The 140634-nt window shown below is 43.1% G+C and overlaps 2 protein-coding genes and 1 non-coding gene across 4 annotated transcripts; 2 read left to right on the top strand and 1 right to left on the bottom strand.

Annotated features, from left to right (window-relative positions):
- The first annotated feature begins 38911 nt into the window (after positions 1 to 38911).
- Positions 38912 to 46900, top strand: Slc46a2 (solute carrier family 46 member 2). Its single transcript, XM_090329181.1, has 4 exons — positions 38912 to 40137; positions 41612 to 41695; positions 42065 to 42221; positions 46343 to 46900. The coding sequence occupies exons 1-4, from the start codon at positions 39009 to 39011 to the stop codon at positions 46398 to 46400; spliced, it is 1428 nt and encodes a 475-aa protein (XP_090185307.1). The 5' UTR covers positions 38912 to 39008; the 3' UTR covers positions 46401 to 46900.
- A 6000-nt stretch (positions 46901 to 52900) lies between these two features.
- Snx30 (sorting nexin family member 30) lies at positions 52901 to 140064 on the bottom strand. 2 transcript variants are annotated; one of them, XM_090330443.1, is made up of 9 exons: positions 139909 to 140064; positions 101200 to 101391; positions 95918 to 96028; positions 86255 to 86413; positions 84609 to 84804; positions 83132 to 83331; positions 70682 to 70768; positions 57171 to 57323; positions 52901 to 55139 (listed from the first exon to the last, which is right to left on the bottom strand). In XM_090330443.1, exons 1-9 carry the CDS (start codon positions 140062 to 140064, stop codon positions 55080 to 55082), a joined length of 1314 nt encoding a protein of 437 aa, XP_090186569.1. In that variant the 3' UTR covers positions 52901 to 55079. The 2 variants fall into 2 exon arrangements, with proteins under 2 accessions (XP_090186569.1, XP_090186570.1); XM_090330444.1 differs by lacking the exon at positions 52901 to 55139 and adding an exon at positions 56722 to 56859.
- On the top strand, positions 132848 to 132981 carry LOC150065799 (small nucleolar RNA SNORA40). The gene has a single exon (XR_016535054.1). It is a non-coding gene; the product is annotated as a small nucleolar RNA SNORA40 (small nucleolar RNA).
- Positions 140065 to 140634: the final 570 nt, after the last annotated feature.

Here is a 140634-nt window from a genome sequence, read left to right as displayed (position 1 = left end):
ATCAAATATATGGAAAAAAAGCACCCAGAACATACCTAAGGTAAATCCAAGAACTGGCAGACTTAACCCAAAAAGCACAGTACCCATAGTCAGGACTGATGAGGGGCAAGAACATAACACTTAAGGCATTGAAAATTCAGTTCAAAAAAATAACAGCAAACTTTTGCAAGCATGAGAGAAAATTTCACCCATCTGACAAAGGCGTACAGACTCCTAACAGGTTTCAAGAAGAAATATTTCTAGACACATTATAGTGAAAACATTGGCATTAAAATACAAGGATAGAAAGGGGAGGGATGGGGGAGGAAGAGTGACCCAAGTGTAAGTCAGTATGACCTAAAGAAGATGGCTTAGTTTCTCTTCTTGTAGTCTTGGGGAATCCAGTTCTTTCTATGCACTATCCACTGGGGCAATGGTGCAATCCATAGAGTCACAACTGACATGTAAGAGGCAAGTTAAAAAGGACCATGGAGAACTGGGAGAGAGCAAGGGAAGGGATGACATTGCCAAAAGGAAATGAGCTCTTTACCTGGCTTATGTAACTGTAACTCCTCATACATCACCTTTATGATAAAAATATAAAATCTTTTAAAAGGCCATGGGGAAGCAAGTTTGTTTGTCTGTCCACTGCAGTCTGGCCCTTGGCTCTACAAGAGTCTTTTTTCTTCAATATTAACCCGACTACTCCCCACTTCCGGGGAGGATTAAAGAGTCAGATTTTGCTAGAGGTTAGGGCTGAATTTGTTTTGGTAATATCACTACTTCACTTAGTAGATTTCTGGTGTACCTTCCTCTTGACTCTTCCATGTCCAGATAAACACTTCCCCCCACTTTTTTTCTTTTTTTTGCCAGTCCCTGGCTTGAGCTAAGGGCCTGAGCACTGTCCTTGGACTTTCTCAAAGCTAGAGCTCCACCACTTGAGCCTCAGCACCTCTTCCACCACCTCTTATCTACACAGATTTCAGCCTGGAAATTCAGGTGATTTCTAGATTGGTCTATATGGTCTTTATAACAATAAGGATAATTTTTTTAAAAAAAAAAGAAAAAAGGAATTTATTCAGGGTTTGGGGATATGCCTTAAGTAGGAGAGCACTTTTTTTGATGTAAAAGGCCCTAGGCCAATATCCTATAACACACACACACACACACACACACACGCTCGCGCGCGCGCACGTGCAGAATACACTAGATCTCAGGCAGGGAGTTTGGCCTAGTGGTAGAGTGCTCACCTAGCATGCATGAAGACCTGGTTCGATTCCTCAGTACCACATACATAGAAAAAAGCCGAAAGTGGTGCTGATAGAGCTCTAGCCTTGAGAAAGTCCAAGGACAGTGCTCAGGCCCTGAGCTCAAGCCCAGGACTGGCAAAAAAAAAAAAAAAAAAAAGAAAAGAAAAGAATGCACTAGATCTTGCTTAGCATCATTAGCTCTCAGAACAACTTGGTGTCATATGCATAGTATGATAGCACATATGAAAACTGTATGTGACATAAGAATAGTGCAATATATTGTTCTGGATAGCTATATGTGCAGCCATGAACTGCTGCTGACAATATGAATGCAAATCTCCAGGGATCTTCTCAATCCTCAGCCTCTAATTCAGTAGGTCTGCTTTCTAACATGTTCCCTGGTGATGCCACCATTGCTAGTCTGGGGTCCTCACTTCCAATAGCAAGGCATTAAATTGTTAAAGTAGATTACAAGGGTATCTATTCACTCACCAAGACTAATCCCTGAGAACAGCCAAATGAGATGGAGAAATACATCTATCAGTGTTTTATTACTGTTTATTTTGTATGTTGGTGCTGGTCCTGGGATGTGAACTCAGAGCCAGGATACTGTCTCTGAGCTTTTTTGCTCAGGGCTAATAATATTCTATCACTTGATCCACAGCTCTGCTTCCAGCCTTTGGACAGTTAATTGGAAATACGAGTTTCATGAACTTCCTTGCCCAGACTGGCTTCAAACTGCAGTCCTCAGATCTCAGCCTCCTGAGCAGCTAGAGATATAGGAGTCATCTAGCAACGCTGGGATATTGCTATTAATTATTAAGAGAGGAAACATACAGATAAAAGGCCTAGGAAAAGGAAAACAGAATGTGCGAGCAGCTTCTGTTGATGGACATGAGGTGACTGTTAGCTTCCCATCTATAATATTTTTATGAGTTAAGGTAAATGGAGTCATAAAGAGAAGAGGTTTATGTTGGCACATAGATGAGAGATTTCAGTCCAGGATGGGGTGGTTCCATTATTATGTTTGTCACAGGTCTCTTTAGGAGTCTCCATACACAGCTCTGCACAGACATTTCCCAATCTCCAACACATCCTCTGTGCACTTATCCTTTTCACTCTCCCTCTTTGTCTTTCCTTACTTCCACCCTTCCTCCTCCCCTTCTCAGGCTCCTTCCTTTCCTCTCCCCCTATGTCGTTTTTTTGAAACAGAATCTTGATCTTAGCTGACACAGGCATGGAATTCAGCTTGTAACCCACATTGGCCACAAAGTCTTGACTTGCATGCCTGAGCCTGCCAAGTGCTCAGATTGCAGGCATGTACCATCATGACAGCATTATTACTCTTTCAATTCAGGCATTTCCCTACCATTTTCTAGAAAGTAGCATTTCTCTCTCTTTTCCTTTTCATCAGAAAAAGGAGTAGTTAAAACCTAATTTCAGCAACATCTATGAAGCCTACATAATAAGAATATTTGATGCTTAATATCTCTGGCCATAAAAGAAATGCAAATCAAAACAACTTTGAGGTTCCACCTCATTCCAGTTTGAATGACTGTTATCAAGAAATCTAATAACAACAAATACTTGCAGGCATGTGGCCAGAAAGGATTGCTACTACACTGTTGGTGGGAGTGTAAACTCATTCAACCACTCTGGAAAGCATTATGGAGGTTCCTCAGAAGACTAAACATAGAGCTCCCCTATGACCCAGCAATCTCACTCCTGGGCATTTATCAAATGTCCAGAAACAAGGACATACTAAAGCTACTAGCACAACTATGTTCACTGCAGCAATATTTTTTTTTACCATAGCTGACATATGGAACCAACCTAGATGCCCCTCAGTAGATTTATAGATCAAAAAGATGTGGTATTTACACACAATGGAATTCCATGCTTTCATCAGAAAGAATGGCATTGCCCCATTTCTAAGGAAATGGAAGGATTTGGAAAAAAATCATAAAGTGAAGTAAGCCAAACCTAAAGGAATATAGGCTCCATGGTTTCTCTCATTTTTTAGTGATGAGTATATGTCTAGGATTTTTCCTAGCAGAGGATCACAATAGTGCAAAAGATATGTACATTTAGCCATATAGGATAAGGCTAAGCGAAATGAACTATAGGATATGGAAACAAGAGGTTTATCTTTGTGATTGTTGTTCTTAAGGTACTATGTGTAGTTATTTCTTTTCTCTCCCTCTCCCGTATGGTTTATCTCATGTTGTTACTGTATCTGACTTTGGTACCTGATATATTGTATATATGTTCATTTGAAATAGGGAAAGGGAGGGAAAAAACAAGATGTTTGGGAGAGGGTAGGAGGAGGAAAAATGGGAGAAAAACACAGGATGGGGTATCAATGTTCAAGAAGTAATGTACCCACTACCTGACACATGTAAATGTAACCCCTCTATATATCATCTCAACAATAAAATACAATTTAAAAAAGAATATTTGAAAAGATCCATTTGACATAGAAACAGTGGAACAAAGATGAACTAATTCACTTCACACGATGTTAGGAATGAACTATACAACTTGGAGGAAGGAGGGATGGGACAGAGAAAATGGGGAGAAAATGAGGGAGTGACAATGTTCAAAGAGAAATGTATTCATAACCTGACTTATGTAACTGTAACCTCTCTGTAAATTGCCTTCATGATAACATTGACATTAAAAATCATACAAAATAAAATATACCCATTTGAGAAAATTATTTGAAATATTTCAGGATTCTCAAGTCTTTGTAAGAATATTTTTACCTTCAAAATAAAGGAAAATTGTCCTCAGGGCACTGGTAGCTCTTGCCTGCAATCCTACCTACACAGGATGACAGAAATAGCACTGTGGCTCAAGCCTTCTGCAAATAAAGAAGCTCAGGGATAGCACCTTGGACCAGAATTCAAGTCCCAGGACCAGCCAAAAAAAGAAAATGAAAAAAAAAAAAAGAAATTGTTGGGTATCGATGTCTCATGCACATAACTTTGCTACTCAGGAGGCTGACATGTAAGGACTGCCCTTTGAAGCTAGCCTTGGTGGAAAAGTCCATGTGATGCTTATCTCCAATAAAGCACCCCCAAAACCAGAATCAGAGCTGTGGCTAAAAACTCAGGGACAAGGCCCCAGCCCTGAATTCAAGTCCCAGGACCAGTACTAAGTTAATTAATTAACTAAAAGATTAGTTCCAAATTAAATATTATTATTACTGTATTATCCATCTAATGAATATTTAAATTAAGGTCCAAAACAATCATTGTTACCAGTTACCAATCACTGTTACCAATTAACATCTCAGAAGAAGGTTTAAGACCATATATAGAAATATAAAAGATCTAATCAAGATGTCTGGCATTTAATTTTTTAAATAATCTAGTGCACAGCCATCCAAGCTAACTTGAACTCATAGTCCTATGTATTTGAAAGCCAGAGATCCAGGGAGTCACAACTCAAGGCCAGGCTGGGTTGAGAGTTTGTGACACTCCATCTCAACCAATAGCTAGGTATGATGGCACACATGTGCTATCTCAGCTATGGGAGAAGCACAATTGCTGGGCTCAGTGGCATGTGCCTGTCATTGCCAGTACCTGGAGAAGCACAATTCACACACATACATATAGGATGGGTTCGTTGAGCTCCTTATATGCCTCATGGGTCTAAGTTATCAATTAAACTTAATCATAGACATGTGCATCCGGGGGAAACATGTAGGGGCAGTTGCCATCCATTGGGAATGTTGGAATGGAACCCTGCTGATAAGAGGGGACGGCTGTGTCCTGTTAGGATGTGGGAGATGGGTCTGGGTGTGGCTGTCTAGGTCTGATGAGCAGGTTCAGGTTCTCTAGTTCACCCTGGAATACCAGTTCTTTCTTTACTGTACTTAGCCAGCAACGATCTATTCTTATAATCCAAATTAGATTCAGCATAAACTTTTGGAAATCCATGTGATGATGTATCTGAAATGCTCATTATCAAGGACAACCAGGTCTTTTTGATGGGCCTGTTTCCAGAGATAGTTTTAACCAAAGCTTTGTCTTGGGATAAGACAGACAAAGGTCAGAGTCTTCTAAGCCCACATAGAGACTTGGAGTCCTCATCTTCTCCTTGAAACCCTACAATAACCCCAGGGTGTCCTGGTTTGATATTTACTTTGGGAGTTTAAGTTGACCCTTATCTGATTTTCTCCTACTGTTTTAAGGTTGTTCATGATATTTAAAGGGAAATAGCAACAAGACAGCTGAAAAACAACTGGTTATCCATGCAGTCTAGTGAGTGTCGCTGTTGCATTGGTCCCTGTGGTTCTGGAACTTTTTCTTTAACATTTTCAGGATGCAGTTAAGTGAGGGTGTGTCCCTCCAGACCTTTCAGTACAATATTGCAGCCCCCTCCCCATCACAGGGCTAGCTTATATTTACTCATCCACTCTATCTAGAATGGAAGTGTAGTGAAGTGCCGTGAGGGCATTGACTGTTGGTTCAGGTGAAACTGTGGTCCCTACAAAGTACACACTCAGGTTTGTTGTGTTAGCACGTATGCTTCCATGACCTGCCTAGGAAGAATTAGAAAATCCATTTCCTAGTCAGACATGGTGGTACATGTCTATAATCACAGCACCCAGTAGGCATAGACAAGAAGGTCACCAGTTCAAGGCCAGCCTGGATTACATAGTAAGTTCCTTGATTACACAGAAAGTAAGGTAAAGAAAAAGAGATGAAAAGAAAGAAAGAGAAAAGGGGGAGGATAAGAGGGAGGAAGGAAGGGAAGAAAAAGAGAAAGCGAAAGAAAGAAGAAATAAAAGAAGAAAAAGAGGGAAAGAAGAAGGAAGAAAGGAAGGAAAGAAAAAAGGAGATAGGGAAAAAGAGATGGAGAAAGAAAAAGAAAAATCTCTGTCTAAATAATTTTCCATTGTTTTAAGTACATTTTGTTTCAGTTTTCTAATAACTTAATTTAAAAGTCTTAAATCTATCTGCATTATAGAGCATTTTTATTCTTTTTTCTTTTCATTTATTGTTTATTTTTTATTTGTTTATTGTCAGGGTAATGTACAGAGGGGTTACATTTACATTCACCAGGTAGTAGGCGCAATACTTCTCATGTTTTTGTTCCCAGTTCCTTCCCTCCACCCCCCAATCATCTTGTTTCCCCTCTTCCTTTTCCTATTTCAAATAGACAAATAAACAATATATATATATATATATTTATATATAATATACCAGGTAACAAAGTCAGATACAGTAACAATATGAGATTAAGCATAAGGGCAAAAAAGAGAAGAGAAATAACATAGTACATTAAGAACAACAATCACACAAGATAAAGCTCTTGTTTCCATAGAATATTTTTATTCTTATCAAACTTTTACTCACGGTAATTCTAATGCTTTGAATGAGCTATGTCAGAAAGATGGTTGGGTCTTTTCATAATTCAAAAATGGATTAGTCAAGCAGAGAAAGTTGAAAGTATAATGTCCACCATGGAATCCTCTCATTCCATTGGAATTTGGGACGTGGAATCCCTCATTCCTTTGGAAATTCCTCATTCCCTTGGAAATTCTGGCAGGATGAGAGGGGTCGCTCCTGCAGTTAGCCTTAAGTCTATTCATATAAACCTGGTCAGATGGACTGATTGAACCATCTTCCTCCTGTCTTTTTCCTTGTAGACTGACACTGGAAATCTGATGGTAAAATGTGGGTGATGTGATTAGTATTTCTTAAACTGCCCCCTAAAATGTATTAAATTGGGGAAAAGGTTTTAAAAGGAATGTTTAAAGGTTTGTAACAGCAGAAAAAAACAAAAAACAAAAAGCAATGCCTCTTCTAAAAGGAGGCCTGGAGACAAAGGGAGTGCCTTGAGCCCTTAAGGGTTCTTCAAATGCAATTAAAGGCTAAAGTGTTAAGTGTTTAAGCAAATACCAGTAAAAGTTTTAAAGAAAATTAGAAATGGGTTTCTAAACAAAATTTTGAGTTGAAGTGAAGTTGTCCTAAATGTTTGTTTCAGAAAAGAGAAAAAAGGAAAATTAGGACTATCAAAATGATTGACAGTTTCCAGCAGACCCATGGAAAAGGACAGCAGATCCTCATTCAGATGTAATTTTGGCCCTTACCGAGTTACAGGTAAGATCATGCTTAGGGACTGTTTCTGTGTTGACCACCTTGTTGCTTTAATTGGAGTAACATGGCCTTATGAAGGACTCATTGATCTGAAAACTGCAGTTCTGAGCCAGCCTGGGCAGAGCAAACTCCCTGTGAGATTGTGGTGTCTACTCTAGCAGCAGAATGCTAGTGAGGCAGAGTTGCTTTGGAGCTCAAAGTGGCAGAGTGCTAGCCTTGAGCTGGTAAGCTGAGGGACAGTGCCCAGGCCCTGAGTTCAAGTCCAGCAACTAACCAAGTGGAATGCCAATCCCTGTGTGAAAAGGCACTCCTGACAAAAGCAATGAAGCATCCAGATGCAGTAAGCCACTATTTGGATGGCAGAGATGGTATCAGATCCTAGAGTCACTTGTGCTTGGCCATTCAAAATTAATCAGAGCCGGGAGTTGATAGAATAGTTTGTAAGCATGCCATACTACTGTCCATGTCCATTTACTCCATAAGTGGGCAGGAACTTGTCAGTCATCTGTAACAGTGGGTAGTTTACAATCCTGAACCCCATGTTTGCTCAAATCCCAAACTGAGCAAATTTTGAGTTGACACCAGCCACAAATTCTGGAAGGAAGTTTGTGGACCTGAGGCTGTGTCCCTACTGATCTGTATCTAGGCCTATATAGGTAACTTAGACATTGTTAGGGTCATAGAGTTCCCCAGACATCAAGAAAATGCCTTTGCAAATCGGTGCTAAGTAAGCTACACTGTTGTAGCCAAAGAAAATGTTTGTGCAGTTGTTAAACATTTTATATGGTCCCCCATTTGGAGTAAAATATTGCTCCTAAAATGTAATCCTGGCAACCCCTTGGTAAAATAGGCTAAGCTTTTAGGGTCCTTGGCTAGGTATAGAGACAACGTCCCTGGGTTTGCTTGAAGAAGTTACAGAAGATGGATCTTCGCCTATCACCCCCCCCCACCACCACTTTTAAGATAAAGGGAGCAGAATTATTTTTGGAAAATGAGACAGGATAAATTAGAGGCATGGGTAAGAATAGTAATAGATGTGCAAGAGTGGAAACTGCACTTGTGGAAAATGTTTACAGGTTCAAGTCTTCTATACCTGTCTAGAAAATCCTAGCCTCATTTAAAGGAAATCTGGTTACTAAAAGTTATCACCCTGATATTACTTTGGAATCTCAGCCCTATACTGTCCTAAAAACCAATAGGGTGCCAGCTTGCAAAAAGGAGTGTGCTTAGGTAAAGCAACCAGAAAATCATTGGAAGATTTCACCGAAGTCAGGCCTTAGATTAAGCTTCTTTACCCAGCCGGTTGAGAAATTTGCAGGTGACCCAGCAGGAGGTATGACTTTCCTTACCTACACATCCTGTCCTGCCTGATTCCACCACCCTGCAGGTGCTTCATAGATTGCTTTGAAAACCTTGGTGGTAGGACATTCTATTTGTGCTAAGTTCAAAGTCCCCTAGACTTTTTGCAGTCATTATGGTGACTCTGGATGGGTGAAGGGAATTTTCCATCCAGTGCTGAACAGCCTGGAGGTGAGAGGTGTTAAATGTGAATGAGGGCTATAGTCAAGTAAAGAAGAGAGAGAGAGGTTAGTAAAGAAAATCTTGGGAAGGGAATTGAGAAAACAGAATAGTTTATGGATAAGAAAGGATCTGGAAAGAATTGTCTTAAATGTTCTAAACAGGGAGAAAGACAAATCCTAGCGAGATCCTGTATGTAGATGGTATGAGCATGTCTTGAGAATGGAGCTTACAAGTAAAATTAGTATGTAATTGAGTTAGCCATAATACAAACAGGGTCAGGATTGGTACACTGATGTGAAACTATTCTTTGTGCCCATCTGAAGGGTTGCTATGCTTGGATGTATATTTCCCAGTTGTGAGGGTTTTCTTGGGTGCAGAACTGGGAGGGCACGCTGTATGCCCCTCCAAACCAGAAAATGCTGTCTGCCCAGGTCTGATAGCAGTTGTTAACACACACACTCCCCGCAGGCCATGTGTTAGCTCTGATATCCAGAGGCAGCCCTAGGAATCATTTGAAGGAAAACTTGGGAAGCTGAACTAGTTAATAGTGCTAACCATGATTCAATCCAGTCCTTACAGGCCTTACAAATTGAGTTTGGGGACGTGTTCATCATCTGGTTTCTAACATCCTGGCACTCAAGCGTACCTGCACTGTGATCCTCAGCACTCCAACCACTGTGAAGGTAGCGGGAAAGAGCTACTGGATTCATGATCCCAGATGGAGACAGCGTGTGAAGACTTTGCAGTTTCAGATTCCCAGAGAAATGGACTTGGACATTATTGGATCCCCAAAAGGAGGTTTGTGTGTCACCCTAGAAGAATGTCGCTTTTGGGCAGACCACACTGGAGTAATGAAAGATAGCCTGGCAGCTGTAACAAGGAGACTTGAGCAAGAGAGAAAAACAGGGGTCCCAGGGATGGTTTAAACCTTGGTCTAATGCCTCCCCGTGGCTGACAACATTAATTTCAACTCCACTGGAACCTCTGATTACCGTGCTAATCATGCTGACCATTAGGCCCTGTGTGTTAAACAGACTGGTGACTTTTGTAAAGGAGAGGATCAATACAGTCCAGGTAATAGTTCTTAGATGACAATACCAACCAGTAGAAGTGGCAATCAGTAACGAGTCATGATTGAGTCATTTATGTACCAGTGAGAGGGAGGAATGTGAAGCCTACATTAACTTTGAAGTTCGATGAACTTCAGTAAGAAGTTATTTTTCAGCAGGCCTGTTCAGAAGGTCACTCTGAACTAACTCTAAACCAGCAGAGATGGCAGTTTCAAAGAAAGCAATAAATTACAGACTTACTCCCAGTGATTTGAGGCCCGGGATAAAATAACCATTGAGATAGCTTGACCAGCTGCCCTTCAGCGGCCCTGCAGCTCTGCACGTATCGCCTAAGCACGAACTGCACGTATCACCTAGCATTAGCCAATCAATTCACAATACATCAACCCTTTGAGCTAACCCTATAAAAACCTTGTACAACAGGAAGTTGGGACACTCTTCTTTCTCTCAACTCAGACGTGCTGTGTCGGTGTTGGTTGTGAGACCAGGCTCAAGCTTGCAATAAAAACTCTCGTGCTCTTACATCAGATTTTGCTCCTTGGTGGTCTTTGGGGATCCTGAAATCTGGGCACAACAGTAAGCAAATAAGCAAAGCCAAATACAAGAAGATCCTCAGGACAAGTGCCCACATGTAGACAGAGGGAGGCATGGGACAGCTTATTCACCAGGGTCAAAATATATGTTATAACCACCTCTGCAGGGAGCACAGACAGGAGACAGTCCAGAATACCCTAAGTGGGAGCAGTAGAGAAAGTGCAGAGTGACAAGGTTATGCGTGTGTTTTGAAAGAGAACCAACAAGATTTTACAATAAGTGGGATCTGTAATATGAGAACAAGAGGGGAAAAGATCAACGTCTTAGCTACCGGGCACGGAGGCTCATGCCTGTAATCCTAGCTACTCAGTAGGCTGAGATCTGAGAATCGCAGTTCAAAGCCAGCGCAGGCACTAAAGACCAGGAGATTCTTATCTTCTATTAGCCACTAGAAAACTGGAAGTGGAGCCATGGGCCAAAGGGTAGAGCAGTAGCCTTGAGCTGAAGAGCTCAGGGACAGGGCCCAAGCCCAAAGTTCAAGCCCCATGACCACCACCAACAAAAAAAATCAACTCTTTATATTTCTAGCCCAAGCAACAGAGAGGGGGAAAAAGAGGGAGGGAGGGAAAGAGAGGAGAGAGAGGGAGGGAGAGAAAGAGAGAGGAGATGGCATCCACTGAGAAGAAAATTTCAAGATTTATAGGTTTGAGGAATGATAAAGAGTTTTCATTTAGCCATTAGATTTCAAATGACTATTAGACAAGTAAATGATAATACTAAGCTATTACTTATATTAGAGTGCCATAAAAGTATCTTTGAGAATATGGTCCAGGACAAAAGCAATCACAAGATGAACAGAAATGCATTTAGGATTTCCCACAGTCAACATATCTATTTCCCTTATCTCTATTGCCTTGATGTCTGATTGCTTTTTGCATGGAGACACCATGCAGTCAACCACTGGAGTTAACATTGCCAGTATGAATTAAGACCACATCCACTTTATCTCTGCCCTGAGCAGGTTAGACAGCCTGCAGTGCTGAGGTCAGCTATGCTCCAGAGTTTCACCTGACCAAACATCAGGAGCCATCAGAGTCTACCTTAGAAAGCCAAGCGACTTTGTCTTTAAGCTTCTGAATTAAGGCAAAGCATTACCTTAGATGGAGCAGGAGATAATGCACAGCCTGTACCTTGGTTCATAAGGAAGAGGAATAGTGTGATTCTTCCTTATGAGCCTAGTGGTACATCAAAGCTGACCTGGGTGACTTCTGAGGCGAAGACAGTGTTTGCCTAAACATTTCCAAGTCTCTTCAGATTTTTCTCTAAGAGTGCATGTCACTGTGATGTACAGAAGAGATGAGCTAATGCACCTTCCACACACATACTGTAATTACAGAGAACTTAGCACCCCTGGAAACAAGAGGAGCCATTTTCCATGCAAGTTCCACTGGGCCAGTGGCAGTATTTAAGTAGGACTTGGAGGAGGTGAAGTTTCTCTAGAGAAATTACAGCTTCTTTCCCAGGCAAAGCTGAGGTGCCATTGAGGTGGGGCAGTCTCAATCTTTAATATATCATGTATATCTAAGGCAGGTAAAGTGTTGATTTCCCTAAGAGATCTTGATTGATTTCCTAAGGCAGGTAAAGTGTTGATTTCCCTCCAAGGTCTTTGTCCTTTCTCTTCCAATAAGGCAGGTGCCAGTGCCCAACTCTGTAATCCTGGATACCCAGGAGATTAATATCTGAAGATCGCAGTTCAAAGACAGCATGGGAAAAAATATCTGTCTAATCTCCAATTAATCACAGAGAGAGTTGGAAATGGAATTGTGGTGAAAGTGGTTGAGAGTTCGCTTTAAGAAAAAGGAGTTCAGCTGGGCAAGGTGGCTCATGCCTGTAATCCTAGCTACTCTGGAGGCTGAGATCTGAAGATCAAAGTTCAAAGCCAGCCCAGGCACAAAAGGACCTGAGACTCTTATCTCCAATTAACCTCTAGAAAATGGGAAGTGTGACTTGGTTCAAGGGTAGGGTGGTAGCCTGGAGCTGAAGAGCTCAGGGACAGCCCAGGCTGTGACCTACCAAAAAAAAAAAAAAAAAAAGGAGTTCAAGGAAAGCCCAGAAGTCCAGAGTTCAAATCCCAGGACTGGAAGTGTGGGGGAGGGTAGAAGGGGAAGAAAAAGAAACCATTGTTAAAGAACTATAGAGAAGCTGAGATTTGAACCTACTTGAAAGCTAACCAGTAAGCCTGCTGTAGTTTCATGGATGCTGGTCAGAAGGCACAAAGCACCCTGTTCAAAGTCAAAAGCTGGTTACCTACTGCCTAGCCAGCATACTGGGATTCCTATTTTCATGGGGGGGGAGGGGCGGTCCCTTCCTCAACTCAAAGGGGCAGGGAAGCAATGTCACAGACTTAGGTGCTGTTGGGTCATCCTGCCTCATCTGAAGGGCCCCAATCTTAAGAAATCCCAATTCTTTAAAGCAGCTACTAGCAAATGCTTGATGTGTGCTATCGAAACAGGTTTCCTCAAGAATATTTGGAGAAAACCTAGCTTTCAGTGACACAAAAAATGAGTTGAGTTCTGGTCCTATGAGTGTTTCATTGTGAGATAAAGGCCCATTGCCCTCTAGCTCCCACATTTCAGTAATGCCAGGCTGGTCAGCCAAAGCTGCAAGGGCAGCTCTGATGGGGTAATGCATTCTTGTGGAGAGAATGCCATTTTCTCTCCAATGTCTTGGCTCTGACTTGCTCAATGCCCAGTGTGGAACCTGAGGAAGTAAGTTTGTATACATAGAAACAGGCGATTCTTTCTCCTGTCCTGAGGGATGTTCTCCAATGGCAAGAGCTCAGTGCCCTGCCCTGTCCTCATGTGACTCCTTCCAGTCTCTTCCACCAGAGCCCTAGACAGCTAGTCTCCTCAAAATCTAGTCTTGGAGGGTCTGTGGGAAAATTTGGCATAGGCCTTGAACTTTGTCTAGCATAATAGAGTTGGTGATAACAGGAATCACTGGTATTTTCAGCAGAGTCTTGACTTGAGCCACTGTTTCACTCACTTTGCTTGAGGAGCTCCTCGGAGAACTGAAGTTGGGAAGCATTGCTGTAGATGACTTCTCCAAATCAGGCAAAGTTCTATGTTGTCTAAGATTCTCTCCAGGGAGATCACATGGCGACGTGTGTGTGTGTGTGTGTGTGTGTGTGTGTGTGTGTGTGTGTGTGTGTATGTGTGGTGGTGGTGGTGGTACTGGAGATTGAACTCAGGGCCTCAAGCTCTTGCTTAGCTTTTTTACTTAAGGCTGGTGCTCTACCATTTGAACCACACTGTGACTTCCACCACTTTCCTATCAATTGGAGAGAAGAGTCTCAAGGACTGTTTTGCCTTGACCTCTGGATCCTCAGCTTCTGAGTAGGTAGCATTAGTCATGAGCCACCAGGTACTTAGCATGCAGCAACTTTAGAGCGCCCAGCAAGAACTAGTCTCCAAAAAATGAGATAGAGTGGATTTACGGTAAATTTCACAAAGGAAAAGAAAATCCACTGACCTTCGCCCCTTAGTATATTTGCTCTTATTTCTGTGCTCCTCTTCAGGTCTAAGGGTCTCTAAAGTCTCCAGTTCCTTTCTCTACTTTATGGTGGTGCTGGCAGCACTGAGGCAACCCTCCCTGATCGTAGGATATGAGCACAATGGAGCATAGGGGTCTGCCTAGGCCTGTCTTCTGCTTTTCACACGTGGAAGACGCCAAAAGATCAATTACCCAGCGCTACACTGTAAGAGTGCAGGCAGTCCCAGCGTTCTAGAAGTGCGGGAGGGAATACTTAAAACTCTAAACCAGAATGCTTCTGGGCAAGAATATTTTTGACAGCAATGCCATAGGTCATTCAGAAGGAAAGACGTGCAGCACAATGGTGACATCTGGTGGTTCCCATGTTAACCAAGTGACTGAAATGAGGTTTAGAGTAGGATATGTGGAAAGAACAAGTGTCTCTAAAAAAAAAAGAAATGGGGGGAGGGGGGGAGGGAGTCAAGCTCGGCGCCAATGATTCATGCTTGTAATCCTAGTTGCTCAGGAGACTTGTGGATCAGGGTTCCATTAACTAGTCAGAAAAGCAGAAGTGGTGCTGGGATTCTAAGTGGTAGATAGCTAGCCTTGAGCCAAAGAGCTCAGGAACAGAGCCCAGGCCCTGAATTCAAGCCCCATGACTGACAAAAATTAAAAATTAAAAAAAAAAAATCAAGTGGCTCGTGCCTCTAATCCTAGATAATCACGTGGTTGAGGCCTCTATGATTGTGGGTTTTTTTTTTTTGTTTTTGTTTTTGTTTTTCTAAAGCATGTCTTGGCAGAACAGTCTACAAGATTCCATCTCTAAAATATCTAACAAAAAACCAGATTGGAGAAATGGCTTCAGTAGACAAACAAGCCATGTGAGTGTGGGACCCTGAGCCCAAGCTCCAGTACACACACACACACACACACACACACACACACACACACACACACACACACACCCAATATCAGGAAGGACATGAGAAACATTGGAGAAGGCTGTGCTCAGGACACCGCTCATCTCTGGCCTGCTACTTCAAGTTTGCAATAAAGGTTTGCTGTGACCAGCAAGACTTGGTTTTTGTTGTTGTTGTTTTGTTTGTTTTGCAGAAGGGATAGAGAACTAATTGTGTCTTCTCTTTCATTGCTTCTTGCAGTAACTTAGGCTAGCTAAAGATTTATTGTATAGAAATTTATTTGTTTATTTGAAACAGAGAAGGGAAGGGAAAAACAAGATGAGTGGGAGGGAGTGGGGGGAGGGAAAGAGAAAAACATGGGAAGGGGTAACACTGTTCAAGAAGTAATATATCCACTACCTGATGAATGTCTCTGTAACTCCTCTATACATCACACCAACAATCAAAAATAATTCTGCTTCCTTTTAATATTGTTATCTGTAAGATAATTATATTACCCCCTATGATTTGGCAAAGATTGGGAAAATTTAACTATAATAGTAGTTTAGTGGGGCCTAGTGTAAGAGTGCTTGGCTAGCATACATGAAGCCCTGGGTTCAATTCCTTGGTACCATATACTAAGAAAAGCTGGAAGTGGCACTGTGATTCAAGTGGCAGAACACTAGCCTTGAACAAAAAGTGTCCAAGGACAGTGCCCAAGCCCTGAGTTCAAACCCCAGGACTGGCAAAAAAAAATAGTAGTTTCATGCTCCCAGTGACATAGATATGTGTGTATATATGTATATATGTACAAATATGTATGTATATATATATATATAGAGAGAGAGAGAGAGAGAGAGAGAGAGAATATTAAGTAGCCACCCTCCTTATCCTCCACCCTAGCATGTGCTAGTATGCCCCAGAAGCACAGAATCCAACCTGGCTCAAGTGTCCCTTACCTCCAAAAGTCAAAGCAACTATCTCCCTTCCCTCCCTGAGATCTACTCCATTTTTCCTCTCAAAATACAGAGTCCATTATCTTCCCTTTCCCTGGGCAATGGAACTGCTCACTTACTACACACCAATTATCCTGCTAATGGACAAATGAAGAAATGGTTCTTTTTGGATATTTGTTATCCTACAGATAACAGAATTCATGACATAGAATAACAGACTGGGATAAGTGGAATTATACATTTGAATCTCATAGACAACGTCTACACCAATAAAATGCTGAGAAAATTTTGCATGCCCTTGCATGATGAGAGTATGCATATTAATAAACAGGGGCCTCCCACTTGAAGTACACATTCCCCCAAAGTAAAGCGAACTCTCAGGAGACATTTACAAGCTGGAAAAGCAACACGGTGTGTGGGATGTTCCCTGCCTGATTATACTGAGCCTGTTGGTCCAAGACCTCAAAAGCACATCATGACAGGTGTGGCTGCAACCCACGGAAGATAAGATCAAAGTCAAGGAGGAAGGGATGGAGAAAGAAATCTCTCCTCCTCGTGTCTGTACATCATGTCCTCATGAATAGTGCTCATTGAATAAAACACATCTTTATATGCTAGGGGTTACTTTAAGTCATATACATAGCCCTGATTTTAAAATTATCATGCCTAGTGTAATATACTAATTAGTATTTTCGTTTGTTGCAAAAATCTCCCTTCTCCTTGGTCTAAGACCACTGCAGATTTGGGGAAAGTATCTTTTTCTCTTGTTCCTAATGCTTCTCATTCTGATTTCTGGGAGGAGTCTCCTGGGGTTGGGTGCTAGGCAAGAGAATAAACAAGGATAGTTGACTGAATCTATCCAAGAATAGCTTTGTGCTCACTGGACTCAGTGAGAATTTAAAGCTGAGCCTTTCTCATATGGAAAGGCTCTCCTGACCACCACTTTCCCCGTACTTCCTATCCATAACTCTCATCCCCACTGAGCATCTTCCTGTGGGATAGCCCAGAATCTCCCGTGGCAAGCTGTCCTCTTGGACAGGATCCTAGAGATCTCAGCTGAGATTCCTGATATCATTTTGGAGAACTCATGGGCTATGTTCTGCATTTGAGGGAGTGTACCCAAATGTGTGCCCCAAAACACTGCCACTTCTCAGGTCACACCTGTATATATTTCAACCAGCAAACTACTTCAACACCAACATATCTGCCTGAAGGGAGAGAATAATGGTAATTGCTCCAAGCTCCTAACAGAGTATAGCAGGAGTTGAGGCTGGCCTAGAAGGAAGGTGTCCGTGTTCAGAGATTCCCCTCCAGCTACTCCAATGTGGACATCAAAAGTGAAATAAGAGCTAGGTGCGGTGGCTCACATCTGTAATCCTAGCTACTCAGGGGGCTGAGATCTGAGGATCACGGTTCAAAGCCAGCCCGGGCACCAAAGTCTGAGACTCTTATCTCCAATTAACTACCAGAAAACAGGAAGTGGTGCTGTGGCTCAAGGGGTAGGGCAGTAGCCTTGAGCTGAAGAACTCAGGGACAATGCCCAGGCCCAGAGTTCAAGTCCCACAACCAATCAAAAAAAAAGTGAAATAAGAGGTCAGGTCTGGGTGGTGCCATGTGGCCACATGGTTAAGGTAGGGTCTGGCATTTTGTCTTCATGGTCAGGCAAGGTGACACCCACCACCTCCCAGGTAAAGGGTGTGCCTGAATCCCTGGAGGCAGGGTGGGCATTAGGCTGATAGGTTACTCAACCTGCCAGTCCAGTGCCTGGGACAAGGAGCTTCCTGTGACCTTGCCCCCTGTCCCGACCCTATTTAGGCCCAGACCAGCTCAGGTGCCATTACGCTACGCCATATGTCTCTGTGTTCATGTCCTGTGTCACCATGCTGTCCTAATTGGAGCAGAATTGGCTTGTTGGTATTTTTTGTTTGTTTCTTTCTTTCCTCTCTGGTCTGTTTCCTAATTATGTTAAGTGTATTTTCTGTCTGCAGGTCTTTGTAATTGGCTGCTCTGCAGACAGCTAGCACTCAAATAAAGACTCCTAGCTACTTTAACTGATTTTTGGGGTGTCTTCTTGATTTTTGGAGTATTTCAAAGAGACCAAGTAGTCACAAAAAACACAAAAACAAACAAGCTACAACAAAAACTTTCCATTCATAGTGAGCAAAAGCTTCACATAGTCAAAAAAGAAAAAGAAGAAAAGGTTTCATCACTTTAAAAAACTTCAGGAGTTCATCATACTCTACACTGCCACCTAGGGGTAAAATAAGACTTCCCCTACATATGTGATCCTGCTATTTATGACCCCAAAGCTGAGTAAGATCTATGGATTTGACATCCAAGCTGTCTATGGCAGTTTTGAAGACACCAAGAAAGGTTTGTTTGTTTGTTTGTTTGTTTTCTGACTCCTTTTGTACCTTTGACGTCAGGGACCTCATGTCCTCATTAACAACTTCTTTGCTCCCCCAGTGTTTTCAGAGGAGTAGTAGGAGGTGGCTGCAGTGCTGCAGAATCAGCTGGAGACAGGGTGTTAACATGACAAAGAAACTCAAAAGCACTCCAAAAGAACTTTAAGTTCCTGTTTAGCTCTCAGTGATCTGTTACAGAGCTTTCTCCTGTGAGCCCAGAATAGTGGTTCATGCCTGTCAGCCAAAACCACTCCCAAGGAAATTCTGGGTGAGTGTGAGAAGTCTTATGGACATTTCTGTGCAGATTGGCTTAGAACTTAGAATCTCTGGATGTCAGCCTCCTAAGTAGCTGAAATGAACTATCCACAATGGGATATAATAAGCAATTATTATCCCCTTTGAAGCCTAAATGCCTTCCAAATATTCTAGGCCTGGGTGTCACTAGTCTCCTGCACAACAGGAGAACAGAATTGAGTGATTTCAGGTATGAAGGAAAGCTCAGTAGTGAAGCATTTGCCTTACTATGTGTGAGACCCTAGGTTCAATCTTCAGCACCTGTAAGCTAAAAAAAAATAATGAAATAAAATAAATCTAATTAGGTAAAATAATCTCTGATTTCAGATAGTGATTTTGTGATAGAAAATAGCAAAGTTGAAAAAAGTTGCCATGTCTAATATTTATCTAAGGCATGTTCAGTGGGAAAGTATTTGTGTTGGAGTGAAAACTATTGAAAAAACAAGACAGCACCCTCTCTGCTTCCCATATGCTTCTCCCCAAATTGGCACCTCATCCCTTGCTCCCTGGAGTCTTTTCCAGTCCAAAGGGAGACCATTCCCAGTGATGCCCCTACGCAGGCAGAATCATGACCTGTTCTCTCTCCTAGTTCTCCAGTCCATTCCTTTCCACTGGCTCTTTTCTCTGAAACCAAAAATCCTTTCCAATAGCCACACTACGCCATGCTCTTCTTGAAAAGACACCTCAGTATGCCTTGCCATCCTGTGAGCTTTTGTTCACCTAGCTCCCTGGGGGCCAGAACTGGCATGTTACACAACTGTGCAGGACGCACTGACACCAGCGAGTGCTGAAGAGTGGGTCAGGTCAGAGAATGAGTGCACAAGGATGAATGTGAAAAGAAGCACTTCCTCCCCACACTAGATGGCGCTCAGATATTTTTCAACCACATCAAGTGGTGCTAGTTCAAAGGCAGAGTCAGTGACCATCTTCTCAGCCAAGAGAAGGTCTAGAGGTTTGGGAATTCTAGATTGAGACCTGGAGATTGCTTAGCCTCAGCCTAAACTGTGATGGTGATTCCCACAGGACAGAAGCTGGTCATTTGTTCATACATTCCTTCCAGAAGCATGACTCAGATAGAACTGAGAAAAAAGGAAAAGGTCTATACTCATAGACCTTTCAGGCACTACTCAAAAAAATTCATACAATTGCCATTAAATTACTGCAGTGGAAATTACAGCATGTGCTGCTAGGAGAACATCTAATCAACAGAGACACAAAGGTCAAGGAAGGCTTACTTGAAAACCCAGTGGTTGAGTTAACATCAAAGAGAGAGAGAGAGAGAGAGAGAGAGAGCGAGAGAGAGAGATATCTAACTAGGTACAGTGGAAGTAGATAGCATAAGCAGCAATAAACATATGTTCTAAGGCCCTGTAAAGAGTTTAAGGACATGAATTCTGGAGAATGATTGCTTGACCTTTGCCAGTATAAGTGTCACAAGAAATAAGGCTGGAGAGGTAGGGAGGTCAAATGTGCTTAAAAAAAAAGTCTCACCAAAGACCTGGCACCACCTGTAATCCTAATAATAAGGGACAATGCCATGACCCTCAGTTCAAGCCCCAGTACACACACACACACACACACACACACACACACACACACACACACACACACGCAAGTGTCATTAAAAATTTAGCAGTTGGACTGGACTTGTTGGAAATATTAACAGCCACATATAGCTAATCAGGTAAGGAGAATATAAAACATTTCTATTATTGTAGAAATTTCTATAGAGCAGAAGGTCATGGCAGAGGAGCTAGAGTGGAGGATTGTGGTTGACTTTCTTGATGAAGTAACATGATGCTAAGACCAGAGCCAGTAACAAAGCAGAAGTTTTGTGATTGGGTATGAGGGGCCTTTCCTGATAGAGAAAAGTAGTTTACCATTTAAGATATTTGTAATTGTCAGGATGCAGCTTCAATGAAGTTTTTAAAAAGTCTTAGAGGCCACAATACAGATTTGTGTCTTTATTCTAACAGCACGTGGAAGTCATCGAAGGCACATAAGCAGCGAAGTAACTGTGCATTCAAAAAGTTAATTGAGCTGCAATGTGGCTAATGTATTCGAGTGGGGCTTACAGATGTGGGTATCAGAAAGCATAATATTGTAATAGAGCAGAAGAAGGAATCTGATGGCTTGTCCCAAGGTAGGTTAGGAAAGCTCTGGCTATTAGATATTCCTTCCTCATAAAAACCAAGGTGAACATCGGAGGCCTAGATCTTCCTTCTGGGAAGAGCTTTGTGGGACCACAAAGAACAAGTCAGCTCCATGTCAACAAGATAGTCCTCTAAGCTGCTGAAGGAGCTCTTCTACTCCACCCCACTCCACCCTTCACTTCATTCTTTCTTCTAGTTAAAGAAAAGTATAGTCTTTAATTAGTAGGTCTTCAAGTGGCCTGAATATTAATTCTCTTCACTGCCCCTCCCAAAATGATCACAACTGGCTAATAAAGATTAAGCCCTTCAGTGAATCAAAGCATTTAGGTTAGGATGAATACAAAAGATGGGGCTGATATTTTAAGGCCACAATTATAATATAATACGCAACTAGGAAGCATTCAATGCACATCCTGACAGGTAAAACATGATAAATTAAAATCGGACATCAACAGGCTTATGATAATAGAAACCAGCATACACAGAGGCTCCTACAGAGGCTATTTTTAAGTATGTGACATACCATACTCATTTAGTCCCAACAGCTCTTGACATGAATCTTAAAATTATTTCCACCTTACAGACAAGAAAAATATGGCATAAGAGAGCTTGTGATCACACAGTCATCAGAACTTAGATTCGAGTACTTGTCTCACAATGAAACCTGGACTCCGACTATAGTCCCTACAAACTTTCAAAGGAAAATTAACAAAAATAAATGAAATGCTTATAGTGTGTGCCTATGGCACTAGTAATTGAAAGACAGAGGGACTGAGAGTTTGACACTAGCCTACATAGGGAATTCAAGACCTGATTAAGCTACACAGGGAGACCTTGTCTTAAAAAAAAAAATCTGTCAGGCTCCAGGGCTCACACCTATATTCCTATCTACTATTCAGGAGGCTGAGATCTGAAGATCATGGTTCAAAGTCAGCTAGGGCAGGAAAGTCATGAGACTCCTACCAAAAATGCCAGAAGTAGAATGAATGTTGGCTCAAGTGGTAGAGGATTAGCCTTGAAGGAAAGGGAAGCAACTGCTCAGGGACAGGCATTGAGTTCAAGCCTCAGGACATGCACATACACTAATGAATCTAGTGATGGGGCTGGGAGTTTGGCCTACTGGTAGAGTGCTTGCCTAGCATGCACAAAGACCAGGGTTCGATTCCTCGATACCACATACATAGAAAAAAAAGCTGGAAATGGTGCTGAGGTTCAAGTGGTGAGCTCTAGCCTTGAGAAAGTCCAAGGACAGTGCTCAGGCCCTGAGCTCAAGCCCAGGACTGGCAAAAAAAAAAGAGTCTAGTGATATGGTTCAGTGATGGACTACTTATTTAGCATATGCAAGACCATGGGGTTCAATTCCCAGCCATACCAAAAAAGAAAAGGAGGAGAAGAAGGAGCATGAGACCAGAAAACTAATTCTAGTAGAACCTCAAGATGAAATATCTTTTAAGACACTGAAAGAAGTCAGCTAGAAACACCACACAGTAGCTGGTCACCTTTAAGAAATACTGGAAGATGGGCTGGGAGTTTGGCCTAGTGGTAGAGTGCTTGCCTTGCATGCACGAAGACCCAGGTTCGATTCCTCAGTACCACATACATAGAAAAAGCCTGAAAGTGGTGCTGAGGCTCAAGTGGTAGATCTCTAGCCTTGAGAAATTCCAAGGACAGTGCTCAGGCCCTGAGCTGAAGCCCAAGACTGGCAAAAAAAAAATACTGGAAGATGAAAGGCCCAATAAATTAAAAAGGCAAAATTTCAAAACAGACAAAGGATCAATTTCAGAATACTGATGTACTTTTTCTTTCTCTTCATTTTAAGTTTCTCCTTCTTTAGCACCTCTTCCCTCTTCCTTTTGTTCCTCTTTAGATAACAAGGTCTAACATGAGCTATAACCCACATAAAATTATTGTCAACTTCAGATACCAGGTTGCCAGGCAGATCTCTAGAGGTCTTGAGCTTAATTGAAACTTCTGCACATCAGCTAATACCTTACTTTCCTTCTCTAGTGCCTGATAACCACTGTTTTTGTTTTCTGTGTCCATCCTAAGAATTGAGATGGATTGATGGATGGATGGATGGATGGATGGATGGATGGATGGATGGATTTTTGTCAGTCTTGGGGACTGAACTCAGGGCCTGAGCACTGTCCCTGGGATCTTTTGCTCAAAGATAGTGCTCTCCCACTTTGAGCTTCCAGTTGTTGTTTTCTGGTGATTAACTGGAGATAAGAATCTCACAGACTTTCCTGCTCTGGCTGACTTCAAACCATGATCCTCAGATCTCGGCCTCCTTAGTAGCTAGTACAGCCATGAGCCACTGGAGCCAGCTTGAGATTTATTTTTTATTAGTGTCCATTAATTTACATTATCTGGCACACTTTGAATTAGTATCACAAATGACTAGAAAGTGCTATATTGCTTTAGAGAGGCTTTGAAATTCTGTCATTCATTTACCTACTCACAAATATTTATTGGATTATTGCTTCAAGGCAGGTCAGATTCCTAAGTGCTAGGGAGTCAATGGAGAGGCCAGCAGAAAGTCTGAGTGAGCTTTGTTACCTGATATATTGGATATATTTGTATTTGGTTATTTGAAATTGGATAGGGAAGGGGGAAAAACAAGATGAGGGGTGGGGGTTGGGGGGAGGGAAATGGGGACCAAGACATGTGAAAAGGTATCACTGTATGGGAATTAATGCACCATCTATCTGGCAAATATCATGTAACCCTTCTATTAATTACAATAAAAATATATGAAAAAAAAGAAAGTCTGAGTGAGAAAGGTTGTTATTGGTTTCACAATCACAAAAAATGGCTAAAGCCAATAGAATATTTACAAACTACTTTTGGAGCAGTGTTCAATTTTTTAATGGCAGGTAAAGATTTAAATGATTCTTCTATCACAGGTTTTTGTGGAGGTTGAGTCTAAGGCTTGAACTCAGGGCCCGGGCACTGTCTCTGAGCTGTTGTGTTCAAGGCACTGGTGCTCTACCACTTTGAGCAACAGTTCCATTTCCATCTTTTTAATAATTACTTGGAGATGAGAGTTACATGGACTTGACTGCCTAGGCTGGCTTTGAACAATGATCCTCAAATCTCAACCTCCTGAATAGCTAGGATTACAGATATGAGTCACTGACACCTGGCTCTATCACAGATTTTTAATGTAATGTCCATATCATTATTATATATAAGAATTTATAAGATCATTCAGTGGTTTCAATGTTTGATTATAATCCCATCATTTAAATAATAAAAATATAGTATAATAATAAATAATAAAATTACATATATCTCACTCAAAACCACTGAAAAATCTTACTAAAAGATCTGTAGTATATCATGATGAATAGTAAATAACAATATTTTGCATAATAGAATATGGCTAAGAGTAGATTTTAATTTTTCTCATCTCAAATAAAAAAAAAGAGGCATGTGCCTATAATCATAGCTATGGCTCAAGAGGCTGAGATTTCAAAGACTTCATTTCAAGGCCAGTCTTAGCAGAAAAGTCTGCTAGACTCCAGCTCCAAAACAATCAACAAAATGCAGAGCTGGAAGCCTGCCTCAAGTGGTAGGGTGTAAACCAAGCAAACGAGTCAAGCAAATATGGAACTTTGAGTTCAAACCCCAGTATCATTAAAAAAAAATGGTAAATGTGTATGTGAGGTAATACACAAGTTTGCTAGCTTGTTTATATCCCACAATATTTGTGTATATCAAGCATTATGTTGCACATATACCATTATACCAATTCAAAAATTTAAATAAAACCTCAAGAATTTGTGAGTCATTTTGTTTTGGGTGGTATTGGGTTTGAACTCAGGGCCTCAAGGCAATACACAATTTCAATGGATTTTAATATAAGTCATCGAGTTGTATAACCATAACTTCATCACCAAAAGTAACTTGCAGGGGCTGGGAGTTTGGCCTAGTGGTAGAATGTTTGCCTAGCATGCATGAAGCCCTGGGTTCAATTTCTTAGTACCACATACACAGAAAAAGCCAGAAGTGGTGCTGTGGCTCGAGTGGTAGATTGCTAGCCTTGAGAAAGCTCAAAGACAGTGCCCAGGCACTGAGTTCAAGCTCCAGGACTGGCACAAAAAAAAGAGAGAGAAACAAACAAACTTTAGGGCTGAAAGCTTGACCTAACACATTCAAGGCCCTGAGTTCAAACTCCATGAACACACACAGACACACATACAGACACACACACACACACACACACACACACACACACACACACACACACGAAAGGAAAGGAAAGAGAGAAGGAAAATAAATCCTGGCTCACAATAGAAGAGAAATGGCCTTGAGCAAAGAGAGTTCAGAGGCAGTGCCCAGGCCCCAACCCAAATTCAAGCCCCATGACCAAAAACAAAAACAAAACAAATCAAAACACCCTGGTCCCATTCACACTCACTTTCCATTATTCCTTCCCATGCTCACTAGAAACCACAATTCTACTTTCCATCTACATGAATTTGCCTATTTGGGACATTTTATTTCCATATGGAAATCAAGTCATAGAATATAGAGCCATTTTACTTTCCTCAGTGATGACACTGTTAAGGCTCATTCATGTGTTGATATGTGTTAATATTTCACCTCTTTCCATGGTGGAATAATATTATGTGGATATAGTCATTTCTTTTGTTGCAGATCAACTAGTTCTCACTTTGGGCTATTAATAAATGTGCTATGAACATTTACATGAAAGTAACACATTTTCTTCCCCCCCCCCTCCTTCCCTCTCTTTCTCTGTCTGTCTTGGGGTTTGACCCCTGGGCTTGGTCTCTATCTCTGAGCTTCTCTGTGCTCAAGGCTAGTGCTCTACCACTTGAGCCACAGTGCCACTTCTGACTTTTTCTGAGTAGTTTATTGGTGATAAGAGTCTCACACACTTCCCTTCCCCAGACTGGCTTTGAACCATAATCCTCGCATCTCAGCCTCCTGAATAGCTAGGATTAGAGGCGTAAGTCACCAGTGCTCAGCTCAAACATATTTTCAATTAGGAGTTGTTATATGCCTTAGACTGGAATTGCTGGGAACTATGTTTATATACTTTGTGGGAATTATCAGAATTCTTTCTAAAGTGATTGTGCCATTTTGCATTGTATCAGTGAGAGAGTAAGCAGGGACCCAAAAGGGAAAAAAGATTCCACCTTAGGCAGCCAATTCCTTGTTAAGGACACTTTTAACATAGAAATGGAGGCACAATGGGTGAACAAATCCAACTGTGGTTCTCACTAGACACTGTTGAAAACGAACTATTTAAATTATGGGTAGGGATAGGAGGAAAAAACAACTAGGAGAGAGCAAGGGAAGGGGTGACATTGTCCGAAAAGAAATGTACCTGACTCACATAACAGTAGATCCTCCGTGTATATCACCTTTGTAACAACAATGAATTAAATAAATAGAAAAAATGAAAAGGGACATTTTGATTAATATTAAACAATACAGGGCTTGGGAATGGCTAGAAAGATTCAGATACATGACAATCTTAAGAAACAGACCGGGGGTAGATAAGTGAGATGTGGACTCGGTGGGCAAAATATAAGCAACCTCCTCTTATCTTGTTTTGTACAATCTTTTCCTGTTTTGTGCACTCTTGCAAAATCAATGTCATCAGGATATGGGTCAGTAGCTCAGAACAATAGGGACACAATGTTAGCCCGCTTACTTGTTCAATATCTGTCCTGCCATAAGAAACCCAATTGATGAAAAAGTTCCAAGTAACCATGATCCCATAATTGACCAAACAATTAAAAAACATCAGGAGACCCACCAAGCAGAAAGGTATCTCTAGACTCCAACTCTACCCATGTAAATCAAAGCCAAGCCTTGTAGCTGGGAAGACAGAGCAAGATAGCTGAAGTATTGTCTTGACACACGTCTCTATCATGTGTTCTCTTTGGTTGTCATATTTCTTTTCTAATAAACTTTCCTATCACCTTCACTATGTTCATATCTTGCCTAAATTATTCTCTTGTCAGACACGAGATTTAACTGCCCTAAATTTCTGGTAACGCCAGCAGGATACAAAGGAATCTTTTCTTAGTATCTTTCTGGAAGCATGGTCCCAAGATTACTGCTCACTATTTGAAAAGGCTAATCTTGAGGACAAGTTATTGGAGCAAAGAACAAGCTCTATTTAGAAAGCTAGCAAGCGGAAGATGGGGGTGACTAGCAAAGATCATCTTGCGTGGGGCTGCAGGCACAAAGCTTTAAAAGGAGTCAGGGAGGAGCTAGCGGACAGGTGGGCATCAGGGCAATTACAAATTGGAGAGTAGTTACAATTGTTGAGTAGTCCACTTTTTTGTCCCCCATGGCTGCTGTTAGCTATAGGTCACTGGATGTGGTGGCTATGTAAGTGGTTTAGGAAGTCCGATGACCCCAGTCTGTTTTGTTTGTTTGTTTTTGTTACCCCTGCAGTTAATCATTAAACTACAAAAAGCACACAAAGGGCATCTTTCTGGGGAGAGCAAGGGAAGAGAATGAATTGTAATTGTCAGGGACAGGTGGTAAGATGCAATTTTTCACAGAAGAACAGATTTAATCTGTTAGGTGGCTTCAGTCAGGAGCATCATCTAGAGCGAGGCTAGCAGGAAGCCAATAATAGATTGCTTAAGTGTGTCACTGCAAAAAAAAAAAACAAACAAAAAAACAAAAAACAACTGAAAGCTAGAACTAGCATGCTTATTTAGGTTTCTGTAGGTTCTATTTTTGGGGGTTTTTTGGAATGGCCATCCTAAAGCAAGATAGATAAGACATGGAAATCATATTATAGTCAACAAGTATCCAAAGGGCCAGACTCAGAAGTTAAAACTAAGAAGTAAATTGAAAAAGCCACATAAGGTCCCCTCTTTTCTAACCTCCTTTCGAAAGTTAATGAGATTAAGAGTTATAGAAGGGCCTAGCTAAATCTACCTTCTTCGAAATGGTAAAAAAAAAAAAAAAAAAAAAAAACAACAACAATAAGCTGGGTGCGGTGGCTCACACCTGTAATCCTAGCTACTTGAGAGGCTGAGATCTGAGGATCGCGATTCAAAGCCAGATCGGGCACCAAAGACTCTGATCTCCAATTAACCACTAGAAAACTAGAAGTGGCTCTGTGGCTCAGGGGGTAGGGTAGTGGCCTTGAGCTGAAGAGCTCAGGAACAGCGCTCAGGCTCAGAGTTCAAGCCCCATGACCCCCTAACCCTCCTCCAAAAAAATGTAAAAATCTGGAAACCCTTCCTGAACAGATAGAGACTGGAAGACTGCTAGAGGATTTGACCAAACATACTTGTATAGCTCAAAGAAGTACTTAAGGGTCAGGGTCTGGTGGCTTACGCCTGTAATTCCAGCTACTTAGGATGCTGAGATCCGAGGATTGTGGTTCAAAGTCAGCCCAGAGAAGAAAAGTCCTTGAGACTCATTTCTCCAACTAGCTAGCAAAAAGGCAGAAGTAGAGTTCAGGTTCAAGTGGTAGAGCATTTGCCTTGAGCAAAAACAGCCTAAGGGACAATACCCAGTCCCTAAGTTCAAGCTTTAGTACTTACAAAATAAGTAAAATGAATTAATGAAAACAATAATATGTAAATATTTTCTGTGAGTTGTTGTTTTGGCAATCCTAGGGTTAAATTCATAAATTAGAGCACTCTACCCCTTGAGCCATGCCCCAGTTTTTGTTACATTTTTGTTCTTTTTTACTTTTTTGCCCAAGACTAGTGTTGGACTATGATCCTATCTATTCCTCCTCCATAGCTCACAGCACCACGTATGCTCGCGTTTGATTGAGTTTTTGTTTTATTGCTTTGAGACGGGTTCTCAATATGTAACTCACCTCAGAATTCAACTGCTTTAGCAAATTCCTCCTACTTTAGCCTCCCAAATGTTGGGGTTACACATGTGGATCACATCCCAGGCTGTCTTTTTGCTTTCTTGATTTCAGGGTAATTGCTACAATATAAACAAGACAATCATGGCTGATTAAAATAAAGGGTTTTTTTTTTAATAAAAACTTCACTGGTATCACAATATTATCAAACAAAACCAGTAACTCTATAAGCTAGAAAATACTTTATATTTTTCTATATTCAATGAGAATTTCAAATACTATACTCATTTTATGATAATGAAAACACCACAGAAGAGAGAGTAGAGGTTGCATTTAAAGACAAAGTACCAGAATATTTACAGCAGTACTATCATCTTTTTGGATTCTTTTCTTTTTTTCTTTAGAGTTTGTTTTCATTTTCACAGATAAACATAGTTAGGGGTCCAAACTCAGTTCCTTATACTTTATACTTGGCTTTCTTGCTGATGGCTGGTGCTCTACTATTTGAGCCACACCTCCAGTTTGGTATTTTGCTGGTTAATTGGAGATCACAGACTTTTCTATCTGAGCTGGTTTGGAACCTCAGTCTTCCAGGTCTCAGCCTCTTGAGTAGCCAAGATTATATTGGTTAGCCACTAGCACCCAGCTAATATTCATTTATTTCTGTCTTGGAAATGGCACTTACATATGCTTATTATCAGAAAAAAATAGGTATTTCCCCTTCTTATATACATTTATCTTATCATCTAATAACTTAAAACTGTGACAAGTATTTTCACCCCACTACCAACAGAATATATTTTGTGTCACAAATATTTAAGTGGGGAACCAAAAGATACAATTTTGTATGCACTATCAGTGCAATCAACTGCATTATTTTCATGTTTTTCATTTAACTTCTGAGCTCAGGAATTGAACTTATACCTATAATTATATCATATTGTTATGCTCATATTTGACATAGGTTAAATAAACCAAAATTTGTCATTATACATCATTCAACATGCCCTCAAGAGAAAATATGGTTTGTATCTCAAGATATCAGATAGATATATGCAGTACTCTTACCAGAGGATGGAATAGTCCAGATGGTCCTTGCTTCTTGGGTAAAACACTTAAGATTAGGATGCTGTGCTAGGTATAGCAAAAGAACCAGGAAGAGCAGGAAGACAGCAACAAGTGGTTTATTAGGAAAGAAAAAGTATACATTCAGGCAGGAGGTAGGCTACTGAAAGAGTCAACTGCTTACATAGAGACCATGAGCTTCAAGGCTGAGCCAGGTGGATAGATAAGGCCACAGTGTATGGATGCTAGCAGGTTTGAGGTTTTGCCTAATAGTGTGGAGTTACTGAATGGCGCACAATCTAGGGCCCCCCCCCCAATGGTATGGCTACTGTATGGTGGCTTCCCAGACTAGGGAAGCCAGTGTATTTGATCCATTTTGCCCCTCTTGGCTTAATCTTGACACAGTGGTGGGCTGTAATAACAGGCCCAGGCTGTGAGCCATGTGGGATCCGAATGAAGTCTGGAAGTTGGCCCCTTCCCCATCTTCTCATGCCTTCCTAATTGCCTAACATAACACTACTTCTTTCTCTCAAATTGTGGCTGCAAGCAGAGGGAGCATCAGGCAATATAAATAGGAACAACTTCCTTACAGTAAAGGCAACGAAGAGAGATGTCACCAAGTGCTTCTGGAAGATGCTAAGGGAACAGAATTAGATCAAAGGTAAAATCCACTGAACAAAGAAGTCCCCAAACAGCCTAGCAGAAGAGAAGATGAGGCTCATTCTCCCTGGCCAAAGGGAAGTAGAATAACTATCAGGCCACAAGATGACTCAACATAAACCAGAACATTAACTTGATTGCCAAAAGGGGAAACATATGTTATTTTCTACTGTCTTCTGGGCTGTAGTTCTACAAGTTGGATAGTAACTACATATGGATGATAATACCTTTGGTTTCTTTGACCCTCTGGACTAATGCCAGTCTTCTTTCAGGACGTGAGCTTCCCTAACACTTTCATTCTGTAAAATCAGTGCTAGGTGCCTGAGTTTATTTTGCTTCTTCCACTTCTGTGTCAGTCATTACTCCCAGACATTTTTTTTCTTTTAGCTTCACAAGATAAAATGTAAATGAATGATTAAAGTACAGGTGGAGTTGAGGTGACCCCCAACTGTAAGAATCTTACAGATTTGTCAGACCAAGTTGGCATTGAAACTCAGTCCTCTGATCTTAGACTCTTGAGTTGCTAGGATTGCAGGTGTGAGTCACGAGCACCAAGCTTTTCTTCTTTCTTTTCCTTTCCTTTTCTTTCTCACCCACTCTCCCTCCCCCCTTCTCTTCTTCCTTTCCTTCCTTCCCCTTTCTCTCTCTCACTCTTTCCTCCCCCCAACTTCCAACAAGGTGGCCAATAACACTTTGAGACAGATAGACCTGTGTTAGGCAGGGTGTAGCTCAGAGTCTTCCTCCCGAAATTAGGAAACTTCACGTCGTTCTTATCAGTCTCTGAAATCTGGAGTCTTTGGCAGGTAGAGAATGCCAGGAAGTACCAAGGCTTTTGACTCTTGTTCACTTTACCAACACTTTGGTCCTCAGGCCTTCTCTACCATGGTGGGCAAGTCCCCCTCTCTGTGGGCACATCTCAAGATTCTAAAAAGGTTTTTTTTATGCAAATTAAATATTTAGAAGAGATTGTGATACTAATTTTTGAGAGTATCACTATTTGAAAGAAGAAATGAAAGGTGTGAAGAAAATGTAAAGCTACAGGACCTACTCAAATTATCATGGAAATTTTACATGAGCAAGATTATCCAAGATGCAATATGACAAACTGGGAAGTTTCCACTACCCAAAACAGTATGAGAGATTCATGTGTTAAAGACATATCACAAAATGTTGAAAAGGTTTTGTGTAACTAATTGAAAAAACAATAGCCCTTCTTCTTTATGAATTGATAAGTAACAAGATTTCAATACACTTCATGCTCTAGGATTTCTAAGATTAATCAATGGCAAGGAGTTGGGTTACCTTTCAGGTATAAGGCTCTATGCTCAGCACCACAAATAATAACAATAATAATAAATGATTTCCAACACTGTTTCCTAAGACAGATCTCTTTGTTGCCTAATATGCTAAGATACTAACTAGCGCTTTCTTATGTAGAACAGCCTTTTGAAATAGAAAAAAAAATCATAAGACTAGCTGTCTCAAAGTAAAAATGGTCACACTGGTTTGGAGAAAAACGAAGAAATAATAAAGTTTCTGGGTACTTGAAGCTTTGACTCAAAAAACTGTGCTGTTTTGGAAGTAGAACACAGGAATTTTAGAACAGTGAAAGTATAATACTATAATAGGGACATGTATTGTTATAGATCTCCCCATATCCGTATGATGCTCCAGTGGAGTGACCCCAAGTGAAGTACGGACTCGAGTATAACACTGGCAGCCAGTACCAAGGGCTGGATGTTGACAGAGGAGGCCCTGCATGGGGCAAGCCTGTCTGGGAAATCTCTGTACTTCCTCTCAATGTTTCTGTGAATTCACATTACTCTAAAAACAATCTTTGAGCATCCTTTCCTCCCCCCCCCCCCCCCCCGCCACTTGGTACCAGTACTGGAGCTTGAACTCAGGACCTGGGCTCTATTCCTTAGCTTTTCTTTATTTGCTCTCCCACTTGAGTCACACACCTCTGCTTCACACATTCTTTGGTAGTTATTTGGAGAGTAAAAAAAAAAGACTCATGGGCTTCCCTACCCAGCCTAGCTTTGAGTAACGAACCTCAGATCTCAACCTCCTGAGTAGCTAGGATTATAGTCAGAAAGCACTAGTGAAAATTCTTATGTACAGAATTTATTGGTTAACTCAGGGAACAAAGGAATCAAGAAAATGTGCAGCTCCCTAAAACAGATCTTTTGTTTCCAAATGTGCTGGTGAGATACAAAGTACAACTTCTGTTTTTAGGACAGTAGGACAGTCCTTTGAAGTAGGAAAAAAAAAACCAAAATGCTTTTCTTGAATCAGTGTTAGTAATGGTACTACTGGGGCAGAATCAATGGCTGATTCCATGAGAGATTTGTGTTTTGTTTTGTTTTGTTTGTTTATTGTCAGTTGTGGGGTTTGAACTCATGGCCTAGGCACTGTCACTGAGCTTTTTTGCTCAAGACTAGCACTCTATGCTCTTGAGCCACAGCACCACTTCTGACTTTTTGTTGGTTAATTGGACATAAGAGTCTCACAAACTTTCCTACCTAGGCTTGCTTCAAATCACGATCCTCAGATATCAGCCTCCTGAGTAGCTAGATATAGGCATAGCCACTGGCACCTGGCTCAGTGATAGTTTTTACCCTTTTTCTCTTGTTTTAACAGTGCCCAGGCCCTAAGTTCAATCTCCAGGACCTATACACATACATCATACATATTCAAATATATTTATAAACAAACAAGAATATGTTTCTTGTTTCCTTAATTAATTGGCTAATTACTTTTAAGAAACAAAAGGAACTCTGACATGACAAAATAGGGCTTTCTTTAAAACTTCTGAAGGGACAAAAATGTAAAAGTGTTAGATGATGCCATAAAAATAGTTAATTTTAAGTTCATTTGAAAATTATTAATAAACCATCAAATGTAGACAAATATCCACAAGGAAAAAAGAAAAGAAAAAAATTACCATATACCATACACCAAACTTCATTAAGATCTTGTAGAGTAGAAGTGTGTGTGTGTGTGTGTGTGTGTGTGTGTGTGTGTGTGTGTGTGTGCTGGTCCTAGGGCTTGAACTCAGGGCTGGGGCACTGTCCCTTAGCCTTTTCATTTCAGGCTGATGCTTTACTACGTGAGCCACAGCTCCCCTGCTGTCTTTTTGGTGGTTGATTGAAGAGAAGAGTCTTACAGACTTTTCTGTCCAGGCTGGCTTTGAATGATGATCTTCAGATCTCAACCTCCTGAATAGCTAGAATTATAGGCAGAATCCACTAAGGACCCAGCTCTATAGTAAAATTTTTGATAAGAGAGTTAAGCCTAATTAGCTTTTGAAGAAATAAAACAGGAGATTGGAAGGTAAACTAAAATTTCTCCTACTCCATTTATATAATTCAAAATTATTCCTACTGTAGGTAGGAAAACTACCAAAGAAGGATAGGCTTGTGTGTCAGACAAAACTAACAGATTCAAAGATAAATATTTCTACTTAATTGAGAGAGCATTAATAATTCCATTTGGATCATGATATCGGTGAAGCACAGCTATGAGGTATAGAGTAAGTACATTTTTATGTAGGTGCTACCTGAGACCTGAAAACTATTGTTTCCTCTAGAATAAAAATATTGAGATATTCTTGAGTCAAGAAAGATGCTAAAGGGAAAAAAGAAGAATAATAAAGTTTGAAAGATTGAAAAGAATTGCCAAGTTCCTGCCAGTCCTGGGGCTTGAACTCAGGGTTTAGATGCTGTCTTTGGAGCTTTCATGCTCAAGGCTGGTGCTCTCCCAATGGGGCCACACAATTCTACTTGTTGCTTTCTTGCTGCTTAATTGGAAATAAGAGTTTCACAGACTTTTCTTACTTGGGCTGGCTTCAAAGTCTGAACCTCAGCTCTTAGTCTCCTGAGTAGCTAGATTTAGAGGCAATGGCATCCTAGCTGAACTAGAATTTTCAAGAAAGAAAGCATAAACATTGCCTGAAAAAAAATATGATCAAATTGCTGGGAAGTTTTAATGGCTCACTTGTACATTCACAGGGGTATCTATTTATCCTAGTGAGAGACTTCTGCCCATAGTTTTCAGCTTGACTGTCAGCAGAAAACTTAGCTCGTATAAGACAGAATCAAGTATCTCTCTGTTGTATGCTTTCTTCTTTCTGCTTACCTGTTTTCCTTTTGTCTGCTTGTCTCTTTGCCTGCTAGATTATTTAATAAAGCTCTGCCAAGTTTTCTTATTAAAAAGAAAAACAGAATATAATTTATGTAAAGGGTAATATGAGGTACTATGAAATACAGTAAAAGAAGAGAAAGACATCATTGGCTTGGAAAATCATATATTAATCTAGGGGTTCCTGATAAGATCAAAGAATCCTTGAAGTGGAAGAAGTTGAACAAGCTACAAAGGAGAAGAGACTAGAGAGTAGGAGGTCCGAATTAATGACTTCAGAGGTGGTGTGGCTGCAGTTCCGCTCAGAGATCTAAGGCAGTTGGTGCCTGAAGCAAAGCCATGGTCCCTAGAGAGGACCATGCTTTGACTCTATCAAACCTCTACCAAATCAAACTGCCGTTATGAAACAGGAATGCTGTAGCTTCAGTTATTAAATAGTCAGTCAAGTCCAACCCGTGAGCTCCTAGGATGTCATCAGGTTGAGACTCCAGTTCCAGCACTGCTTTCTCTCCTCTCCTCTTGCTCCAGTCTCCCACAAGTTCTTCCCCAATGGAGCAAATCCCTAGGCTTTCATTCTCCTCAGTCCAAGATAAACAGAAAAAGAAATGTGTGGGCCAGGAGTGTGGCCTACTGGTAGAGTGCACGAAGCCCTGGGTTCAATTCCTTGGGAACACACATGCAGAAAAGGACAGAAGTGGTGCTGTGGCTCAAATGGTAGAGTACTAGCCTGGAGAAAGCTCAAGGATAGTGCCCAGGCCCTGAGTTCAAGCCCCAGGACTGGGGTGGGGTGGGGGGGAGAAAGAAAGAGAAAAATAAATGTGTCTCTTCCTTCAACTATTAAAGCTTTTGGCCTCATTGTTATTGGTCCAAATTTCAGTCACATTTCTGTCTCTCCATCAACACAGGAATCACTGACACACAATACTGTGAGTGGACAGTCTTAGATCCACTTGGGAGACTTTGGGAAAGAAAGAAACATCTGGAAAGTAGGAGCAGAGAGGTTCATCAGAGGAAACGCGGGGTACAGTTGCCAGCAGCAACAGCCCATGCCTTTTTTTCCTCACCTCATTGAGCAGGTTGTTTGTGAGGTCTTTCTGGGTATTGTAGACAAAGCCAGTTTTTGCAAAAGGAGGCATGGCATGTTATCAGGGACTTCATGTTCTTTTTATTTCATTTTTTAAAGAACTGAGGTGGGGGAGGGAGGTCACAGAAGTAGTCCCAGGCCTGGGAGACATCAGGCTGTTTGAAATCTTCACTAGACATTCCTATTCTTTTGAAGTCCCTTCTGACCAGCTTGATTCCAGGGCATTCTTTTCCTGGCCCTTCTGACCAATCGTTTAGAGTCTCCATTTCCCCTCACACTTGTGTTCCTCCTCAAGTCTGTGTCTCTCTTCCTTCTTGAAAGTGTGAGACAAGGTGCTATCATGTCTCATGGACAGACTTTCCACCTTTTTTATTGTGATGTATAGAGGGGTTATAGTTATATTCACCAGATAGTAGGTGCATTACTTCTCACACATTGATAGCCCTTCTCATGTTTTTGTCCCCGTTTCCCTCCCCCCAACCTCTCCCAATCATCTCACTCCCCTCCCTTCCCTTTCCTATTTCAAATAAACAAATAAATGCATATATAATATTCCAGGTAACAAAGTCAGATACTGTAACAATATGAGATTAACCAAAGGGCAACAAAAGAAAAGAGAAATAACATAGTACATTAAGAACAATAATCACACAAGAGGCTAAATGAAAGGTTCTACCTTCTTGCTGGCACTTCCTCCACAGCTGAAACTTGGTTCTGAGGATTATACCTTATAATATTGGTTAAACCTGATTACCAGAGCTAGAAATATAGCTCAGTGGTAAAGTACCGGTCTAACATGTTCATGACCTTGAGTTCAATTCCCAGCACCAAATGAAGTATTTTCCAAATGGGGCTATTAAGACAACAAAAACATTCTAACTTGATTCTACATGTAAGTTCAATAAATAATCTTGCAACTACCCCTCTTTTTCTGTATACAACATACTGTTGATCTGTAATTACACTGCTGTGTTGACTATATTGTTTCTTCACATTCTTCTGTTGGTTCAGAAGATATCTTTAAATAAAATTCTTCACTACCTGTATTTTCCTCCGAGTTGTAGACTATCTGGAGCTAAACATGGGATCCCCAATTTACTATCCATGTGATTTTGCAAAAATTACTTAAGGTGTCAGTCATAGCAGATGGATGAGAGATGAATAATAGGTGGATGGATGGATGGATGGGTGGATGGATAGATAGATGGATGAATGGATGATGCACGATGGGTAAAACCAGTGAAAATTTAGCTCATAGATGTCAAGGGAAAATTAACACATTCACATAAAGAGCTTAGTACATAGTAATTGTTTGGACTAGGTTCAGTAACTGTTGCTGGTACTTTTCTTTTGAAAAATAATAGAATAGTGTGCCTTTACTAATGTAAAGACATGAAGAGTTGAGCCTTTGCTCTTTATTGAAGCTAGCCTTGATCCTGAGACTAGAATTCACATTATATTTTGATACAATAGGGTCCAGGGTCAACTTGCTGATAGTCTGGGACACAGAAAATGGCTAGTCACTAAGTCAATGGGCCTAAGAAAATGGGGGTGGGAGAAGGTACATGATGAGAATGTACCGACCAAGAGTGGACAGAACCGGGAGGGATAGCAGCTACTCTAAAACAACGTTTATTTCCAGGGGGGAAGATTCAGATCTCAAGCTTGGAGGGTCCCAGAACTGGCAGCATTGTGATCACCCAGCTTCTACCAGACTGCCCTAAATCTCATATGAATCTCTCATTTGGAAGCCTTCAAATTCCACCAGAAGATGGGAAGAACTAAGGCCTCATAAACCCTCCCACAAAGAGGAACAAGGTTGCCCTCTACTGTATGCAGTCCTGAGAATAGATGAGACTCCTTGAACAAGTGGTCAAAAACAGTGGCTGTTTTTTCTGGTGGCTCATCCAGTCATGTCTAACTGAAGAATACCACCTTCCCCCCATCACCCACCCATCCCCTGGAGCCTCTGCCACCCACAGGGAACAGGTTGCTTGGGCTACTTGCTGCAATCTCCAGAAAAACAAGTTAGGAATGGAGTGGGAGACAGGCATGGGTTGGTGAAACCAGGGGGAAACTGAGCCAAACTCACAAGATGCATCTTCCAGGGAGAGTGTGGATATGCCTTTCTTGTTGCAGAAGACAGAGGTGTCAGGAATGAAGATGAGAAAGAAAGGTAGAGAGGGAGATGAAAACTGCCCGAGGAACATAAATCCTACATGGAACCTGCCTGGCTGACTACACTGTCCATCTGGCTTTTAAAGCCTTCCTAAAGCCTTCAGTCTTGTTTTTGTGACTTTAGGTTCCTCCTGGTCTGTGCTGCCATGGCTGTGTCATGGTTGAAGGCGAGGGTCTTTCTGTTTGGTGTATTCTGAGCTCAGTACCGCTGTGGTCTTCACTGTAGAAGTGAGCCCTTAGGGGCTGGGAGTTTGGCCTTATGGTAGAGTGCTTGCCTAGCATGCATGAAGACCGGGGTTCGATTCCTTGGTACCACATACTTAGAAAAAAGCCAGAGGTGGTGCTGAGGCTCAAGTGGTAGAGCTCTAACCTTGAGAAAGTCCAAGGACAGTGCTCAGGCCCTGAGCTAAAGCCCAAGACTGGCAAAAAAAAAAAAAAAAAAAAAAAAAAAAAAAAAGTAAGCCCTTAAAGGAGGAAGCAAGTGGAAGCTTGGAACCGAGGCATGAGCCAAGCTCCAGGAGTGTGAGTATTGATTCTGCCCTCTCCAGGAGAGTCAGTCCCCAGCTGCAAAGCCCAGGGCTAAGAAAGGTTGGGGGTTTGAGTAGGAGCAGTATATAGACCTTGGTTCAGGTCACATCCATATAGATGCAAGGAGTAGTGCTCTTCTCTGAAGAGATCTTTGGCTAAGAGAAGGAACTGGACGGATGCAGCAATGGTTGAGTTCCTTCCTTCCTTCCTTCCTTCCTTCCTTCCTTCCTTCCTTCCTTCCTTCCTTCCTTCCTTCCTTCCTTCCTTCCTTCCTTCCCTCCCTCCTTCATTCCAGGTACTAGCTCCACGTAACACGTGGATCTCTTTTGTGGCTTTTAACCTCAGCAAAGCTTCACACCCCAGAACTCATCCAAGCATTCCATCCCTTGCTCAAACCTGTCTCCCAGGGACAGAATTTGGCATAGCTCCAAGGGCAGGTTTCAGGGCTCCCGCTCTGCCTGTGCCCTTCGGGGAATGTCGGCAGGGACCCATGGGAGGCCCGGGCAGGCCAGGCAGGGGTGCGGGGGGGGGGGGAACCGATGGGCGCCCGGGGAGGGAGCCGAGACTGCGTGCGCCGGCCCTCGCCAGGCTTCCCGGGAGGTCGCCAGCCCCGCCCCGCCCCGTCGGGGTGGAGGTGGGGGGCGGAGCGGCCGGGATGGCCGGGGGCGTGGCCGGCTCTGGAGCGGGGGGCGCGTCCTTGGCAGCTGGACCTGCTGGGGCCACACGCGCTCCGCAGAAGCCCTCGCTCTTCGTAGCGCTGAAGTTTGGGCGCGTCGCCGCGTCCCGGTTGCCATCAAGCCTTTCTGTCCCTCGTCAGACAGGTCCCATGGGCCTCGAGATCGCCTGCCCGTGGCGGGGCCAGCTGCCCGGCTTCCAAGTGAGGACGTGGATCGAGCCCGTGGTGGCCTCCGCCCAAGTGGCCGGCTCGCTGTACGACGCGGGGCTTCTCCTGGTGGTGAAGTCGTCCTTCAGGGCCCCGGGCTCCTCCAACCACAGCTCCAGTCCGTCCCCCCGGGGGACACTGGAGGACCAGCAGCAGAGGGCCATCTCCAATTTCTACATCATCTACAACCTGGTGGTGGGCCTGACGCCGCTGCTGTCCGCCTACGGGCTGGGCTGGCTCAGCGACCGCTACCACCGCAAGATCTCCATCTGCACGTCGCTGCTGGGCTTCCTGCTGTCCCGCATCGGGCTGCTGCTCAAGGTGCTGCTGGACTGGCCGGTAGAGGTGCTGTACGGGGCGGCCGCGCTCAACGGGCTGTGCGGAGGCCTCTCCGCTTATTGGTCCGGGGTCATGGCGCTGGGTTCCCTGGGCTCCTCCGAAGGCCGCCGCTCCGTGCGCCTCATCCTCATCGACCTGATCCTAGGTTTGGCGGGCTTCTGCGGGAGCATGGCCTCCGGGCATCTCTTCAATCAGACGGCTGGGCACTCTGGGAAGGGCCTGGTGCTGACCGCCTGCAGCGTGGGCTGTGCCAGCTTTGCGCTTCTCTACAGCCTCTTGGTGCTGAAGGTCCCTGAATCTATGGCCAAACCCAGCAAGAAGCTCCCGTCTTTGGACACGGTGTCGGGCACAGTAGGGACCTACCGCACCCTGGATCCCGACCAGATGGACAAGAAGACCACAGGGGGCCACCCTCCATCTCCTGGAGAATCAAATCCCCCCAAAAACATCCTTTCCCTGCTCTTTGTGGGCGCCATCATCTATGACCTGGCTGTGGTGGGCACAGTGGATGTGATGCCCCTGTTTGTGCTGAGGGAACCTCTCAGCTGGAGCCAAGAGCAGGTGGGCTATGGGATGGCTTCTGGGTACACCATCTTCATCACCAGCTTCCTAGGCGTCCTGGTCCTCTCCCGCTACTTCCGGGACACCACGATGATCATAATTGGGATGGTCTCCTTTGGGACAGGAGCCCTCCTCTTGGCCTTTGTGAAAGAGACATACATGTACTACATTGGTGAGTCTGGCATCCCTCGGGAGGCAGGGCACTGCTATGTCGAGGGCTAACAACCAGGATGCTTTGCTTTAGGAGTTCCAGCTTGGCATCAAGAGTTCAACTTAGTCTACAGGAGGCACAAGAGATGGGCTTGTGTGCCCTTGAGTTAATCTGTATGGTACTGTGGGTGGCCCATATTGCTGGCTGGCACCTGGAGACAGCAGGGTGTCAAGATGCCCCTGTGAGAAGACAGAGCTGGGTTCCCCCCCCCCTCTCTCTTCTTTCTCTTATTTGCCAGTCCCAGGGTTTGAACTAAGGGTCTGAGCACTATCCTTGGACTTTCTCAAGGCTAGAGCTCTAATACTTGAGCCACAGCACCATCTCTGGCTTTTTCTATGTATGTGGCACCAAGGAATCCAACCCAAGTCTTTGTGGATGCTAGACAAGCACTCTACCGCTAGGTCAAACTCCCTGCACCTCTCCTAATGTTAACTTTACAAAACAAAGTAATGCAGTTTAGAAGGTCCCTTAATTAAAATCGTTTAGAGCCAAGCCATGGCTTTTAAACAAAATATAAACATTCTCAAGAAGTGACTTCTCTGCCACCCAATGGAATAAATCACCACTAGGATTAAAAACACTAGAATTAAAACAAAGTTTCCATCCGAGGACAGAGACCAAATAAACCACAAGCAAGAGAGTTCTAGCCTACTGCTACAACACAACTTTCTACAAATATGGGAATGACCACTATCTTGGTTTGTCCTGTACAGTAACCACTAAGTACATGTGGCTGTTGGACACTTGAAATATGGCGGATGCCATACTCCATGCCTATATCTATCCCCTCAACTGCTTAGAAGGCAGAGATTGAGAGGACTGGGGTTTAATGCCACCCTAGCCAAAAAGCTTGCAAGAACACATCTCTACTAAAAAGCAGAGGGTCATCTCAACTACACAGGAGGCCATAAGTTGGAAAATCTCTATAGAAGGCTGTCCAAGGATAGAAGGCAGGCAGGCAGGCAGGCAGGCAGGCAGGCAAGGCAATCTCTGGTCAGTTCCCAGTTAAGACCATGTGTGAATAAAATAAAATTTCAGGAATATGTGGCAGCCATTCTCGGGGAACATTTCTGGAAGCAGCTTGCCCAAGCTCCTGAGACTGTCTCCCAGAGCAGTTCCTGGACAGTGAGGGCAGGCATTGTCTCCTTGTCACCAGTGTCATGTTGGTGGCGCTAGCTTCACTTCCCTAGACACCACATGAAGATCCCCTTCACATTCTCTGTGTAAGCAATGCTTTACCACCTGGACATCAGCACTCATCTCATTCAGCTTTATCAGAGCTTACAGTCAGAGCTGGGCTGGGGAGAGTCTGCCAGCAGAGAAAGCCCCATCAGGACTGGAGAGGGGCTGGGAACAAGGCTTTTGCTTTGTTGTGATTTCTTCCTTGGTTCAGGCTGGGCCACAGTGAGGAGAATTCTTGTGTGCTCTTTTCCAGCTCGAGCTACCATGCTGTTTGCCCTCATTCCCATCACGACCATCCGCTCAGCTATGTCCAAACTCATCAAAGGCTCCTCCTATGGTGAGTGACAGGAATTTCGCCAGAATCTTTCGCGTGGGCTCAGCTTGACACTCCCACTTACAGAATATATCTGAGAACGTGCCAGAAAGCCGCCTCAAGTACACGAGCTACATTTCCATCCAGGACAGAAAGAACATAGACTGAGGGTGGGTGGGAAAGACTAAGGAAGTCAATCATTGGAAGAGCCACAGTCAAAAGAAAGATCCTTCAGGAACGTGCAGATAGACAGAGACAGGACTCCTGTTGAATGCAGCCATGGAGACTGAAAGGGAGACCCTAGAAGAGAGGGGGTGGGGTCCTCTGAGAGCTTCCCAGAGACCAAAGAAAAGAACACTAACACATTTCTTAAAACCTCAATCCCTTACACAGGGAAGGTGTTTGTCATACTGCAGCTGTCCCTGGCTCTGACTGGAGTGGTGACATCCACGGTCTATAACAAGATCTATCAGCTTACCATGGACAAGTTCGTTGGCACCTGCTTTGCTCTGTCCTCCTTCCTCTCCTTTGTGGCCATTATCCCAATTGGGTAAGATGGGGCAGTGTCTGCTGTGGGGGTGGGGACAGGGAGGGGGAAGTGGGTGAGAGACTATCAATCACTGAGGTTCTTGGTCTTATTTCTTAGCTGAGGAAAATAAGATGTAACGATCAAATAGCTGAATTTGGACAAGCTAAGGGTCATGATGCTTTTATATCCTAAGGTGAGGGACTCAGCCAGGTCTGTCCTCAAACTGTGCAGCCCTTAGGCCTCTTCATGGGAATCCTGGCTGAATGAGTTGGGCAACCTGGTAGCTGGCATGCAATGCAAATTTTTCTGACGTCTTTTCTGGCTAAACTAGTAATAGATTAGTTTTCCCCCATTTGAAAAATAGCAGTTCTAATTCATTGACAACTCATTGAAGTTGTCTCTTCAACTTAAAAACAAATATTAGAACTGGGCACTGGTGGCTCACACAGGTGATCCTAGTGACACAGGAGTCTAAGATCTGAGGATCATGGTTTCAAAGCCAGTCCCCAGAAAAGTCTATGAGACTCTCATCTCCAAATAAGCTGCAAGTGGAGCTGAGGCTCAAGTGGTAGAACACTAGCTTTGAGAAAAAAGGCTCAGGGGAAGTGCCCAGGCTCTGAGTTCAAACCCTAGTACAAGTTTGTAGGAAACACACACACACACACACCAGAAAATGTCTTACTAATGTATGTCATAAAAACACAAATAGACCTATGAAGTCAATAAGAAAATTCAATAATTGGTTCTTTTCTACAGTTTCACCTGCCTTGGATGTGCTAAGACTTAGAGGCCCAAGAAGTTGTGTGTTGAGTGACCCTTTACTCAAAGTTCTGGGGCTTATTCACTCATTCATACACTGGGTTTTAACTAGCTGTGCTGGATCTTCCTGATCTTATGTTACAGAAGCAGTGAGGAATCTGGAAACACTCAAATAAGCAACTGATTGGATACTCTCGTGGATAAGATACTTAAAGACATTGTATTTAATCTACCATAGACATTTAGCAGTAGAGAAACTCATGTACCAACAAGGCAAAGTTTTCAGGAAATGAAGAAAAATTTTAAAAAATTATTATTGGGAGGAAAATGGGGACAAAAACATGAGAAGGGGTCTCAATGTATGAGAAGTAATGCACCTTCTATCTGGTGAATACAGATACATTAACATAAAAAACCTCAAAAAAAACAAAACAACAAAATTATTATTGTAGGATCCCATCTCTCAGAGATTCAAGATTGAAAACTTATGCCATAAAAGGAATGTTTCTGAGGCTAGGAGCGTAGCCTAGTTGTAGAGTGCTTACCTAGCATGCACACAGCCCTGGGTTTGATTCCTCAGTACCATATACACAGAAAAAGCCAGAAATGGTGCTGTGGCTCAAGTGGTAGAGCGTTAGCCTTGAGAACACCCAACAGTAGTTTTTGGGCTCTGAGTTCAAGCCCCAGGCCGAAAGAAGAAAAAGGAATGTTTCTATTCTATTACCTTTGCTCTCCCACAAGTCACTAAAATAAATGATATCCTAAATTATTCTTCTAGCAAGAGGCCAAATTATACCATCAATCATTAACAGTAACAGGAAAGACCAGTAGAACTTTCTAGCTACAGAAGGCAAAGCTACATTCCATGACAGAAAAACCAAGAAAGCACCTCAAAGCAGAGGAGGACTCAGAAGGCAAGAGACTGGACCGGTCTCAGTCTGCATCTCACTCCCTGATTTCAGGAGAGGTCCCGAGCTAGAGCTGCCAACCAGTCTGTTTTGAACCAAGGGGACCATGGCTTTGGCCCTTCCTGCTAGAAAAGCAAGCTGCTTTCCCATTCTATAAGAACCTGACTTCTTCCTCTTTAGATGAGATAGGGAAGTGCTGAGGAACTCACAGCATGGTTCAACCCTCTTTCACTGCCCCTTGGGTACACATGTAAGTGCTGTGTGCTGCACAAAGAAAACAAGCCACTCATCTCTCTGGTCTACAAATTTAGTTCATTTGCACTCATCTCATTTAAAATGTAATGGGCTGGATATTGCTGTTTCATGCCTATAGCTACTCAGGAAGCTGAGATTCAGAGAATCAAGATTCAAAGCCAGTCCAGGCAGAAAAGCTTATGTGACTCCATCTCCAAAATAACCATCAGAAAGCAGGGTTGATCCAGGTACCAGGGGCTCATGCCTATAGTCCTAGCTACTTAGGAGGCTGAGCTCTGAGGATCACGGTTTGAAACCAGTCCAAGCAGCAAAGTCCCTGTGCAACAATGATGTACAATTAACCACTCTAAAACTGGAAGTGGCACTGTGGCTCAAGTGGTAGAATACTATCCTTGAGGACAAAGAGGCTCAGGGACAGAGGCCAGGCCCTGAGTTCAAGCACTAGGACCAGAAAAGAAAAAAGCATGGCTGGAGGCATAGCAACCAACCAAATTGCATAGCACCAACCAAGCAAGTTGAGTAAGAGCAAGGACCTGGATGCAAACCAGGTCCTCAAAAGAAATTAACACAGGGGCCAGGAGTTTGGCCTAGTGGTAGAGTGCTTGCCTAGTTCGATTCCTTGGTAACACATAGATAAAAGCCAGAAATGGTGCTTGGCTCAAGTGGTACAGCTCTAGCCTTGAGAAAGCCCAAGAGCCCAAGAACTGAGCCCAAGAGCCCAAGCCCTCAGTTCAAGGCCCAGGATTGACAAAAAAATTTTAAAAATGAACAGAAAACACCATATTTTAACATTGTAAATTTCACATTCACTATCACACACACACACACACACACACACACACACACACACACTGTGCAGATGGAAAGAGAGACTCAAATGTTGCCAGTTTCTCAAAAAGGGTTTTCCTAAATCCCCTCCTCCATTAGTCTATGATAGGTCTTTCTAGTTTCTTTCCCAAAGCTTCCTGTGCATTTCCTATGTGGAATGATGGTTAATGATTAGAAGTGATCATCTACTTAATATGCTTGCCATCTCCACTCTAGGCTTCTTAAGAACAGAGAGCATGGCGTACGGCTTACCATGTGTCCTGTGTCCAGCAAGGACCCCGTGTCTAAGATCTCTTAGACAAATGTACTTAGTGAATGAATCCTGTCAGAAGCGTGTTATATCTACCTAATAGCCAGCATTATTGCACACTCACACGCTACAGTTGCCTGTTTCCAGCCGATAATGAAATTAGGAGCTGGCCAGCAACACACAGCCATGAGTGTCCCAAAGGAACTTAGCAGCAAGGTCAGTGCGGCAAGCCAAATTCACAGGCCCGTGCTGGTTGCCTCTTGTCTCTCCACCTGCCAGCCTTGTAATACAAAGAGTTTTGTTGTCTGAAGTACAATAATTGCCCCTATCAGGAGGGCTCTCATACTCAGGTAAAACTTGGTGTTGGAACTTTCTACGTATCTTCCCTAGAAGATTAGGATTTAAGCTCACATCTATCAGTAGCTCAAGGAACGGTCCATCCATAGGTCCAAGACCTGTGTTCCTAGTTGCTATGCTTCCATTTATCCACTAGTATTTGTGTGTTTGTATGTGTGAGTGTATGTATGTGCACGTGCATATCAGTACTGGGGCTTGAACTGCAGGCCCTAAGCTCTCACTTGACTTTTTGCCCAGGGCTGGCACTCTTATTATTTGAGCCATCCTTCCATTTCCATCTTGTTGGTTAATTGGAGATGAGTCTTTTCTGTCTTTTCTATCTGAACTTTTCTGTCTGGGCTGGCTTCAAACCTGATCCTCAGATCTCAGCCTCCTGAATATGTAGGATTACAGACATGAGGCACCAATGCCCAGCATATCCAGTTTGAGATTAGTAAAGATTAATCTTCATCACAAGATATTCATGGGAATTCATCACTTGACTTTCAAGTGATTGAGATGCAAAGAGTATGCAAGAAAATGTTGAGGCATAGCACTCACGGTGCTATGGGAAATGGAGAGAAGTTCGTCCTCACAGGTCTGGAAAGAACTTGAAGTAAGAGACTGGTTCCTTGGAGCCAGCCTCACTCAGCACAGCCTTCCAACACTACAATGCCGGTAATATTATGTCTAACGCCACCTGTGACAGTGGCCAGTGACCAGTCATCATAGGTGGGGAGGAAAGGCTACATTCTCTGCTCTATTCCAGTGGTCCTCTTATAATTCTCTATTGCAATTTTTTACAGCATCGTGGCCTATAAACAAGTCTCAGGGTCACAATGTGGAGACAGGACAGAGAAATGAAGGTGCTGATCTGCAAGAGCTAAGAACACCAGCAATGGCGAGGACCCTTTGAAGACCACAAAAGGAGCCAGGGAATTGGGCCAAAATAACTACACTGCCCTAGAAACCTGAGTTCCAGTCAGAATTGTCGTCTGCATGACTGGCTGGAACACTAGGGAACTCTGGTGGGTGGGGGAAAGCACTTCCTGGCTAATGGAAGAACCTTCTCAGCTTGCAGACAGCCCAGCCAGGCAGAGCTTAGGTTCTGTGGGTAGGGCCTGCACACACAGGCATCCCAGACCCTAGTGGGGCTGAGGCTCAAGCCGTAAGTGGTCAGGCCCCTTTCTTCCAGCTCTTGTCTCCAGGGTTCCAATACAGGTCTAATTAGTCTTATGGTGTTTGTTGAAAGTTCCAGAAGTCAGAGGCCTGCCATTTCCAGCTGCCCAAGGCCATGGGATAGGGACGTTTTGTATGAAATGTAAGTTACATCTTTCAAGTTAAAATAAAACCTCAAAAACTAAGTTCATCCCCGAGTCTTTGTTAACTGTGAACACTCAAGAGCAATGAAGCAGTTCCTTGGCATCTGGGCTTTTCCACTCATGCTGGCAGTTTACCACTTGAGCCATGCGTCTACTTCCAGCCTTTTGCTGGTTAATTGAAGAATCCTGTGGGATTTTCTGTCTGGACTGGCTTTGATTCTCAAATCTTAGCCTCCTAGGTACCTAGTGTTCTAGTTGTGAGCCATGGGCACCAAGTACCATTGTTTTTTCTTCTGCTGCTGGAGATAGAACCAAGGACCATAAGCAAGGTAGGCAAGGGCTTTACCATTTGAGCTACACCTATATCCTCATTGGGTGTTTGTCTTTTTTGTGGTTGTTTTGTGCTGGTATTAGGGATTAAACTCAGGGCCTGGGTATTGTTCCTGAGCTCCTTTTACTTAAAGCCAGCACTCTACCACTTGAACCACAGCTTCATTTCCAGCTTTTTGGTAGTTTACTGCAGATAAAAGTCTTGCAAACTTTGTCTGGCTGGTTTTGAACTGTGATCCTCAGATCTGCCTCCTGAGTAGCTAAGATTATAGGTGTCCTGGCTTGCGAGAACTGTCTTCCTTATAAATGCTAATGTAAGGGGGCATGTCACCCAGTTTTGGGTGGACCGAGAAGGCTTTCCCAGTGACAACTGTTAGTAGAAGCCCAACACATCCCAGTCAGAAGGAACCACATGCTGGAAGGCCTGAAGGAAATTACCCCGACACATGAAAAGAGCAAGGAGATGGAAGGAGAGGTGGGTATCAAGGAGAAAGGGATGGAGACTAAGACTGGAGTGGTGAAGATGGACAGCCTAAGAGAAGACTTTTCAAACCCATAAGTTTTGCCATATAGTGAGTATCTATTAGACACTTTGGAGCTGCCTGCAAACAATTACTTGCTACTCATAGCCCTATAGGAAACGCTTGTCTTCATTTCAAACATCACAATACTGGAAGTTCAGACTTAGTAAGTGGAAATGCTGAGATTTGAACCTCAACCCTTCCTGGCCCTGCTTTCCTTCCTTGTTTTGTATGATTGCAGTTTTAGATTAATTAAGTTTACTATCATCAGTAGGCCAAGTCCAGCACTAATGTGGAGTTCATTTCCAAATGCACTCTAATAAACCAAGGACATTCCTTCTTACAATTTTTTTTAAATAACAAAAAAAGAGGGAAAACAAACAGCAGAGCAAGTAAAAAAACAAAACAAAGTAACAATAGAAAATAGCTGGCCCTGATTCAGTTTATAATATACTTTGCTAATGGTACCGGAAGAAATCTCTCGCGAAACACCTGAGCTGGCCTTCAGACTGCCTGCCTATCCAGTGGTTATTATACAAGATAGTTTCTCCATCTCTTCAAACTGGTGCCAACTTGTAATATGTAGTAGGGTAAACTGAGAAGGTAAACTGTAAGGAAGTGAAGAAACAGCTGGGTGCCAGTGGCTCTGGGTCCAAAATCTGTGGCTCATTTTGACAAGTTTGGAAAAGCGAAGCTTAGATCACCACTACACTAGGTTAATATACAATGTGGAGTTTGCTATACACAAAGATAATAAAACTATACTTCCTCCAATAAAATAAAAACAATCAAGCAAAAAAGGGCTAGAGGCATGGCTCAAGTGATAGAGCACCTACTTTACAAACACACAAGTACACACATACACTTTCCATTGCTCTGTAAATCCTGATTTTTGTAGGCAAATTACCTGTTTAGAGAAAATAATGAAAGGAAAAAGAGGCACCCATGTTTTCCTGTCTACAAAGGCACAAACACGATCATGACACCCAGTAAACAAAGCATCTTTCATACTTTTATTGGTCCATTAAAGTTAAATGAGGTAAAGATTTTTTTAATTAACAAGCTAATAGTTTATCAAGCAATACAAATTCTTTGTTTACCTCAAAATGTAATACTAATCCCATAGTAAACAATGCACAGAATTTATACAGATAGATGAAAAACAAAAGTGGACAAAAACCTCGTGCTGGCATCAAAACTTCAACAATTCTTTCCTCACATAATCTCTGGGGTTCCAAAACAATGAAAAACAGGAGACATTCTTTTTATCATTTGGTAGCTTCATGACACAAAAGACTTCAATCTGTATAGAAATCACTTCATCAACACACAGTCTCTCAACTTTTATTTTCACAGCTTTTATTTTGGTTAATGGCAGCATAGAAGGATAGAGAAGAGGGGTGCAGGGAGAAGGAGAGAGGGGGGAGGGGGAGAGAGGGAGGAGAGGGAGAGGGAGAGGGGGAAGGATAGGGAAGAGGGGTGGGGGGAGAAGGAGCGAGAGCGAGAGAGCGAGAGAGCGAGAGAGCGAGAGAGCGAGAGAGCGAGAGAGCGAGAGAGCGAGAGAGAGAGAGAGAGAGAGAGAGAGAGAGAGAGAGAGAAGGAGGGAGGGAGTGAGGGAGGAGAGAGACAGAGAGAGAGACAGAGGAAGGAGAGAGAGAGGAAGGAGAGAGGAGAGAGAGAGTTTCACAGAGGACTTGAACAATACCTCAGAAGGCCTTTCCTTTCTCTTTTAAATCTTACACATGAAGATTGATTTGTAAAAATAAGAAACATGGTCCATAATGTGGACATGCCCTAAGCAACATTTATTGTATCTCTTCTGGTAGAGTTAAAATACAAGTTAGAAAGTTTGCTGGCAGTTTGTTTCCTGGGAGTACAAGGGTGGTAGGTTGTCTCTCCACACATTCCTGACTCGCAGAGATGAAGGGAGGAGGCGCACAGAAACACAGACGATGGGAGACTGGGGACCGGGCCGAATTGAACCTCGGGGCATTCAGTGGACAGCTCTGACTGAAGAGATGCTGGTTTGTTATCCAATGATGGTCCAGCTGACACAGCCATTTGCTTTAGTGAACCATACATTTTGATTTGCAATCTGCCTTTCCCTCGTCTCAATGCCCAAGGAAAAAGCAATTCACTCGTACCTCTTTTCAGAATCATTTCAGATAGAAGGTTTGGCTGGCTGAAAGTCTGAGAACAAACCTGTCCTGCAGGGGTTGGACAGATATTAGCTGCTCTGACCTGACCTACAGAGCTCAGTCACCGGGTGCCAGGGCAGGACTTTTGGGAGGGGCACACAGGCATCACTGCAGCACTAGCTTTGGTAGACAAGGCTCCACAAAAATGGATTCAATTACATGAGTCAATGTAATAGGTTTTCTGGTTTTGGCATTTCCACATGCTGCTCTGAGGAGCCATGGGATCTGTCTTCATCCGTAAGTTCTTTGTATGGAAATGACTTGTCAGTGCCGATACCATATTCTCTACAACCAGGAGGAAGTCAGAGGGAACTAAATGAATTTTCTACATGGAAAACAACAAAAGGTGCTGTGGTCCCTGTATTTTCTCACATTATTAAAAAATATTATTTGGCAACAGCAACAGTTTTCACCTTCTGAAAAGGTCACCCTAATTATGACCCCCAGACCCTTTTCTGACTTGTTTTCCTTAAGGACTGAAGATGATGCTAAATCTATAATACTGAAGCTGAATGACTACTTACATTTCTAAAACTCTTTCTACCCAGAGCATTTTAAACACGAGTAGAAGAATAAGGCATATTAGTAGGTATTGACAAATTCTCAAAAAGCAGAGTTAAGCTTTTAACAGTCGGTGGTTGTTTCCTTAAAATTCTGGATTTGTTGATCTTCAAGTGCTGAATACATAGAATGTGTATATGCGATAAATATTGTATTGGTTTGTTAAAAGTTAAGTTTTCATAACATTTATTTACAGACTACTTAGAGAAGTAAGCTAACACCACATAAAAAAGGGTTGGACAGTCATACCCAGGACACACTTCCAACACATGTGTCAAGAGAAAATAGTCCACCCACATGAAACAGTCTCTACCCTAATCTGTTTGGATGTCCCTGACATGTGCCATGGTGGAAAGATAGATGTCTTTAAAACCAAAAGCTGGCCACCTTGCAGAGTGGGTTGGTAAAACGAACAAACACCCAACAACTGAATTCCTGGATTTTTCACTGAGTTGAAATCAAGAAAGAGGGGGGCCGGGAGTTTGGCCTAGTGGTAGAGTGCTTGCCTAGCATGCACGAAGACCCAGGTTCGATTCCTCGGTACCACATACATAGAAAGAAAAAAAAAAAGCCGGAAGTGGTGCTGAGGCTCAAGTGGTAGAAACTCCAAGGACAGTGCTCAGGCCATGAGCTCAAGCCCAGGCCTGGCAAAAAAAAAATAAAATAAAATAAAAAAAAATCAAGAAAGAGGGGAACAGTTGTGAAAACGCCAGCTCCCGGTGAAAGTTTGGCCCAGAAGAGGGCATTTTCTCAAAAATGTACAGATAAGTGACACCTGTCATCTTAATAGGAAACACAAGCTGTTGCTATCTTGAGGACTTTTGAGACTGAGAAGACAAACTCAAATTCCCAACATCTCGTACCTGAGGATGGCCAACGCAAGGTTACCCAGTCATAGAATTAGCTTAGTTACCACAGGCCCTTGAAGTAGGCATTTGAGAAGGTGGAGTCTCAAGGTGTGCGCCTTGCCCTGGTGAGCTTCTGGGAGGAGCTGCTCTTTAAGGGATTGGGGTGGGGGACCAGCGGCCCCATCTAGCAAGAGCAGAACCCCCTTCCAATTTATTCCAGAACCCACACAGATGCGGCCAACACAGCCATCAATCTCCCTGACCTCGCTCTTCTTCCTCTCTCCAGCTCAGGATGGAGTTTAGAGAATGACTCTGAGGTCGTCCAATGACCTCACCAAAACAGTCAGCTGCCTGCCCTTTCAATGCCATCAAGCAAATCAAATCACACCAAACCATTCCTTGGGGTAATGTCCGAACAGAGGAACCTTATTTGCCGCTGTCACATGGTCACCAGGCCTACCTTCAAAGCAGGATGACTTCCTGCCAAGCCCTCACCAAACGCAAGCACACAAATGTGAGTAGCAGGTCTGGTTCATCCCTCCCAGGTTCAGGAATCATCTAGAACTCACCGTGGGGTTGAGATCTGACATGGAAACAGACTTATCTCCACTCACTACCAGAGTCAGTCATGCAGGGTTTTTGTTACTTCAGGTACAGAAAGGTGTCTGGTGAGTACTGAGCCTCTCACCTCCCTAACCACACTTCGAGTTCACCAGCAAACATCATTATGTCCCACCAAAGGATAAAAGCCAACCCCAGACTGTGCTGGGCTAGGCTGGGCAGCAGTTTTATGTTACCAGCAGAGCAACCAGCCTCTCTTTGCATAGCACCCCCACACACTAACGCCAGGCACTGTCTCCACTCCACCCCCCCAATTCACAACCACTCACTCTCATACCACTGGCTTCCCTCAACTCTCCGTCTCTAGAATTCTCTCTCTGTCTCAGTGCTCTCTACTTTCCAGGACCTGGGCAGGGCTAAGGATGACTTTCCATTCTTCCATGCCTACCTGAAGTATCAAAATCTATTTTTGACCACTTGCCCTCAAGCAGAAATCTCATGAAAGGTAAATATCGGAGAAGATGGTGACCCAGGACAGAGACTGTGGTTCTAGAAGGAAGGAGTGGGGAGTCTTACCAAGACGTTTTCCGCACCGGACCAGAATAAACAAGCAAATCCCCACTTGGGGCTGAGAGCCATGGGTTGGGGGACTGGGAGATCCTCCTATTGTCCCTCCTCCTTCTGGGCCTGCCTCATCTCCTCAGCTGCCCACCTGGAAGGGTCTTTTCGTGGGAAGGATCCTTTCTTCATGGACATGTATAATGTATATAGTTTTCTGGCTCTGCCAGTGACAACATGTCTGAAGAACAGCAAGTTTTCATTCTCCAACTATTCCTGTATCTTGAGGCACAGGAATGTCATAGGAAGCAAAACAAACAGCAAGACAAAATCTCAATGTGCCTTCAAAGCTAGGCAGTCCCTCCAGAGCCAGTGCTGTCTCCCGTGATGAGAGGAAAGAACTGTGAACCCTAGAACCCTTCCCTTCTAGTGCACAGTCCACTGCTGCTTTGAAGGGGCTAAGGGGCTGCCATGATCCTTTTTTTTTTTTTTTTTTTTTTTCAGTCCGGGGCTTGAGCTCAGGGCCTGAGCACTGTCCTTGGGCTTTCTCAAGGCTAGTGCTCTGCCACTTGAGCCACTGTACCACTTCTAGCTTTTTCCTATGTATGTGGTATTGAGGAATCAAACCCGGGTCTTTGTGGATGCTAGGCAAGTACTCTACCACTAGGCCAAACTCCCAGCCCTGCCATGTCCCTTAACTAGCTAGCCTTCAGCTACATTCTACTCTCCTTGTAACGTTTCCCACAGCTCTTTCCAAGCATCATTTTGCAAGTGCACATTCCACCAGGCAAAACATCCAAGGGTATTCCAAAGATGCTGCTGCTGGATCAAGCCTGGTGCCAGATCGCACCTGGTATGATCAGCGTGCTGAGGCTGGACCCACACATCCATACTCACACCAACACCACGGCTTAGAGGTAGAATGAAATGCTGAGACACTGGAGATGGGGCAAGCACATGAGCTGTTCTTACCCTTCTGCTCCAGTGCTTCGTTTCTATTTGTACCAAACTGAAAATTCACATCAAAGGATTTTAGAATGGCACAGATGAAAGTTAGCAGTACAGGTAAGTACCAACTGACAGGACATGACCATTTCAACATGAAAAAGAACAGAACTGTTTTTGTCTACCTGATGTCTCAGCTGTGGCCGACACATGGTCAACTGGGCCGTGCAATAGAGTGAGTGACCTCAACATACTGCATGTTGATTGGCATTTGCAGGTTAACTTGTACACAAGGCAGTAACTGCTTCATCTAAACAAAATAAAACCCCTACCAGTTATCTGATTTAGAGTTCTAAAGGGATGAATGAACACATGACACATGGAGTTTCTTTTCAGGAGAAGGACAATGAGCAGAGCGATTTGGTTTTGTGACGATTTGGAAAGAAAATCTGGTAACAGTTGGAAATGAAGACTTTAAAACACAGCTGGCAGTCTCCAGGAATTTGGCTGTAAATTGAGACTAACTACAAGCAAAGCAAGATCACACATCATCTTTGAGGCCCCTATAAGTAGTGTTCTTTCTGACCAGGAAATGTTAAGAGTTAAATAAAGCACTTTATGTAGAACATTCACACTGAGTTTGCACATTTTGACTGTGTCATAACAGCACAACATACTAGCCCTCTCACCAAAAGGCTGCCCAAATATTTGGTAGGCATGGCAGGAAATATCAAAGTAGGTGTTCTTGGTGAGGTAAAGGCAAATTGCAAAAGCAGACACTGGATGTGGGCCTGGCTTAGGCCCACTACTCTCAACAACAGAGGACCTCCTTTGCAAAACAATAGCTATTCCTAATAGGTTTTGGCCTGATGACAATTAACAAATAGAAGAAAAACACTCAAGACCTTCACAGAGAAAAATGCACCTTTTCTTTTTTTTTTTTTTTCCATTTTATACGAAAACTTTCTGATCTGGGGAGAATGCCCCTCTGCTTCTGGAGGCGTCACGAGAGGACGAGGACGCTGGCTTGCTCACTCAAGCATGGATGCGCGCACACACACACGCACGCGCACACACACACACACACACACACACACACACACACACACTGGCTTAAGTGGCCCATGTGAACCAGAAACAAGAAAATACATGTCACTCATCACAGACACAGGCCACACTCAGGCTACAGGCCACTGTAAATTAAGGACTTTCCTGGAGGTGCTCATGCCTCTGTCTAGGCTGAGACAAGTTAGTGCCCACAGGGCTCAGGTCAGAGCCACTAGGTCTCTCCAACAATCCCCAGATCCCTTCTCTTCATGCCTCCTGGTGTCCTCAAAAAGCGGGACCTGAGTTCTTTCCCACAACAGGCAACTCTGCTATCACCGAGCAGAAGCTCCTAAGACGTCACAATGCCAGCTGTGGGCCATGGTGCCCCTCGGTTTCAAGTCTTCATAGTGTTCATCGAGGAGGTTCCTTCACAACACGGAAGTATGCTTCTGCGGAGAGATGATTATGGTCTGGCAGGCTCCACCAAGGAATAAATACTAATGGAAAACAACTGCAGGTGCAGGGGAGGAAGAAAATACACAAACTGGAGGTGCTTCTGTGTCGTTTTCCCAACACCACCTCTCCGACACTGCAGGGACATTTGGGTGCCATGCCCTGTGTGGGTAGCAGAGTCTCTGTCCCAAGGAGGTGCCTATTTGGCCTCTTGTTTCTCTTGTAGCAATGGAATAATTGACTCCCACGCCATGAGGCACTGAAACGACAACAGTCAGAGGATCAGCTCCAGACCTCACAGCCAGCCACCTCTGTTTTAGTGGCTCCCACATGTGTTCGCCGTACTACTGTCAACAAGGGAGGCCACAGGTGTCTTTATGAACGACAATAGAGTCCCTAAATAGGCTAATACGCTGCCAGAAACGTGCATGAAGCTTATAGCCAGTGAATCCAGGATTCACTGGAAGAAAATCTTTCCCTTGAAAAAGCATAAACAATCGTGGCAGGAGCTCTTGATGAGACCTAAAGGTTCTCAGTATGACTGGGTTGAGGTGTGGGTAGGGCTTGCAAAAAGATGTAGACAGGCCAGCCACATGAGTCAGAGGTGGTGCCTCTGCTCTGCCCCACCAACCTCAAATTTGCTTACGCGAACCACTTCTGGATGTCTCAAAATAGAGGAGGGATGGAGCCCTAACAACTGAGTTTTATTTTGTCCAAACACTGTTAACTATCATATTTATCTTGTAATTCATGGTTCTACAACGAATGCAAACTGAGGTTCTTTCCAGCACATTCAGCTCTTTCATTCCAGATCCTGTGACAGGCCAGGAGCTTGAAAGATGCTAGCCAGGTCTTTAAGCAGCCCCTTTATAAAGGGAGGGGGAGGGCTGGCTCAGCACATTAGATCCATCTTACAGATGAGGAAACAGAGGTGCCGAGGGGAACCTTGCTTAACTGCACAGCCATGGTGGAACAGCATGTTCCCAGAGGTGCTGGTTACTGCTGAGTGATGTGTGGGAACCATCCAGGTTTGTGGACCCATTACTTCCATAATCCTCATTCATTCACTTACAGCCTGTCACCATGGGCAGTTTTTAAACCTGGATGAGTTTCTTCAGCTTTCAAATGAAGATCATAAAACCCTCTTGCCTATAACAGTTAACGTTATGCACATGTAAAGCATCCAGTCCAGAGCCCCCATCTGAGACCGTGGCAGGGTTCATGGTAATGGTGGTGAGGAGAGGAGCAGGCTTTGAACAGCTGTTCCCCATCACCTGATGGGTCAGGGAACTGGCAAAGGTGCAGACATACCACCTCTGAGCAGCAGCTAGACCAACTAAGTCCTTAGAACAGATAGGTTCTTCTGGCCTACCACAAGAGCACGTTTCCTACACGTGGTGTAGGGGTGAAGTTGATATCCATAAATATACTGACAGATGATCCTATCTCCAAAAGTTTGACTTTAAGGCTGTTTGTTACGAGTTAACTATGATCAGGCCTTTCTTTTGTGGGGAGGGGTGATAATGGAGCTTGAACTCAGGGAATTATGCTTGCTAACCACCACTTTACCACTTGATCAAGCTCTCTAGCACTTTATTTCTGCCCTACAAAGTAGCTGAGATTACAGATATGTCTCACTGTGCCTGATTCAATACGACAATTCTAACTTTAGGCCTTTAAGGAATATCAGGATTCATGGGTAGAAATGATTTAGAAGCAAAGATTGCCTCAGGAGGGGGCACTATAGTTTGGTGGGAGTCATGTGTATGAGTATGTATGGGTGCTTAACCTGAGGTCCACAGGTCTTGGAAACCCATGAATAAAAGTACTAATAGAATTGCTCTTCTTTGTACTCTCATGTACCTTTATTGTAGGTTGTTAGAAGCAGGACTTTACAGTCTGTCATAAATAAATAGTGCTGTGGGAAAAGGCCTTGGCTAGATGATCGAAGAGTCTTCAGCACAACAAAAGTGATGAGTCTGTGTATGGAACCACAGGCAGGGTTAATTAAGCCCAAATTACACTAACTGGCCACTCCCCTGCAATGGAGGCATGACTTTAGGAAGCAACCAGCTGCTGGGACCAAAGAGCAGGAGATGAAATGCTCCTCTTCTAGCAGATGTGCAAGGAAGAGTCTGAGAGTACCTCTCTCTGCTCCCCAACTCGGCACAATGGGTGAGGGTGCAGGGAAGCAGATGGACAAGTGGACCCCTGCACCTGGGTTGGGGGCAGGCCCTCCCCCAAAGCCTCTGTCTATACAAAGTTTAGTCTTGTTGGGCTCACTATTTACCTTCTCATAATACTGGATGTTCTTGTCAGCCAAGCCCATGAGCAACTGCCGGAAGTCCTGCCGCTTGTTGTTCTGCCATCTCTCCATGTCAGCTTTCAGGTCAGCATTGAAGCACTCCATCCGATCCTGACATTTCTCCACATCTGCAGGCACCTAGAAGGTAGAGGAAGATGTAAGGTCTTTGTATGTGGGACTAGCTTCTCTTGCCTCAAGTGCCAAAATGGCACTTTGTGGGAGGCCAAAATTCTACATTAAAATACCATCCACATGCTCTTTCCTCTGGGGGCACCTATTTGAACAGAGTCTTGGGTTTAGGGGCCTAAGGAGTGTGAAAGCAAAGCATTATTCTTACCCAAATTTCATACCCATCTAGCATAGGAGAAATAGATGGGCACCACCCCCTTTTGCCATTAACAAACGGGATGGGAAAAAACTAGGCAGCTCAGAGTCAGATATCTCTGTGTCCTTTTAGATTTACTCTCCATACTTAAAAGTGGGCACAGCCTTTGCACACAGCCAAGCTGTGCACGATCTGCTGCTCTCTTGTATCTCATCAGAACTAGAAGATAGGTTTTCCCAACTCATGTGATTCCCCATACTTGTGATACTGAAATCCTTTCCTTATTAATCATAAAACTGACTACAGAAAGAAGACCACCAGCCAGCTTCTTCCTCCAAACTCCACATTCCAAATCAATTGTAGACTTGGTAACAGATAATCAGAAACAGAGGTACAATTTTTAAAAATCTAACAAAATGACAGAAAAAATTACTTATATGAATCCAAAGGGTTAGAAATATCAAGAAGAAAAACAAAACAGGTAAAAGAAAAAAAAGAAATTTTTCTTAAAGAGATTCTGAAGAGTTTCTCAAAAAGGAATAATTACCATTTGAACTTCACAATTTTCACTTTTCTGGGGTGAGTTCCAGCCATCCCACAGGGCTGGAGACCCTACAGGTCTTAAAGCCAGCTTCTGTCCTAACCCAAGCGCTCTGTGGGGGCCCTCAGGAGGGCCATGCATGAACATGCCCCGCTGCCTGGCTGAGCACTTCCCAACAGCAAATAGGCTGAGATCACCACCAGTCAATCTCAACCACTCAAGGGAGTTAACTCATAAACTTCCTGAGCAAGAAGGGAATGAACCAGAACAATGCCCACACGGCAAGCCCAGGGCTCTAACACCTCTGGGTTAGTGGAGACCAGGTTGGGGCAGCTGCAGGACACAGGAGCAAGGGAAGTAGTGTGGTCTGGAAAGTGGGCTCAACTGCCTGGAATGAGAACTAAACCTTGAGAGAGAAGGGCGAGTTGTAGAGAACGTCATCACTAGGCATCCTGGCACCTCAAGAAGAAGAACTTCTACAAGGGAAAAAGCATCCCTGTTTATCTTCAAAGCACTTAAGCTTCTGGAAGAAGAAAAAAGACTGAAGTCACTCAGGCCTTTCCCTGTTCACTCACCTACTGCTGTTAGTCACCATGGAGGAACATGGAATGAAAACAGAGTGTCCTAGTTTTCCTGAGCAACTTTCCCACAAACACCTAGCAAATCAGCTTCAACAGATGAGGTGGAGAGAACCCTGGTGCCTGGCAGCCAGCCTCCCATGTGGCTCAGCCAGTCCCCTTGCTCTGCTTCTTTCCCAAGAGCAACTCAGTAGAAGTGCCTACCAACAACTTCCTGTTTGCTTGTGCAGGAGCAGCAAAACACCGAGTTTGGAAAGAGAAACTGTTGAAGCCTAGGAGAATAGACAGACTTTTGGGAGGGTCTCTGATTCAGAGGATTTATCTAGGAAAGGTTTCCAGAATTTGTTCTAGAGATAGAATTGTGTTGACCCACAACTAAGAATCAAAAGTATAGTTGTGGTTTCTCCACTTAGAAAATAATCATTTCTATAACCTACTCCATCTTGGCCCCAAGGAATAGAAAACCGTTGATGTCAACAGACAGGTTCTGTCTTCAGTGAACTCTAGAAAGAGAAAAGCCTGGACACTGGGGTGAGAGGTTACGGGCACTTCCATCTCAGCCTGATGAGGTGAAGGACCTGGCCTCCTTGAGCAAGCAAACAGTTCTGATGATGGACAGGTCCTTCTAGGGTGCTGTTGTGAGTGCTGGTCACTGAAGAACCTATCATCATTCGCACATCCCTTCAGGTCAAGAACATTTCATTTCACTTTGTGTGACATAAAGTTTCTCTTTTTTTCCATTTGCATACCCAATGATATGGACATGGAATGGGAAATATAAACACAACGACATAGACATAAAAACTTATGACTCTATAGACATGTTCTATTACATTGATTAATATACATCTATGATATATAAACCCTTAGCCTAAATTTAATTATATTCTAAAAACTAAGTGCCTGTGATTGTATATAGAGATTCCCTTCTTGAATACTTGTTTGTTAAACATGTCATTTGAAATATGATATAAAAATCAATGTTAATAAATTCTTTAATAAAAATAAATAATCTAAGTTAAGGCCTGGGAGTATGGCCTAGCGGCACGAAGACCTGGGTTTGATTCCTCAGTACCGCATACATAGAAAAGAAAAGCCAGAAATGGTGCTGTGGCTCAAGTGGTAGAGCTCTAGCCTTGAGAAAGCTTAAGAACAGCACTTAAGCCCTGAGTTCAAGCCCCAGGACTGGCAAAAAAAAAATCTAGGTTATTTCCTACTTTATGCCAATCTTTCACTCATGGTACCCCACCTTGCGATTTCATCAGACATCAGAGATGAGTCAGTACCAAACTACAAGTTGGCATGAAGTTTAACCAGGCACCTGGACCCAGGGCGGTGGCCATAAAAGCCAGAAGATGGCTTAAACTGAGCTGGTGAAAATAATTGACAGAGTTGGTAATCAACTGCCTGTGTGAAATAAGATACAGAGTCCTAAATTTCTGAGTGACACAATGACAACAGTACCACCAATAGGGACAAAAAGCACATGTAAGATGCTCAGCAACATTAATCATTAGAGAAACTCTGCAAAGCAACTGACAGTGAGCTGTCAGCCCATATCTATCAAGAAGGCTGTTTACTATGAAAAAAATAACAAGTACTGGCAGTCATGAGGGAAAATTGGAACTCTTGTGTACTGCAGTAAGAATGCAAACTGGTGCAACCCTTACAGAAAATGCTATGGATGTTCCTCCAGATATTTAAAGCAGAATCACCTCAAAATCCTGCTGGATTTTCCTTCCAAGTATATATCCAAAATAACTAAAAGCAGGGTCTCAGAGAAATATCTGTGTACTCATGTTCATAGCAGCATTATTTATATAATATCCAAGGGCAGAAGCAAACAGAATGTTGATGGATAGATGGATAAAGAAAATGTGGCATATGCACTATGGGGTTCATTCTGTCTTAAAAAGAACATTCTACCTTAAAAAGGACATTCTACACATGCCACAGCATTGATGAACCCCGAGTGCTTTGTGCTAGGTGAAAGCAGCCATTCACAGGACAATACCCCATTTACATTAAGTACTTAGACTAGTCAAAGTCAGAAATAGAAAGGAGAACTGTGGTCCTCAGGGCTGGGGGTTGGGGTAATGGGAAATTGCTTAATAGATGGTTTCAGTTCTGCCAGATAAAGAATTCTAAAGGTTGGCTGTGCAAGAGCGTGGATGTACTTAACACTTAGGAGATGTACACTTAAAAATGGGTAAGATGGTCAATTTGTGTTCTAATACCTTGCTACAACTCTAATTTTTTAATATAAGAAAAAAAATATGGCTGGGTGCTGGTAATCCTAGCTACCCAGGAGGCTGAGATTTGAGGACAGTAGTTTAAAGCCAGCTCGGGTATAAAAGTCCATGAGACTCTTATCCACTTAACCCGCCAGAAAATCGGAAGTGGCGCTGTGGCTCAAGTGATAGAGCAGTAGCCTTGAGCTGAAGAGCACAGAAACAGCACCCAGGCCCAGAGTCAAGCCCATGACTGAGCAAAAATAAATAAATAAATAAATAAATAAGGAAGGAAGGAAGGAAGGAAGGAAGGAAGGAAGGAAGGAAAAGAAAGAAAAGAAAAACAGGGCACCATGGACACCACAAGTAGACATATGTGGAGGCTTACTGCATTTATGGAATTAATAAAAAATTTAACAAAGAACCATCAACATAGGTGGGCCAGAAGGGGTAGGAAGTGAATGGAAGAAAGAGAAGAGAGCCAGAAAACTCCAGAGATGGAGAGAACTGGAGGCAAGAGAAGCACTTAAAAAAAAAGACAGGGAAAGAAATTGGGTCAGCTGTCCAAGGTGACCAGCTGTGCAGTTGCCCAACTGTAGGAGCAAGAGGCCACTGGCACTGACTTTCAGGGATGCATTCTCACTTTGATTTCTTGCCTTGTGTCTCTGAGACAATGTTTTGACTAGTAACATCCAATAGTCCTTCTAGCCCAACGTTCTAGGTTTTGTGACTGAGGTATTGTTAGTCAAGCTACTTTGTGTCTGAAGGATACTGAGATGAGACTAGCCAACCAATGGGTGCGTATTGCTTATCCCAAGTCACCAAGTATAACAAAACATTTCTAGATAAGAACCCAAAAGGCAAAAACTTCCAAAGCAAAACTGCACTTTTCACATGGGTTCCCCTCTCTCAAAAGAATTTTCACCACAGAATTTGGGTTGTTGAAGTGCTGGGAAAGGCTTGGATGGGATAAGAATGTGAGTTGTGTGTGTGTTAAGGTGCAGAGTGGTAGCTCGAATTCACTCAACAGTTATTTTAAAAATGTATTCTTGAATTATTCATTATCATTTGTTTTCCTTGTGCTGATTTTTGGTGATCAAACCTCAGCCCCCTTCACATTGCCCTCTCATTTTAAAAAATGACGTATGTGCACAGAGAGGCCACTTTTCAGGACTGCAATCTTAGGTAAGATCAACCAATGTGAGTGTTCACAGACTTTCCAATTGGCACTGAAGTTCTAGCATGTGACTGCTTCACTTCTGGACTATGACTTTCAGTGGTAGACGGAAGTTTTTCATAGAACTGAACTGTGGGTGGGGCCAGGAGTTTGGCCTAGTGGTAGAGTGCTTGCCTAGAACTGAACTGTGGGAAAATGACCTTTCCTTAACTTGAAGCTACTTGTTAAAGTCTGGGGGTTTGGACCAAAAGAAGAGGAATATATCAGGATTGGAATCAAGCTAGCAGACAGGGTAAGAGGGATGCTTTACTCCAAAGATGGCTTCACTGAAGAGAAAGTGTTTTAAGATTTAAAAAAATAATCTTGTCAGAAGAACCCAGCAAAGTTCTAATTTTCATTAGAAGTTAATAAAGTTGTTCATGAAGAAGTGTACACAACAGAACACTGCTCCTTTTGATTTTATTTGTACCTTTGGCCTGGGACATGGGTTTTAAATGGACACTGTCTGTACCAGCCTCCTTAAAATAAACAATATTTGTAAAAGAAAAAAAATGTATTCTTGAGCATGTCCAGGCCCTAGCCAATAAATCTGCGCCTAAGTTTCCTTTCCAGAGCTGTCTCCTTATCTCTTCCCATGACAACAGTAGGTTAACGACTGCTTTTGGAGAGGGAAGCTTATAGTTTCTATAAGGTAAGTCTGCAGACCAGGGACAGACTGTTTCAAGATGGAGGCCTTCTCAGCCACACTGCAAGTGAGCAGGGAGTAGAGCCGTCTCATCTTCCCTTGCTGTCCCCAAGCTATTTTGCTCAAGGCTAGTGCTCTACCACTTTGAATCACAGTTCCACTTCTGGTTTTCTAGAGGTAAAGTGGAGATAAAAGCTTCATCGATTTTCCTGCCTAGGCTGGCTATGAACTGCAATCTTCAGATCTCAGCCACCAGCACCCTGCAAGCCTCCTGACTTTCTGGTGAATGGCTGCAATACTGACTCCAATAACTCTTTTTTTTTTTTTTTGCCAGTCCTGGGCTTGAGCTCAGGGCCTGAGCACTGTCCTTGGACTTTCTCAAGGCTAGAGCTCTACCCCTTGAGCCTCAGCACTACTTCTGGCTTTTTTTCTATGTATGTGGTACCAAGGAATTGAACCCGGGTCTTCGTGTATGCTAGGCAGGCACTCTACCACTAGGCCAAACTCCCGGCCCTGACTCCAATAACTCTTTGGGGGAGCCTGAGCCCCCAGGTTAGTCACCTCCAGCTTCAAGCAATCTCCTGTGCTTATCCCTGTGTGCTGTACATTATTTCAGTTTCTGTGTGAGCTGTGAGATAAAAGTTGGGAAAACACTGAGCAAACTTCTAAGACTGGCGGGTGGGAGAAACGGAGAAGAGAGCAACTCAGATGGGAGAAGTGAGCGATTCAAATGAGAGAAGAGAAGATGTACAAGGAGAGCCAAGAGCCACAGTCCCCCTGAATGGTACTGAGGAGAATCTAAGGAGTCAGAGACCGAAGGTCACTTCACTGCCCCGCTCTCCATCCCTCCCCATCCATCTCTTCATGCTTCCAGAAGCCAGGGCTTGCTCTCAGTGAGGAAAGACTGCTAGGAGCACCTATAGCAAGGAGTGAAGATGCCAACCCCAGTTCCTTATTTGGTCAGTGTCAATCCCTGACTGTGCCATGGGAATAACCACAAAAGATGACAAGTTTATTCCCTCTTCAGCTGAGTATGTCTGGCTTCTCCAACCCAGCCTGAGACCACAGATATCCTGGAAGGAATGGGGAAAGCGCTCTCTCTGCTTGCCACATGTGTCTGGATACAAGGAATCCTCATGCTTCATTCTTCAGTCTGGACAAGCTCCAGACTGGTAAGTCTCTTCATGGTGCCTTACCCAGAGTTCTTGCTGCTCCACATCTTACCCAGTCTGGAAGATTAGCCCTCCTAGTAATTCTAAAAGCCTTTAAAGGTGCACAGCTTTGGGGGCGGGGAAAGCAGTTCTGGGTCTTGAACTTGGGGCCTGGGTGCTGTCCCTGAGCTTTTTTTGCTAAAGGCTAGTATTCCACAACTTGAGCCACAGTTGCAGCTTTTTTTTTTTTAAGTAGTTTATTAGAGCTAAGAGTCTCATGAACTTTCCTGCCTGGGCTGACTTTGAACTGAGATCCTCAGATCTCAGCCTCCTGAGTAGGTTGGATTAGAGGTGTGAGCCACTGACACCCAGAAAAGGTGCATAGCTTTGAAGAGGTTTATCTGCATGAACTGGATTCCTACTTGCCATCTTTCCACCTCTGTTCCCATCCATCCTTCTTCACATGCCACCCCCACTCTCCCTCACACTGGCATGCCTGCTTACCTTCCCACATGCTTTCATGCCTCCATGCCTCCACTCTCACACACTCCATTTCAAACAGTTTCTTCACCTGATACTACACCCACAGTGAGAACTTACAAGGTCAGGGCCTAAAATAGTCCCTTCCCACCCCCTCTTTATTACTTTTTAATTTGTGTGTGTGTGTGTGTGTGTGTGTGTATGTGATGGGACTTGAACTCTGGGCCCTGGCACTGTCCCTGAGTTCTTCAGCTCAAGGCTACAGCCCTACCTCTTGAGCCATATCACCACTTCCGGTTTTCTGGTGATTAATTTGAGATAAGAGTCTCAAGGACTTCAGTGCCCGGGCTGACTTTGAAGCATGATTCTCAGATCTCAGCCTCCTGAGTAACTAGAATTATAGGCTGGCTCAGCATCCATTCTTTTTTACTAATTTGTTAGCACTCAAATGGCCAAATGCAAGCATGATTACAATGGAAAAGCTCTCTCCACCAGAGTAGTTGATATCCTGTCAGTTTTCAGTACAATTCCTCATCCTTGTTTCCAATAATAGCTTTGGTATTCGCCAGAGCTTCTACAGCGGGTCAAGCTGGAGGAGGAACAGGATTTGGTCCTGATGGAGCTGGTAGCAGGCAATCAGCCCCTGCAAAGTGCCTTTAATTTCTCAAAGTTACAAGAAGCAAAGTGAAGACCATAGAATCCATAGCTTCATTTGCCTGAGAATAAACTAGATCAGTGCCTGCTTTCTCAAGTCCCAAACAAAGCAAAATGTGAAGTTTTGCACTCTAATACTGCACTCTGCTATAGAGGCATCATCACTCCCAGTCCTTAGCACAGGTTAAGCAGGCTCAGGGCTCCCAGCTCCCTGCTGGAGCCACATGGCATCTTCCTTCACCCCAAAATTCTTGCAAACTAAGTCCACCACCCAGTTTGAAATTTGAAGTGAGAGCCATGGAGGCTGTGAGGCCACTTCCTTCTTCTGGATCCATTCCACGGCTTGGCAAAGATCAGATTTCCTTACTTTGGAGGGCAACTTTTTCAAGATTTCATCTCAAAATGAATTAATGAGCTCCAGACTCCTTGAATCTTATATGAACTGGAACCCAGGCCCCTCTCCTGCCTTGCCTCAGACCTGTGAGTAATTTGCTCCCACAATCAGTTACCACCATTAGAACTGTGGTATCCTTGGGGAGCACCCACCCCACCCCACTTCCGGACCTCTTGGCTTTACTTCATCAACAGCAGCTTGAGTTCTGTGAGCACAAAACCACATTAAGCAATGCAGAGCAAAACCTTAAGTTGGTCATTTCTTAAATGTCTGTCGAGTTTAAAATATCAATGTATGAAAACAGCAAAATAAAAAAAAAATTTTCCAAATAGAGGTGGCAACAAAGTCCTTCATTTGCATTCCCATTGGAGATACTTTACGTGCTCAAAAGCACACCTGTCGCTAGGTCATATACCATGCTGAATTTACCCTGTCAGCAAGTCTAACAAGCAAACTGGTCCAAGCTGGGGGACAGAGCTGGGCTTTGAGCCTGGGGCCTATTAATTCTAAATCCTGTGCTTTTCCCACCACACTATGGCAGACCTGAGCCTTCCTCAGCCTGTAGTGGCTGCACAAATTTTGCTGCCCTACAATCATCACTAGCACATCACTGTGGTAGTCTACTTTGCCCTTAAACACTGTGACAGTTAAATATGTAGTAAAATCAACTGTGGCCTGACACACCACCTTATTAGAAGCTGAAAGACTAAGATAAAAAGGATGCAGCTGCACATAGGACCTTTACTGACTAGTCAGTAAAAACAAATGAATTTTTTTTTTGCCAGTCTTGGGCTTGAACTCAGTGCCTGAGCACTGTCCTTGGGCTTTCTCAAGGCTAGAGCTCTACCACTTGAACCACAGCACCACTTCTGGCTTTTTTCTGTGTATGTGATACTGAGGAATTGAACCCAGGTCTTCATGCATGCTAGGCAAGAACTCTACCACTAGGCCAAACTCCCGGCCCACAAGTGGAATTTTTAAAAAGCCAGAGCTGGCAGGAAAATCTATAAGATTCTTATATTCATTTAACTACCCAAAGGCCAAGTGGTAGAGCACCACCCTTGAGCAAAAAAACAAAACAAGAAATAGCACCTAGGCCTTGAGTTCAAGCTCCAGTACTAACATAAAAAACAAATAAGAAATGCCTGTGTCCAAGAAGATAAGCTCTGTGGACAGGAAAACATTGAGGGAAGAGAAATCTCCCTCTCCAGCACAACAAGGTTGGGAAGCCCTAGGAATCAAAATCAACTGTTCTCTGCTCCAATAGGGCTGGTGTGAGCTTCTGGCAGCAAGGATACAATGAAGACTTGTTTATGCTTATGCTACTTTTAAGCTTTCCGCTTGTCTTTGGGAATAGATTATAACCAGAACAGGCAAAACATACTAAATGACAAAACTAGATTTTTAAGAAGCTGTATTCAGTGTCAAGTGTATAAAAACACTGCCAGAACTATTGAATTGACAACTGTAAAGGAAGGATCTTTCATTCCCATACCAGGCCAGGGACAGAACTTACTTGTTTGCTTGCTCTCCTTCCTTCCCTAGCCAAGAATAGTGGGTTTTGGTGTTCTCTCTTAAGTATTTAATTAGCTGGGTGCCAATGGCTCATGCTTTTAATCCTAGATTCTCAAAAGGCTGAGATCTGAGGATTGTGATTCAAACCTACCCTAGACAGGAAAGTCCATGAAACTTTTATCTCCAGTAAACTGCAAGTGGTGCTGTGGCTCAAAGCAGTATTGCACTAACCTTGAGCAAAATTGCTCAGAGATGGTACCTAGGCCCTGCATTCAAGCCCCAAGGCCAATTTTTTTAAATGAAGTATTTAATGGATAAAAATGGTATATATTGCAGGGTGTGGTGGCTCACGCCTATAATCTTAGCTACTCAGGAGGCTAAGATGTGAGGACTGCAGTTCAAAGCCAGCCTGGGCATAAAAGTCCGTGAGACTTTTATCTCCAATTAACTACCAGAAAACCAGAAGTGGTGCTGTGGCTCAAGGGGTAGGGCTGTAGCCTTGAGCTAAAGAGCTCAAGGACAGCACCTAGTCCCAGAGGTAGGCTGGTAGCTCTAAGCTGAAGAGCTCAGGGATAATGCCCAGGCCCAGAGTTCAAGTTCCACAACTGACAAAAAAATTGTATATATTCAGGCTGAGAGGAGCATAGTCTAGTGGTAGAGCGCTCGCCTAGCATGCATGAAGCCCTGGGTTCAATCCCTCAGTACCACATACACAGAAAAAGGTGAAAGTGGCACTGCGGCTCAAGTGGTAGAGCACTAGCCTTGAGCAAAAACTGTCTAAGGATAGTGCCCAGACCTTAAGTTCAAGCCCCAGGACTGGTAAAAAAAAAAAAAAAAAAAGATCATATATATTCAAGCTGTATGACTTGATACATACATTAAGTAATGAAGATCATAATGAAATTAATATGTCATACCATGCTGTATATGAGATTCCCCAGACCAGGTTTGTTCTGAACTGACAGAATGTACCTTTGACAACATCTTCCCATTGTCCATCCCCTGGCAGACACTTCCACTCTGTTTCTACAAGGTCAACTTCTTTAGATTTCACATGCAAGTGAGATCCCACAGTATCTGTCTTTTTATGAAGTGATTCATCTTTATATCTGGGGCTAAAGTGTTACAGATAAAAATACAATATTCCATGTCAATGCTTTTAACAAGCCTGAGATGTGGGCTAAGCAGATGGTAGTATGTTCTAGAATATCACAGCTAGAAACTTGGAAGTGGGTAGGTGGCAGGAGACGGGGGCAGCTGCACACCTGGCTGCATTTCCATCACTGGCTCCCTTGTAGCCCACAGCATGGAAGAAAGCTGACAGCCCCAGGGCAAGAGAAGCAGAAGAGGGGGGTGCAGGGAAGAGATCCAAGTCACAGGCACTGGCCAACAAGAGTTCCAGTTCTACCCCGTTTTCCAAAAGACGCAGGCAGCCTTCCCGCGCTTGTGCAGACAGGCAGCACAGTAAATGTATTATACACCTGCTGAGGACCACAAGAGACATTTGGCACCAGAGAGGCAAGGCAACCTGCAGAACTGCTCCCACCTATGAAATGTGGAAAGAACAATGCCTCCTCTCTAGAACTTGAATGACTGCTATGGTAATTATGTGACACAATATAAAAGCAAGGAGTGCCATCTCTGAGGTTCGCAAAGCTGGTTCCTTTCCAGGGGGGGAGGGAAGAAAAGTTCTAATGTCAAATTATTTCCTTGAAACTTGCATCTTTTACAACATTCCTTAGCCCTATCCTTTCTTTGAGAACAAATAAAACATCCAACAACAAACACAAAAGAGGTACAACAACATAATGGCGGCTGCATGAGTATATAGTGAGACTACAGGTATAATCCTAGCCCTGCCAGTTGTAGCTATGTGATTGTGGAGCTTAGTTTGTGAGTGATGATACCTAAACTGAAACTATTAAGGAATAATGAGATTCCATCTATCTATGGAGGTTTTAGTACCCTGCTTGATTCTAGTCCTGCCTGCAAAGAAGAACACAATACAATAGATGTGCTTTTTCAACCTTCACCCTCTAATCTCAACCTAGAACACAAGAGTCAGAAAAAATAGCAGAGAAGAGTTAGGTCAGTGCTTCTGAAACTTGGGGAGGGAATGGGAGAAGTCTCATTTTTATTTTCTACCTTGGTAAATAGTACAGAGGTAACCCACATTTACAAAAAAGTTTCTGTAGTCTTGAGTAACCCTTAGGTATGTTGAGGAGTTTAGAACCCAAAAGCTGCTTGAGTTTTCTCAAGTTTTTATGGGCAGCAAAATTTTGGGTTTGGTGTTTGTTTGGGAAAACTAGCTTTTCTAAATGATCTGGCAGTAAAGGAGCACTGTTCATTGTTCTTCCCCTCAAAATCCAGCCAACCTTTATCCCTGCTATATATATATGTAGCACAAGCTTGCCCCACATGCAACCTTTGGATGCAAACAGACTGAATCTAACAAGCAGGCAAACTAGTACTTCAGCAATGCGGGCTGCTATAAAAGTTTCAGAGGGCTTTATTCTGGCTTCTGAGTCAGTAAGAGTCTGTCGGTCACCCAGGAACCTTATCATGAGAGCCCCGATCTGAACTTTTCTCCCCTTTTCCCACAATGCTATTCAATGAAAGTCCTGCCAATGAATGGCAGAGCTGCAAGTCTTTAAAAAATAAAGAAAATCTTAGCAGGAAGAACAATGTCGGGGAAATATCAATACCCAATAAAAACATCTTGATACTGGCACAAGAACAGGCCTCAGGACCAATGGAACAGAACTGAAAACCCAGAAATGAACCCACAGACCTACAGCCACCTAATATTTGAAAAGGGAGACAAAAACACAGGTTGGAAAAAAGATAGCCTCTTCAACAAATGGTGCTGGTAAAATCAGCTATCCACATACAGAAAACTGAAGATAGATCCTTATATATCACTCTGCACCTAAATCAATTCCAAATGTTATCAAACCCAAATGGACCTCAATGGACCTCAGTAGACCATGAAAACATTAAAGGAAGAGAGAGGAAAAACACTACACTCCTAGTGGGTGGTAGCGGTGGCTCACGCCTGTAATCCCAGCTACTCAGGAGGCTGAGATCTGAGGATCGAGGCTCAAAGCCAGCCTGGGCACTAAAAATCCGTGAGGCTCTTATCCCCAGTTAACCACCAGAAAACCAGAAGTGGAAGTGGCACTGTGGCTCAAGGGGTAGGGTGGTAGCCTTGAGCTGAAGAGCTCAGGGACAATGCCCAAGCCCAGAGTTCAAGTCCTACAACCAACAACAACAGTAAAAGAGGGCCTCATTTCCAAAATACATTTAAAGCTCAAAAAATTAAAGCCCCCTAAGATAAACCCTTAAAGAAATAACCCAATTAATAAATGAGCTAATGGCTGGGCGCCAGTGGCTCACATCTGTAATCTTAGCTACTCAGGAGGCTGAGATCTGAGGATCATGGCTTGAGAAAGTCCAGGAGACTTTTTCTCCAATTAACTACCAGGAATCCAGAAATGTCCCTGTGGCTCAAAGTGGTAGAGCACAAGCCTTGAGTGAAAAAGCTCAGAGACAGCATCCAGGCCCTAAGTTCAAGCCCCACTAACATCAACAACAACAACAAAATGGGCTAATGAGAAGAGCAAAAAGAAGGAAATATCAAAGCATCCCCGCTGGCACTGACCACCTTTGCCATCCAGATCTGGCTACGAGAATTAGCTAGCACCAGCGGGGTGATTATTGTTTTCAGTCTGCAGCAGCCCATCCCTCACTGGTGTCTTCCCTGACCTTGGGCCGGTCTTCCTTTCTCAGAGCCACAGCTTCCAGTTTTGCTTCGTACTCAGCTTGAACTTGGTCCCTCTTCTTTAACACGCTCTGTAGGAGGCAGAAAGGACAAGTATGTAACCCATGGTCTACAAAGGGTCTCAGGCACCCTGCCATCCCCTGATCATGGCACTCCAGATTCAGTCATATGCTTTCAGAACAATTTGGTTATGGGCTAGGAGCTGCAGTGTGATATGTGACTTGGACTGAGGAAAGGAAGCAGACTGAAGGAGAAGAAAAGGAAATGGTTTACAGAGCCTGATGCTCAGAATAAAAGATTCAACAAGGAAGGGCAACCAGAGGAAACACATCCTCCCCTGCCATACTGCCCTGGTGGGCCTTGGCTGTACAGAAAGGGAGATTTGCAATCCCAATGCAGGGCTTTCTCAGAACTCCACACAAAAGTCCAAGTCAGCTAGAGGCATGGCTCAATGGTAGTGACCCTGCATAAAAAGCACAGGCCCTGAGTTCAAACCCCAGTAAACACTTTATGTGCGTATTTGGTTATTTGAAATCAGATAGGGAAGGGAGGAAAACAAAATGAGGAGTGAGGGTGGGGGGAGGGAAATGGGGACCAAGACATGAGAAAGGGTATCAATGTTTGTGAAATAATGCACCTTCTATCTGGTGAATATAATGTAACCCTTCTATTAATTACAATAAAAATATATGGGAAAAATGTCAATACAGTTCTTAATTATTAACATTTATCTTAACCGATAAGAAGCATATATAGAGTATATACATGATACATATACACATATTTATTGTGAACAACAGGTTATTTCAATATGTATTATGGTATGGCTAAATTGAGATAATACATGCAAATAATATATGCAGATAATATACGTAATACCTATATTTTACGATGAAAACAATTAAAATCTATTCTCTCATGAATTAGGAACATATATATGCGGTATATATACAAAAGGAATTTGACTCAACTATTAGAAAGCATAATATTATGTCATTTGCAGGGAAATGAGTGGACCTAGGAAAAAATTTATGTTAAGTGAAGTTAGGCTCAAAGAAACAAATGATGCAAGCTTTCTCTCGTATGTGGATGCTAGATCTAAAATACAAACATAGATGTCACATACATAAAGATCTATGCATATACATACAAACTGTTTAAAGGAGGGTGTATACTTGCAGAGGAGAAAGCCAATGGTGAAGCTTCTCTAAACAACTAATCAACTGTTTTAACAAAATGAATTCCAGGAAGCAGAATAACATTTGAGGGGATGGGCAATAAGAGGGTTGAGGGACACACAAATGTAGGGAGGGTAAGCAAATAAAGTTATATTCTATGTAAACCATGTAAAAATTTAACTAGATGACTTGTGGGTAGGGATAAGAGAGGGAAATGAAGGGAGAATGGTGGAAAGCATGGCACTAATCAAGAGGCATTGCACTCACAATGTTACAGAACTGTAAGTAACCTTTTTGTACAACTACTTAACAATAAAAATCTTCTCTCACGACTATCTCAAGAATATAATATACTACTAATGCCTATAGTCACCTGTAGAACGGGCCTAAGAAGTATTCTTGACTCTTTAGTCCATTGAATTGATTTCTGATGGATTTATGATTGATCTATTAGCTACTTACACTAAGCCTGTTTTATTTATATACTTTTATATGTGATAAAAATAGCAAACAAAATCAAAATAAACATTTTGATAGCTCAGTTGATGCAGAACCTCTCAGTCAGTCCCACATTACTGCCAGCTATGTTTCAATTGTTGTATGATCTGCTTCTTTGACCTTAATTTTATGAAAATGTTACCCTAAAAACAAATTGTTACACAAAAAGCTAAGTGAATGTATCAATGTAAGTGATAAGTGAAAAATTTGAGATATGTTGAAAGGCAGTGTCTTTAGCAGAAGTTGGAAGGCATTGCGGGAAATAAATCACACAGTGAAGTGCAAAGCATGAGTAGTTCTTTCTCAGGGGCAATATCCTTGACCTACTGACCCACAGACACCAAAGGTCATCCATACAAATGCAGTCCAAGTATTTGTCCAGGACTCTGGATCAGGTACAGAAAAGAACAAGTGCCTACCTGATGGTTCAGTCTGAAGAGGTGCTAACCAGAGGAGAGAGGCTGTGTGTGCTGTAACAGTAATATATGCCCAAGATAGAATTCTAAAACCATGCAGCAAGCCTGCTAGTGTGAGTACTAAATGGGGTGAAGCAGTCTCAGCCTCAGATGGAACTAAGATGAAGAAGTTGGGAGCTGAGGTTGCAGGGAGAAATTTGAGCTCTTAGGCCTGTGCCACAGGAGGTTGAGTAAAAATTTAAATCCTCACTTTACCTAAAGTCAACTCTGCTACTAAGACCCCACTATAAGAATCAAAAACTGTTGATTGACATTGTAGAAAAATCGGTTTCATCAAAGGGTTCTTCTCCTCCTCTTCCTCCTCCCTCTCCCCTCCCCCTTTCCTTCACTATCCCCCTCCTCCCCCTCCCCTTCCCTCTCCTCCCCCTCCCCCTCCTCCCCGCCCCTCCTCCTCCTTCTCCTCCTCCTCAGAGAATAAAGAATGGCAAACCAAGAATGACAAGACCTTTCCTTCCTACTGCTGTGAATGTGGCCTACTAGGGCCTTTCAGCACAGTATGAGGCAGGGTGAGAAGGCGGACACCTGTGGGCATGCAACAGACAAGAATCTCATAACCAGAGCTCTTCAGACAGTGCCTGGAACCCAGCTCAGCAGGGCTTTCTGTTCCTTGCTCTACTCCATCATGCTCTACTGAGGTTGCCAAGGCCCTAGGCAGGGGAGGGCTAGGAAGAGGAGATGTACCAACTCCCCTTCCTCATCCCCAAAGGTAGCAGGGGCCACAGGATGCAGGCATACCTCTCCCTCCTGGAAACCTGGCCCACTGTCCTGAGAGTACTGCCCTAGCCTTGTCTAAGCGGCCAGAATGCCGCCCCCTGGAGCAGGGTGACCGAAGGACCTGTGCTACTAGCTGGCATCCCTGGACAGCACTCATAGCTCCACACAACCCTGCAGAGGCGAGAGGGGGCCGTTATGCCTGTCTTCTAGACAAAGAAATTTGGCACAGTAAGTAGCAGGACACCTGTTTGAGGCCACATTGCTGATAGCACAGAAGCGACTTACTCATTCAGTCTCCTCCTCTTGCATCCTAGCTCAGGGTTAAGCCTGGCCACAGCCCAACTATGCTAAAGGAGGGGAAGCCCATTTTAAATCAAGACCCCGTCTAACACTACCAAGAGTCTCTGCACATTGTGGGCCATGGTCCCCAGGGCAGCCCCTGCCCCTGGGCCCCAGCGCCACATACACAGTCAAACCTGCCCATGGTGTTAAAGGAGGTTGAGCCTGCAAAGGGGTGAGGAAAGCAACAGGCTGAGTTAGGGTTTGCAGAGTGGTCCCTCTACCACCACAGACAAGTATAGGACATGGAACCTCTCCAAGAACTTTCTAGAGATCTCTCGTTCTGGCAGACAACTGTTTACAGGGTACTCAGAGTGGGTCTCACACTTAGAAAGGACTTTTTTCTTTGTAGGTACTGGGGGAGTCTGAAGTAAGGGCCTGACACCTGCTAGGCTGGTATAATACCACAGAGCTAAGCTTCCAGCCCTGATTTCCACTGGATGGAAAACAGCCATAGGCTTTCATCTCCCTATGTATGGAGGAGCCATTATCTGCCAGCTTTTACATTTCCCATCATTACTGGAATCACAGGCATGTGTCACCATGTCCAGCTTTCTTCATGGAGACAAAGCTTCACAAACTTTCCTGCCTGGGCTAGCCTGAAACTGAGACCCTTCCGATCTCAGCCTCTCACATAGTGTGAGATTGCAAGTGCATGCTGCTCTACTTGGTTATCAGTTGAGAAGGGAAGTCTCAAAATCAATTTGGAATAAACTTCTATTGGATACCATTTTTTTAGTACCGAGCTTCTCAGCATGCTTTCAAGTGTTCCTCATAATCCAGAAGGTCACTATCTCTCCTTTTAGATGAAGAGGGGAATGACTCAGTTTAACAAATGCATTACAAGGAAAAGCAGGCACATGGAAAGAGATTTAAAAATATTTAAGGAACCTAAAACCAATGCATGGGCCTTATTTGGATCTTAATTTTGTGGGGAGGGTATAAAAAAGGTCCTAGTGGACTGGAGACACGGCAAGAAGGCTGAGGAATAGTGCTAGGCTCTGGGTTCAAGCCTTGGGTACTAGCAGAAAAACAAAACAAAAAATAAAAAAGGAAAGTGCTAGGACAGGTTAAGCAAACTAGGTATATTAACCACACTAAGAAGTCCATTTTTGGTTTTACAAGTGCGCTGTTAATGTAGCCTTGTTAAAGAATGCTTGTATTTTAGAGATACATACAGAATTTTTTTTTTTTGTGGGTTGTGGGGCTTGAACTAGGCCTGGGCACTGTTCCTGTGTTCTTTAGCTCAAGGCTACCCATCCTACCCTTGAGCCAAGCCCCTCTTCCCATTTTCTATAGGTTATTTGGAGATAAGAGTCTCAGGTCCTTTTGTGTCTGGGCTGGCTTTGAAGCTTGATCTTCAGAGCTCAGCCTCTTGAGTAGCTAGGATTACAGGCGTGAGCCACTGTGCCTGGCTTATATACTGAATATTTTTAAAGCAAGAGATATGACATCCATGATCTGCTTTAAAATAGTCCAGGGAATGAGGACTGGGCATGGCTTGGAAGAGTAGGCAGCACTGAAGCTGGCTGGGGCACATGTGGTATGCGTGGCTGGACTTTCACTTCTGGACATGTTTCAACTTTTCTACAATAAAAACAGTAAACAATGGAAATATAATAGCTGTCCACAATGTTTACAACAAAGTAATAACAGCCATTCTGAGGAGCAGAACTTTATCATTCATGACAATTTATGGCAAACAGCCTTTATTCTGCCATGAAACCTGCCTAGAAGAATCAGATCACAGATACAGTCTGTGGCTTGGCTCTCAACACTACCACTGGATTTTCCCCAGGAAAACACCAAAATGCTCAGTGGTTACAGGAAAGCCCAATAGTCCTTCCCTAGAGCTCCAGCCTGTCTTCTTCCATGTGTGCACATACTGTGAGAAGGAAAAGGCAGTCCAGCAGCTTCCAAGACGCCTCTTCAAGAACATAGTTTTCAGTGTGCAATTCCTGTGTAAGTGGAGCACTAGGATGGGGGGGGGGGGGCTGGGATATCACACGAAAGCAGCCCGCAGACAACCTGGTGCAATCACAATGTGTGATGAAAGGACTGTATTGGGGCTGTCCCTTCTCCACAAGTTACCCCACTGGAAACCAGACCACCTGTGAATTACATATTCCTAGGCAATTTGGTAATACTAAAACCACATTTCTCCCTAAATGTTACGTAACGTTTGGAAGATGAAGACAAATGGAAAGGGAAAAGGCCAGCATAACCTCAACTCTCAGACACAATCAGTGATAACACATTCTTAACATACTTTCTGAGTGATTTTTATGATGCTCTCAGCTTTCTCACTCCTATTTTTCAGATGTTGGATCTTATAATGTACTATTCTAAATTCTGTATTTTTTTCTCTCCCAAGTTATCATTTGTCTTACTTCATTTTATATGTGATTTCCTTATATTTTTCATCTAATTCTTCTTGTTGCTTTTCATTGCTATTGTAATTTTAATTTCCAAGAGCTCTTCGTTCTCTGAATTTAACAATAAAAGTCTTGTTGTATGTAAGTGATACCTTGTCATTCTGAAGATACTAGTGATTTTAATGGAAACTGTATTCCCCTTCAATAGTTCAATATACTTTTTACTTGCCTTTACTATTGACATTCATATCAGAATCTTCCTTTAAATAACTTGTAGCCTCTTGCTCTTGGAATATAAGGAGAGCTTGTTAAAATTCTGTAGGTGGGGGGGTCTGTTGGATCCTTTCATTGAGGACTCCTTCTTCTCCCTTGTCCACTAAAATCAGTATTTTTAGCCTTTTCTCCTGTTCAGCTGAACCTGGAGTTCTCTGCTCCCAGACCCTCTGATTTATTCCACCACAAAGCATGGCCACTGTTCTACCCACATGAAGATGTGACAGTGGCCCAGAGGAAGAAGGGGAGATAATGGGGGGCATTATGGCTTCATACCATAATTCATGAACTATATGAAGAAAGGTCTCAGTTTTTTCTCCAATTCAGGTGTTTTTTGTTTTTGTTTTCTAGTCAGTCATGCGGCTTGAGCTCAGGGCCTGGGCGCTGTCTTTCTGTCTTTGTATCCTCTTTGTGCTCAAGGCTAGTCCTCTACCATATGAGCCACAGCACCACTTCCAGTTTGGGAGTGGTTAATTGGAGATAAGAGTCTCACAGGCTGGCTTCAAACTGCATTTCTCAGATCTCAGCCTCCTGAGTAGCTAGGGTTACAGGCGTGAGCCACCAATGCCTGGCTGATTCAGTTTGTTTGTTTGTTTGCTTTTCTAATATAAGTCAACTGTTTACCTTCCAATTTGCTTTCTACTTCCCAAAGTTGCTTTGTTATCGTATTCTTGCTTACTCTTCTTTGTCTCTGTGGCAGTGGACAAAGACGCACACGTACACACGCATGTACACACGCATGTACACACGTACGTACACACACACATACACACACACATTTTGATGGAGTTTTACACAGAGAGAATTTAAACATGTATTCATCAGTCTGCCTTTACTGGGATTTCAGAGTTTCAACATGCACATTTTCATATCCTTCTTCTTCATTTTTTTCACTTAAAATTGCAGGAAGTAATTTCTTGTTTACTTTGAAACAGAGTCTCATTGGGTACCACAGGCTGGCCTCAATCTCATAATCCTCCTGCCTCAGTTTCCCAAATCCTGAGATTACAGGCTTGCATCACCAAGCCCCGCTTTACAATGCAAGAAATCAGCCCCTCAACCTACCATCATTTTTGTTCAAGAAATGCCATGTTTTTTTTTCTAGTCACAACTCAATCTTCGAGAAAAATCATTTCAGCTTTTGCAAAGCACTAGAAAAAGATCAACTAAAAGAAAACATGGCAACTGAGGTAGCAATTTGACTCACTTGCTCCACCTTGTGGCTCTGAGGAGAAACAATGAAGCAGACTGAAGAAACTAGCTGACAATAAAATTGGCATTTGAAAAGAACTACCCTGGAATACTGTTGGAAATATCTCCCATTTAAAGACAAACTGTCTTTAGCCCAACATTTCAACAGCTACATCTCACACCATAATCATAATCCATATCATTAAATCCAACAGTAGTCAATACTTGCTACATCCATCAGAGTATTTCTCTTGGCTTCACTGAGCCAATTGTCTTTTTTTTTCTTCTACCACACCAATCACTTTTCAGGCTTCTTTGCTAGCTGTTCATTTATCCTCATTCTTCCTTACGACTTAGGCCACAATCTCATTTTCTAATTAGATGGATCCCATCTACTCAAGGCACTCTCCCCTTCGTCTTATAGGTCTTCGCCCTCTCCCCCTACTCTTCCTTCTCCTTCCTTTCTTCTTCCCCTCTCCAAGGCCCTCCTCCCCCTTCCTCTCCTTACCTACTCCTCTTCCTCCTTCTTTTTCCCCTTGAATTCAGGGCTTGGGTATTGTCCCTGAGTTTTTTGTTTTTTTTTTTTCCCTTAGCTCCACTTCTAGATTTTTGTTAGTTGATTGAAGATAAGAGTTTCATGGACTTTCCTGCCCAGACTGGCTTTAAACCACAACTCTCAGATTTCCGCCACCAGAATAGCTAGGCAAGAGCCACCAGTGCTGAGTTTCTTTTCCTTCCTTCCTTCCTGCGGGCCTGCCTTCCTGCCTTATTTTGATTGATTTGATTGATTGCAATACTATTTGGCTGACACTCTACTACTTGGCCCATACCTTCGGCCTAATTATTTTGAAGATGAAATGTTGGAGAATTTTCTGACCAGACTAACCTTGAACCACCTTCCTCCAGATCTTAGCATGCTGAATAGCAAACTATATTAATGACCATATCAGTAAGTCTACCTGGCCCTTCACCCAAAGCATGCCTCAATCCCCTCTTCTTTTCTCTACCACCTCTCTGCTCCTTGACAGCCTCCCAAATAGTCTCATCCACCTCCACACCCACCGTCCATACTCATATCATTAGTCTGCACAAGTGCACAGCAAGTAGATAGTGCATCCTACCACTTCCCTGAGCAACACCTAACAGTTTTCCATCTATTTCTTTGAACAAAATTAAGTCTCTTATCAACCCTGGCCTTTACAATACTGCCATGTGACCTAGTGCCTATGCTATCTATCTTTGATTACACCTCTACCTGTATGTTCCCTTGCTCACAGGCCTCCACTCACACTGGCTTTGTGATATGCAGACACCAAGCCCACGTCAACCTGCGAACCTTTACACTTAGCCACTCCTTCTGCCTCAGTACTCCATGCTTAGATCCTCTCACAGTGGACTCCCTAGGCCATTCAAGTCTCAACAAAAGCTGCTTTGCCCATGGGTCTCCCTTACAACCCACACTTCCTTCAGCCCCCTCTCATTCCAGCCATCCCCATCACCTCAGGGACAAACATGATCACTGACTTACAGATAAAGCCTACCTCCTAAAAAATAACAAGATGTACAGCATACCAGAGTTACATCTTTGCACCCCTTATAGATAAGGCAGTGTGGGAACTAAGACTTCTGTCCTCGCCTCCTTAAACAAGGCTTCTCTGCCTCCTGCCATGACATGATGACTCTAGTAATCAAAAAAGCACCATCAGGAAGTTAGTAAGGAAGGGTCTCTAAGATGGCCTCTCCTGACCCATCACCACCCTAATCGTCCACAGGGTATGGACTCCCATGTGAAGGCATGTACAGACAGAGGTCCACTGGGGGTGCAGGGCACCCCTCCCTCTCAGCTGTCTTTCCACGCTTCCTCGCCTTCGCATCTCTTGCAGTACAAGCTGTTCTTGGTGTTAACTGCCTGAGAATCTCACTGCTCCATTAGTTCGGTGTGGTCTGACCATGACCCCGCTTTCTCTGTGCTCTCTCAACCCCCAGTAAGAACAGAATGCACCCAGTCCCTTAAAGGGATCAAATTTGAGAGCAGCCTTGGGAGGCCAGTGATCATCTGGCTTTTGTCTTGGCAGGTGGTCAGCACACAGCTGTTAGGTGACTAATCACTAGGCAGTGTAGTCTGCCATCAGGGGCTGAGGAAAGAGTTACCTACAGGGTTCTGCTTCTTCACCTCTATGATGAAAAAAGATGATCACAAGGCGAACCCAAAGTCCCTTTCAAACTCAGGGAGGACCCCAACCACAACCCTATTAGAAGAGCGTTTCAAGGACTCTGGCATTTTCCCTATCTAGTGACCCTCGATTAGCACAGATTCAGAGGACACTGATTCCATGTGGTAAGGATACTCACTTTGGCTGACTCAAAGCCAAGATGAAAGGGACAGGCTGACAAGGTGTCAGCACAGAAGAACTCCCAGCAAACCAAAGCTAACAGCCTCTCAGTTCTGAAACCCACCGAGCAGATGAGGAACATGCCTGAGCCAGCCCCTCAGCAAGGCCTTTCTTCCCATTTTAGTTTGCATAAGGAACACCAAAGTCTGTCTTCCTGACATCTAAAAATTGACTGGTTACTTTGAAGACGGAATTATATGACTGTTTTAGGGGAATTAAGTATAGCTAAGAAATTCTTGCTTGGTATGGTACCATACATCTATAACCCCAGCACACAGGGGGCTGAAATAGAAGAACCTTGAGTTCCAAGCTAACCTGGGTCACACAGTGAGACCTTGTCTGGAGAAAAGAACTCTTCCAGACAGCAATATTCAGAAACACCCACCAGTCATCACTGTCCCGAGGTCTAGTCCCGAGAGTGTCCAAGCCAGAACACTCTGCAGGGCTGCCTTTCTTCCTGGTGTTAAGGGGGAGGCAAGTGGCCTCTTTTTACTAATGAGGTCCAGCTCAGTGCATTATGAGATGAGCTCAGGTTTCAGAGACTAATTGTCAACACTCCCTCTTTACAATGCCCTGCCCTCGACATTCCTGAGCCTGACTAACCTGACTGCAGCTTTTTCAGACCTCATAAACAAGAAATTCAGCCTCACACATGGAGTGAAGAAAGAAAGCAAATAAATATTTGTTTGACATATAACTTTAATTACTAACACAGGTTATGAGCCGCTCAAGGTGATAAGATTTTACTGAAGATGACAGGCAAATCCTTGCTAAATGACTATTTAAAACCCTGCTTCAAGCACAGTATATATTAAGTGCTAACACAGGAACAAAGAAATTTGTACTGTAACACCCAGATAATGTACAGCTGTTGGCTTTCTGGTCTGTATAAGTCTAGAAACAATCTGATGAAGCATTTTGTCTCTTTAAAAGAAATTTAAGTCCAAGGATAACCTGGGGATTATAAAACTTATTTCTGTTCACAAAAACACACACTAGGGCTAGGAATGTGGCTTAGTGGTAGAGTGTCTAGCATGCATGAAGCTCTGGGTTCAATTCCTCAGTACCACATAAACAGAAAAAGCTGGAAGTGGCGCTGTGACTCAAGTGGCAGAGTGCTAGCCTTGAACAAAAGCAGCTCAGGGACAGTGCCCAGGCCCTGAGTTCAAGCCCCAGTACTAGTAAAAAAATCAACAACAGCATCAAAAAAACACACTATTAACTTCATAAATAATGCAAAATATTGTGGTTCATTTTAAATCAGGATGTCTTTCTATGCTTGTTTCAGCTACAGAATTTAAAATGCAATATACAGCTCTCAACTGTTTAAGAAGGCTGTGTGATGGAGGAAAATGAATAGAAAATGTGCAACCAGAAGTTCTGGTTTCCAGCCTCTGTGCCAGTAACACCCAGCCAAGCTGCCTCTGAGGCTTGAGGTCTCATATCTACACTGTGCTTTCCCATGGCTGTTTTCACCTCCAGATGAGGAAATTCCTGCATTTTCCTGGCACTGAGGATCAAGCTTACTGCCTTGAAAAGTGTTCCATTAGCAGCTTCCTAGGGTAGCACAACTCACTCTACAGAAATGAATAATCCACGTTCCACTGTGCACATATGAACATGGATCAGAACATTGACACCTGGTGAAATACAGCACGGATGAGTAGTAATGGGAGTTTGTTTTTCACAACTAGTTGATTTTTCAAGTTCTTCTCTAGCCATATAATACATCCATAGTTCTTTGATATGTCTAGTTCTCCATTTTTTTATAACCCAATGATGATTAATAGCTCCGTTTACTGGGCAATTTCTAATGCGATGCCCTAGATCTGCCCCAAACTTGACAACCAGAGGTCTCCTCTGGAAGTAGGCAGGCTGCTTGGAGGTGGTAGCTCCACACTGAGCCATGTATCTTTTGCTCTGTCTGATGGTACCATCCTGAGAGTCTTCTGAGGTTGCAGGAAGGAATCTTTGTCTTCACTGTCCTTCTGTCTTATCTCATTGCTAGACTGAAGCCACTCTGCTTCTTATTCCTTATACATTACCCTCATCTTTAAAAGCTTTCAAAAATCATAACAGTTTTGTTTTAAATTTCTATTTGCTTTGAGTTAGCTCTCTTTTCACTCCTTTTGCTGAGCAGTTAAATATATCTTGAACTCTGTAGATTTTCTTACAATATTTCTTCTGTAATTTATTTCTTGGAGTTCTGTTTCATGCTGAGCCTCTTGGGATTCATCTATAGGCTTTTTACCTTTCTTCCACACTTTCAACACTTTTGCATGTTGGCTTTACTTTCCAATTACTTTGTCTTATTTTACTCAACATCACTTCCCAGCCTCACCATTCAATTGACTCTATGTTCTAACCTCTAGGAACTCTAACTATCCCTTCCCCATACACGAATCCTACCCTTGTTTAGTAGATAATTTATCTCCTTGTATCTGAGTACACATGACAAAAAAAATGGTCCCAAACTACTTTTCTATTTTTCATTTAATTCATATTTTTTATTACCAGGTGTTCTTTTCATGTGCAAATGAAATTGGTCCATATGTCTCATTCTGCCCTAGGAAGGCAGAGTACAAGCAACAAGCAACCATCCGTTATTTTGTTGCTATTGCTTTTTTTCTTTTCTTTTGGCAGTACTGGGGTTTAAATTCACAGCTCTGTACTTGCTAGGCAGGCATTCTACTACGTGAGCCATACCCTCAGCCTTGCTTTTTGCTCCTTATTTTTGAGGTAGAACTTCACTTCACATGTCCGCATGTTCCCCTTGATCTACCTACCTCCAGCTTCTCATAACTGCTGGGATCACAGGCTTATATCACAGCACCCAGCTTTCATCTGTGGAGATTAAGCCTAGAAACTTTCCTACCCAGACTCACCTGGAATCACAGCCGCCCAAGGAGCTGGGATGACAGGCGTGAGCCACCACTGATTTTAGATAATGATACTACAATGAAAGTAGCCTCACCTACAAGAGGCTACCTATCTTACCTTCATGGAGTCAGAGTACAAAATATATTCCCTGAGCACAGGTAGAAAGTCTTCTGTCATGTCATCTGTCAGCTCTTCCAGGGCTGTAGAGCAGTTTCCAATGCAGGCTGACACTCCCTCCAGGGGCTCGGCCAGCTCTCCCTCTAAGGCACTCCATGTGGAGTACACAGGCCCATATTCTCTCAGCTCTACCAGGTACTCTACAGAGGAAGAGAAGCCAGTTACCACTCACTGGGGTCACTCAACAAAGATCAAGCTGGTACATTAACATATGGGGCCATGGCCACTCCCTCACCTGAGCATTCTCCTCTCCTAGTTCAACACTGCCCTTCAAGACATCTAAAAGCTGATAGATCCAGTAATATCTAGGCCTCTGCATAATAGAGATCATATGCCATTTGGGGAAAATGGAAAGATACACATCTTCAGAAATAACCACTTGCCTGCCCATACTGTGGAACCATTATTTATTTATTTATTTCTGGAGTCAGTACCTGGATTTGAGTTCAGGGCCTGGAGCTTGCTTAGCTTATTCACATGGATGGAGCTCTACCACTAGAGTCAGACCTCGAGCCTGGTTATTTTGCTGGTTATTTTGGAGATGGAGTGCCCAAAAAACCTGAGCAGTTGGTATTGCAGACATGAGCCACCAGAGTTTAGCTGTGAGGCAGCCTTTTTTTGTTGTTGTTGTGGTTTTTTTTTTTTGTGGGATGGGGTCTTGAACTCAGGACCTGGGTGCTGTCTCTGAGATTTTCTGCTCAAGGCTGGTGCTCTTCACTCTAAGCCACAACTCCACTTCTGGTTTTCTAGTGGTTAATTGGGGATAAGAGAGTATCATGGCCTTTCTTGATGGGGCCGGCTTCAAAATGCACTCCTCAGATCTCAGCTTCCTAAGTAGGATGACAGGTGTGAGCAACCAGCATCCAGCTGAAGCAGCATTTTAACAGGCAGTGGAGGAAGACTAAAACTAATAATAAGTTTAGGGGAAATTTTTAAAGGAGTAACAAAATCAGCCTCAGGGGGAAAACAATGAGTGTAGGAGATACTCTGCTGAAGAGATGTGGTCTTATGTAAACACACTCAAGTACCTTTCAGTGTGAAGGCTCACTACAACTGTGGCATAGGCAAGTCCCCCAGCTCTCTTTCTGAGCCACCCTCCTGCCCAAAAAGTTCCTAAGTTCATTTTTACAGTTTCCATTCATATGCATGAAGGGCAGTTGCATCCACATCTCCACTTCTAAAGCTATAATTAAGAAAAATAGAAGGAAAGACCTGAAGGCTCAGAAGCAAGTGCTTGCCAAGGGAAAAGCAAACACAAGACTGAGACGCAGGACAAAAGATGCAGTGAGACATTACATTCTTCTCACAACTAGCTCTTCTTCCCTCCTTGCATTTGTTTAGCTGGTAAATACTGGCCTGGTCTGTCACAGCAACAGTGCCTGCACAGTTTGATTCCCTCTCACAGCAATGCGCTCACCTATTTCTTCTTTGATGATCCGCTGGGCTATTCGATCAATGGTCCCCAGTTTGAGTGCGAAGGTGTCTAAGTAGTCACCTATGGCTGCAAACTCCAGAGGCCGACTCCTCAGCTTGTAGCCTCCTGCGACATGCTTCACCGACTCGCCCACCCGGCTCAGCAGTGCCATGCCCTGCTTCTTGTAGGCATTCAGGTCCTAGGGGCAACGTGAACAAACACAACCAGGACTGAGTGAGCCAATTGGTTGAGGCAGCTTCTTGTTGAAAATGGAGGACTGGGACAACAAGGAGCTAAGTTAGCCAACCTGGTCACATACACTCTAGTGTCCCTTAACTGACACCATAAGCCCCAGACTGGCTCATTCCTGTTTCCTGTCCAGACTCTTGTCACCAGCCCTGGACTCCAATCCCTCCAGTCAAGACCACACCTGAGCGCCCTGTCCTTCAAACAACTGTCTCCAACATTACTTTTAAACTTGTGACCCCATGCTATCTTTAGGAGCAAAATTAAGGATATGGAATTCATTCCATTGACTTACATCCAACTAAAGCCATATGGCAAGAATGCCAGAGGCACAGCTAGAAACCTCAGGCCAGAGCTGATGCTGTCTGTGCTTAACAAGAGTTTTGCCCTTACTTTTCTTAAGAACAAAGGCAAAAATAGGAAATGTGTGCATGTAAATCCACAGAGCATACTGACCTGCCAGGTAATAATAAGCACCTTCCTACCACTAACTTGTAAGAGGAGTCGACAGAACCTTCATTTGTCCTATGGCTCTGGTGCATTCAAAATGCTTTTTTAAAAAAAGAAGCTGTAGTCTGTTTCTCTACTCTCCATATACACAGGGTGTTCAACTTTAGTTCCTAGAAAGGAATACAGAATAGGACTATAGGTCCTAGATTTGATAAAGAACAGGAAATCCATGGGTAATGTGGCTATGACAATCACAAAGACCCAGTTCTAAGACCTAGTGACATCATGTGAACAAACATGATCTCGTTCTGAATTCACTTCATCTGTAAAATTAGGCTGCAGGTCATTGCTTACAGGAGCATAGCCTCTTCAAATACCTTTTCCTTTTGCACCAAGGGTTGGTGAGACCAGCCTAACCTAGTAATATTGCCAAGACATGTCTAAGGAAACACTTGTCTCTTCTTTGGGCATGTGGAGATATTTAACTTCACTTCTGTTGCAAGGGATGTAAGGTTTCCTCCTGAATTCTAATACAAAAACCAGGCCATTGTAGTGTGTTTCACAAAAACAATGCAATTCAGTTTGTGTGCTACCCACTAAAGAGGACCACTCATTCAGGGCTTGACAGAGATCAAAAACTTTGAAGAAAGAGTTCCAAAAGTTACTATTTCAGAGTTGTCTATACATACATTAAAGTTATCTGCATATATTTTAAAGTTATTTATACATATTTTCTTCTCCCTTCCTTTCCTTTCTTTTCTCTTCCTTCTACCCCTTCCACCTGTTCCCTTTCCTCTTCTCTTCTCCTCTCCCTTTTTCTTTCCTCATTCTCTCTTCTCCACTCTCTTCTCCCCACCTCTCCTTTTGCAGTACTAGGGATTGAGCTCAGGGCTTCACAATTAATAAGCCAAGAAGGATACCCTGGGGGAAAAATGTACAATAGTCTATTTTACCTTAGCAGTGAGGAAAACATTAAAATGTTCATTGAAAGACAGCACAGGATGATCTGTAATTCTTTTTAAGAATTTATCCAATGCTTTTCTTCTGGTTTCCACAAACTCCTCTGAAAAACGATCTACAACACCTTTCACCACAAACTTCTCAGGAAGTGGCTACAAAAACAGGAAGGAAAAGAGCAGAATATTAGATAAGATGGTGTAGGGAAAACTACCAGATAGCAAATAATTCCTGTGACTCACCTGTCCAAAGCAGCATTTCCTAATAGCCAGATTTTTTTAAATTTTTATTTATTTATTTTGTTGTTGTTGGTGGTGGTGGTCATGGGGCTTAAACTCGGCCTGGGTGTTGTCCCTGAACTCTTTAGCTCAAGGTTACCACCCTAACCCTTGAGCTATAGCACCGCTCCACTTCCACTTCCAGTTTTCTTCTAGTGGTTTATTGGAGATAAGAGTCTCATAGACTTTAGTGCCTGGGCTAGCTTTGAACTGAGATCCTCAGATCTCAGCCTACTGAGTAGCTAGGATTACAGGCAGGAGCCACAGCACCTGGCTTAGCCAGGTATTTATGTAGTGATTAGTGTAGAAAAGTCAACATTTGCCCAGTAATTACAATAGTATAGTTCTTTTTACATTGTTTGCTATAGTGGAAAAGTGTCACTGAAAGATAAGAAGTCTAAGGAAAGAAAGCAGACAATCTTATTAAAATACCTTATTAGTCTACTACTAGTTCACCCTCTCTGTAAAGAGAGGGTGAAGTGGCTAAACTCAAGTACCAAAAATATCTTTGCCAAGTCAGTTTTAGATTTACATTCAAAATTTGATTTTCTTTCTTTCTTGTTTGCTTGCTTTCTTCCAGTCGTGGGGCTTGAACTCAGGGCCTGAGCACTGTCCTTGGGTTTTCTCAAGGCTAGAGCTCTACCACTTGAGCCACAGCACCATTTTCTGCATTTTCCATGCATGTGGTACCAGGGAACTGAACCCAGGTCTTCGTGCATGCTAGGCAAGCACTCTACCACTGGGCCAAACTCCTGGTCCAAAATTTAATTTTCTTCACTTTCTTTACTCAATTTTCTTCTAGTTGCGCGTCTTTCAGCCAACGTTGTTAGAGAATTTGAAACTTCTGTTCACCAAGACAGATACCTTAGAGCCTGCTTCCCCGCCCCCATCTTTTTTGTATATTAGACCTCAGCACCTAGGCACTGGCCTTAATTTTTTTTTTTCCTCAAAACTAGCACTCTTCCTCTGAACCACAACACCACTTCTAGCTTTTTAATGGCCAACTGGAAATATGCACCTCATGGACTTTAAGTGACTGTGAGAATATTTGTTGAAGAGCTCAACATAGCTCCAAGAACACACCAGATGTCCGATGCATCATGATTAGTGGTAATACTGAAAAAATAAAGACCTCTAGTAGAAATTACGTACACCTCTTTAGGTTAAACTGTTTCTAAAACTCGCCTGAGATATACTTTTGAACCTACAAAGATGGTTCATTTTTTAAATTGAAAACCATGTGTTAGTAAATAACATAGAAAATCTGGATTCCCCAACACTGCTAGTAAGAACATAAAACGGCACAGCCACGGTGGGAAGCAATTAGGCAGTTCCTCCAAAAATTAAAGAGGATTACTGTATGATGTAGCTGTTCCACTGCTTGGTGCACAGCCCAGATAACTGAACAAGACTTGAGGTGGCAAATATTGGCAGCAGCACTGGTCACAATGGCTGGCCACGACTAGATATGGGCAAGGTTCTGGGGTGATGGAAACGTTCTGGATTACCAGGTAACTTGAACAGATGGTGGGGTTGGGAGAAATGGGAGAAAATGGCGAAAGGGGTCATGCTGACCACGATGCGCTGCACTCCTCAACTGACATGCTGAACTGAAGCCCCTGTGTGCTACTAACAAAATAAAAATGAAATGAAATGTTCTGGACTAAACAGTGGCGATGGTTATAAAACATTACGAATTGTTGTAACAGCCTTTCAACTATACACTTTAAAATGGCTAAAATGGTGTTATATAAATTTTATGTCCATGTATTTTTTTTAAAGCAAAGCTGAGAGAAAATATCAAAAAGATGAGAAGCTGCTCCACTACTGGCTCTGAAGCAGGACGAGCCACAAGCTGAGGGTGTAGCCTGCCACAAAGAGCTGGAAAGTGTGAGGAGATGTGTTCTCCCCTACTGAATTCAGGAGAGAACGCAGCCCTGGCCCATAAGCCCACAGTAACACAACGAGACCAGTTTTGAACTTTTGATGTCTACAGTTTTAAGAGATTTATTTATTTGCCAGTCCTGGGCCTTGAACTCATAGCCTGGGCACTGCCCTTGGGCTTTCTCAAGGCTAGAGCTCTACTACTTGAGCCACAGCACCATTTCTGGCTTTTTCTATGTATATGTGGTATCGAGGAATCAAACCTGGGTCTTCATGCATGCTAGGCAAGCACTCTACCAGTGGGCCAAACTCCCGGCCCCAAGAATAAAGTTTTGTTGAAATTTATTTCTAGGAAAAAAAGTCACTTGGGATGAGGATTCATTTTATCAAACTTCTCCACTTTAGCTTATTTGATACTTTCCTTCATGAAAAAACTTTTGTCCAAAAGTAGAGAGACACATCTCCTTTGCTATCCCTTGGTTATCTCATATTGGTATAGTATCTCACTTTGTTATCTGATATATTGAATTTATTTGTATTTGGATATTTGAAATTTGATAGGGAAGGGGGGAAAACCAAGACGGGTGGGGGGGGTGTGGGGGGGAGGGAAATGGGTACCAAGACATGTGAAAGGGTATCAATGTATGTGAATTAATGCACCTTCTATCTGGCAAATATCATGTAACCCTTTTACTAATTACAATAAAAAAATAAATAAAATAAAATAAAAAAAACAAAAGTAGAGAGACAGCCAACCAACTGGGAAAAGATATTTACCAATAATACATCTGACAAATGCTTAATATCTAGTATCTACAGGGAACTTAAGAAACTAATGCCCCCCCCAAACCCAACAAACCATTCACTAAATGGGCAAGGGAACTAAAGAGAGACTTATCAAAAATAAGAGGTTAAAAAATGGCAAAAAAGCATATGAGAAAATGTTCATCATCCATGGTCATAAAGGAAACGCAAATAAAAACAACCCTAAGATACCACCTTACCCCACCCCAACAAGAATGGCCAAGATTTTGAACTCAGACAATGACAGATACTGGCGGGGTTGTGGAGAAAAACGAACCCTACTGCATTGCTGGTGGGATTGTAAACTAGTTCAGCCACTCTGGAAAGCAGTGTGGAGGTTTCTTAAAGAAATGAAAATTGACCTTCCCTACGATCCCGCCATACCACTTCTGGGCATCTATCCTGAACATCATAACCTAGGATATGATAAGGACACCTGCTCAACTATGTTTATCTCTGCACTATTCACAATAGCCAGGTGATGGAAACAATCCAGATGCCCTACTGCAGATGAATGGATAAAAAAAATATGATGTATACATATACAATGGAATTCTACATAGCCAACAGACAAGATAAAATAATGGCATTTGCAGGGAAGTGGATGAATCTAGAGCGAATCATGTTGAGTGAGACAAGTCAAGACCTAAGGAACAAAAGGTGCATGATATCCTTAATATGTGGCTCTTAGATCCAAACAGTACAAGAGCAAAGACTCAATAGTTGCATACCCAATGCTATGAACATGGAACGGGAAATATAAACACAACTACATAGACATAAAAGCTTATGACTCTATAGACATAATGTTTTATTACATAATAATATATATTATTACATAATAATATATATCTATGATATACAAACCCTTAGCCTAATTTTGATTATGTTCTAAAATCTAAGTGCCAGTGATTATATATAGAGATTCCCTTCTTGAATACTTGTTTTTTAAACATGTCATTTGAAATATGATGTAAAAATCAATGTTAATTCTTTAATAAAAAAAAAACTTTTGTCCAGCTGGGTGATGGTGGCTCACACCTGTAATCCTAGCTACTCAGGAGGCTGATATCTGAGGCTCGTGGTTCAAAGCCAGCCCAGGCACAAAAGTCTGTAAGACTCTTATCTCCAATTAATCACCAAAAAACCAGAAGTGGCACCGTGGCTTAAGCGGAAGAGCACTAGCCTTGAGCTGAAAAGTTCAGGGACAGTGCCCAGGCCCAGAGTTCAAGCCCTATGACTGACTGAAAAAAAAATTTTTTTTTCAAACTGAGTACACAGACATGTGATACAATCAGAAAAAAAGTCTCATTTGCAAATCATTATAATAATTGATTAGAAGTTTCAAGGTTTAGCCAGCAGGCCTAGTAGCTTATACCAGTATCTTAGCTACTTAAAGTTGGACACTAAGAAAATTTCAGTTCAAAGTCAGCTCAGGCAAAAAAAAATTTAATGAGGGGCTAGGAATGTGGCTTAGTGGTGGAATGCTTGCCTAGCATGCATGAGATCCTGGGTTCAATTCCTCCATACCATATTTTAAAACAAAAGTTAAGGAAACTCCATCTTAACAACAAAAGTTGGTGCAGTGGCACACACCTGTCATATCAGCTAAACAGGAGGTATAAGCATATGGATCACAGTCTTTCCTGGCCAAAACAAAAAAACCTTGAGACTATACTTAGAAAGCAAGAAGTTGGTTTTCTTCAGAAGATCCTCCAATGCTGCTAAGTTCAGGGGCACAGGGACTGGAAACAAGGGCAAACCTCTCACGCGGAAAGGCAAGTCAGAGAATATGGCTGCCTCTCAGAGCAATGGTCTGGCTAGATATTCACCTACAACTTCACAGAGCTCCTGTGAAACCCAAAGTAGAGATTCATCCCCACACTCTTAACAGAAACAGCAGAACCAGGAAGAAGCAATTCTTGAACATTTGTAACTGTAATTGATTTAAGATGGCAAAAAGAGGGGTCAGGAATGTGGTTTAGAGAGCATGTCTAGCATGCATGAAGCTCTGGGTTTGATTCCTCAGTACTACATAAACAGAAAAAGTTAGAAGTGGTGCTAGTGGCTCAAGTGGTAGAATGCTAGCCTTGAGCAAAAAGAAGCATAGAGACAATACCCAGGCCCTGAGTTCAAGCCCTAGGACTAGCATATACATACATACACACATACATACATTCGGACAAAAGAAAATAAAAAAATAAAGGAAACTACCAGAAACCCACCATTATCCCCCTCAAAATCTATTTGATTGAAGCAGATTCTAAAGCTACTTCCCCCTAAATGAGTGTAATAGTAAAAGGAAAACCCAATCTCTAAACAGGAAAGGGACCTAAACAGATATTTCTCCAAGAAGACCTACAAATGTCCAACAAGCTCATGAAAAGATGCTCCTCATCAGCCACCAGGGGAATACAAGTCAAAGCCACAATGAGGAACAGCTCACATCTACTAGGATGACTGTAACTAAAAAGATAGTAACAATCACCACTGATAAAGATGGGGAGATACTGCAAGGCCCATATGACACATGTGGCCATATAAAATGATATCACCATTTTGGAAAACAGTCTGAAAGTACCATAAAAGATTAAGTATAGAGGTACTGTATGATTCAGCAATTATACTCCTGAGTCTACGCCCAAAATATATGAAAACACTTAGTCACAGAAAAAGCTGCTTATAACATTAACCAAACAGCAAAACAATTAAAATGTCTATCATGGGAGAAATGAATAGAAAGATGTGGTTTAGCTGGGTGCTGTGGCTCACACCTGTAATCCTGGCTACTCAGGAGGCTGAGATCTGAGGATCGTGGTTCAAAGCCAGCCCAAGTACTAAAATCGGGGAAACTCTTACCTCCAATTAACCACCAGAAAACTGAAAGTGGCTCTGTGGCTCAGGGGGCAGGGCAGTATCCTTGAGCTGAAGAGCTCAGGGACAACACCCAGGCCCAGAGTTCAAGCCCCCAGACTGACTGGAAAAAAATATTATATATATATATGATAAATCTTAAAGATATCATGAGAAAAGAACCCAGTCACTGATAGGTACTGTTGCTCAAGAAAGTAACCCAGTCACAAAAATGTCACACAGTACATCATTCTACTGATAGAAGTATGCAGAATAGACAAATGTACAGAGACTGAGAGAAGGAAAAACAGAGGAAGAGACAAGAGACATCTTTCTGGGATGATGATAATCTCAGAAGATGTGGGGTGTCTGTGTGATGGAAATCTAAATAATACTGAGTTAGTGCTGTGGATTTCCTGGGTCTCCATGTGGAAGTCAGCACCCATGGCAGAGGATACTTGTCTATCTTCAATCCCCCACTCCACCTTCTGATCCTCTCGGTCACCTTCCAGCCTACGGAAGATGAACACAAGGCTGATGCTTTGTAACAGGTAAGATTCTTCCTAGCAAAGTTGTTGTAAAATGATTTTTAATAAGACATGAGAGATTTGTTTCCAGTTTGACTTTCATATTTAAATTAGAAATACTCTTCTAAATCACATCAGGTATGTATGAAGACTTTACTTACAAAAAATATTTTGTTTGCTAACACAAATTTATAAAGCATCTTTCCACTTACCACTTCTACCCAGACCTTAAGAAACTATATTTAAAGTTGCTCTGCATACATTTGGGCATTCAGAAAACTTCCATTGTCCATCAGTCCATTTTCAGTCTATAGATGATCACCACTATGTTTCGCCAGCAGGTGGCAATCTTGAGCATTTGCTACACACATGCCAAACCTACCATTTACTGAGGCTGCCAGAAGGGGGAGTACAGACAGCATGGGCTCTGCACACCCAGGCCTCTGCCTCCCAGGGCACAGTAGGAGAGGGAGAAACTCAGCAGACATAACCTCTTATTAGATGATCTAACAGTGATTCATAGCAGAATGAACCTTTACCTCTGTGGTTCTCCCCAAAACACAACACTTGAGGCTAGTCTAACCACGAGAAAAACAGACAAATGTCAGCTGAGGGACAAGCTACCAAACACCTGACCCAATTCTCCTTAAAACTGTCAAGGTTAGCAGAAACACAGTGAAAGCCTGAGGAATCAAAAAGAGCCTAAGGAGACATGACTACAAAATGTAAAGTGCATCCCAGATGGGGGTCTTGGAGCAGAAAAAGCAGTATTGGTAAAACTTCAGAACTCTGAAAAAAAAATGTACGTTTAGTAAAACAATGTTTATTTGGTCCTAAGGACAATGGTGATTGGGACCACTAATTTTTAACATGTGTTAGCAATGAGCAAAACTGAGCGTAGAATCTGAGGAGTCTTTATCATCTTTGTAATGATTCGGTAATTCTGTTTTGAGATTGTGCAAAGTTATGCACTCTGGCTCATGCCCCTGTCCTTTTTGCTTTGTTAGCTTTGGATAGAATTTCACCTTTTTGCCCTGAGTTTGTCCAGGACCAAGACCTACCTATCTCTCTTATGCAGCTGGAATTCCAGACACAAACCACCATGCTTATTTGTTGAAATGGGATTTTGCTTTCTTTTCCCCTTATGCCTCAAACCTTGATCCTCTTGATCTCTGCCTGCTGAGTAGCTGATTATAGGTATGAGGCACCAGACCAGTCCTTAATAATTTCTACAATTCTAAGACTATTCTGGAATATTTCTTTTAGAGTGTTTCACTAGCTGCTCATTTGGATTCTATTTTAAAGAACAGCTCTAAGAGTTCAAACTTTTCCCCCCTTATTCTTGTGATTAAGAAGGTACATATGTGGGCTGGGAGTTTGGCCTAATCATAGAGTGCTTGCCTAACATACATGAAGATCCAGGATTGATTCCTTGGTACCTCATAGAAAAAAACTGGAAATGGTGCTGTGGCTCAAGTGGTAGAGCTCTAGCCCTGAGAAAGCCCAACGACAGTGCTCAGGCCCTGAATTCAAGGGCAAAGACTGGCAAAAAAAAGAAGAAGAGGAAGAAGGAGGAGGAGGAGGAGGAGGAAGAGGAAGAGGAGGAGGTACATATGGATCTAGAAGTGTAGAGAGCAGAAGGGGACACACGATGGAAGAACAGTGCCTGAGGAAGAATGGAGTCTTGCCTTTCTACTTCATCACTTTGGAAACCAAGAAACTGCCTGTGTGTTTGTAACATGTAGTTTCTTCCAGAGAAGAGGAGAGGCTAGAAGATGCGATAGTAACAGAAAGAAAAACGGGGAATGCTAAAAACATTATTCAAACCAGGTCTTTGCTGAATGACAAATCCACTTCTCTGGAGAGTTTTCTACCCCAAAATTTACTAGAGCCCCCAAAGCTCCAAAATAACTTGGGTCTAAACAGTTGATTTTCTACTTTTTAAAAAAGAATCATCAAAAAAGTAGTATGTTTGATTTACTACTCTTTGAACTTTAAAAAAATTAAACTCTTGTTATAAAGGTGATATACCGATGGGTTACAGTTACATAAGTCAGATAATAAATATCTTTGACCTTTCTGTGTGCATGTGAGTAACTGGGTTTGGATCTCACATTTGCTGGCAATGTCCTACCACTTTGCCACTCCCCTAGCTCTTTTCTCATCTGTTATTTGGATGAGAGGGTGTTGCTTTCTATCCTCTTGGACCACAATCCTCTTATTTGTGCTTCCTCACGTCATTGGGATGACAGGTGTGCACCAGTGCACCCAGCCTCTGTGTTCATCCCAGCTTGGGGTGACAGGTGCCACAAACTGTTTCCAGCCATTGGTACTGGCTGACATGGAGTCTCACAGGCATTTCCATTTTTCCCCTGGGTTGTGATACCTTTTGTCTCCATCCCTAAACTAGCATAGGAATGAGCTACTAACAAACCCTAGTCTTTAAATTTTTATTTGCTCTGGTTAATTAAAAAAGAAATTTTATGTAGTAGGTAAATGTTATGCTCCCAGGTGGTTTTCTTGTTTGTTTCTTGTGAGTTTTTGTTTTTGTTTTGTCTTTGCGGTACTGAAGTTTAAACATATGGCCTTGTGCTTCTAAGCAGGTGCCATCTGAGCTACTCCCTAGCCTTAGTTTAATTTAAAAAACTGAGGTGGAGTGAATGAATCATGTTTTACAATCTGAAGCATCATTCTTTTCCTCCTGGCAGCCATCCAAACCTCAGAAATATCTGGGCATCAGTGGCTCATGCCTATAATCCTAGCTATTTAGGAAACTGAGATCTGAGGATTACAGTTTGAAACTAGCCTGAGTAGGAAAGACCATGAGACACACCTCCGATTAACTATCAAATCCCAGAAGTAGAGCTTGGCTCGAGTACTGGAGTGTCAGCCTTGAGTAAAAAACAAACAAACAAACAAACAAAGGTCAGAGAGAGTGTGAAGGCCCTGAGTTCAAGCCCCAGGACCTGCCCAAAAATAAATAATATCTGCCTTTGAGGAAAGAGACTGTTCTAGTGAGGCTCACACTTCTAAGCTTCAGTCTTTGAGGAAGCAGCAAGTGAGAATCAGAACTCCCTCTCTTCTCCAAAACTGCCACATGAAACAAAACTCCACCTTCCTTCTCTATTGCAAATCAGAAGCCAAAAGGAAGAGATGAAATATACTATCGGATATATTTTACATGCATCTGATGGCGAGTCTAGTATGAAGCACATGGCTGTTGGTAACAATACATAAAGGCAGAGTAGAGCCCCTTGTGCGGGGAAGATAAGCTCAAGAGAGTAAGAAATGAGGTTAACCATTTACTACCTACGGGAATGAGATGCGTGGGCTGGGATTCTTCCAGTTTGTTCCTCAACCAGTCAAAATCCTGGTACCTTCGACGAACCGAATATTCTGGCAAGTCAAACTCCACTCGAGTACTCTGCAAACATAAGAGCATGGAAAACCAAGCATAAGGGAAGGTAGCAGACAGTGGCTGAACGGAAGGAAAAAGCTCTCTCAGTGACCATGCTGGGCACACATGGACCTCTCTTCACCCAGCACACAACCAAATGGCAATGCTTACTGCGGCCCAGAGACAAACTTGGGCCACAGGCCCCGGTAAAAACTCAAGGAGCGAGGGTGAAAACTCAGGGTCTGGGTTTCTGAATTTGTTTTGTTTCTACACTCAGGAAATGGAACAGAACATCTAATTTCATTTCCTCCAAGCTTAGCTCTGACAATGTCTTTTTGCAGAATAATTCCATTTAAGATCTTGCTACTCAGTCCAGATCTGTGAGAGGAAATCTCCAGCTCCTGCCAAATGTACTGTCACTTTGCTGAAGGCAGCAGCAAAAAGTACACTGCGCGTTCCATCTCTGACCACTGGGGAGGCAGAGTCCACCAAAGTAGAAAAGGTTCCACTAAATCTGCCACATTCTGCCAGGGCCACAACTTTGAAAGCATGTGTAGTTTAAATGTTCTGGGAAGTATCCAGGAGAAAATAATAACAAATGCCTTTGTATTACATAAAATATTAATCTTATCCTTTTGTTGCTAAATTTTTTAAGTTTTCTGGAATGTGATTGTAGCACTTTAAAATCAAGGTCAAACAAAATTGGCTTGTATCAAAATAAGATATTTGTTTCTTATTAAGACCATGTCTCAGCTAAGACGATCTCTCTCTCTTGCCTTTGCTTTCCTCCTACTCCCCATCAATTCCATGGCCCACGTCTTCAACCTGCCATTTATGTAAAGTTTCCTTCCCTCCACTGCCCATCCATCCAACCTGGCCAAATGCAGCCACCAAATCTGTTTCTACCACATCTGGGTGTGTGAAACCAGACACAGTGTGACCCAATAAATCCTACAACCACCAACAACCTTCCAATTCCTTCAGCCTCATCTCCATTCCATATCAGCTATTCCAGTGCTTCCTGAAATAGCCCACTTCAAACTTCCCCTTCACTCTCAGCAAACTGCCTCACCACTAATTCTGGGAAAGTGCATCTATAAGCAAACAATTGCTCAACTTCCTGCCACAAAACAAGCTTCCCATCCTTTTCCATGAACTGTGGAAAAGTGTGTCTCCCTGCAAGAGCTCAGCACACTGTTTGCTTCTATCCAGCCGAGCTGTGCTTCTGCTCTTGCTCCATGCTTCCTTCTTGCTTTCCTCACACCCTGTCATCATTACCTCCACTTCATCCTAACCCACTGCTACCTGGATTCTCAGACCATTCTAACGAAGTGCTCTAGACCTAACAGCCTCTCGTGATCCTCACCTGCAAGCAGCATTTAGACTCTACCCTAATTTAAAAAATAAAATAAAATAAGGGAGCTGGGTTGAGTGGCACTGGCTCATACCTATAATCCTAACTACTCAGGAGGCTAAGATCTGAGGTTAGAAGTCAGCCAGGGCAGAAGTATCTGAGAGATTCTTCTCTCCAACTAACCAGCAAAAAGCAGGAAGGAGAGGTATGGCTCAATTGATAGAGAGCAAAACCAGGAAGGTCCTGATTTCAAGCTCCAGTACCAAGACTCACACACAAAAATAGCTGGCTGGTCACAAAGAGCTGATGCTGACTGGCAGACAACCAGGTAAATGGGGAGGAGGGCACCTCTACAGAGAGCAGGGGCATCTCTTCCCTCGGCCTGAAGTCCACACCAGTATCAACAGCCAGGCTGCCAAACTGAACCACAGAGTGTTATCAGAGTCATCCCTCAGGAAAATCAACTTTTGGTAAGGGCATGAACTCAAATCAGACACATGTGACCTCAAGCTCTAACCCTACCAATTGCTGTTAGTGGCATGTCATTCCGAAAGTCAGTCTTTTCGTTGTTGTTGGTACTGGGGTTTGAACTCAGGGACTTAAGACTTTTTGGCAGGCACCCTATCAGTTGAGCCACATTCTCATCTTTATTACTTATTTTTCAGGTAGGTTCTCCTGTTGTTGCTTAGAGCTGGCCTCAGGTTGGTCTACCTGTGCCGCCTATGTAACTGGAATCACAGATGAGAACCATCAGGCCTGCCTATGAATTGTGATTATAGGCATGAGCCACTGAATCCAGCTTTAGCAGTTTTTCTTAATTTCTCTGTTACCATTAGTGGTATTGTTCTTCATTGTGTGAAGATCAACTAATAATATCCTCATATCACTTAGCTCAAAATAAACAAGAGAACACTTCTTGGAAGTTGGAAGTGTGGCAGTCTTGAGCAAAACAGTTAAGCAATAGCATGAGGCCTCGAGTTCAAGGCCCAGTACTGCACACACACACAAAAGAGAACACTACTATAGTCTCACAAATGAAGGCATGAAACTGTGCTAACTAGATACTTGAAATATATTAAGGAAGTTGGACATACGTAATACATTCATTTTTATAAAACAATTCAGAAAAATAGCAAAGTAAGTTGTCAATTATTCCTGGTTGTTATAAGTATTTTTAAATATTTATTTAGCTTACTTTCATTTTTCTACAATGAGCACATATAAAACAAAAGTCTCTATTGTAAGAAAAATAAGCACAGCACATGGCAAGTGTCCAACAACTAGCTATTGCTGAACATGATTCTAAGAAGGACTTCCTTCCCTCCCTCTCACCGGCCATGTGCGTGTGTTGGTCCTGAGGCTTGAACTCAATGTATGGATACCATCCTTACTGTGTGTGTGTGTGTGTGTGTGTGTGTGTGTGTGTGTGTGTGTGTGTGTGTGTGTGTGTGTGTGTGTGTGTGTGTGTGTGTGTGTGTGTGTGTGTGTGTGTGTGTGTGTGTGTGTGTGTGTGTGTGTGTGTGTGTGTGTGTGTGTGTGTGTGTGTGTGTGTGTGTGTGTGTGTGTGTGTGTGTGTGTGTGTGTGTGTGTGTGTGTGTGTGTTGGTCCTGGGGCTTGAACTCAATGTATGGATGCCATCCTTAGATTTTTCACTCAGGGCTGGTATTCTACCACTTGAGTCACACCTCCACTTTCAACTTTTTGGTAGTTAATTGGTGATAAATCTCACACTTTTCTGTCCAGGCTGGGTTTGAACTGAGCCACTGATACCTCCCTCACTAAGGAGAAAAAAACAAAAAACTTTTTTTTTTAAAAATCAAGGCCTCGTGAGAAATAGGCTTGCACTCATATGAGCCATGTCTAAGGCCCTGCTTCTTGACTTTTTATGACAATGTATTTACATCACAAAAATAATATAATTCAATAAAAGATGAAGAAAGAAAATTGAGCATATTCTATTGTTTCCCTTTTCAAAGAATTCAAATAGATACAGCTCCCCATTCAAGTTTCCTAATAAAAACAGATTTTTGCCAGGCCTGGTATACATACTACCATTCAAGATGTTGACGCAGGAAGATTAAGTTTGAGGCCAGCCTGGACTACATAGCTAGACCCTGTTCCACCCACAAGGCAAGCAAATACATAAATGTTTTATATAATAAAGGGAGAAGGCATAACGAGGTGTTCATCTGAGCACTTCTCACACAGCACAGAGACACTTCAATCTATTAAAACTTCTGCAAACATAACTCCTTCTTCATTATGTGGTAGTGGTAAAGGAAAAACCAGGGAATAGGGGGGTTTATGAATGAAAACACTTTTTTTCCCTCTAAAAACCCCAAGTGATGAAGTCAAATTTTCTCCCTTATTATGAAGATAATTAAGATCTGTGATTTTTAACAAGGGAGCGATTTTGTTTCCCAGTTGATGTTTACTGTGTCTGGAGAATGTCCTAGAGGTCTCAGCTGGGTCTCAGCTGCAGTAGGTGAAGTGTTCCTGGCACCTGGAAGATGGTGGTCAGGGGCACTGCCAGACAGCCTGGGCTGGGCAGCCCACCGCCAGGCATTAGTTATCCAGCCCCAGTGCCACTGCTACAGTTGAGACATCCTGCTCCAAGCCAAAGCCTTCAGGGGTACTTCAAATATACACCAAATGAATAAATGACATCAAAAGTGGAAAGCAGGGGCCAGGAGTTTGGCTTCATGGCAGAGTGCTTGCTTAGCATGCATGAAGATCTGGTTTGATTCTTTGGTACCACATACATAGAATAAGCTGGAAGTGGTGCTTTGACTCACGTGATAGAACACTGACCTTAAGGAAAGCCCAAGGACAGTGCTCAGGCCCTAAGTTCAAGCTCCAGGACTAGCAAAAAAAAAAAAAAAAAAAAAAAAAAAAAACAGTGGAAAGCAGTAGGAGTGGGTAGAGTTCAATGGTAGAGGACTGCTAGGTGTGAGGCTTGAGGTCCCTTCTAGCACAGGAAAAGAAGTCTACTCTCTTTTGTAAGTGGAATAATATCCAGAGTATGAGCTTCTTTGTCCTACAAAGGTGAGAATCCTGGTTAGTGATTTTGTATCCCTGAACAGGCCATTCAAACATTCTATTTCAGTTTCCTCATTTTTTATGATTATAGCTAAAAGACACAACTCAGGAGTCATGGGAAAGTTAATGTGTTATCTTAGCACCCTGCCTACTAGCTGACTGGCACATCACAGAAAGTTACCAGTTCCAGTCCTTTTACTTCTTGTCCCTTGCAAATAAGCCAAATTAGAATCAGGATCTCAACACAGAGATGTAGATTCAAAGAACGATCCATAAATAATCACTCACAATAATCTTACATGAACATGCTAATTAGTATATCACCATAAAAAAATAAGTGAAAGTATAATAGGATTAAATGTTTTATTTACAGGACTGTAGTAACTCCATATGAAATACTTTTTTGTGTTTTGCTTTACCAATCCTGGGGCTTGAATTCTGGGCCTGCACATTGGCCCTGAGCTTCTTATGCTCAAGACTAGCACTCTACCTTATGAGATACAGCACCACTCCTAGTTTTTTTGAGTAGTTTATTAGAGATAAGAGTCTCATGGACTTTCCTGCCCGGGCTGGCTTTGAACCTTGAACCTCAGATCTCAGTCTCCTAAATAGACTAGGATTACAGGTGTGAACCACTGGTGCCTGGCTATGAAATCTTTTTAACACATTTATTCTCTCTAAAAGCCACACCTATAACTGTCACAAGGGTGATGTGGAGAGAAAATGCAAAGACACAAGTCACAGAGGTAGGACTCTGATTCTCCAGGAGCACTCGTCCAGGACATTCTAAAAGAAAGGGGCCTACTTTGGTGGTGACCCTGTAGGTGATGTAGGTCTCCATCGTGCACACATGCTTCTTAGGGTCATCGACAGTGACAAAGAGATCCCGGGTCTCGCCATCAATGTCATCGTCAAGCTGAAGTCTGTTTAGAAGTGAAGAGGAAGAAGCTGGACTCCAAGTGCCAGCTGGAGTGCCTCCATTGGGCAAGATGAGATCCTGAAAGAAAAAAAGAGTAGAGAACTTCAGCAATTGTAGCTGCTTTAATCAAACCCTCAAACAGCTCTAGATACAAATATAACTTTCAAAACCACAGAGCCTCTCCTTTCTCAATGGCTGTTCAGAGAACATGTGATTTTATGACTGACAGAAACAAAGTGTGACAGCATTCTAGCCCAAATGCAAATGCTCGGCAATTTACTTTCCAGCAAGCCTCGGGGGAGCAAGCAAAAGGACAGTCTGGGACAGGTGATTACAGTCCCACCATGGTGAGACTTTGAGACAGACTTTTTTTTTTGTGGGGGGGGTGGTCATGGGGCTTGAACTCTGAGCCTAGGCGCTGTCCCTGAGCTCTTCAGTTCAAGGCTACTACCCTACCCCTGGAGCCACAGCCCCTCTTCCCATTTTCTAGAGATTAATTGGAGGTAAGAGTCTCTCGGTCTTTAGTGCCAGGGCTGGCTTTGAACCATAATCCTCAGATCTCAGCCTCCTGAGTAGCTAGGATTATAGGCGTGAGCCACTGTGCACGGCTGAGAGAGTCAAACTTCTAAGGGAACACCATGGATTCTATCCCTACTTCCTTAAGGCCACCACCTGGATCAAGCCCTCCAATACTTAACACATCTGCAAATTCAACTAGACAGGTAAAAATTATGTATCTCTAAGACATTCATATTGCCACTGCCTAAGATGTATGCTTGCCAAAAACAAACAAACAAACCCTGAATGTGAATCCTGAACAACTTTCTAAATACAACAGTGCATGATGGAACATAATATGTGGTGCTGAGAGAGTACAATTAGCAAAATTTACTAATGAGAGAAACTCATGAATCTGAATCAAAGATCACACTTCTTTAATAAATAACAAGAACAAAGATAGATATGGAAAATACATTGTGGAGGAAGAGACTTAACAGATCTGCCACCAACTGCAATAAAACACAATGTGAAAAAGAAAAGATTGAGGCTGAGAATGTGGCTTGGTGGTAAAGTGCTTGCTTAGCATGTATGAAACCTAGAAGTGGTACTATGGCTCAAGTGGTAGGGCGCTAGCCTTGAGAAAGCCCAAGCACAGGTGCTCAGGCCTGAGCTCAAGCAGAAAGGGGAGGGGAGGGGAGGGGAAGGGAGGGGAGGGAGGGAAGGGAGTGAGGGGAGGGAGGGGAAGGAGGGGAGGGAGGGAAAGAAACCAAGCTATTCATGGGAATGTGATTATGGCTCCACGGATGACTGATGGTGTCATTAGTGTGATGATGGAAGTGTTATGATTCTACAAAGTCTTCCTTTAGAAATATATAATAAAATACTTATAGATGAAATAATGTTTGGAATTTGCCTCACAATAATTAAGGATGGGGGCGGGGAGTATAAGCCTAGTGGTAGAGTGCTCACCTAGCATGCTCGAAACCCTTGGTACTACATATTCAGAAAAGGCTGGAAGTGGCGCTGAGGTTCAAGTGGCAGAGCACTAGCTTTGAGCAAAATGTGTCCAAGGACAGTGCCCAGACCCTGAGTTTAAGCCCTAGGACTAGAAAAAAAAAAATAAGGATGGGTAGGTAGAAGTATAGTTGCTGCTCACAGTGTGGAAGGCAGGCAGGGCCTCCCAGCCATGGCTGCTGACCTGTGGACCCTCTCACAGCTCAGTAGCACAAGCCAGTCAAGTTTCACATCCACAGCCAGGGTGTATGGCAGGGGACACCATCTTCTCGAGGCCTCTGAGGTAACCTCCCCGCTGGCTTATTCCAGAACCTACCATTTTGTTACAGACCTTGTCTTTACTTGAAATACACTCATCCCCCCCTTTTTTTTTTTAATGTAGAACTCTCCAAATGTCTTTCAGATTTGTCAGATTCTCTCTCTCGAGCTTTCCTTGACCCACTCCCTGGAAGAATTAGTCACTCTCTTCATAATACTTGGAACGCAGTGGCACTGAAGTAATTTTCACAGCTTTAATCATTTAATCTACACATCTAATTTACCCACAAAACACTGAGTCCCCAGTGACTGCAACTGTGTCTGGGAGAGAGAGAGAGAGAGAGAGAGAGAGAGAGGAGAGAGAGAGGAGAGAGAGAGAGAGAGAGAGGGAGGGAGGGAGGGAGGGAGGGAGGGAGGGAGGGAGGGAGGGAGGGAGGGAGGGAGGAGAGAGAGAGGAGAGAGAGAGAGAAGAGAGAGAGAGAGAGAGAGGGAGAGAGAGAGGAGAGAGAGAGGAGAGAGAGATGAGAGGAGAGAGAGAGAGAGAAGAGAGAGAGGAGAGAGAGAGAGAGAGAGAGAGAGAGAGAGAGAGAGAGAGAGAAGAGAGAGAGAGAGAGAGAGAGAGAGAGAGGAGAGAGAGAGAGAGAGAGAGAATGTGTGTTTTGTGTGTGTGTACATACATATCTGCCATCTCTCCCTAGGTTTACAGTGAAAAGCCAACTTTCCCTAGTTTTTCTCTGGCCAATAACCTTCCAGGAACAGTCCACAGAAAAAGTCACAATGTCTCAGCCATGTGTCCACACACTCCCGATTCTTTCCTCCTGGGAAAACACCTGCATCCCTGTCAGGGTTTTCCTTGGACTAGTACTGAAACATTTTGGAGCAGCTGCCAGGCTATGAACATCTGCTTTCATCTCTAAGCAGCAATGTTCGCCACCTCACACTGCCAGGGCAACATCTGGTCACCACACTTTCCATCACAATACCCAGCAAGAATTCCAGTCTTGAGATCCACCACCATGTCTTCTCCATCACAGAAACTATTAACATATCCACCAGCAATATTCTATATTACATTAAATGTATGATTTATGAAAACAGACTGGTACAGACTAAAGCTTAATTAAATGAAGCTAATAATGTGCTGCTTCACCAGTTCTAACCATAGAAATAGGAAAAAGAAAGACCAAAACAGTGGTATATATTGGGAGCCAAATGGATAAACTAAACACCAGGTGTCAGCTAGGCACCCGTGGCTCATACCTACAATCTTGGCTACTAAGCTGAGGTCTGAGGGTCATGATTCAAGGCCATCCTGGATAGGAAATATATAAGACTCTCTCATCAAAAAAAAAAAAAGCTAGAACTGGAGCTGTGGCAAATGATAGAATTCCTTGAGCAAAAAAGCTCAAGAACAGCACACAGGCTCTGAATTCAAACCCCGGGACCAGTGCATTGCACACCTGCACACACCTACACACACACACACACACACACACACACACACACACACACACACAATCTTCCCAAAGTTATCAAATTTTCCTTTTTTAATACTCTTGGAGGAAAGTGGGCAGAAAGGGTGACAAAATCTTTCACAGAGACCTCATAATTAGAGAAAAGTAGCAGCTCTCTCAACACACTACCTGGCTTGTCTTAACTTATCTCCCTCTTACCAGTTACCAAAGACAATTGAAGAACGAAAAGGTCCACAAACCAAACAGACTATTTCTGATGTTTGTTTAAAAAAAAAATCAGGGGCCGGGAGTTTGGCCTAGTGGTAGAGTGCTTGCCTAGCATGCACGAAGACCCAGGTTCGATTTCTCGGTACCACATACATAGAAAAAAGCTGGAAGTGGTTCTGAGGCTCAAGTGGTAGAGCTCTAGCCTTGAGAAAGTCCAAGGACAGTGCTCAGGCCTGAGCCCAAGCCCAGGACTGGCAAAAAAAAAAAAAATCAGTGGGGAACAATGGCACATACCTGTAATCCTAGATACTCAGGAGGCCGAGATATGAGGATCAAGGTTCAAAGGCATCCCCAGCACAAAAGGACCTGAGACTCTAGAAAATGGTAAGTGGGATTTGGCTCAAGGGTAGGATGGTAGCCTTGAGCTAAAAAACTCAGGGACCAGGCCCAGGCCCAGGAGTAGGGCAATAGCCTTGAGCTGAAGAGCTCAGGGACGCACCCAGGCTGAGTTGAAGCCCCATGACCGACCCAAAAAAAAAAAAAATCAAAACTTCTTTGGCGAATGAACTCAAAGGAAAAATCTAAAAAAAAAAATGTTCTCTACAAGGCATTCATAGTAGAACAAAGAACACAATGAAAAATTCCTAATGGCACAATAATTGTATGAATGTCAGAATGTTACACTCATTTAACAATTATAAACCTAGATTTTTATGCAGTGAGTTGGCTACCAATTTTTGTTGCATTTTCCCCTTTTCCATTTCAATATGGGACACTGGGGAAGATTTTCCACTAACACAACTTTAACCCAAGTCATAGAGGCTACTTTGGGTAAAAATGTCCTGAAGCCCTCCACAATATACACCCCAATTTGAAAATGCCACCATCAGTGGGGAGTAAGATGTGGAGTGCCTGGCAATGAGGACCAAAGATAATCACCAGGATTTCTGGCTTCTGTGGCATGTATGGCAAGTGAGGGCAGCCAGCAGGAGGCGCCCTTCCCACACGGCTTGGTGTAAGAAGGTACCTAGGGCAGCTGTCCTGGGCCTGTCCAACAAGCACAAGGCCAGCAAATCTACAAATGCTGGGGAGCAAGGCTTGACAAGGGAGAGACCTGATAAAACAAGAATCTGCCAGGCTACTGGGGATCCAGACGCTGGACCTGAATGCCTGGGACAATGTCTCCTTTCTCTGCTCTTTCTCACTCATTGGGTAACAAGTAATCCAGGAATTCAGTTGTTCTGGTGGGAGACTAATGGCAGGCCTGTACTATGACCTCATCAGACACAACTACACCAGAAAACACTAAGCCTGCATTATTTCATCAGGCAGACCAAGGACACAGAAATATGAAGAAGAAACACAAAATCCTGAGAGCAAATAAAACATATATGAAAAGGCTTTATTCCATGAGACAAGACACTTTAGGACACATCTACTTTGTAGCTTAAAGAAAAAAAAAATCAAAACATGTACTGAATAGAAATTAAAAGCGTGTACTGAAAAGAGACTAGAGCAAAAGTTATCAACAAAAAAAAAAACACAAACAATTCTTCCAATGTATAAGTATGATAAATAAAAACTTAAAAAGCAGGCCAACAGAAAAACACAACAGAGAAACATCAATCTTGTCTCTAAATACAATTATAAATTACAAGGGTATGTTACAAATAACTATATCAACAAATCCATATGAGCTAGGTAGTCGATAGAAAAAAATATGCCTGAAGACAATAATCAACTTCAGAGGCTATCAGGATTATCAGAGCATCCCCACTAAAAAGTGGTTTTATGTCTGAGACCTAATGAACCTTCACAGTAAGTCCTGTTTATTCAAATAGTCTGAGACTCATATATTAATCAGCTCATACATTTCTGATAACATTATTAGGGTAAAAAGGAAATTAGAAGAAAGCATAAACATTATTAATGAAATAACATAATAGTACATTAAAATAATTCTAGTATTTCAGGGAAACAAGAATAATTTCATAGGAGGGATTCTGTTGTGTGTGTCTTGGTATTAGGGCTTGAACTCCGAGACTGGGTACTGTTCCTGAGCATCTTTCACTCAAGAATCACAGAGTAGCACTCTACCACTTGAGCCACAACTCTACTTCCAGCTTTTTTGTTTGTTTCTAGTGGTGGTTAATTGGGGATAAGAAACACAGCCTTTCCTGTCTCAGCTGCCTTTGAACATTGATCCTCAGATCTCAGCCTCCTGAGTAGCTAGGCTTACAGGTGTGGGCCACCGGCACCCAACTAGGAAGAAATTTTATTAATGCAACTTTTATACTGACACATTGTTTATATAATCACTATAGAAGATAACCATGTCCACAAACAAAAAGGTTGGTAGATATTATTCATTAGTAAATGTCAATTATTCTGTTAAAATTAAAAATTTGTAAAAAGTATGTTAAAGAATATTAGAAAACCTCAATAATCTTTGAAAACATTAATCTAAGTGAAAAAAGCCAGGCACAAAAGACCATCCTTGTACTATTCCATTTATATAAAATGTCACAGCAGACAAATCTTTTTTATTGTTGCTATTTGTGGAATTTGGAGTCTGGGTGCTGTCTTTGAGCTCTTTGCTCATACTCTACAGCTCCACTACTGGTTTCTGAACGGTTAATTGGAGATAAGAAACTCTAGGGGCCTTTCCTACCTAGGCTGGCTTTGATCCATGATACTCAGATCTCAGCCTTCTGAGTAGCAGCACAACAGACAGATCTTTAGGAGACAAAAAACTGTCAGGACCTAAAGGGGGAGGAGAGTACAGAGTGACAACTTAATGAGGATTTTGAAGGTGACAAAATTATTCTGAAATTAGTGATGGTTGCAGACAAGCCTGTTAGTATGTTACAAATCACTCAACTATCTTTAAATGGTGAGTTTCATGGCATGTAAATTGTATCGTAATAACAAAACAGTAACAACATGATGCACTTGGGGGCACATATACTAATTCAGGTTTGATAACTGGTTTTTCATTATTTAAAGCAACTCTGAAAATTCTAAGCAATGCAGTGGGCACACAAGATACCTGCAAAGTGCAGTGGTCTGCCACTTTGCTTCAGGGAACAGGTCAAGTTCCTCCAAACTTATCTAAAATTGAATATACAAAATATAAGTAGATGTATTTAAAATATTTTAAAATGGTAAATCTGAACTGCTAGATTACATAATATTTAGTGAAAAAATATAATGCATGTAGATGACATGACTGAATCAACATTTGCCAGCATTAGCCCCTCCTTCTTAAAGAGGATCAGATATTCATACTATTGCCAGATGACATCCTACAGACAAACACATCCCATCCTATTGTCTTTGGCCATGGCCACGTGATTGCCTGACCAATGGCCAGCCATTGTGCATTTTCAGCAGGTCTCTTGCTCCTTCTCTTCGGCATCCCCAAAGGGAATGTCCCAATGGGACTGTTCCTACCAAATAGAAAGCTCACAAAGAGCCAGCACAGATGACTCACAGCCATACAACAGGGCCCAAAAATGAATGTGGTTAAACAGTGGAATTTGGGGAGTTGTTTATTATCACAAAGACCTGATTGGCACATATGTATTAAAATGTTTACATAATTAAATAGTTAAGAATTTTAAGATGTAGAGCTGACCTTTCTCTACTCCTTCAAGTTGTTCAAATGAGTCTTAAGTAGTATATCTTAAGTTCTGGACTCTACTTGCTTTTTAGTAAGAAATTCGGTTCTCTTCAATCACTGCCTCATGTCAAATCTTCTCTGGACCTCTAAGGTTGCTGGCACAGTCCAAATTCCTGAGGCCCCTGGAGTTTGGTTTCTAGGCTAGCATCGTCCCTCCACAGGTTTGGTTTCCTACTTTGGATTCTGGCCATATTTTATAAGGCAAAGATTTCTTTAGATGTAGATTCAGAGATGACCAGTTTCAAAGCTTTATCTAATAGGCTGATGATGATGTTTAAAAACTAAACATTTTTCAGTTTCTTTTTTCATAAGAAAACCTGTCGGGTCAAGTAAAACCCACTCATTGGCTTAATGCAAAATAAGACCTCTTTGTATGACTACAAATGAAGTCACACAGAAGAACCCCAGTCTACATTCCATGGCAAAGCTTGCCACATCTGTTATTAGCTTTGCTAAGAATCTACAAACTAGCAATCACTTCTCCAGACATTCTTACGATTCTTGGGATCTAAGATTTTTCCCTCTCAACTGAATTTAGCCATGACTCCTGTGCATTTCTTCTGAGGACCCACTATTGCAAGCACACATGGAACAGTCCATATGCAATGCAAGGCTACCAGACAGGATGGAAAGTATCTGAGTGCAACAAATCAGTCTAGCTAAAACTATGACCAAAACATCTAAGGGTGATGCGATGCAGTTCTGCTGAGACAACATGAGAGGAATGTGTACATTTGCCAACTGCAAAAACAAAGCTGGAAAGAGGATGGCCTAGACATTCCAGCCTGAGCAATCACCATCATTCAAGAGAGAGAGAGGCATTTCCAAAAGCTTGTCCCTAACTGCCAATTTCATGCCTCTACTAAGTACATGCATGCCATATGCAGGACTAGAAAAGCCAAGGTACAACTTTTAAAAAAAATCTATTATTAAACCTCCCCCAGAGGCACCGATCCAGAATAGAACACTACCCAAAACTCCACTCTCCTGCCTGCCCATCTCCTCACTGCTCTCAGTATCCTGCCAAATGAAAACACATAAAGCCAGTGAGCATTCCTTCTTCTACTGTCATTTCTACCCCCAATCACACAAGGGCTTAGCCTTGTTTTCTCAGAATAAATCTTTGCTAAAAAAATTCACCCTCATGAGACTCCTTTTTGTGAGACACTCTAAAATACTTTTCCTGAGTGATTTTTACCTGGAAAACGGGAAGATGAGAGAAGCCCTCCTCCAGTGACAAAGACTGGTAAGCCTGGCCTAGGAGCTAAATCTCACAACTTTGGCAAGCCTAAGCTAGGAAATGGATCTCACAATAGCAGCCTGGTAACTGATGTTGCTGAAGTGGCAAAGACCCAAAGACCAACTAACTTTAACGTTAAAAGAAAACAGGGGGCCGGGAGTTTGGCCTAGTGGTTAAAGTGCTTGCCTAGCATGCATGAAGACCCAGGTTCGATTCCTCGGTACCACATACATAGAAAAAAGCCGGAAGTGGTGCTGAGGCTCAAAGTGGTAGAGCTCTAGTCTTGAGAAAGTCCAAGGACAGTGCTCAGGCCCTGAGCTCAAGCCCAGGACTGGCAAAAAAAAAAGGGGGGGGGGACCGGGAGTTTGGCCTAGTGGTTAAAGTGCTTGCCTAGCATGCATGAAGACCCGGGTTCGATTCCTCGGTACCCCATACATAGAAAAAAGCCAGAAGTGGTGCTGAGGCTCAAGTGGCAGAGCTCTAGCCTTGAGAAAGTCCAAGGACAGTGCTCAGGCCCTGAGCTCAAGCCCAGGACTGGCAAAAAAAAAAAGAAAACAGGATGGCTTTTTTTTTTTCCAGTCCTGGCTGGGCACTGTCCTTGGACACTTTTTGCTCAAGGCTAGCACACTGCCAATTGAGCCACAGCCCCACTTTCAGCTTTTTCTGTGTATGTGGTGCCGGCTATTCAAACTCACAATTTTGTGCATGCTACACAAGCACACTAACACTTGGCCACGCTCCCAGCCCTTCTGTGTGCGTGTGTTATGGGCTTGAACTCTGGGCCTGTACACTGTCCCTGAGCTCTTCAGCTCAAGGCTATCGCTTTACCTCTTGAGCCACAGCACCATTTCCAGTTTTCTGGTGGTTAATTGGAGATAAGAGTCTCAAGGACTTTAGTGCCCAGGCTGGCTTTGAATCTCAAAACTCAGATCTCAACCTCCTCAGTAGCTAAGAATATAGACCTGAGCCACCAGCACCCAGCACAACTTGATGCCTTTTGATCCTGATTCTCTGCTGGACCTAATGGTGGCAACCTAGCAAATGAATTTCCTACCAAGTGTATTTTCCATGTCACCTTTTGTTTCTTTTTCCAGGTAGGGCTAACAGTACAATCTCAGCAGAAGCAACTATAGAAGATAGATTGGGCCCTTCTGTACATCCTTTTAGAAAGAGACCAAAGTTGCATAGGAGAGAAGGCAGGAACATATGACTTTCAAAAAATATCAAAATGCTTAGGCCTTACTAATTGTGAGGACGTTTAGATTACCTTGGTAATATCTTGGTTTGAGGACTGTGAAGTTACTTACAAGGAAGACAAATTTCACTTTGCAGAAAGAGCTTCTTCTGATAGTTTAAAAGGATTCTTTGAAGTGTTTTTGTAACACCCCAAACTGAATGTTATTATTATTCTGTATTTTGTTTGCACATTAAATTCTTACAAACTAAAAAAATAGGCCTAGGCTTAGAAGTTAAAATTATGAAGCAAACTGAAAAAGCAGATAAGCTCACTTCCTAAGAAACCTTTTTTTTAAAGTTGTCATGTGATAACCAGACACAGAAGGGACTATCTAAACATCTTGGAATTCTTCACTGTGGGTAGAGACAGCAAGAATGAAAAGGCATATCAGACAAAAAGTCCAGAAGGCTACCTGAGTTTGGGGGTAGGCCTCAATCACCCACCTTGCCTACCCAAAACCTTGTCTAAGGACTAGTAGTTGCTAGACTGAGGAGATCTCTTGTATTTACACAGTTCAGAAAGTACAAACACTACAGATAAGGAATTCTATTTCCTACATGGGAAGTAGGAAATGTTTCACTCTTTTTTCTGTGTCTCCCTGTTACACTAAATAAAATTTTATAGAGGCTGGGAGTTTGGCCTAGTGGAAAGAGTGATTGCCTAGCATGCATGAAGACCTGGGGTTTGATTCCTTGGTCCCATGAATGCACAGATCCTGAGTTTCAAGCCCCAGGACTGGCAAAAAAAAAAAAAAGGTTTTATAAATTTAGTGTAGTCAGAGTATATAGTTTTCACAGCCTTCAGTAGTGCAAGGTTAGGTCTAAGGCCTTCCCAGGCCCGCATCCACTGAGTTACCCAGTCCTTCCAGTCCTGCAGTCTGCAAGGCATCCTACCCAGATGTGCTATTCTGTTCCTTTTTTCTCTGTTGCTAGTACAAAAGAAAACAAGGCTTGAACTTAGTCTTACCTTTTCATTCAGCTTTGTGGCTTGTGGTTGATACTCTACCACATCTCCTGATCAGCATTTTGCTGGTTAACTAGAAACAAAGTTTCATGAACTTTTCTGCTAGAGCTGGTTTTGAAACACAATCCTCAGATCTAAGCCCTGAGTAGCTAGAATTACAGGCCTAGCCTGCTGGTGCCCAGCTGTTTTGTATCTTTTATGCCATACTTTTACTGGACCCTTCCTATGTTTAGATATATTTAGAAACAGGTATTCAATGCAATAACATGCTGTACAGATTTATAGTGTAGGACCAATAGCAAGTAGACTTTTCTAAGTACAAGTATGATGTTTTTACAATGACAAAATCATCCAATACAGATTTCTAAAAAAAGATATTCCCGTTAAATGTTACAGAGTGTGCTGATCACTCTTCTCTGCTCACATGGGCATTCTGAGCTCAGCAGCAGAAATGACCTCTGAAAATAAAGGCCAGGGATCTGAATCTTTATTTCTGTAAGAAATCTTTATTTCGGAATCTTTATTTCTAGCAAGGAAGCACAGGGGTGAAAAAGAAGGTCAAAGGTTGAATAAGGGAAAAGAATCTTGCAATGTGTAAGCTTTAAGATGTCCAACAGTGGTACAAAAGTAATATGTCCTGCATGTGGGCCTGTCTGTGGCCCTAGGGTCTTGCCCATATGGAAAGGCTTGCAGGCTTGTTTTGAAAAAGATTGATGACAGTAGGGATTTACATGATAAGGAACAGAGTAGTCCAAATTGAAGAACATGAGCTGGGTGCAGGTAGTTCATGCCTGTAAATCTATCTACTCAGGAGGCTGAGATCTGAGGACTGTGGTTAGAACACAGCCAAGCAGGAAAGCCTATAAGACTCTTATCTCCCATTAAACACCAAAAACCCATAAGTGAAGCTGTGGCCCAAATGGGAGAGTGCTAGCCTTGAGTACAAAAGCTCAGGGATAGCACCCAGATGCTAACTTCAAGCCCCAGAACCAACACACACACACACATTAAGCAAAGAAAGAATGTGATGTTTTGTTGTGGAGGTTGATATAAAGGATTGTGCTGACAGATCACAGGAAAGTTGATTCTTCTCAAACCCTCACACTTTTGACATATATATGCAATTGCTATGTAGCATTTGTTACATATATGTAAAATTAAACATGTTTTAAGCCCTTTACTTTGAGTAATGAAATACTTGTTTCTTTGAAATGGCAGATGGATTAGAACAAAATAATTATCACTATTTATTCAATCTGTAGACCAAACTATAGGTGTTTTCCAACACATGAGAATTTTAAGTGGCCTAATTACCTCTCCCAAACCACAAATTATAGGCTATGGAAAACACAATCTGTGCATGTGCACAAGTTCTCATTGACAGCCAGGTGCTATCTAGACACAGAGGAAAGAAAGCTGAGATGCAATTTACTGAGGAATCTAGGCTAGGGCACAGAATGGGGAATGGCAATGTGGTTGAAAATAAGAGAACACAAATAGAGAAAAGCTACTATACCAGAGCCAGGGGGCAACAGTAATTCTGCTCTCCCAGAAAAACTTTGGAAAAGGCTTCATAATCAGAATGGCAGAAAGCCCAGGGTTAAGTTCCAGCTCTCCTACTGGCTTTGAGGCTTCAAGAAATCTGACCAGCAGCCATCAGGCTGTCAGAGGACAAGCCCACCTGACCAGATAGACAGGGGACATGGTGACAGTTGAGAATGTCATGTAAGCCCTCTTGAAACAGAGAAGGACAGCCCATTGGAAGAGAAAAGGCCTTCCTGGAACAGAGCTCTATATCAGCAAAAGTGCCAGATGGTCAAGTTTAACAGGCATGTCAGGGACCAGTCACTTGAGTGGATGTGAGCAATTCAAGGAAATATAGCCTATGATTAGTCCCAGGCTTTTAAGTTGTAGGTTTAAGAATCAGAGAAGTGCCCTACTGGAGAAGGTTGTTTCTAAGTGGGAAATGGCAATCACACATGAGTTTTTCAGAAAAAGCACACAGACCAGATAAAAGGGGGACAGTGATGGAGTAAGAGAGAATGCAGAGGAAGCCACTGGAACTGTCTAAGAACACACTGTCTTCTTGATAGTATCTAAATGGGATGGGAGCTACCAGGAGAGGCAAGAACAGATGAACAGTGTCTTAATCCTAGGGTTGGGGGCCAGGAGCGTGGCCTAATGGTAGAGTGTTTGCCTAGCATGCATAAAGCCCTGGGTTCGATTCCTTAGTTCCACATACACAGAAAAAGCTGGAAGTGGTGCTGTGGCTCAAATAGTAGAGTACTAGCTTTGAGAATGCCCAAGGGCAGTACTCAGGCCCTGAGTTCAAACCCCAGGACTGGAAAAGAAATACTAGGGTTGGGTGGCCTGCAACAGTCTCATGAATGTTCCCAGGTAAAGGAAGTCTAGTCCTACCAGACAGAAATCCTAATTCAAACCAGGTAAATTGCATTCAATTAGAAACTTCTGTAGTTGGGAGAAAAACAAAGTAAACCCAAGTTCAACAGCCCTGCACACTGTCCCTGGATTCCATCCTTCAGACACAAGACAAGTCCAGCTAAAATGATTGCTTTTAGCAATAGCTTAAAACCAGAGTCACTCAACCCTTGACATCTGTTTACTACTGAGTGTCACCTTCCCAGAAGTCACTGCCTTTCTATAATCTGTTTCATTACACCCAGTTCAAGCCATTCCCTCAGCAGGTGACTTCTCAGGAACCCACACAGTGAATTTTTTTTTTTTACCACAGTCCATTTAAAGAAGCCAGATATGCAGACAGCCAGTAGACTGTCATCAGCCTGGACCTGACACCTGGCCACAACGTTCTTGGGACATCTGAACCCACTCTTGGAAAATAGCCAAAGACAGCCAGCTAATCACCCAAGAGCCTGGGCTCCATGTCAACTCAGAAGCAAAGCACACCAAAACAGCAAACAGCTACCAGTCAAGAGACTGAAATGAATATTCTAAGTTCACTATCCCTGCTAGATACTGTAAAAACAAGCCACTTCACACAGTGGGTCGAATGTATCCTTTAAAATAACATGGGAGTGCTGGGTGCAGGTGGCTCATGGCTGTAGCTACTTGGGAGGCTGAGATCTAAGGATTGTGGTTCAAAGACCACTTGGCCAGGAAAGTTCTTGAGACTCTTTATCCTCAACTAGAAAATGAGCTGTGGCTCAAGTGTAGAGTGCTGGCCTTGAGTGAAAAAGCTCAGGGATAGAACCTAGGCCCTGAGATAAAGTCCCAGGACAGGTACAAAAACAAAAACAAAACACCTGGGGAGAACAGCAGATTCTATTATCCCTGTGTTACTTCTACCAAATAATAGGTTAAAGATCAGGGAGGTTAGAAGATGAACCCAGTTACTCTTCATCAGCATACTGAGGCACAAGGAAACCCATCTCCATGCTCCACAGCAGAGGCTCGTATCTCTAAATCCCCAATGTCAAGGTCACAGAACAGTCAACAACAGTCAACAGGCATGCATCTGAGAAGACAGATAATCCAACTACTACCCCTTTACATCTGTAGCAAAGAGAGAAAGAGAAAGGCCAGATCATGGTTAACCCTCCTTGTGCCTTTCAAAATATAACATTTTCCTGATACACCAGTGTCAGATAAATAAAACAAGCCATATCTCTTCTCAAAGGATTTTAAGAGACAGCCAGTTCCAAGGAAGATTAAGACCTAACATTAAGGATCAGAAAGTATTAATGAAGAGCTCCATTTGGCCATTATCAGTACATATAGAGTCCAAAAAATTAAAACAAGACTGCATCACAGTGTGCGTATTTAGAATTAAATTCCAGTGGGCAATATCTACAAAAGCATTCAGATATTTTGAGGGGATTCTCACCCTGCGAGAAGCCTTGTATGTTATGTATCTTGTCTGAATGGCTTGGTGACTCACACTATTATCCCTTAAAATGATGGAACAGATCTGAGTTTGAATATACAATAACTATATAACTCCAAATAGTGAAGAGAAAATCAATTATTTACTAAACACTGATGAACTGGTGGTCTAGTTAAAGGAGGACAAAACAAGTTGTGTGTATGTGTGTTATGAACTCTAATACAGTAAAAGAATGTCAGGTTATCTAAAAAGTTAATGACTAAAAACAATGATAACATAACAATTTATGTCAGGCAGTCTTCATTTTCTTTTAAGGACTAGAATATTTTTAATTGTATAGACCATTTAGTCTGCTAAACAGGTTGGTATTAAACTCATGATCCTCCTGCCTCTGACTGCTGAGTGCTGGGATTATATGCATTTGTCAGCACACTTGGCTTGACATTTTTTTGTAACTTTCTGTGAATCTATAATTGTTTCAAAATAAAAGGTAAAAAGAAAAAACTTAAGTCCAAGAAAGAAAAAAAAAAAAGACCTTAACTCATGGACTACATAAAATAGACAGCTGGCTAGATTTGGCCTTTTGGTCTTGGATTGAAAGCAGACAACTCTTAAATACTCCACATAGTACAGAACACACAACGGTCAGCCAGATGCTGCCCTGAAGCTGGGTGGAAGAAACATTCCCATTATGCTGTGCACAACAATTACTATGCAAGGGAGAAGCCACATGGAAATGTTAGGAAACTATTCTTCTTGAGTCTTACTGTGAAGGAAGTAGTTTCCAAAAGGGCAAGTAAAAGGCTCAGAGATCCTCTTCCTGCTGCCCTCAGCAAACCTACATGTCAGGTTTTTCAGGGCTCTAGCCAGAAGGATTTCCTTAGGCTGTGCCAGCAGAAATAACAACCTTCTTTTGCACTTAATATTATGGTAAAAGATGAATAACAATATTTATCCTTTTTTAAAATAATTCCAGTCCTGGGGCTTGAACTCAAGGCCTGAATGCTATCCTTTACACTCAAGGCTAACAGTCTACCACTTGAGTCATACCTCCAAGTTCAGCTTTTTGATGGTTAATTAGAGATAAGTGTTATATGGATTTCCTGGGGCTGGCTTCAAACCATTTTCCTCAGATCGCAGCCTCTTGAGTAGCTAGAATTACAGTATAAGCCACTGGCACCTGACTTACAAAATAAAGGGGAAATAAGGTTACTTAACCGTTTTCTGGGTATAGTCTACAATGGTAAGTTGCATTGTTAGTGGAGGAAAATCTCTAAAACTCTACACTCCTTTTTTAACTGAAGCACCTTAGAGCTATGATTGAGCGTGTCCTCACCCTAATACTGTCTGGCTGTGCAGACATGTACATATTGCACACAGAGATATGTATGCATGGTTACATAAACATGCACCCCAGTGGTGACATGAGAGCCAATCTCACCACTTAGGAACAGAATGAGTCTTCCATGAAGCAGAAGCAACAGATGCCCACAGCTGCCAACTCCAAACTTCAAACTGAGTCCTCAAGTACAATGGTGTGCTGTGGTCTGTGGTGGCCCTCCAAAAACCTCCATTTCCTTACCAACAAAACAGAGATAATACAACCTGCCCTGCAGTCTGGAATAAGAGAAAACATGACCATTTCCAATTGCATGGTATTTCTCTAATTTTAGCTCCTCTCCCTATCCCCAGCATCTGCCCTTACTCTCCAACATCATACACAAAGAACTACAATAAGGCTCAGAAGCAATGACTGGTTGCAGAGGAGCCAAAAAAATAAATAAAAATCACCAAAGTAAACCAATGAGGCCTGCTTCTCCACTATCCCCTCACACAGGCATTCTTGGCCCCTAAGGAAACAGAGCTCCCACTGATATGCCTTGGGCACAGAACCAGCTGATGGCTCTCACAGGCAAGGTTTCACAGATGCTTGGGCAGAGCAGACCTTTTCTTCCTCTCCCCATACATATGACACAAGTACCCAGTAACCTGTCAACACCCAAATCCCCCAGAGCTCTCTCAGGGGGCAGTGAATGCTTCTGGCTCCCAGGCTGTCCACGGCAGACTTCCGCTCATTTGTTTTTCAGGACCAGCTCCACAGCCACTCCCTTAACGTGCCTTGTTTCTCAGCCCACCTCCACTTCCCACCAGTGCTTGTTCAGGCTGGGTTTGTTATTCCACAGAGCTCACACTATGCCTAACCCCTAATCCTCTTGTGTCACTGCTTGTTCATCTACCTGCACTGCCACAACACATAGGGAACAGAAAGCCTGGACCTAGTAGCCACTGTGTTCCTATCTCCAGCCTGGTCTTTGTGGCAGTTTGTATTTTTTTTTCATATGTACGTAATATCTCCCCATTTCACATGCTTCTCAACAATGTGAATTGGCTTATTCCCTATCAAGACACAGAGTTGAGAAAGGTGCCAGCAGCTCAAGCCTATAACCCTAATTATTCACAAAGCTAAGATCTGAGAATCACAGTTCAAAGCCATCCAGGGCAAACAAATCAGAGGCTCTTCTGTCCAATTAACCAAACCAAAAAAAAAAAAAATGTGGAAGTAGAGGTATAGTTCAAATGGTAGAATGAGTGCCCCAAGCTCTAAGTTCACAGTAGTACTGTGCATGCATCTACACACCTAAACATGCACACGCGCGCACGCACACACACACACACACACACACACACGACAGTTTGCCTATCAAACCTGTTGGAGTTATGTGCACCCCTATAATGTTCTGATTATCTAAGAAGTATACTATGCAGTCTGGGCCCAGTCCTAGATGGCCCAGAATTTTCCATTTCCTTAGTCTTAGAATGCTCATTCTTGGGACATGCCCTCCAAATATCTGATCACCACACTGGTGCAGAGTAGCACACATGGTGAGTCACATATTACTGTAGCCAAGTGCCAACCATGAGTCACTGTGGGCAACTAGCCCATCAATAGCCGACTACAACTGCTCCACCTCCTGCCAAGCAAAACTGCATACCTGAGGGCCAGCAAATTCATGTTATAACCTATGTAGTGGACGGTGGCTTGTTAAGCAGCAATACCTTAACTAGAACAAAAAAAAAAGGGATAGAAAATAAAAGAATAGTTATATTTGCTATGATAGGATGTGTGATGCAAACAAACACAAACTGACAGCTGTTAGTAAAATTTCAGGGAGGGGAAGCAAGAAGGTGAGAAGCTGGTTCAAGAAGCTACTACATTCCTACCAGTGGAAAATAAAGCAACAATTAAATCCACAGCAATGGTAAACTGAGGCTCTTTTTAACTTTGTCAATACCACTGACAAGTCTAAGTTCCCAGGAAATGATAAAAGAAATAGAAAAATAAGAGAGACCATTTTAAGTCAGAAAACAAGAAAGTCTATCATCAGTTAAAAAGACATTTGGAGGAACTCCTGGGAAAGATTCAGCTGACAGAATCCAATTCACAGAAATATCAAATCTAACCCAGTTGCAAACCACAATCTCACCAGTAGGAAATGCTGAATGTGGGAAATGTGCAATTTTTTATTACACAGAGCCCCCAAAACAGAGACAAGTGAGGGCAAGTGGAAGCAGGCATGGGGGTAGGGAGGCAAGAGGCAAAGAATTAAGATTGCTGAGTTGTTAGCACAGCTTGAAGAAAGAAAAGAGGAAGGGCATTTGAGGAACAGCCATGAACATCCTATCACAGGCAGTTGTGAGTGGTCCATTGTCTGGTTATCAGCCACAGAGCCCAACATGAAGCTGTCTAAGAGCCAGACTAAGGATCAAGACTCCATTCCCTCCCTTCTCCTCATCCCTGTTCCTGTATTCCACCAAAAGCCATGTGCTCAACCCTGGTACAAAGGAAATTCAATAATAATGCAAACCACACCTGATGTTAGAACATGAGGAGCTCCAAACAAGGTGATTTCCCTCTTAACTTACAGGCATAATGCAGCTCACTGGAGAATAAATCAGAACAAATACAAATCTTTATTCAAAAGAAAACATTAGTCTGAAAATAAAGCCACAGCCCCACTTCTGTTTTTCTAGAGATTAATTGGAGATAAGAGTCTCATAATCTTTAGTGCCTACGCTGGCTTTGAACTGCCCCCTTCAGATCTCAGCCTCCTGAGTAGCTATGATTACAGGCATGAGCCACCACGTCCCGCTCTTTGCTTTATTTTTAAGACAAGGTATCACCTTTGGTTTAGGGCCACATTGGCCTAAATTTCCTATTTAGCTTCCTATGGAGATGGAATGACAGATGCTCACCACCATGCTCATTTTTTGTTGGCTGAGATGAGGTCTGTGAACATTTTGCACTGACTGGTCTTGAACCAGAATCCCAGCCTTTCTGAAGTACCTGAAATGACAATTATGAGACACCCCACCGGGCCAAAAAAAAAATTCACTTGATAAGAAACCAAAAGTAAACATTATAGCTAATGAGAAAAGATTTAATGCAGGCCCTTTAATAAGGAAAAAGGTAAAAATGACTTCTTCCATTTAGTCAAGAATTTTTATAGGAAAATCCAATGCAATTAATAATAATAAAAAAAAAAAAACACTAGAGCTGGCCAGGTGGCTCACACCTATAATCCTAGCTACTCAGGAGGCTGAGATTTGAGGATCGAGGTTCAAGCCAGCCCCAGGCACAAAAGGAACTGAGACTCTTTATCTCCAATTAACCTCAAGAAAATGGGAAGTGGGGCTTGGCTCAAGGGTAGGGAGGTAGCCTTGAGCTGAAGAGATCAGGGACAATGCTTAAGCCACATGACTCACACACACACACAAAAAAAAAAACCTAGAAAGAAATCAGTAACAGTAGCAAAATACTTGATTCCCTTTTATATTTTTTAAAATTAAGTAGTACAAAGGAAGTGCCATACAACAAAGCAGTTTATTAATCCAATACATCTTGATCAGTTTTAGCCCCCACCCTTCAAGTCACCCCTTCCCTTAGTTTTCTTTATTCTAAGGTATATACAATGAATTCTTGACAACTTTCTCTTCCCCCTTTCCCGGCTTCATTCATTTACTCTTTTCCCCTTGACCCTAATCCCACAAACATTGGATGTACCCATTTCTTAGTGTTTTTATTGGGCTTTGACCTAGTCTTTCTAAAAGATCATGCTATGTGAGCTCTCCAGAGAGTCTCTTCTACCTCTGTTAATGTATTTGTAACCACTTGCATATAGCCTATCCCATTGTGTTTACTTCTAGATTTGTAGATACATTCTATCTACCACAATGAGGGGAACCATGCAACTTTGTTTCTCTGGGTTTGGCTTACTTCATTTAATGTCTTTCCCAAGTCTTTCCATTTGTTTATGGATGGTACAATAGCATTCTTTCTAAAAAATGAATAAAATGCCATTGTGTGTATATATACTACATTTTCTTGATCTTGGGATGAGGCTGTATCTCAGCTATGGTGAGTGAAAAGTGCTACAATGAACATGGTTGTGCGATTGGCTTTATTATAATCTTGTCTGAATTCTCTTGGATAAATGCCCAGGAGTTGGATTGCTCAGTCATAGCATAGTTCTATGTTGAGTTTTTTACAGAACCTCCATACTGCTTTCCAAAGTGGTTGAAAAAGCTTACATTCACACCAATAGTGTAATAGAGTTCCCTTCTGGCTGCATCCTCACCAGCATTTGCTGTTTTTTTTGACAATGGCTATTCTAACTGGGGTGAGGTGAAATCTTAGTGTTGTTATGCATTGCATTTCCTTAGGGCTTGTGATGTTGAGCATTTCTTTCTGTATCTATGGGCTGTTTTTACTTCCTCTTCCGAGAAATCTCCAAGTCTTCAATATATTCACTAATTGGTTGTTGTCTCTTTGATTTTTGAGGACTTTTCTAAATATATACAGTACTAAAATGTGTTAGGAATTCAGCAAGCTAGCTATATGCAAAATAAAATAACAAAATAATAAAAAAAAATAGCTTTCCAAAATACTGGCAAAAAGCATGCTGAGCAATGAACAGCAATTTTAGTTTTAGATTTTCATCATTTAATCTTAGGGTAAAAGAAGAAAAGGAAACCTGAAAATTCCTAGAGTTTAATGGCTTGTCCAAAGAAGATGTGGCTAGATGTATCTAGCAAAATATCCGGCACTTGATAAATATTTGATGAGGAGTGGAATATGAACTTCCTGATTAAGTCTAGCTCTCTCATCTACCTCCTTTGGGAGAGAATTCTGTTTTCTTGCCAGATGAAATAAAGCATTCTCTCAAGTTTTTCTCCTCACGGTACAGAGCTCACTCATGGGGAAGATTCCTCTTTTGCTTTTGGCATCAGCATGGGGAATAAGCACAGGGTAACTCGTTCCTACTGAATAAAGCAAGATTATAAAATCAAATAACCCTAGGGGAAAAAATGAAGGTGTCTGACATAATGAGCTTACAAGGAATAATCACACTATGGCTGTTGATTTTTTTAAGCCATCAATAATTTGGTCCCAAAGTTATAGTAAATGAATCCTAGAACACATTCAGGATTTTCCTTCCCACATTTAGGCACCTTCTCTGCAGAACGGGGTCTATTTCCTTTTCTATATCTAGTTTTATAATAATCCTTTACTATATAATTTGTTGTTTCTGAAAGCATTTTTCCTTTTCTTTCATCTCTTATTTCTGAATGTTCAAGGTACCCCATACATTGTTGAGATACACCTACCTCAATTATGAGAATCTTTCCAAAATAGCCAATAGGGTTTGGCTCAGAGGTAAAGTACCTGCCTCGGAAATGCAAAGCTAAGAGTTCAAACCAAAGTGCTGAATAAATTAAGAAACAAAGAAAAGGGCCAGGAGTTTGGCCTGGTGGTAGAGTGCTTGCCTAGATGCACTAAGACCCAGGTTTGATTTGATTCCTCGGTACTACATACACAGAAAAAAAAGCCAGAGATGGTGCTGTGGCTCAAGTGGTAGAAAGCTGGCCTTGAGGAAAGCCCAAGGACAGTTCTCAGGCCTGAGTTCAAGCCCCAGGATAGGCAAAAAAAAAAAAAAAGAAAAAAAAAGGCTGGGAAGGTGGCTTAGTAGTAGAGTGCTTGTCTAGCATGCATGACACCTGGAGTTCAATTCCTCAGTACCACATACACAGGAAAAAGCCAGGAGTGGCACTGTAGCTCAAGTGGTAGAGCACTAAAAAGCAGCTCAGGGACAGTGCCCAGGCCCTGAGTTCTAGCCCCATGGCTAGCAAAAAAAAAAAGAAAGAAAGAAAAAAAGAAAAATTAAGAAAAGAAAGAAAGGGTGAGGGGGTAGGGAGGGGAGGAGGAAGGGAGGGGAACGAAGGAAGGAACTATTGTTTTTTGTAGGAGGCTAAAACATGTTGTTCACATAAATTATAAGAACCAGTTGTGAAAACAGCTTTGGACAGTCTATTCCACATCTCATTAAGTTTTCAGAACAACCTTAGGAGACATAGTACCTATTATCCACATTTATTGATGAGACAGGGGAGGTTAGGAAGTGACTTACCAGCCAATAAATGATTATATCAGAATCCCCTTGGCTGATTTTAAAAGCTCCATTCCCTTAGCAGATGCTACAGTCTTTTACCTACAGTGCTCTAAGTAATTACTCTACTGTAACAGTACTAAACTTCACACTGTGTACTTCCTTCCTCTGGAACAAATACTTTATTCATTCAGCTACTGGCAACAATGTTTCTCATGCTTGAAAGATTCTCCTTTACTGCAACACCATAAGCCTATAGACCTCATGCCTGCCAGGTCTAGGATGAGGAAGGCAGAGGGGTCTCCAGTTCCTAGAGCCTGGGCTACATAAAGTGCAAGACCCAGTTCCCAAGACAAAAACCACAAACAGAAAGAAGAAACCTTTAGATAAATCTTTCCCTGACACACAAATAAATCAATGGCAAGACCTTCCTAACATAATTTATAAACACAAATTTTACAGTGGAAATAAATGTGTTCTGATCATTATACCTTAAGGAGCCAACAAGCCAGGGTCAACACTTGAAAACACATTCATCTAGTGATACCAAAACTGAGTTACAAGAAAATGCAAACATGGCGTCAACAGTTTGTAATCTCAGAACACTACAGTGTGCCTTTTGCAAATATTATCTTTTATTGCACTGCATACAAAGAACATCTAAGAGGCTAAGAATGATTTTAGGAGAGGGAAAAAGTATGTAAGAAAGGTCTCAGAAGAGCCAGGCACAGTGGCTCACGCCTGTAATCCTAGCTACTCAGGAGACTGAGATCTAAGGGACACAGTTCAAAGCCAACCTGGGCACTAAAAATCCATGAGACTCTTATCTCCAATTAACTACCAGAAAACAAGAAGTGGCACTGTGGCTCAATGGGTAGGGCGATAGCCTTGAGCCAAAGAGCTCAAGGACAACTCCCAGGCCCAGAGTTCAAGTCCCACAACTGACCAAAAGAAAAGTCTCAGAAGGGGAAAAGAAACTAGTGATGACCTTGTTCTTTAGAGTCAAGCTGAAAGTGGGGACACTTTGAGGGAAGGCACAAAGGAGAAGAGCTACTGTCACTGCACTGAGAGCAGGTAAAGTTCAGGGCTGTCCTCTCCAAGAGGGGAAAATGAGAGTCTAATATACTCTAGACAAGTGGGAGACAATGGAAGATTTTACCTCTCCACTCATGACTTGGCCCAGTACAGAAAACAATTTCTTAACCCTGAACAAAAGATAGCTCACTAAATTGATTAACCATGAAGGAAAAGGGTAAAAGTCACAAGTAAATATTTATGGTATTTGATCAGGTAGATTAAAAGCTTCCAGGAAAGGGCAAGAATGCTTGCCCAACATGTATGAGGCCCTGGGTTCATTCCCCAGGTACCATAACCAGAAAAACATTAAACCAAACAAAATTAACCAGAGGAGTATTACCTCTTTAGCCCCACGCCCTTAGTTACAGCTCAGCTCCATGTCTTTTGGGTTTTGACTCCATTTCTATTTAGCAGGATGACACTTACACCCAGCCCACACCCACAGTACATGTGATCAGGGCTGGTCAGGGGCTAGGGAGTCCATGTTACCCTTTATAATTTATATCAACCACATTACCCAAATAAGGAAGAAAGAAAGGATTCTTTCACCCTCATTTGGACAAAAAGCCTCCTAGAGGACAATATAGTCTTTCTCAAAGAGTCAGAAAACAACCCTGCTGAGAAGCAATGGTGCATGCTTCCAAGACCAAGTTATACATTTACACTGACCTCTTATACACACACACACACACACACACACACACACACACACACACACACAATCACACATCCATTTACAGAGTCAACAAATATGTGTACCCATCCTCATTCTAGATTTTTGTTGTTGTTGTTGTCAGTCTCAAGACTTAAACTCTGGGCCTGGGCATTCTCCCTGAGCTCTTCAGCTCAAGGCTACTGCCCTACTCCTTGAGCTACAGTGCCACTTCTGGTTGTCTGGTGGTTAACTGGAGATAAGAGTCTCACAGACTTTCGTGCTGGGATTGGCTTTGAACAGTGATCCTCAGATCTCAGCCTCCTGAGTAGCTAGGATTACAGGTGGCACTAGCACCCAGCCTAGATTGTGTTTATACACTGAAATTACACCAATAAGCAAGTCAGGTGTTTTTGACCAGTTTACAACACCATGTAACAGATAGATGTGAGCAAAGTAGGCCTAGTAATATAAATCAAGTAAAGAGGGAGACAACTGAGTAAGACGACCATTATGACTACACTAGTCCCCCTTTAAGGGGGTGTACATTCCAAGACCCACCTCCCCACCCCCCAGTGGATGTCTGAAAGCAAGAGTAGTACGAAACCCCACACATGCCATGTTTCATTTTACACATGTAACTATGATAAAGCTTAATTGATACACAAAGCACAGTAAGATGAACAACTATCAAAAATTAAGTAAGCGGGGCTATAGCTCAAGTGGAAGAGAGATAGCCTTGAGAAAACCCAAAGACAGTGCCCAGGCCCTGACTTCCAAGCCCCAGGATTGGCAAAATAAATAAAAGTAAAACAATATACTGTAATAAAACTGCCAGTATCACTCCTCTTGCAGTTTGTGGATATTCTTAAGGAAAATAAGTATTACTTGAACATGATCATTACAATATGACAACAGTGACCTGATGGTTACTAGGTTACCTAGATAGTCACTAAGGAACTAATGAGAAGGTAGCATATACAGCCTGGATACATGGGATATGTATGATTCATGTATGCCTCATATCCTGAGTGGAACAAAGACTTCATTATACTGTTCAGATCAATTGTGATGAATTGTGTACTCCTGGAATTTTCAATAAGATATTTTTGGACCACAATTCACCACAGGTAATGGAAATCTCACAAACCTCATAGAAAGGGAACAGTGGGCAAGGAGGGACTACTGTAGATTATAAAATGGTTTGGGAGGTCCATAGAATAAACATCTAGAGACCCAGATGAAGTGAATAAGCCCTAATGCTATCTGGGGATAGAATAGCTAGTGTAAAAGACTGGAGGTAAAGCTCTAAGTCATGGGTGGTGGACACAGAAGCACCAGAGGTCCCTTAAAGACTTAAGAGAACTTCAAAGTCTCTGGATGGTTTGAGGCAAGAAAAAGCAAGGCTGTTTGCTGAATGCCTCTCCTGTTTTAGAGGATCATTCATAGCAGCATTGTTAAATGCCTGAATGTGGGAAGCAGGAAACAGGAAGGCTAGTTAGGAAACTACTGAGATAAGAACAGAAGAACTCTAGGCAAGAGATAAGGGTGGCTGAGTAACAGTAGCATCAACAGAAGCAATAAGAAGTGATCAGATTCTCAATATAGCTCCAAAGGTCTCCCTGATGGATTTGGGGTGGGATGGGAAAAATACTAAGAATAGGTTTTATAGGTTCTGTTGCCCTAAAAAATTGAAAAATAGAGGTGCCCCTTTCTGAGACAGAAAAGACTGGAAAAAAGTAGTTTCCACATCTTTAAGACAGGTGAGGGGTTAAGAATGCTCAGGTAGGCTAGCTTTGACACCTGTAAGAGGTATAGCCTGGACATCCAGAGGTGGGAACCTGGAGGGTAGAAACCCTCCTCCAAAAAGGACGGTTTGGCCTGGAGCCACCAAGGCACTGATGGCTTGTACACCTGAGAATCTGGATGGTGTCCTGCTGAAGGACACCAGGTGGATAAGAGGAGACTGTCAGGACTAAGTCCTGGGGCTTTTCAATATTTCAAGGTAGGGAAATGGGGAGGGTAAGCAAAGGAGACTGAGGAGGAATAGCCAGTAAGGGACAGAGGGAACCAAAAGTGAGCAGCCTCCCAGGCATCTGGTGAAGGATCATCATTTCTTTTATCTGCCAGGGTTCTATGAGACACATGATTCTCACGATTCTCTGTGGTACCTTAGGGTGACCGTGAAGGAAAACAGCTAGCAATGGAAGCGGGACATCAGGCTGTTTTGGAAGTAGAGCACTAATTACAGAATATGTCATTAGTAGAGCACTAATGACATATTTGTAATTTTGACAGATGTTGCCAGATGGCCTTTGTAGATGTTTGTATCAACAGCCATATATGACCCTATACCAGCTGAGCAAGGATGAGTAAGAAAAGTGGAAGACCACTTTCTGTTGGTAAACTCCCTCTAGGTGAACCAGGAAATTCTATAGTAAGTGATCTCAACTTTGGCTGCCATTTGGAATTAGCTGAAGAAACTTTGAATAAAAAAAAAAAAAGAAAAGAAACGTGCTGGGCACTAGTGGCTCACACCTGTAATCCTGGCTACTCAGGAGGAGAAGATCTGAGGATTGTAGTTTAAAGCCAGCCTGGGCAGGAAAGTCTGTGAGACTCATCTCCAACTAACCACCAGAAAACCAGAAGTGGCACAGTGGCTCAAAGTGGTAGAGTGCTAGCCTGGAATGCAAAAGCCCTGGGACAGCACTAAGCCTAGAGGTCAAGCCCTATTACTGACAAGAAGGAAGGAAATAAAGGAAGAGAAGGAAGGAAAGGAAGGAGGGAAGGAGAGAGAGAGGAAGGGAGGGAGGGAATTTGGCCTATGGGTCATCCTAGCAGATCCAATTTTTTGTTCTGTTGCCTGAGCTAAAGGACTCCAGTATGCTAGGCAAGTGCTCTACCATTAAGCTACATTACTAGCCTTTTTGTTGTTGTTTGCTGTCTTATGTGAGTTTATTTTCTTTTTTGGCAGCACTGGGATTTCAACTTAAGGGTTTGGATCTAAGACTTCATACTTGGCTAGGCATTCATCACCACTTGAGCCAATCTACCAGCCCCTTTATGCACTAATTTTGAGACAGGTCTTACTTTATTACAAGGCCAGCCTGGACCATGATCCTATTTGTGTTTCTTCATGCCTCTGGGATGACAGCCATGTACCACTACACCCGGTCGTTACAATTTTCCCATAGCTTTGGGGATAACAAGCATGCCCATTAGTCCAATAGAACTTTTCATGATACCATGGCTTGAACTTAAGGTGTTACACTCTTACTAAGCTTGTTTGCTCACAGCTGATGCTCTACCATTTGAGCCATGCCTCCAGTCTGGCATTTTTGCCACTTAATTGGAAATGGAGTCTCACAGACTTTTCTGCCTGGGCTGTACTGAACTATGTTCCACCAGGTCTCAGCCTCCTGGGTAGCTAGGAGTACAAGCATAAGGCACCAGAATTGGCTGAACTTTTTTTTTTCTTTTTTGGTTTGGCCTTACGTTGATTCCCTATCCCCATGCTCCATGCAGCTAGGATCACAGATTTGAACCACCAACTATTTTTCATTTTGTTGAGACAGTTACCCAGACTGGCCCCACATTCAAGATCCTTCTGCTTCTACCTCCTGAGTGCACTACCACATCTGGCTTAGATCCACATTTCTTGAGGTAGAGTCAGGCATTAGTATTGTATAAAAGGTCCTCAGATAATCTGAATGCTTAGCCAAGACTGACAACCTTGTTCTAAAAGTTAGTGTTTCCCACCTTTTTATTTAATATGTATATCAGTCACTTTGTGATCATGTCAAAATGCAGGTTCTGATTCCGTAGTTCTTAAACTAGGCCTGAGATTCAACATTGCCAAAAATCTCTGAGTGATGCTGATGTCCCTAGTCCTAGGACATGTCCTTGGAATAACAAGGGTCTTGGGCAAAACGGTAGTCTCCCCGTGCATGGTTTGTTATTTGCTATCAACCACTACAAAAATGTTACAGAAATCACAAGATACTTTCAGGGCTCATAGACACGTAACTTTTACTGCAGCATATTATTATAATCTTACAAGCAGGAATTCATGACATGGCAGACAGCTCATAGCAAAATCATTTGGTGGGGAATGACTTTCTAGGAGGGGCCTAGAATGGTAAATAGATCCTCATCACAGATGGGTATGCTACAAACAGAACAGTACTGAGTGAGGAGTGGGGGTCACCCAGGCCTCCACAGATGGGAGTGACACAGGAAAGGCAGCACTCAATGGATGCTAAGTGTTGAGAGCACACTGGACAGGAGATGGGGGACTGGCTGAAGGAAAACAGGACAACCAATGAGACGATCACAGATCTTACTGCACTGGTGCCAATCAGAAAGGAAGAAAGCCCTGGCAGAACAGTGATGCTAATGCTAGAAGATGACTCCTCGAAGGAGAGGGAAAAGAGATATGGTCTTGAAGTATTCTTGCCACAGAGTGACTATACTGAATTAAAAGAAACAGAAAAATCTAGAAAGATGAAGTAGAAATGATGTTGTCAGAACCCTAAGCCATGGTACAGTCTTGAAGCTCATCCACAGATCATCTGAGACACAAGCAGCAGGCAGGAGCCATAGGGGAGGATGTGCAATGCCTAGAAGAAAAAAAAGAAACAACCAGAAATGCCCTGGCCCCAGCAGAAAGGACCAAGGAAGGAAAGAATCAAATCAGCCAGAGGTTGTTGACACATGACTGTAATTTAGCCCTTGGAAGGCTATGCCAGAAGGATCATGAGCTTGAACCAGCCTGGGCAGTGAGGCCATATCTCAAACAAACAAACAAACATAGTTTACTTGGTGCATTTCATCAATCACCTACCTACCTGCTGCCTGGGGAACTTGCTGTGAAAGAAGGACAGAGTCTAAAAAAAGATGGAGGAAGTTAGTTCATGATGCTAGAAAGGAAAGTGGGCACTAAACCAGAGGTCTAAAACCAGCTCATCAGTGAACCCAGGTAGTCTAAAAAAATAAAAATTGCTTCTCTGTCGGAGCCAGTTTCCTCAACTGGGCAAAGAGGCCTGGGACTCTACAGAAAAGAAGAAAGGAAGGAAGAAGGAAAGAAGGAAGAAGGAGGGAGGGAGAGAGAGGGAGGAGGGGGAGAGGGGGAGGGAGAGAGGGAAAGAGGGAAAGAGGGAGAGAGGGAGAGAGGGAGAGAGGGAGAGAGGGAGAGAGGGAGAGAGGGAGAGAGGAAGAGAGGAAGAGAGGAAGAGAGGAAGAGAGAGGGAGGGAGGGAGGGAGGAAGGGAGGAAGGGAGGAAGGGAGGAAGGGAGGAAGGGAGGAAGGGAGGAAGGGAGGAAGGAAGGAAGGAAGGAAGGAAGGAAGGAAGGAAGGAAGGAAGGAAGGAAGGAAGGAAGGAAGGAGAGAGAAAGAAAAAGAAAACAACAAAAACAGGGTCTCCTGGAGCTGTGAGGTAGGGCAGGGCCTGGATCACATGAGCACAGTGGTGAGGCGAGAAGACACAGATGGCAAGGCAGATGGAAACAGTGCACACAGACCACTGATCCAAATAGCCTTGTGTGACAGAGAGAGGCAAGTGGTCTTAGAAAACTCCTGTAATGAGGCAGATGAGGGCAGTGTGGAGAAAGGCCAGAAACAAACAAATAGCAGACACGGGCTAAGAGTGTGCTCCATGATGAAATGCTGTGCACTCTGCACAGGGCCAGTTCTGTATGTCAGTAGAGAGAAGGGAACAACGCTGAAGGTTGGACAGACTCAAGTTCAAATCTTCTGTCCTTGTAACCTTCAGCAAGTCAAGTTACTTCACCTTCTCAAAGCTCTGTCCCCATTTGTCAAGGGAGAATGAGACAACAGCCGCATCACCTGGTCATACATTGCAGTAACCATAAACATTAGCAACGATGAAAGGAACACAAGTCAGTATCACCTCTGGGAGAAGGTGGACATAACTGAGGAAGCCGGATGCCCTCAATGCACAGTAGACAACAACAAAAGAAAAAGAAAGCAGAAGCAGCCACTAGGGAAATATGAAGCCCAGCCAAGCATATATTATCGCTAGGGAAATAAAAAGCCCTGTGAGCATGCCATGCACATGTAAGGCCGGGCTTTATTTTGCAAATGGAGTTTTGAGTTTATGCCCCAGAGGGGCTGGACCACCATCTTCCTAGTCATGCTTCCTACATTGTTAGGATGACGGATGTGCACAACCATGCCTGGTTTTTTTTGGTCTAAATGGGGTCTAGTGAGCAAATTTTCCCCCTCAGGCCTGTCTCAGCCTGAGTAGCCAGGATTACAGGGATGAATCACTGAGTAAAGTCAAAACTCTTGTGTATCAGCAATGGGATTTTACAATGGTACAACTACTTTGGAAAGCAGGCTGAAATCTACTCAGAAAGTTAAACATAGAATCACCACTGCAATCAATCCACTAATCCTCTTCTAGGTACATATGCAAAAGGCTTGAAGACAAGGTCTCAAAGAAGTGTCTGTGTATCCGTATTTACTGCAGCATTTTGGTAAGAAATAATCATTAAAAGTACATAAAAAAGCCAGTGCCAGGGGCCGGGAGTTTGGCCTAGTGGTTAAAGTGCTTGCCTAGCATGCATGAAGACCCGGGTTCGATTCCTCGGTACCACATATAGAAAAAAGCCGGAAGTGGTGCTGAGGCTCAAGTGGTAGAGCTCTAGCCTTGAGAAAGTCCAAGGACAGTGCTCAGGCCCTGAGCTCAAGCCCAGGACTGGCAAAAAAAAAAAAAAAAAAAAGCCAGTGCCAGTGGCTCATGCTAGTAATCCTAGCTACTCAGGAGGCTGAGATCTGAGGATCTATGAGACTTTTTTTGTAGTCCTGGGGTTTGAACTCAGGGCCTGAGCATTGTCCTTGGGCTTTTCCTTGGGCTTTCTCAAGGCCTAATGCTTTTAAGGCCTGTGGCTTGAGCCACAGCACCACTATGTATGTGGTACCAAAGAATCTAACCTGGGTCTTCCTGTATGCTAGGCAAGCACTCTTAGCACTAGGCCAAACTCTCGGCCTGTGAGACTCTTATCTCTAACTACCAAAAAAGCTGGAAATGGAGTTGTGGCTCAATTGGTAGTGGGCTAATCTTCAGCACAAAAACTGGACAGTGTCCAGGCCCTGAATTCAAGCTCCAGGGCCAACACAAACACACACGTACAGTATATATATTAAAATTACCAATGGCAAATTTATTGTAGAAAATTATATGAATCATATTTTCCCTAGAAAAAAGAAGTTTGTTCTGTCTGAAACACTCTGTGAATAAAATGTGAGGGCTGTGACCTACCACATGCTACATTTTGCAACCTGGATGATACTGGTCTGAGGTCATAAGGACCTTCATTGACATGAACAGTTCTGACTCAACCCTATGGTTTAAGTGATCCTGTCAGGCCAGATGAATGGCTCACATCTGTAATCCTAGCTACTCAGGAGGCTACGATCTGAGAATCAAGATTTAAACCAGCCTGGGCAGAAAAGTCCATGAGACTCTTACCTCCAATTTATGATCAAAAAGCAGAAAGTAAGCTGTGGCTCAAGGAGGAACCCTAGTCTTGAGCACAAAAGCTCAGAGATAGCAGCCGGGTCCCAAGTTTAAGCTTCAGGGCACATGCATGTGTGCACGTGCCTGCTCACCCTCCAGCCAATAGGTTCACCTTTCTGCTCAATATAAATTGAGTACCTACTACTTGCAAACAAAACAGACACCCTGAGCCTGGTGCGTCAAGTTCTATAAAACTGCTTCCTCCCTCAGTGTTCTGGGGTGATCATCTGGTCCCTGGAATCCCTGCCTCTAAGCCCTACCCACCCAACCCTCACTGAGTCCTCAACCACAGTAAGCTCTCTTAAAATCACAAATGGCCCTCTCCTCTCCTGATTAACACTTGGTCAGCCTCCCAAATATTCAGTTAAAACCAAAACAGATAGCACTTTTGTGTATATGTCTTTGTTTAATTTGTAACGAAGCCTCACAGATAGGTGCAAACGATAAATCCTCTTTTGCAACCTCAGAATTCACTGTTGAGTATGAGTTTTTTGGTACATATAAGAAGGACTATGGAGACCAGGTGGTAAAGTGCTTGCCTAGCATGCATGAAATCCTGGGTTTGATTCCTTGGTACCACATACACAGAAAAAGCCAGAAGTGGTGCTATGGCTCAACTGGTAGAGCACTGACCTTGAAAACGCTCAAGGACAGTGCTCAGAACCTGAGTTCAAGCCACAGAACTAGTGGAGGAGGAGGAGGAAGAGGAGGAGGAGGCAAAGGAGGAGGAGGGAGAAGAAGAGGAGGAAGAAGAGGAGGAGAAGGAGGAGGAGGAGGAAGAAGAGGAGAAGAGAAGAGGGGGAGAAGAGGGGGAGGAAGAGAAGGAGAAGAGGAAAAGGAGAGGAGGAGGAGAAGAGGAAGAGGAGGAGAAGAGAAGAGGAGGAGAAGAGGAGGAGGAAGAAGAGAAGAGAAAGAAGAGGAGGAAGAGAAGGAAGAGGAGGAAAAGGAGGAAGAGGAGGAAAAGGAGGAAGAGGAGGAGGAGGAGATGAGGAGGAGAAGGAATACGATTCCTACAATGGTTAGCAATGATGGGGGTTTGTTAACTCATCCAGGTTGGCTCTGAGAATTAATTGATGTAAAACCTTAAAAAGGAAAAAGAAAAAAGCCAATATAGGTAGCAATCTATACCCTACTAACCTCTACCTAGGTGCAGGATTGAGTTGGGTCCTGCATGGAATGGATATAAACATCTCATGGTGGGGATTAGTGAGAGAGGACATGGGTAGACAGACTGGAGGAGACTGCATGTGCAGCATGAGGCCCCACCCCAGTCGCAGCTGCACATTTACAAGTGGCATTGTACTGCTCGTGGTGCCTCTGTACTCTGACCATTGGGAAGACACAAACAAGGGCACTGAGTAAAAGATAGAAATGACTAGGGGGACAGGCCATGGAATCTAAACATCAGAAGACAGCCATTACTGATTCAGAGACCAGAAAGACAGGAGGGCAAGGCAAGAGAAGATGGAACCTGGGGAGAAATAGGGACATTTATGTACTGTTGGTAGAACTGTAGATTAGTATAGCCATTATGGAAAATCAAATAAAAGTTTCTAAATACAATTAAAAACAGAACTATCACATGACCCAGCAATCCTTCTGGGAATATACTGTGCCCTGGTAAAGGTAACCTCACTCCCATATTCACTGAAGCATGATTTCTAGAGCCAAGATATAGAGACAATTTAAGTCCACCTGATAAACTGTAGTCTATCTACACAAGGGAATATTAGCTACAGAAAAGAATGTGGTGCTATTTGTCTTCTGGATGAACCTAGAAGACACTGTGCCAAGTAAAGCCAGAAACAGGATTTATTATTTGTATGATAGCATATGTGGATACTAAGAAGCAAACACAAATACACAGAGATAGAAGAGGCTTATAACAGTGGTTACCAGGGGCAGAGGAAGTACACATAGGTCAAAGTAACAGACATGTTACTTTGATGAACACATCTAGAAAACTAACAGAGGACATGGATGTGTGTGCACGTATATGCACGTGTGTGTGTGTGTGTGTGTGTTACTGGAGACTGAAACCCAGGACAGCATGCATGGCAAATAAGTACTTTACAATTATATTCCGCCCTGATTTTTACTTCAGAAACCATTTTCTTCCTTTAGGAGACTCCCAAAGAATCAATATCTTATGAGGAACATATTAATTTTATTATGCTTTAAATTGTACAATCATTTTATTCTTTAACTCTATAGGCGCATTTTTATTTACTTCACTTGTATATATCTCTATTTTAAAGAAAACACTCTGGCCTAGTGGTAGAGTGCTTGCCTAGCATACATGAAGAACTGGGTTCAATTCATCGATACCACATATATAGAAAATAAGCCAGAAGTGGTGTTGTGGCTCAAGTGGTAGAGCCTTGAGAAAACCCAAGGACAGTGCTCAGACCCTGAGTTCAAGCCAGGAAATGGCAAAAAAAAAAAAAAAAAAAAAAAAAACCTACAAAACTTTCTCCTCATTCCAAAGGTAAAAGCATTTGATCCAGACCTGAGCCAAGGACAGGTTTGAGTGCCTGACCCAATTTAGACCCAGGAGTCAGCAAGCAGCCCAGAGCAGAGCTTTCCAGGGCTTACAGAAGAGATGGCTCATTTTGCTGGAGTTCTCAAGCTTCCTCAGTTTGAGAACACAACAGCACAGGAATGAGCAGTGAAAGGTAGCAAATGACAGTTCCCAACTTCGCTTTAATGCCTGTTTTAGCTATTCCTAAAGCTAAAATATCTGGATCTTTTCAACAATGGAAGCTAGTAGATTTTTCTTCCACTGAAGCCACTCTGCTTCAGTGGATGTCCCTTTAGAACAACTGGAGCCAATTCAGGGGAATAAGGTCTTCCAGTTCCACAGCCAGTCTGCTCCTTTCCAATAGGAGTCCAAAGGCTGTCCTCTTCCTACTCAAGACACCACAACAGCCCATCCCCACAGCACTCAAAGTAAAGGCCAAAGTCCGGGGAGTAGAGGACGGCCAGGTTCAACACCGCCTGACTCCTGTCCCTTGTGACAGTCTGCTGCTCACTCTGTCTTAGCCACACTGACCTCTGGCAAGTATGTTCCCTGACACACCAGGCCTGTGCTTGAGCTTGAGGCCTCTGCTTCCACTGGGCTCTTCACCTGATAGTTTTTTGGGTTTTTTTTTTTTTTTTTTGTGGGTCATAGGGCTTGAAGTCAGCCTGAGCCCGGTCTCTGAGGCTATACTGCCCTACCCTTGAGCCAAGCCCCACTTCCCATTTTCTAGAGTTTAATTGGAGATAAGAGTCTCAGGTTCTTTTTTGTCCTGGCTGGCTTTGAATCACAATTCTCAGATCTCAGCCTCCTGAGTAGCTAGGATTGCAGGCATGAGCCACCTCGCCCAGCCTCCACCAGATAGTTCTATTGAGACACTTCCCTGTAACTACCCCACTCAAGTCTCAAACTCCAAACAAGGCCTACCCAAAACTCCCTCTCCCTACCTTTTCTCCCTACCCTAGTAAATGCAGTATTTCCTAACAGATGTGTGCCCCATGACCACAAGGGTCTTTAACTACTTTACTCAATAATCTCAGGTTCTTGGGCCGGGAGTTTGGCCTAGTGGTAGAGTGCTTGCCTAGCATGCACGAAGACCCGGGTTCGATTCCTCGGTACCACATACTTAGAAAAAAGCCGGAAGTGGTGCTAAGGCTCAAGTGGTAGAGCTCTAGCCTTGAGAAAAATCCAAGGACAGTGCTCAGGCCCTGAGCGTAAGCCCAGGACTGGCAAAAAAAAATAATAATAATAATAATAATCTCAGGTTCTAGAACAGTGCCTGGATCTTGATTGACCCTCAAATCTTTGCTGAATGAACAAGAATGGCATTAGCCTCCAGGGCAGAGCTTAGTTGGTAAAAAAAAAAGTCGGGGCCGGGAGTTTGGCCTAGTGGTTAAAGTGCTTGCCTAGCATGCATGAAGACCCGGGTTCGATTCCTTGGTACCACATACATAGAAAAAAGCCAGAACTGGTGCTGAGGCTCAAGAGCTAGAGCTCTAGCCTTGAGAAAGTCCAAGGACTGGCAAAAAAAAAAAAAAAAAAAAAAAAGTCAATGGAAGATGGAGGGAGGGGTCCCTGGTTCCCACTTCCTGACAAATGGCAAACAAGAGGAAGAGACCTCCAGGAAAGGACCTCTACTCTGAAGACTTTGAGGAAGTCCAGATGATGGAAGGAGGTGGGAAGAAGATGGAAGAGTGTGGTAAAAAGGTTAGGAGGGATCGGGGAAGTGGGTGTTAACCACAGATCTGGGCTTCAGAGAGTTCATCCATTTCAGGGAGCACACACAAGCAGAAGCTGCATCAGAGCAGAAAGAGTTCCCAACAATTCACACTTGAAAGTGAAAAAGAAAATAGGTCAAATGACTTGTTTACATTTCAGATGGAGAGGAAAGATGTAGTGATGTAGGGCCAAATGGGTTTCGCTGGCATCAGAACTATAAGTCCTTCTCATCCTTGTGATAGAAAGGATTCCTCTCATCAGCCACCTTTGGTCTTTCCTTCTTGTGAACTGCAGAAGCCTTTCAGAAGTGTCAGCTAGGCCAAGGGCTAGCTTGGCCTATCTGATGACCAGGCTACCCTAATCATGGCACTATCTTGGGCTGCAGGAAGCAATACCCTTTAGCAAAACAACCTTGCACTATGAACAGCTTGCCAAACCTTGCCCAGAACTCCTTGCCCAGAACTGACCTGAAGTCCTTGTCATCAAGGATCACAACCCCAATGTCCAATAAGGCAAGAAATAAAATTTTAAAAAGGCTACTTTCAAGGGGCCAGGAGTTTGGCCTACTGGTAGAGTGCTTGCCTAGCAAGTGCGAAGACCCCGGTTCAACTCCTCGGTACCGGATATACATAGAAAAAGCCAGAAGTGGTGCTGTGGCACAAGTAGTAGAGCTCTAGCCTTGAGAAAGCCCAAGGACAGTGCTCAGGCCCTGAGTTCAAAGCTCAGGACTGGCCAAAAAAAAAAAAAAAAAAGGCTACTTTCTCAACAGCCCTGCAATGACACTCATACTGCTTAGGTAGGCAAGAGAAAAGTGGGTGAAGGGAAGGCTTTCTTCCACTCTGCTGACTTCCCTCTTTACACATATGTACAGAAGACATACATGTCCAATGACTAAAGGAAAATGTCACTCCCGATCAGAGAAAAGAAATGACAATGCATATCCTCTAAGGAAAAGCAGCTTGCTCTAAATTAGGCCCTTGGAGACTGATATCATTTAGACATTCTCCACAGTTGTTAGGAGACTTATTAAATGTTCAATAATTAATAGTAATATCTTCAAAATTGTCTCTCAAAGAATCCTGTGAAAGAAGCCATCAGTAACAGGACTTAGGCCTCATTCCTGCCAACTAACCAGATCTTAATTTTACTGGGCATTCCTCTTCCAAGTACTTATTAATAAAATGGCCACACTTCAAGTATTGTCCAAGAGGAGAGCATTTAACAAATATTTAAAGTAGCTATCCAGCTGGGCATGTTATAATCCCAATAACTCAGGAGAGTGAAGGGGGAGCTGTCAAGTTTGAGATCTGCCTAGGCTACACAGTGAGCTCAAGACCAGCCTATACAACTTAATGAGACCTTGTCTCACAATAAAAATAGAAAGAACTGAGGGTATAGCTCAATGACAGAGCACTTACCTAAAATACACATATCATAGGCCTAATCCTCAGTACTGAAAAACATAAAATAGCTACCTGTGGGGTGGGTTTATAATAGTAGAGCACTTGCCTCACATGCTTGAAGCCCTGGGTTTCCATCCCCTCCACTGAAAGAAGGGAGGAAACTAACTGCAGTAATGAGTCTCCAAGACTGCTCCAGTGCCCAATAACTCTATCCATTCCCCTTGTATGAACACCAGTCTATGCCGAATGGAATACAGCAGAGGTATGTCCACTTACATAAGTCTAATTGGAATCACTTGTTCTATGGCAAACCAGTTGCCATGTCTAAGAGTCCTCCAGAGAACCACACGAATGAGCTTAGAAGAGAGCTTGGGTTCTTCCCAATCCAGCCTTCATATGATCAGATTTCCTGAAAGACCTGAGTCAGAAGCATCAGCTCAGCTGCTTCCAGATTCTTCACCTACAAACACTGTTTTCAGGTGTTACACAGCAATAAGTAATTCACAACCCTACACAGAACTGAAAAGGAAATCAGAAGCATCAACTTCAGTTACTATCCAAAGAAAGCAACAAATCACAGCCATTCAACAATTCCTTTTGGAACGTTAAATATGGGCAAGAGATCTCCAAGTTAGCTATTTTCTCATATAATTTAAAATGTCCTGTCAAATGAAAAGACCCATAAAGACATACATGCATGTGAGCACATGGGAACATGTGTGAACACACGCGCGCACACACACACACACACCTTGAGCTGCTTAATCTACTTGGCTCAGGAGCTTAAATTCTCTTTTCCTAATGCTTTTCAAACCTTTTCAAAAGATGTATCTAGATGCCCTAAAGTTATTTATGCACTCATACCAATTGATATTGTACCACATGCTCCCTCAGCTAAGAGCAGAGGAAAGTTAGGTCTCCTGATTCCGTTTATAGGGGGATTTATTTAATATTTTGCTAAGAGGAAATCCTGATCTCTAATGCTGAGAACAATTCGAACCTCTGTAATTAATGACTTAAGTGGCAACAAGAGCACTGACAGGAGTCACAGCTGAAATGATGAAGGGGGCAGGAGGAAAAACCAACCTCTCAAAGCTACAGGAGGGCTTGTGTCACTCTCAGGATACCAGAAGCCTCCTCCCTCTGCACAAAGAAGGTCAAAGGGCGAGCTTTCCTTCCATCAACCACAAAACCAGCCACCGCCAAACCTAAAGAGTGTGGTAGGCTGTCGAAGCCGCAGACAAGAAAAACCACAGAGAGACTCTCCTCTGGCTGCTGGCTGGGGTCTGAGTCAGGTGACTCCTCAGGGCAAACAGCACACCTAAACAAAGATTACGGCCCACATGACTGACCGGTGGAGGACGAAGACCCAGGCTGCACAGCCCTGCCCCCGGAAGCCACGAACTCCAGCTCCTGGGCAATCCCGGGAAGCCAGAGGGCTCTACAAGTGACTAGCAGCTCAGCCTCCAGGGGATGCACCTGGAGCCTGGGACTCCCCCATCCCGGAACCCAGACAGCCAGCAGTGCACACACGCCTCCGGCCCTCCAGCTGTCACCCGTGCACGCGACCCCGCGGGAGCCCATCCCCTGCGGCGGCAGCGCGACCACGCTTTTCCCGCGGGCTCCCGGGGCTGAGGGCACGCCCCGTCCCCCAGGAAGGGGCTGAGGGTGGGCGCGGCCCGGTGCTGGGAGGGAGGGCTCGGGGTTTCTACCGCTCTCCTTCTCCACCACCACCACCCCCCCTCACCCTGCACGACCCCCGCAGGCGCAGTAAGCTCCCGGGTGCCCAGCCCGCTCCCTACCTTGTCGCCGAAGCTGCGGACCATCAGCAGGTCGGGGCTGGGCGTGCTGTCGCCGCCCACCGCCTCCTCGCTGCTGGAACCCGCAAGCGGGTGCGGCACGTCGCGCAGGGAGTGGGGCCCCGTGGACGGCAGGGCCTTAGGGGGCCCGCCCGCCATGGCGCGCAACGCGCGGGCCGCACCGCTGCCGCCGCCGCTTCCTCCCGCTGCCGGCAGCGCCGGGCTCCCCGAGGGTCCCAGGGCCGAGGCCCCGCTCGGCCGCCACCCGGTTCGAGGCCCTGCACCAGCAGCCCAGTGGGAACAGCCACTGCCGCTGCCTCCTCCCGCCCTCTGGTCGTCCTGCCTGCAGGGCTGGGTTGGGCTTTCCCGAGTCCGCGCGCCCCAGCTCCGCCCTGAAGCCCGCCGCTGTCAGCCCGCGCCTCGGCCCCGGCGCTCTGCCCGGCCCGGCCCTCACCGCCACGCCGCCCACCGCTCGTGGCCCCGCCCCCGCGGCGCCTGGGCCCGGGAGGGCAGAGGGTGGGAGGAGGGGTTGGAGGGGCGTGGCGCCGAAAGCCCCACCCCTTGCTCCGCCCCTTATGCTCCACCCCCGCCCGCCGCCGGGCAGGAAGTGCGCCCTCGGTGTTAGGGAGGCTGAGCCTGCCCAGCCCGCGCGCTGCCACCCAGCCAGGTGTAACTGAAAGCAAGGGTGGAAGGAGACGTTGGGGAGGTCTCGTTCCATTCCACCCGCAG

Source organism: Megascapheus bottae, chromosome 3 (assembly GCF_031878675.1).
Source record: "Megascapheus bottae isolate mThoBot1 chromosome 3, mThoBot2.hap1, whole genome shotgun sequence".
Lineage (NCBI taxonomy): Eukaryota > Metazoa > Chordata > Mammalia > Rodentia > Geomyidae > Megascapheus > Megascapheus bottae.
Note: the sequence above shows the minus strand (reverse complement) of the source record. Positions and strands in the feature narration are given on the sequence as shown.

Excerpts from the sequence above, each read along its gene's own strand:
- Slc46a2 (XM_090329181.1), top strand. The coding sequence starts at position 39,009 with ATGGGCCTCGAGATCGCCTGCCCGTGGCGGGGCCAGCTGCCCGGCTTC. Across the intron at positions 41,696-42,064 it reads CATCAAAGGCTCCTCCTATG|GGAAGGTGTTTGTCATACTG; the intron begins GTGAGTGACAGG and ends TCCCTTACACAG. Across the intron at positions 42,222-46,342 it reads GTGGCCATTATCCCAATTGG|CATCGTGGCCTATAAACAAG; the intron begins GTAAGATGGGGC and ends AATTTTTTACAG.
- Snx30 (XM_090330443.1), bottom strand. The coding sequence starts at position 140,064 with ATGGCGGGCGGGCCCCCTAAGGCCCTGCCGTCCACGGGGCCCCACTCC. Across the intron at positions 57,324-70,681 it reads GAAAGGAAGACCGGCCCAAG|GTGCCTGCAGATGTGGAGAA; the intron begins GTCAGGGAAGAC and ends TCTACCTTCTAG. Across the intron at positions 55,140-57,170 it reads ACATCCAGTATTATGAGAAG|TGCCTCATGGCGTGGGAGTC; the intron begins GTAAATAGTGAG and ends TTGTCGTTTCAG.